The following is a 144179-nucleotide window of genomic DNA, read 5'->3' on the forward strand; positions in this document are numbered from 1 at the left end:
GGTTGTGGAATGCACTTGTCCTGTATAGCACAGCACGTGGAAGGTAGTATTCATATTGTCCACTGATAGGATGCTTTGCTGCAGGACTTCATGAGAGAGACCTATTGTAACTGCTAACTAAAACCCCATAAACATCAGCATGCAAAATAGACACCTGTTACACGGGGCCTAAACACCAGGAGGAGCCTTCTTTAATGACAATGCAAACCCAGCTCTCTCATACCGGTACTTTGGGCACACTGCAGGCATTCCAGTTGTGTCCTCCAGATCTTCCTCTATTTAGCTGCCTTTGTTCCCTGCACATTCCTAAAGGAGTGGCCCAGCCTGATCCCAGCTGGCTTCTTTTCTTCTTCATTTTTTAAATAAAAGTTTCTAGAACTTTGTATGTACAGTTACGTTTGAAATTAAGTTGAGCCTATTACATACTACATACATTATTTCCCTGCAGAGGGAAGCCGGGAGCTCCCTATATGCTCCCAGATTGAAAAAATGTTGCCCAGAAGTTGCATTCATGTGCATGGTGTTAAGGAGAATACTATTCTATATGAGCAACTACGCTTACATTTCAGCTCAGCCTTCAATACTCATAACAGGTAACATTATTCCAGAAATACATTCCGTTGCTCTGCTTGCCAGTGAGAGTTCTCTTATATTAAATGACTGTATCTACTTCCCTTCCACATTATCCTTAATTTTATAGAGGGTGATATAAAGAAGATGAACCTCAGAAATGCCTTTGATCTGAACATCTAAATGAATAGCAAGACGCAGGCATTACTGGATTTACTGCATAGCTCAGGATGTAACAGCATTGCTGAGTTAAATTGCTGGAGATGATAAAGGCATGTATAGTTTTGAGAGGATATCAAGGGCATTTCTAATTTCCTCTTCTGATACAGGGAAATTTGCAGGACTTGTGGTGAATGGTAAAATACGAATTTTCCCTACCACAAGAACTTTAGTTCAAGATGTATGTATCTTGTAGGGGTATTATTATTATTATTATTATTATTTATTTACTGCCACTGTCCCTCCCCATCCTGAGATGTGTATATATTTTAAAAGTTTTTTTAAAAAAATAACACAAAAATAAAATGTATATTTCATTTTATTCTGTAAAGGATGAATATTTACTTGCAATTCCTCATAATTCCTCATATGAACATTTTAAAATAAAAAAGTGGTCAAGAACAAAGCAGTGCCCTGCCAATATTTGCGCCTATGTCTTAGGTCTACTTTTTCTCCAGGGTCCTATTGCTGTGAAGGTCTCTACTAACCTTGTGGAAAGGATGGGGGCATCAGGATCAAGTGTAGGCATTTTTCTTCATCCCACTAGGTCACAAATAAGGCATCTTGGCGGGCGGGGAGGGAATCTATCTCTTAATCTGGGCAAGATGACTTTACAGAAATGCATCCAGTCTGAGTACGTTAAATGATTCTAATAAAATACTTTTATATTCAAAGCAATGTGATGTAACATGACATGCGGTGTTATACCTGTGCCAATGCCATTTATGTGTACAAGACATCACCTGATGTTGTAGTCATCCAGTGATGAGCATACAGGTGTGAATCAGCTCATAATGAATGGAGGTCCATTATTTAATTGTGGATTGTTGTTCTCTTTCTACTTTCCCACAATGTGGCTTCTGGAAAATACCAACTATTTTCTTTGCAGTAATGGTTGAATGAGCTGGAACAGTCTTCTAGCTTCAGTTTAGGTTCAAAATGGGAGGTGTCAAATTCATACAGCATGTCCTGTTTCAATGTTAGCCAAATATATTGTTCATTTAATTAAAATGACTCATCATTTATCTTTTTTTCCATCACTGGGAACCAAATTGTCAAAAGAATAGTTCTTCTCATAATAGTTCAGCTGCATCCAATCAGCAACAAGAAAATGATGTGCTCTCTCTGTCTCTCAGATTGTGGATAAGAACTGAGAGGATCACACAAGTAAGCTTAAACACATGAATGTGAATGTGACCTAGCCTTTCTGCCAATTCCAGAGGTTTCTGATTTAAAGCTCTCTGATTGTGGTTCACCTCCAGTTCTAAAACCTATAATGCAACACAGATGTTGTTAGGGGGTGACTGACGGACGGATGCAATTAATTTCCATTTCTCCATTGAGATGGAATACTGAAGTCTGGTGAATGTATTTGCCATGGTCCATCAAATCTATGAGGAGAAAATGGTAACTTGATCTTTGACCTTTCCCTCATAGATCATCATAAATTCATCAGTCTTTCTAATCAGACTGTTATACTTAAACAGTCCCCTGAACTTGAGCATTCATGACTTTTGGAGCAGTGGTTCATTATGGTCTGGTGGTTAAAGAGGGTTTAAAAACTCAGTTCAACATTTTTAACTGAGGTCAACAAGAGGTCATACATCTAATAATAATAAAAAGAGAAAGATTCTCTCTTTCGTCAGGTAGTCAATCGAGTGTCATTATTTGCTGCTGCTGAAGGAGCGTTAGAGAACTGATGTGAGGTATGAGCCCTGAGAGGACCCACCCCCCCCCCCAGGAGGACAATACCACCTGCTCATTTGGCCATGACTTTCAAGAAAGTTGAAGGGTCTGGGTATATCTTAGAGGCATGCCATGGATCCAGCAAAGAGTGAAAACAAGCCAGCTGCTATAGGTGAAAACAGCAACACTTGACCTGGATGATTCCTACCCCCTTTTAGATCTCTCACTAGTATAACATTAAAATCAGGATTAATGGGCAAAAAGACTAACGTGTAATGGTTATGATGGCATCTTTGAGTGAGATGCAACTCTCAAAGCCCCACAGACTTTTTCTTTAGTCAGTCCATTTGGGGCATTGCTAGGTATATAAAAGACTAGGTTTCTGGGGCCAAAGGATACAGTTTTCAGTAAAAAAATGCACATGCTCATTTATATGTATAAGCAATTTTGGGCTACCTCAATTCCTGTTCTTCCAGTAATCCATCCAACTGCCCTGTAAGGTTGACCACCATGCATAAGGTTGAGGTTGCCATGCCTAGTTTCTTGATTCACAGCTCACACTTTAACCACTACACTACATCAGCCCTCACAAATCCTTGCACTCTGTATCCCTCTAAAAAGTACCAGAAAAGACCAAATACGATGCTCAAGCAGCAAGCATTAGTCACCAGCAAGATGCTGGTTGATCTCTGGAATAGAGAAATGGCACAAATGGTTGACATAATCACTCCCCAACCCTCTCTCCCATCAGGAAGTGCTCAAGTTTCTTGGATTCTTGAGGAACCAGGGGTAATGAAGCAACTGGAAAGAGTTAGAACAAAGCTGGAGGAAGACTTGCAATGAATCTGACTGAGAATGGGCTAGAGCTCATTTTGGGAACTACCCCACAGCACTGATCTACTTCTCTGCCAATGTTGCATTAGCACAGTTCTTTAGGAGGTCTGTTATATTTGAACATCTTGTGTAGTGAGGAGGAACCTTTGGGCGCAAGCTGTGATCAATCTGCAAAACACATTGTTGGTAAAGTCACTCAGATTCCCTTACTTTGTTGTTGTTTAGTCGTGTCCGACTCTTCGTGACCCCATGGACCAGAGCACGCCAGGGACTTCTGTCTTCCATTGCCTCTCGTAGTTTGGTCAGACTCATGTTGGTAGCTTTGAGAACACTGTCCAACCATCTCGTCCTCTGTTGTCCCCTTCTCCTTGTGCCCTCAATCTTTCCCAGCATCAGGGTCTTTTCCAGGGAGTCTTCTCTTCTCATGTGGCCAATGTATTGGAGCCTCAGTTTCAGGATCTGTCCTTCCAGTGAGCACTCAGGGCTGATTTCCTTCAGAATGGATACCTTTGTTCTTCTTGCAGTCCATGGGACTCTCAAGAGTCTCCTCCAGCACAATAATTCAAAAGCATTAATTCTTTGGCGATCAGCCTTCTTTATGTTCCAGCTCTCACTTCCATACATCACACCAGGGGCGTACCCAGGATCAAAACTAGGGGGGGGGGCAAGCCATGGTCGTTCAGGGGCGGGGCCAAGGCACGGGAGGGGCCACAAAGTGGGAATGTGGGTGGGGCTACAGGGCCAGCGGGCCCGACGACTCTGCGGCGGCGGCTGCAGCCTCTAAATGAACCCCCTAAACGCTCTCACACGACATCCCCCTGCTCTGAAGCAGGGCCGTCTCTAGGCCCCGGTCCGGTTGCACGGGGCGCTAAGCTACCAGGGGCGCCACTGCGCCCGCTGAGAGGCAAGGCGGAGGCTGCCCCAGGCGCGCCTGAGGCCGCCCCAGGCGCGCCTCTCAGCTGTTCAGCGGCTTCAGGCTGCTTTCCGGAGGCGCGCGGGCCTGGGGCCGCCTTCGCCGCGCCGGGGCGTCACAACAGGGGGCGGGCAGCACCCCCTGGCCCAGGGCCGGCCCTACACCCAGGCTGGGTTGCGCGCAGCTCTGGCCCTCCAGGCGGCAGCCGCACAGTGAGCTGCGCCCGCCGTGCCGGGAAACGGGGGGGTGGGGGCACCAGAGGGATCCGTCACACCACGGCGCCAGGTATGCTTAAGACGGCCCTGCTCTGAAAACACCGCTCCCATCCATTTACAGCTAGCCACCCCCTGAAAAACCCCTTTGGGCCCCGCTTTCCCTCCTCCAGGTCCCCCCGAAGCCTTGCCAGTTCCCACCCTATATATCTGGGATGGGGAAGGAGCTCAGAGGTCTGCTAGTCCTGGGGGGCCACCCCCCGTGGCCTGGGAGGATACTGGTGACCCCCCGCCAAGCTGAGACCCTCAACGAAGAAGAAGCTGCCACCGCCGCCTCCCCATCGCAAGGGAGCAAAATATGGGAAAGGTGGGGTGGCGCAGCGCAGGCGAGCCCCCCCCCAGCTGCGACCCTACGGCGGCAGCAGCAGCTCCCCCACCCTCAACGCATCTCTCTCGGCAGGGGCAGCAAGGGAGAGTGGCTGGGGGTGGCGCATTGCAAAGAAGGAAACAGCAGCCAATGCCCGGAGAGGGCAATGCACGCAGGGGGAGCGGAGAGCTGTGCCCCCCCAAGGCAGCTCCTTTCCTCTTGCCGGGGGTAGGGGGCGGCGAGGAAGGGTCACTGCCACTGGGCTACTCCTGCCGCCGGCAATCCGGTGCAAACGCCCCCACGCAGCTTCCTTGCAGCAGCCACGACCACCGCCTTTGGGCGCCGCCCCCCACTCCTCCTTTGCGGGCTTCTGCCCACCAAGGCTGAACTGGCTCCTGTCGGTGCACTTCCTCTCCTGGCCCAGGAGGAGTCTCAGTAGCAACTCGTAACTCAGGGGGGGTAGGGGGTGTGGAGGGGGGAAGGGGGCGATTCCCAGCCTGCGGTGCTGACGATCGTAGTGCAGCCTACTGGGAGGCAGAGCGCGGCAGCAGCTGCAACCAATGCAGGGAGCCGCGTCTCCTTCGCTTGGCAGCCCAGCAGAACTCTTAGGCAGGAGAGGTTGCCGCCCGGCAGGGCTTTCCAGTGTGAGGCGCGAAGGCTTTAGTGGGTGGGAATTGGTGCAAATGTAGGTAGGGTGGGCTGAGAGGAGGAGCCGCCGCCGAGGAGCCACGGCACCAGCAGTGTTTCCTTCCCCCTCCCCTCCCATGTCAACAAGCGGGGCGCCTGCGCAGGGTATTTGCTTCCCTAGTAAGGCCCGCGGTTTGACCTTCTAGGGGGGGCAGCTGCTCCCCCCTGCCCCATGCTGGGTACACCCATGCATCACACTGGGAAAACCATAGCTTTAACTATACAGACGGCAAGGTGATGTCTCTGCTTTTTAAGATGCTGTCTAGGTTTGTCATCACTTTTCTCCCAAGAAGCAGGTGTCTTTTAATTTCGTGGCTGTTGTCACCATCTGCAGTGATCATGGAACCCAAAAAAGTAAAATCTCTCACTGCCTCCATTTCTTCCCCTTCTATTTGCCAGAAGGTGATGTGGAGTCCCTTACTTAGACTCCACATTTAGAGCAAGATCGGTGGTTGTGACCGTAGCATCTGCTTGTCATCTTTTAATGTGTGTGTTTGCTTGGAGGTTAGAGACTGACCACATGCGAAATGCCCACTTGAACCTTGTCTGTTCTGGCTGGTGAAAGCCAATGAAGGAGGCCTGACTGATTGGGTGGCTGGAGTTGAATGCATCTGTTATGGAAGGTGTGGTACCACCTATTTTAAGCAAAGCAGTAGAAAGACCTCTGCTTTAAAAAAAATCCACATTGGACTCTGCCCTTTTCCATCATGGAAATGTATTTTGTTCCCCTCACTTCTCCACTGAACAAAGGCCATTCAAGCATGTACCTCAGCACACTGTCCATTAGCTGCAATGGAGCATCCATGTTTGTTTGTTTATTTATGTATTTATTCCTATATTTATTAGTCATCTAACAATTAATATATAACACATAATAAAAACAATAAAATTACATAATGCAAAATACAATTTTAAAAGATAGCATTAAAACAGTTAATATAAAACATAAAATGGTTAGACTCCACACAGTAAGAGGCAGTGCCTTATTATATGAGCCCCTAAACCTTTTCCAGACTTATGAAGAGGAGTGCCAACCTACTTTCCTTTTACATTTCTGCATCCCATTTGTACATCCAGAGCCCAGCACCTCCCCAGGACTGCTCCTCCAGGTTACTTGTGCTTGTGAGTATGTTACCTTTGGAGCCCTGGAGAAGAATGCAATGATTCACTGTACATATGGGAGATGCATATGACCTCCCATAGGATGTAATAACCAGCATGCAGTGGTGCAAGTGTGACTGGCCAGTGTGGAGGTAGGAGGGAAGTGATCCTTGCCTGAATGTTCCATTCTGTTGCAGAATTAAATTGCAGAATAATAGCTGCAACATGACCACTAGCAATCTACTCTGACAACTTCAGCATTAATGACTGTACGAAATCCAGGGTGACTGCCTCCATCCTGCCAGAGAGATAGTGGTTGGAGGGCATTTGACTTTACTTTTCAAATTTGGACTTGATTGATTTTTCAGCACTGTTACTTGTCTTACACCCCCAAACCCCAAAGCTGGTTTTGAAAGTGTCGGTCTTTTTATGCAGTGTTTCTTCCACCTCCATGATTGGTGATGACTTTCATAAATATATTGTGTGTCCCTTCACTCCCAGTCTATCAGCAAGTAGACTGCAGAGGCGCATTTTAAGGCAGCAGAATTGGTTCTGCCACACTGGGTGCCAAGCCTAGGGAGGCGCTGCAGGGTGTCACAACTATGATGTGGTGAATTCAGCCGAATGGAAGGCAAGAGGCTGGGTGGGTGGGTGCAACAGGGCCCTGCTGAAATTTGAAACATCCCTGCAGACTGCCATGAGATTCAAATGGTGAAATGGAAAAAGTTGGAAAACTCCCTTTTGTTTCAGGGCTGACACATTTGCCATCCCATTTAACTTAAAAGGCAAGCTCTGTTAGCTCTTGCCTCATATGAGTGAGTCTAGTATGTGACCTCTTGCCTTTAATAAGAGTCTAGAATATATGAAAAGCACTTACAGCTTTGACAGTTGTATTAAGTATCCCATTTCCCCTCCTTGAAAGGAAACCACAAAAAGGTATTTAAATCCGCTTTCTACTAGAAATATCTGTGAACATTTTGAGGAAAGCTCAGGAACCCGATGAAACAAGCCTGTCAACCTAAGCCCCAGATATTTTTACACAGTTAATCAAATATTTCAGTATATTTTTTCTTCAGCTATACAAATTGCCTATTTTCAAAGGGTGTTTCCAAATGCATAGATATTGACTATGGAAAGGAAACATCTTTTGAAAGGACTGACTGCTCCCCTGTGATCAGAGACAGAAAGAAAACATGAAAATTAGCACACAGTAAAACAGAAAGAACCACAAGTGACTAATAAAAACAGCCTTAAAGACTAACAAATATATTGGAGAACAAAGTTTTGCCACAATATTATTTTGTCTTTGAGGTGCCACAAGAGTCGAGACTCTCTGGTTTCTGCTGCTGCAGACAAACCCAGCCTACTCTCTAGAATTTGTCATAGTAAAATTAAAAGCTTTCCTGTGGATTTGATAGTGCAAGGGGTGTGTTTCCACTAGACCCAGCCAACACTTTTATCTCTCAGGAGTATTTGAACCCTGGCTTTAGGAAAACAACCCCCCTCTCTAGCTATCACATAATCAGTCCTCCTCCCTACACCTTCCAAGGAAAAATATACTTCCTGCTTTCTTCCTTGCCAACACTGTGGGCCAAAGATAGCTTTGCCTATCCGTGATTCCTGAGGCTCAAACTCTATTGCAAAGCACACCTGAGGTAGTCAAGTCCCATGGCCTAAACATTGTCATATATTTGGTCATTTTTATTGTTTTAGTCAGTTAGTCAGCTACAATATTGACACTTTCTCTGTGGTCATCCCGTTTACAAGATAGTTGGGGGTGAGAACAATTCAACCCACTCATACCTTGAATGCTTAAAAATCCTGCTATGGCTTATTTTATGACTACGTCTTAAAATAGGGGAAACAAGGTAGATTTGTCAAGTTTCATATTAAAGTTGCCGTTCCCTAGCACTTTTATATGAAATACACATTAAGACTCATTGCTTCTCTTCTGAATGATTCAGCATGTAGCAAAGGTAAGCAGGGTCCGGTTTGGTTTCAAATTGGAAGTGTTGGGATTCCTGCATTGCAAGGGATGGGCTAGATGGATGACCCTTGGCATTCCTTCCTACAATTCTATGTATGATGCAGCAAAATTTCTTCCCACATCATGATTAAAATTTGATAGGGCCATGGCAACCCAGTTACAGTTGCTTGGGGATTTTTGATTTGGCATGTGTTGAGTCCAGATTTTTATTTTTTATTTGCTTGGGCATGATGCTCTTATTGCCCCCTGCATTTTAACTGCTCTTAATGTTGTTATTTAATTGATATACTACTTAATGCCAAAATAGGCTTCTACATTATATTTTCATCTTTGTGTGCTTTAATCTGCATATGAATGCATATAGGTAAAAGGTAAAGGACCCCTGGACGGTTAAGTCCAGTCAAAGGCAACCATGGGGTGCGGTGCTCATCTCGCTTCAAGCCGAGGGAGCTGGTGTTTGTCCGCAGACAGCTTTCTGGGTCATGTGGCCAGCATGATGAAAGTGCTACTGGTGCAACGGAATACTGTGATAGGTGGCAGAGCACACGGAAATGTCATTTACCTTCCCGCCACAGTGATACCTATCTATCTACTCCTGTTGGTATGCTTCTGAACTGCTAGGTTGGCAGAAGCTGGAACAGAGCAAAAAAAACCTCAGCCCACCACGTGGATTCGAACTGCTGACCTTCCGATCAGCAAGCCCAAGAGGCTCAGCAGTTTAGACCATAGTGCCACCCACTCCCTTTTATGAATGCATATATTAGTGAAAGTAACATGCCAAATGCATTATGTTTGGGAAGACTGCTTTGCAAAAATGTGCACATTAGGGGAAATTGCATGCAAGAATGTGTATATTAGGACAAATTTGCACAGAAATGCTGGTGAAATTTCATGAGGACTTGAAACAAATCTCAAACTGATATGGAAATGAGAACTGAATTTAAGATGGGAAAATATGAGAAACTGTGGAGAACCAAAATTGATTCTTAGTGCATTCTTAGCCTATTCTTAGTGCAGAATGTAAGTGCAAACAGTAGGTGATCTCCACATTTGTCATACTCTGAGTATGACTGTTGGATATCACTTAGTGCCATTTGGAAACACAATGGAGACAACATTAGCTGTTCGAATCTAGTTGAAAAGATTAAACATTATTTTATTAAACATAAAATAAGTCAGTTATAATTGCCACTTGTTTCTGCATGATAGCCTAAACCACTGTTCTGTGAGAAGCCAGGTTAAAGGGCAACTTGGAAGTTATTTTGGCTTTACCATTTACAATTTGACTATAAGGGTAGCAGAACAGGGTTTTTATTGTCTCCATGTAAAGCCAAAGTTATGGTTATGCACAGGTCGCCCACCTCAGTCCATAGTTCTAACAGTACATTCCCCATTTTCAACCCTCACAGTTGGCCTTTCTCATGCACTTAGATACATAGCATCTGTCTCTGATTAGTGAAGCTGTTGGCTAAAATCAATAGACTGTCTTAGCCGTAAAATATAGCTCCATCCTCCTGACTTCAGCTATCTGTTTGAAAATTTACCTCACGACCTCCTCCTCCTCATGTGCAAAGTGGTTTACAATCTTCCAGTCCTCCTGCTGTTGTTTTATTTACCTGTATTAAAAGCTGCTTTTTCTTGTTAAGGATGCTCAAGGATTTTGTTTGGTCACATTTTTGAAGGAACCAATTTGATTAACACTTCCTGAACAAAGTGTTCAGCAATATGTGTGTAAGCCTGCTCCTTCATGTGAGCTTCCTTTTCTGAATTAAGGTAACAGTTACTGTCTGCTATTAACCCTGATGTCTTGTACAAAGCTAGCTATAAATCATGTTAGCATGTTCACAGAACAATGCCTTCAACTCTTCAGTTTGAGGACAAAGTGCAGTTTGAGGACCCTACTGCAATTTAGATGCAGTGTAAACACTGCTCTGTAACCTTTGTTATTTTAAGTGCCAACAGTCTGGTTCCATCCTGGTTCAAGCAGAGCCTGTCCCATTTGTACAGACCTCGCTTGCCCCCAAACATTCCTCAGTGCCTAACATATCCAAACTGCTTCTCCTAACACCACAATTTTTATAGGTTTTGTTGAAATATAGCAGGCAATCCAAAGAAAACAACAGAGTGGGGAAAGACATAGGGGCAATGGAAGAAGCTGGATATTATCTTAATAAGAAACAGTTGGTACATAGGAGATTGTCAAGATAACCAAATTCTGTGAGTAGGATAGAGACTTTTGTATATGCAAGTCCAAGGTGTATGAAATAAAGTCCCACAGGTGGTGTGAAATTGTTCTGGGTTCTCAATACTCCTAGCAACACATAGTTTATGTATTATTTTTTCAGTGATAGCCAAGGTCCACATATTTTTGTACCACAGGGAAAACTGGAGATCTTGTAGCATTTTCCATTTCTGTGCTACAGAGATCCTGGCAGCAGCCAGCAGCCAGGTTAAAAGTTCAATAGATTGAAAACATCGGGTCATCATCCCAATAATTCAACAAAGAGATTAATGAAGAAGACTGGATAGGATGTTTCATTATAATAGATATTTTCTGATAAACCATAGTCCAAAGTGATGAAGCTGGAGGGCATTCCCACCAAATGTGAAAGTTCCCATTCTTCCACACCCACACCCACAATCTTGGGTAAGGTGTGAGGTTCCCAACACCACCATTGAGACAACACAGCTATGCCTGTCTAGCTGCCTGGTTGTGGTGGGGAAATGAAGTGTTTAGGAACTGCATAAAGTGGCAGATGGAAAGGTAAGTTGGTGAATGTGATAGCTGATGGATAAATTAAAGAAATATGTGTGCAGTATGGTGAAAACTGGGTAGGTTTTATTTTTTAATTGTATGTACACTCAGTTTTTCCCACAAGGAGGTCAAGATTCCATACTGGGGTTGCCCCATTATATAATAGAAACTAAGTCTCTCTGAATCAGCTAGCTAACTGTTTCTAACTACTGCATTGCTCTGACTATCCACTTAAGTAGGTTTTGTAATTTAAATTGTATATACTGAGACAGTGGGATCCAGGTGGCGCTGTGGTTAAACCACTGAGCCTAGGGCTTGCTGATCAGAAGGTCGGCGGTTCGAATCCCTGTGACGGGGTAAGCTCCCGTTGCTTGGTCCCAGCTCCTGCCAACCTAGCAGTTCGAAAGCACGTCAAAATGCAAGTAGATAAATAGGAACCGCTACAGCGGGAAGGTAAACGGCGTTTCCATGTGCTGCTCTGATTTGCCAGAAGTGGCTTTGTCATGCTGGCCACATGACCTGGAAGCTATACACCGGCTCCCTCGGCCAATAATGCGAGATGAGCGTGCAACTCCAGAGTCGGTCACGACTGGACCTAATGGTCAGGGGTCCCTTTACCTTTACCTTTATACTGAGACAGTACCCAACTCGTTCCAATGTGGTGTACACAGATAGCCAGAGAGAGAAAAAGAAAGAGTTTTTGACTGTGAGATCCATGCACCCCACAAGGTGAGACAAAGTTGAGTTGTGTTTTGCAAGCTGTGTGTGAAATGCAGCTTGCCGGCAAATAGATTGTGCTGCTGACAGAGGTCTGGGTGCAACATGATCACGCCTTATAGTGTGTTGGCCTCTTCCAAGCCACTAAAGAGCAAATGAGGTTTCTGAGTGGCAGTCCAAAATTCCAATATGATGTCACTTAGTGGCTACTGTAATGGATTATGACATCATCATGTATGGTATTACTTTATTTTAAAAACAAACAAAGAAAGAACATTTTGGGGGTGCAAAATGTTTTCAAAAGGGCTTCCATCTGCTTGGAATCAGAAAAGTTCCACCCTGGGTTGTGCCTGGATTTGATGCTGAAAATGGAAGTGTTAAAGAAAACCTTACATTTTAGATACAAAGGAGAGACTGGACTGGAGAGTACACCATAAACATGCCTGTAGGCACAGCCTTAGAGCAAAACTACACCAAAGTAGAAGCATGTGGCTGCCGCCAAAAATGGCAGACTAATCGTATCCCCCATGTGTCATGTGTTGTACTATATATCTCCATATCCTGACAGCCTTGGTCAGCATTGTCTAACCACTCTTAACCAATGGTTTTTAAACTATTTCCCAAAGAAACCTGGTGCTCCATGAAATCTTGTTAGAGTTCCATGATGAGAAGAATGGCAAAAAGCTGCTCCAAAGTGTCATGGCTAATTGTCTCCTGTAAGGTGCATGTGCAGAGGGCAGTGCTAGCTGCATTCTAAAATGAATTATCAGCCCACTTTGGTTGATGACTAGGATCAGGAGTGTTCTCCAAAATCTTCTGCCACACACATAAGATGAATTGATGCAGGTGAAAGTTCATTGAGGGTCATACCTGCCAAGTTCCTTCTTGAAAAATAAGGGATCGGACCGGAAGTAGCAGACCGGAAGTAGCGCTGCCACCATTTTGCTGCCAGCGCGACTTCTGGTGCGGCAGCCATTTTGGAACTGGGCAAAGCAGCATCAAAAGTCACTTCTGAGCATGCTCCGCCCAGTTCCAAAATGGCCGTCGCACCAGAATAAACCGGGGAAAAACAAAAAAAAAATCTGTTTTTCGGCCAGGGAATACGGGAGGCTTGGCAGCTATGTTGAGGGTTGATAATCTTGAACTCCACTGCTGTAAATCAGACAACTCAGTTACTGTCCTGTATTAGTTGATGTATTTGGTTTTTGTAGCATCAAGGTAACAGGAGCTCTTGTAGTGCAAAACCTAAAACACACCACCCCACAGCTTAGCATTTCTGTGCTACTGTTAAGTGTTTAAAGCGCCTTGTATAAATTATTCCAGGCATCCCCAAACTGCGGCCCTCCAGATGTTTTGGCCTACAACTCCCATGATCCCTAGCTAACAGGACCAGTGGTTGGGGAAGGTGGGAATTGTAGTCCAAAACATCTGGAGGGCCAAAGTTTGGGGATGCCTGAATTATTCAGTAATCCTTACAACTTTGTAATAAGGGTCAGTGTTGTTATTCACATATTGCAGAATCCTGATAAGTTTATGGCTAAGGTGAGATATGAACCATCCACTTGCCAGTTCATAATCCTACTGAAAAATGATGGATCTGTTGAGGAAGATGTTATTAAAGGTGCTATTTATAGAGTTCAATAGCATTAACACATTCCACCATGCGTAACTATTTTTTTCTTTCTTTTTTCTTTCAGGCCCCCCTGTAAGTACCAAAACCTACGTCTGTGTGTGTTGTGAAGAATGCATCTGGTGGTAAGGTGACTGGGCACTGGGGAAGAGGGAGGAACATTCCTGAAACATCAGAAATTCTTAATGGACAGAAAGGGCTTAACTGATAAACTGCTGCTACTCCGATTCACAAAAGATTCAACTGCCTGTGCCACCTGCTCTTCCATATTTTTGGTACCTGAATATTTTGTTGTGGGAAGACTAGAAACATTCCGAGACTCTCGCAAGCTTACTTAGAGAGCAAGTATTTTATGACATAAAAAAATCTCTGGGAGATCCAGGGCAAATAGTTAAGACGGGTGCAGTGAAAATAAGAAAACTCTTACGGTACATCGTCTCCGCTGATCTCCTTGCATCTCTCTCACTTTGCGTCCTTAAGAAAATGCAGCAACTAACTAATTTCTGAAAACACTATAGTTTTAGAGACCCCAAGTGCTGCAAAACTGCTTGGTCCCAATAGTGCCAGCATGAAGTAGTCTGCCATAAAATGCAGTCAATGAAAAATGCATTGGCCCAAAGTATTTACATCTGCCCAGGTATCTGTTTAATTCACACTGCTGCCAAATATCCAGCTGGCACGGAGCATGGCATGTTGCTGGGTGTGATCCTGCTCTCCCTTACGTGTCTGTGAACATGTAAGCAGGGAGGATCATGGGAACTCCTTTCTGAGTGAGGCCATTGGTTGCTATCTACTCTAACCAACAGGTTGTCCCCAGCCCTGCTACCTAAGCTTTTTTTAAACTGGAGATGCTACGGATTGGAATAAGATGTTCTGTATACAACATGTGCGCTCTATCCACTGAGCTATGGCCCCTTGTGAAACCAACCAAAAGTAAATTTGGGAAAAAAGGAAAATATGCATTCCTTTTACCTGGGGTCTGTGTACAGACTCTAGAATATTTGTCATGAAGATTGCTGTGTGATTCCTATTAGCTGTATGTGGTAGAGGCTTAAAACAATGAACACAACCTCACTGTAGGGTTGCCAGACTCAATAGAGGACAGGACTTCTGTGCCTTTAATTGCCCTGCTCTCTTTTGAGTCTGGAAACCTTAAAGAGAAACCAGCAGACCCTTTGTTTAATTTCTAAGCAAAGGGTCTGCTGGTTTCTCTTTAAGGTTTCCAGACTCAAAAGAGAGCAGGGCAATTAAAGGCACAGAAGTCCTGTCCTCTATTGAGTCTGGCAACCCTACCTCACTGTTCATTGCTAAGCAAAGAGTGTGATGTTTATGTTGTGAATTATGGCATTTGATTTGCTACAGTTGGCCATGACTGCATTGTTTTCTGGCTATTGATTTTCCTGCCTTTAAACCGAATTGGTGGGCGCATGGTGCTTATTTTCTTGCCTTGTGGGCGGATTGGTGATTGTGTGTGGCATCTGTCTTATATAAATAACTTAAAATAATAAGTTAAATAACTTAAAATATACTACTTGCATTCAATGTTTTTCTGCTTCATGTTGATTTACAATCCCTACTCACACCTCCACACAGAATTTGTGACCATGGGCCTGCCGTGTCTACACTTTTGAGACATTTCGGGATCTCAGACTTGCTCGAAGTCTCTCATCTTATTAACTTTAATGCCCAGACGTGTAGTCAGAAGAAACACAACATACCCGATTGCTTCACATCTTCAGGAGCTGTTTGGAACCCGCATTCCAAAGCTGAGAGGCTGAGGACTTTCTTAACAATGCTGATTTCTTGAACAAAAGCCAGAAGGGTTTCCTCATTCATGTAGCCTTGTACAACCATTCAAACCATAGCTGACACCCATTTGTTGCACAGGCTATTTGACTGTCTCTGCCATGGGCATATGGTTGCGTCATCCAGCCAGGAATAATGCTAGCAGGCCTGGCTTGCTAGAGAGATGCTTTGGGGCTGTAATTCTGTAACCATGTATTTATTATTTATTTGTGTTTCACAATTGTATCATGCCTTTCCTCTAAGTTGTTCAAGATACAGCAGAGGTGGGTTTAGGGCAGCGTGACTGGTACCCTGGCAAAGGGGCCTAGGGGGCACCTTCCCGCCTTCTTCTGAAAGTCTAGTAAGTGCTGGGCTTTGGGAAGGAGGTGTGAGGGTTCTAGCAGGGTCCTAGAGTCCTCCTGTCTCCTTCCCAAAGCCTAGTTAGTGCTTGCCCAGCTTTGGGAAGGAGGCAGGAGGACCCTGCCAGAGCCTCACACCTCCTTCCCAAAGCCCTGCACCTCACTTACCCAGCTTTGGGGAGATGGTTTTGGGATGGAGGGGGTGTCAAATTTTGGCCTCGCACAGGGCTTCATATTACCAAGGTCCGCCCCTGGATACAGTATACATAGGGTTATCTCCTTTTATCCTGTAGGCAATCCTTTCAGGTAGGTTATTCTGCTGGGACAGAGAGTGACTTAACCAAAGGTAGTTTCACAGCTTACTAGGGATTTTGAACCCAGGTCTTCTGCATTCAGGTCCAAACACAATATCTGCTTCAACACAAGGAAGTACATGTGCCCGAATAAATTTAGAGCTGAGCCAAAGGTTTTTTTGATTACTTTTCTGGCTCAAGCATGGGGTTTTGGAGAGGGACAGGCGGAGGTTTTCATGAAACCACACACATGCTTCACCTATTTTCAAAGCTGTTGCCACTTGTTTATGATTATATGTGGTATCATTCTAAAGCCAATTCAGAGTGAGGGCATACACAGGGAATATTTTCCCCTGCTCTCACGCTGGCATCTTCTGAGTAGGAAGCACACAGGAAACTGCCAGGCAGAAGCAGGGAGCTTAGAAGCTATTGTAGCAAATGGAGCAAGCATTTTTCACATGTTTGTGTCCCTTATAAATAACCAACCCCCCCCCCCTCCCAACTTTGCAGCCTGCAGCCAGGGTGGTCAAGTTGTGAGGCCTTTTGGCTCAGCGCTAGTAAATAGGATTGGACAGTTGATGTGCTTAAGAGTTTTGCATTCCAGTTTTTTACACAAATTGTTTCCAGCAGCGACCTATATTATTGATACAATATAGTCCGCCTGCCATCATCCATCATGTGTGTGCGTGCTTAGACGCAGGGTGGGGGGAAGAGAGAAAGGATCTCTTTAGCTCCTTCTTTTATTGTAACTTTCCTTTGAATCGGTCATGCCTGAAGAGGAGTCACGCCGACAACATATTTGAACAACTGGCTCTTTTGAAAGACTACAACATATTTGAGCAAATAGCTGTTTATCCAAGGACTCTCCTTCTCACTCACGTAGGGTGTGCTTGTTCTGTGCTTGTTCGCTGCACATACTCTCCTATGCTAGAATGAATCTACATGGACTAGTAATGCCAGTTAATCCCAGTGCAGAAATGCACCTGCTGACTTCACAGCAGTGGGAGTGAATAGTAGCAGCGGGTGTGGTTCACAATTGTACTCAACAAGCTACATATCCTTCTTTAGTGAGCCCCACATCTTTGTGTATCCTACACAATGCTAACTGTGCCAAGTCAGTTCATAAGTATCTGGCCCAGTCTTGTCTACTCTGACTTCCAATAGCTTGCCAGAGTGTCTGGCAACTCCTGGCTTTCCTATCTATGATCACTTAACCGGAGATGCCACAAATTAAACATAGGACACCTTATCTGCACAAAGAATGTGCTGTACCGCCACCGGAGTGGTATTCTTCACATCCAGCTTATGTCTTTATTGTTTCTCTGTACCAATCCAATCACCCATGCTCCTTGTGCCAACTTGTCCTTTGCTGTGTTTCTTTTCAGGGTCCTTCAGGAAGACCTGGGCTTCCGGTAAATATCCCCCCCTTTTTGTGTTTCTCCCCCTCTCTTCTTCCTTTCTTGCCAGCTGCCTAAAGTCTGTGAGTGCTGGGGAGGAGATAGCTGGCTACCCATTGCAAAAGAACACACTGTCAGACAATAGGTGTAGACAATATAAAGGTAAAGGGGTCCCTGACCATCAGGTCCAGTCATGTCCAACTCTGGGGTTGCGGTGCTCATCTCGCTCTATAGGCCGAGGGAGCCGGCGTTTGTCCGGAGACAGCTTCTGGGTCATGTGGCCAGCATGACAAAGCTGCTTCTGGCGAACCAGAGCAGCGCACAGAAAGATGTTTACCTTCCCGCTGGAGCGGTCCCTATTTATCTACTTGCACTTTGATGTGCTTTTGAACTGCTAGGTGGGCAGGAGCTGGGACCGAGCAACGGGAGCTCACCCCGTTGCAGGGATTCGAACCGCCGACTTTCTGATCAGCAAGCCCTAGACTGTGGTTTAACCCACAGCGCCACCTGGGTAGACAATATAGTACCCTTTAAATGGTTTTGGACTCACATCAGTTTCATCCACAGCCAGCATGGCTACTGCTCAGTCCAGTAACATCTGAAGGGCACCATGTTCACCCCTTCTGCTGTAAAGAGAACTGGATTTCAGTGGGACATGCAGACTGACCCAATGTCAGGACAAAGGTTCTAGGTATAGAACTTCTCGAGTCTTTCTTGTAATGGAGAGCACACATTTCCTTTAAGAAGATCTTTTGATTTCAGGTGAGCTCATAGCACTTAGGGTATTTCCTTCCCCACATTGCAGTTTTCATTCTTGGAGTTGCTTCTGCAAGCCACTCCTGCAGAAACATACAAAGGATCTATACCTTGGTCTACTTACAAGTCATATATTAAAGCTCTCAGGAGTTTTCAGATTCCTGGCATACCCAGCATTGACTTGTGAGTAGGCAGAGGTGTAAATCTGCCCTATATTATATAACCATGGGAAGGATTTGCAGGTTCAGTTGGAACAAATACGAATGTGTGAGGAATGTGTTCTTAGTGATGCAGGAATAGACAGCTGACCTGTTTGGCCCATGTGCAATGGAAGCTTCAATTCATTAGATTTTTTAGTGTTGTGGGTTGATTTCCTTCAGGAATTTGTGGCACAACATTCCTTGAGCAAAAAACCATGCATTTCATGGCTTGGGTTTAGCACAAACCAAGCATCAGGAAATTATAATGACAGAGAAGACACATCCTTCCAGCCCACATTCAGACAGTGGCATTTTGGGAAGCTGCCAATCACATTTATAGCACAGTTAAGCATATAAAAGTTACCTCATATTGGACATCCCATTGTCTGTGTCAGGGGTACCCAACACAGTGCACTCCAGATGTTGCTGAACTGCAGTTTCCACCACCTCTGACCATTGGCCCTGTTGGCTGGGGCTGTTGGGGATTGTAATCCAAGGCCAGCTGGCCAGCTACCCCTGGTCAATGTCGTCTAGTGCTGTGATTGGAAGCATGTTGATTGTGACCCTGATTTTAGAAGCTTGGAGGAGCTTCCCCACTTCTGCTACCTAAGATCTCTTGATCTGGTTGATGCCACCATTGATTTCACTTCCTGGAAGTAGTAGTGGCTGATAAGGGGGTATGGAAAAGAATACCACTAAGCAACTATCAAATGGGAGGGGAACATCTGGGGCTTTCCAACCAGCATCTGTTGGGAGTAGCCTGAGCAAGAGGTGCTCATGAAGGCACGTGCTGGTAGTTTTGGGCCAATTGTGTAATTAGTCTGTAATATCCACATGGATATGGTGAGCTAGCCAGTCACCAAAACAGCTGCACAGTGCTACATGTGAGGCACTATTGTTTTGGCTGCTTCCACCAGGTCATGGATCACAGGTGCCCCTCTCTCACAACCAGCAGTGGCGGTCACTTGACCACTTTCTGCCCCTCCGTAACTAGCTGTCACTGCTGGAATGGAAGGTGTACCTAGCTTACCTTGGGTGTTTTTGCATTTGCCCAGCTGGGATAGGATCTATTATCAGAATCCATTCCATTATCCTTCTATGTTTGCTAGGTAGGAACAGGGCTAGTTCATTAAATCTCTTCTTAATGGAGACACACAGACACACACACCATTCCTATTTGTAGTTCCTCTCAAACAGCAAAAGATGTAAATATTCTTTTCCCACCTTATTGACAGCTTGCATTCTTCTTTCCCCTCTAAGCTTGTTTATATGAATAGTCTTATTATCAGAAATTAAAAACAAAACCAGCATGGTGCCGGTCACTTTTTATGGGATTTGTAAACACATACCTAATGCTAATCCACATGGAAATCAGGTATTAGTGATAGTCTGTGGACATGATGGGTCACAAAAAATATGCCGGAGGGACTGGAGGACTGACATTTCCCCATCTAATCTAATGATAAGTTACTGGCTTCAGAAGCTAGTTCACTCAGGGGAAAGCAAAAGAGCCTATTTAATGCTGTATTGTTTTAATATTCAATTGGGAGCCGCCCAGAGTGGCTGGGGAGACTCAGCCAGATGGGCGGGGTATAAATAAATTATTATTATTATTATTATTATTATTATTATTATTATTATTATCATCATCATCATCATCATCTATATGAACAGTTATAACCACAATAAATGCACCACTGTTTTTCACTGGGGGATGTGATATTGGAAGTCAGTTCTCTTTTTTATTAAAGAGACGTTTCTCCGGCCAGAAGTCAGTTTTAGCTCCAACATGGGGTTGGTGCCAAAAAACCATAGTCTCTTGTTGAGTTTTCTCCCCAAAAGTTTTAGAAACGCCCTCACATCAGATGTCAAGGTGAAAAAGAACTATACAACTTTTAGAGGACATCTGAAGGTAGCCCTGTATTGGGAAGTTTTTAATGTCTGATGTTTTATTATGTTTTTCTATGTGCTGTAAGCTGCCCAGAGTGACAGAGGAAACCAAGCCAGATGGGTGGGGTGTATATAATAAAATTATTATTATTAATGTACAAAGACACCCATGATAGTCATCTACCCTGGCCTGCCAACAACACAGCCTACACCACAGTTAAGGGCTGGGGAAATGTATAACATGATGTCTTGATTCTGCTCAATATGCCTAAACATAACAGGGACGAGTGGGAGAACTTGAAGCTGGCGTATCATTTTTGTTGGCAGCTCAGTCTAAAAAGCATAACATTTAGTTCTGTTCTTGCTTGCTGTTTTGTCAGTGTGTATAAATATCTGGGCTCAAGATATATGACTGGGTATCCGTCAATTGCAAAGCATGTCTTCGTACATTAAAAAACAAAATCCTTGTTATATACATGGACATGATAATGGAAAAACATCTGGGAAAACTGAGCTGTTTACCAAGGCATGTACAAATTATAGTGTGTGCATGTCTTGTACTCAGGTACCTCAATTCAAAATGTCAAGAAGCTCTCCTACTTTTTATTTCTTGATTTCAATTTGAATTAACCCATGTGCGGATCTACCTATGGGATCTACCTGTCCAAAAGGTTCAGCTTTGATAATTAGGGAGCTTTAGGATTAATTTTCTGAAATCTGGGAGTAAAATGTGTTCTGCTTCAGAAATCAGTTTGGAAAGTTCTTCCCTAGAAAGACCAGACAAGGGTCAGACTTGAAGGTAGTTCAGATATTAGACAGGACACCTTTGGATAAAATATCCCTCAAATGTGACTTTCAAATGCAAAGAAATAAAAATAAGGGACCTAAACACACTGTGGAATCTAACAGATTGAGGTTGAATCCTGACAAGACAGAAGTACTGTTTGTGGGGGACAGGAGGCGGGCAGGTGTGGGGGACTCCCTGGTCCTGAATGGGGTAACTGTGTCCCTGAAGGACCAGGAGCACAGCCTGGGAGTCATTTTGGACTCACAGCTGTCCATGGAGGTGCAGGTTAATTCTGTATCCAGGGCAGCTGCTTATCAGCTCCATCTGGTATGCAGGCTGAGACCCTACCTGCCCGCGGACTGTCTCGCCAGAGTGGTGCAAGCTCTAGTTATCTCTCGCTTGGACTACTGCAATGCGCTCTATGAGGGCTACCTTTGAAGGTGACCCACAAACTACAATTAATCCAGAATGCGGCAGCTAGACTGGTGACTGAGAGCAGCCGCCGAGACCACATAACACCGGTCTTGAAAGACCTGCATTGGCTCCCAGTACATTTCTGAGCACAATTCAAAGTGTTGGTGCTGACCTTTAAAGCCCTAAACGGCCTCAGTCCAGTATACCTGAAGGAGCGTCTCCATCTCCATCACTCTGCCCGGACACTAAGGTCCAGTGCCGAGGGCCTTCTGGCGGTTCCCTCGCTGCGAGAAGTCAAGTTACAGGGAACCAGGCAGAGGGCCTTCCCTGTGGAACGCCCTCCCACCAGATGTCAAAAAGAAAAACAACTACCAGACTTTTAGAGGACATCTGAAGGCAGCCCTGTTTAGGGAAGCTTTTAATCTTTAAGAAATTAGTGTATTTTAATATTTCTGTTGGAAGCCGCCCAGAGTGGCTGGGGAAACGCAGCCAGATGGGCAGGGTATAAATAATAATAATAATAATAATAATAATAATAATAATAATAATAATTTATTATTATTATTATTATTATTATTATTATTATTATCTTAGGCCCTTGTTTTTCATGTGGTTGTATAGTGTGTTGGCTGCTTTGGTGATGAAAACCTTAGAAACACATGGTAGGCAGGCAGCCAGGCAAACCATGCTGACTTATTAAGCTATGAAGGTTGTGCCAATGCACTACGAGGGGTATAAACATTACTCCTGAGTGAGTGTGTTTCTTGGCATTACATGATAGGCATCCTGCTCTCTTAAGCATCAGTAATTTATTCTGAACATCATAGGCAGGGATGTGTGTGTGGTGTGATTCAACAGGAATCTGGAAGGCAGTATTGGGTTCAGAATTCAACTCAGCTTTATTTCATTGTCTAAAAGCATGTTGCTAGCCTTTAGGGTTGCAAAGATATATATGAATATTTGTACACAGAGAGGGCAGGGCATTGTTCAAAATAGAGGGTCCATTACCAGACATAAGACTCATAAATGCTAGAATATACGTCATGACTCTCGTATACATCCTTACCTGGAAGTAATTTCAAATGAACTTAGTGGGACTTAATTCTAAGTAGACATGCATCCACTATGAGGTTGCAATCCTGCCCCTTCTTAGCTGGGAGTAAGCCCCAGTGATTTCTTAGTAGACATAGTTAGAACTGCAGCCAGGGATATTTGAAAGTTCAACCTTGTTCCAGCTTACAACATAAACCTTCAAAGCAAGTTATTTCTATGCCCCTTAGTCAGTGGCAGACCTTGGGGTCTCAAATTTCAGCAGCAACCTGTGTGACACCAAAATTTGTCACCCCTTCCCTTCTTGCGCTCCATTGTAAATCATAGTTGCAGCATCCCTGAGGCTCCACACCCAGTGTGACCAAACTGGCCGTACTCCCCTAAATCATCCTTTGCCTTAGTAATATCTTGAACAAAATTTTGGAAGAAAAGAACAGCAGGTGATTAATAATCATAAGCCTTTCAAATACCTTCTCCACATGGTGACATAATGCTGATTCACAACAAACAAGCAAGGGATCCAAAATAAAACACAATTTAAGAACAAATGGGCTACCAATTATTACACTAATGGACTAGGAAATGTACTAATAAAACAGAATATGTCGTTAGACTATGAGGGGCCTCATTTTCTTCCTTCCTTGGTTTCCCATAGGTATCTAGTTGGCCACTGTGATAACAGGATGCTGGACTAGTTGAGGCTTTGGCCTGATCCAGCAGGCTCTTCTTATGATTTGTTCTTACGTTCTCAACAACTTTGATGTGTTACGCAATATTGCAAATTAGTGAAACTATAAAATGTTTCTATATAATGACACCATGCATGTTTCTTTATAATTTTTCTGCTATACAGCTATACTTACGTACTTATAGACATATTTAAAAAATATTTACACATACACACTCAATACCATGCAAGCAGATTTATACCATCACATTGAAGATGCTCCAACCACATAGTTTCCACTTCAGATTCCATAAAATACACAAACATCTGTACTTTCAACCTAACACATAAACATCTAAACCAATTACATAAATTTTAAATTAATCAATGCAGCTGCTTGAAATGCCAAGTAAAAGCTCATCTGTGTCACTTTATAGCACCACATATGGCCAGTTTCCAACTGCCCTCTGATTTTGCATTAATTGTTAGGGAGACAAAGGCGCCATGGGGATCCGTGGACTACCGGTGAGTCTTAAACCTTTTGCAATTACCTGACACACCTGCTTCTAAACCCTCTGCTATCCAGGCCCCCTTTGTGGGGGAGGCATGATATATTCATTATCTCAGGGTAATAAGACTCTGGTCCCATTTCTAGTTTGGCTGTGCAAAAGGCAAAGCATGAAGCAGCTACTATTAAAAAAATAAATAACTGATTTGATTGCTGAGAGCTTCGTAGCAAGAGGCAGAAGAAATCTCAATGACTAGATAAAACTGCAGGGATCCTTAATTAGTTGAGGAAGAGAAATTACATGGAAACTCACTGAGCATAAATTAATGGTGGGATGTGAAAAAGAAACTGATCTGTTTGGAGGATTGTCTATACTATAGGCCCTGTAGCACCAGATTTTCAACTGAAACAGGAGCAATGGGTGTGTATGGCAGGGAAATATTGCTTCTAAAACAGATTACTTTCTTATAGCTTTTCCAGAGTTGGAAAAGGGTGTAAATAACTGCAAACTGCAAAGATTAAGCAGTTATACATTTTTGGCCTAAGGATGAGCATTGTTCGCTTGGGACAACATAGCAATGTCAACACCATAAAGGCGGAACATGTTTCAATTTAATACTAACCACTGCTAAATGTTAACTTGTCACATCACATCCCAAAGAAGTGTCTGCAACCTGTTCTTTAAAGATTGGGGGAGTACATTCTGCTGCTTTCCTGTAGTTAAGAACCAACACTGCAAGAATATATTCCCACACTCACTGACCACTGTTGTCCTCTATAATGCATACAAGTGCACGTCAGTCTGTGCATGCATTTCCAGTAACATGCATAAAAACTAATAATTCCAAATGCATTATTCCATGCACCTGGATGTGCTGTAGTATGAGAAAATGTTTTTGTTTGACATACCTCAAACTTCAATTTCAAATATTGACAGAATGAGCTTCCCCCTAGTTAAGGAGAAAAACAATGAAACTTTTTCCAATGTACAAAAAGGCATAAAATAAATGCAACAATTGGCACCCTCATTCCTGGTTCAATCAAGATACACTCAAGCTTCTCCTGGTCTGCCTCATAGTTTGATTCCAAATGATCTGTGTTGTAATACACCAAATGCACGCCAAGTTAGAAGTCAAAACGTGAACATTTCAAGTAAATAACCAAATGATAAAGACCAGAGCATTTGAAAATGTACTCTACAAAGGCCACCAAGACCAATAACTTCTCAAATCAGCAAGTTAATTAGCAAAGATAAATAGAACAATCAAAAACTTCACTCCATCACCTGTGATATTGCCCCAAATGATGGGACACCTGACATCCAAGTAGTCATGCAAGAATTGATTGTATTTTTGAGGAAACACAGCACAACACTTCTGGAAAGAGTGTTGATAGGTGAAAATTTCTAATGGGTGTTGGTCATATAATCTTGCATGCAGCTATATTTCATGGTGGCTAAAGCTGCACAATATTGGAAGTATTGTTAGTTCTGGGTATCAGTTATTGTTTTTAAAAGTCTTGAGAAATGGGAGAAAATTTACAGAATAGCTACATGAATTACAAAAGGTCTAGAAGATCAAGTCATATGAAAGCAGGCTGAGAGACCTGTGCATGTTTAGCCTCCACTAGAGAGATGCATTGACAAATTTCAAATATCTGAAAGTCGTTATTAGAAAGAAGATGTCAAACCAAGTGAGAATTTCCACATTCTTCACAAGAAATGCAAGAAACAACAAGTTTAAATGGGAGGGCAGTGAATTTAAATAGGATGTTAGGGGAAATGTGTTACGTAAAAGAGCAAATTGACAATAGGATAAACTATCCATGAAGGCTACAGTGTCTTTTATGAAATGTTAAGTGTAGAACCATTGTAGAAGTGGTTTTCTTGTTTTCAGTTTATGAAGTCTGCGTCTTCTGGATTTTATTTTATCTTATTGTACAGCTTTTGGCTATGAGTTGACTTCTAAGTCTACAAAACAAAAATACATTTATCCTTGGGAATATCAAGGAAAAACTGTTGAGAATGGTGTTGGCATTCAGGTTCTTTTTAACCTACCACCAACTGAAGAGTAGTCTGCAGTTCAGCTCTAGTACTCAGGTTAATATTTTGCTTACAATTGGTGAAATGCTCATGCTTCAGTGGTCTGTTGGGTGGTAACAACAGATTACCTTGCCAAATGGATGCTTTTATTCCGGTTATTGTGGCATTGGCTGGGGTGGGGTGAACTTGCCTTAAATGACGCCATCAGAACTGATCATCCAAACAGTAAATCTTTCTTGATTGCGGTGGGTCTAAGGAACCTTGCCAAATCTCTTGCTCCTTCCCCATTGCTGACTTTTGAGCTTAAATCTAGCCCAGCCTGGCTAACTCTATGAGCTTACTGCTAACGCATACCATTTGTTTTGCCATTCTTGAACTTAAGCTGGGTTCCTAGCTTCAGCTGCAGCAGCTCCTGCCACCTTCTTAGGCTTCTTTGGGGTCTTTGGACAAAGAGTTAATCATGATGCAAAACAACCCCTGTTCTGTACCACTTCAGACTGCAGATGAGCAATTGCATGACTGAATGTGCCCTCTGTCCCACACACATAAAATTCCTAAACATAAAAAGTAGCATCTCATGATAAGACTGGGCTGGAACTCATCTCCCAGGCACACTAGTTTTAAACCCTTACGGTACGTTTCAGGAACAGTTTTTCACCATATGATGTACTCCCCTATCCAGAGACAGGGATTCTTGGGAGGGAGTCTGAAGCAAAGGTTGCCATCCACTGTGCTTGTGCGTGAGCATTAAACAAAGCATGTTTCAGTGTTTGTCACATGGGGTTTTTTGTGTGTTTGCTTCTATGTGTGCATCTATGTTGTTTGGGGGCTTAGTGTGCCTTAACACTGACTCCTGTGTTTGTGTCTCTCTTTCTCTCTTCCTTCACCCTCTTGCATGTGGCTGCAACTGGTGTAAATGGTGGCCCAGGGACTAAAGGGGCAACCTGGAGAGAAGGTGAGTCAGCTCTTCCCAGCTCATCACTTCATGACCGTGTCCTAAAAAAAACCTATGTCCCCTGGAAACACCTCCTTAACCAAGGTATTTTGCCCTGACAACAAGCTTGCCATGTGGTTGGTTGGGAACTAGTCCCAAGTTATCCCTCTCTAACTCCCATCCCTGCTCTTCCTGGACTAGAAGAAAGGAAGAAATCCCATGTGAGCCAAAGGCCCGGTTTAGAAGTACAAATTTTACAGAAATTAATATATGCAAATAAGAAATAGAAGGCGGGTTCCCCCCCCCGACACTCTGTGGAAAGAGCCCACACATGTTCCAAGACAGCGCCGGGGGGGGGGGTTGTTTACTATAATTTATACTAACATTGTGAAGGCTGGCTAGGCAAACTCAACATTTGCAGCTGAACCTTTCTGGAACCATTTTCTGTTTCGTTGCTGACAGCTGTGATTGGTGCGTTCAGGAAAGATACACTTGGAAATGTGGTTAACTGCACCAGCTGTGTCCTAGGCGGCCAGATGTGTTGTGTTGGGCCAGGTCCACCATTTCCTGATTGCAACCTTCTATTATCTAAAGGGAAAGCCTCATAAAAAATAATTGAGGAAAGCAGGTGCGAGGGGACCCTCAAACGTTTACTTTAATCTGTGGTGCTGTTTTCGTTTGCTCCTATCCAGAAAAGCATTACATCAGTTCTTTTTATGTTTGGGCAGAGGTAAGTGGTAGGCCAGAACAGATTGCAATCGAAATATCATATTTTTATTTGCTTTGACCCAGACAGAACTAGGGCTTTTTCAAACGCCAAATGTATGTTTTGTGTGTGTGCCAGTCAGCAGCACTATCTTTTCAGATGTTGCAGCACCTCAGAAGAAGAAGAAAAAATGGGGGGGAGTAGGATGTTTCCTGCAGATTCTCTGTCCTTCCCAAGGAAGTACCACAAAAGAGTTGACTGTTTAGAAATCCTGTCAACCTGACACGAAGAAGAAAAGATAAATTGCATGATATATTCTGGAGCAGAAGAGCAAAGCAGCTTGCAGACATAGGCCTTGATTTCCTTCAGGTCATCCAAGACAATTAGTATAAAAACCTTCATCAGGTGTGACATTAAATATTTGGGCATGTTTATGTAAAACAAGTGGAACCTGAAGCATAAAGCTGTAGTGTACCCTCACCTGTTAACAGAAGTAATGCTGCTTAGGGTTTCTTTCCAGCACGCCAGCCCTCCTCTAGCATATTGCAAGTTGTCAGGGACTCAAGCAGGCCAATTCTTTGTCCTCTCCTCTCCTCCCCAGCTACTCTCCATTTTCCATTTTCTTTTTCCAACTGGACTCAACATTCTGTGACTCCTAGATGCCACTGAGCATGCTCTGTCCTCATTGGGCCATTGTTTTTGTCCCCATAGAGCTTTTAAAAATGTTTTATACTTTTGCATACCTCAGGATTCATTCAAGCATGCTCTTGTTTCTCAGCAGTCCTGTTTTGGCTATAATCCTCTTGGCACCCCACCACCTGAGCTTATTATTAGAGGGAACCCACCACTCCAAGCTGCTGGTGTGACACTCGTCCCTTTTTATCTGTTTAAGCATTCAGCTCTTTTTATGTCCTATTCCTCTTGTCCACTAGTGCAGTGAATGGCTGGCTGTCCATAATTTGCTGAATTAAGACGTGGCAACTCTATATGGGCTGGGCATCCTGTCCATCCTATGTGATTGCAGAGACCCTTTACTCATGGGTACATGGGTTCTTTGCACTACAATCACTTCAAAAACCCCATCCTTTGTTCATTCCCTGTTATTAATAAGCTGCAAAAATGCAACAATTCACATTCCCCTGATCCTTTAAGGTGTTGAGGACAGTGAGGTTTAGAGGGGAGAGAACTGGAGATTTATAGTGCTTTTGTAATGGTTATCTATTCATTTACAAATTGTACATTTGTAAACTAAGCATTATTCCAGGGGCACTGGAATAAGCGAACAGTCGATTCACAGCACCATCAGTGCTGTGGAATCTTCAACAGCATCCTTGTCTCCAGAAATTTAGTTACTATCTAGGTCTCCCACTTAAACAAAAACCAAACTGATTTTCCATCCCCAATGACATAAACAGTTGTGAATCATATTCCAAATATTTAGAACAGCGCTTGGTAGAACTTAGCCAAAAACCTGACCAGCTTATTTTTGACCTTCACTGAGGGCAATAAAGATAATATGAAGCCATTCTGAAAGAATATAGGATGAGAAAGAAATTCTCCCAACATTTTGAGGTGGAGTTACTGCCTACCTGTCTTGACCTTACATGGTGGCTGAAGGGTTTTTGTGGGGTTTTTGAGAACCTAAACACATCCATCTTCAAAATTCACACTTCTCCAAATTTTGTGATGCAGTTCTCTAGCCAAGTTAGGTGTGCATAAAAGTGTAAAGTGTAAATTGGGGTAAAAGTGTCCATAAAAATTCATGTATTCATGTAAATAATGTACAAAAATTAATTTAAGAGAAATTGCTTTGCAAAAATGTGTATATTAGGCAAAATTGCATACCAGCGTGTATACATTATGAGAAATTCACACTGAAAATGCTGGTGAATTTTCATGAGAACTTTTTTTAAAAATAGCAATAATCACAAACCAATGTGGAGATGCAGAGAACTGAATTCAAGATTGAAAAAACAAGAAATCAAGAAAAAAGTAAAAGTAAAATTAACCTGTCCCTAATTGGTCACTCCAAAACATATATACTTGCCTAGAAAGACATTAGACCCCTTCACATTGCTTCTGCAGTGTGAGAAGGCAATGCAAGATGGAAACTGCATCTTGGAGCACTGCTGTTGGGACGAGCTGCTCTTTGTGACTTTTGACTTGCTGTAGCACTTCCCACACTGGAGACAACTATCAGAAAAGGTCAACTATTTGTTACAAACGTACATCAATTTCAAAGCAGCTTAACTGGAAACTATAAACCTGTGAATAAACTAAGGATTTCTTACAAAGAATCCTCATTAGGATACTATAATTCCCAGGTTTCCTTGGGAGAAATCTTAGCAGCTAAGCCTGCTTCAAAGCAGTTCAAACTGTGTGAAGGCTGCTGTTGCCAAATGATCCAGGCTTAGCATGTGTTAATAGGGTTGGCTTATTTGCTGGTCACAGGAACTGCAAATCCTTAGACCCAGGCCTATGATAACTAATGGCCAGGAACAATGTTTACTGACCAACATTTACTCATCAATTCAGGCAGAATATAATTAACTCATTATTGACAGGTATAATATAACAAATTGCATTTGATAGTATCCACAGGGTCAGAGCCACCAGTAATCATTCATGTTGTCAAAATCAGAAACCCTGTTTCTCCAAACAAACATAGACATAAATTGGCATGGTTGTGTAATTCTCATAGCTCTTATAGAACATAGTAGCTTTACTCCTAGTTAACGCAAATCCTCCAGATTAGGAGAGGAGGCTTCACTATAGAGAATAAAGATAATGATAACTAGAAGTGAGACAACTCTGGCACAAGAGAGTAGAGTCAGAATCTCTACATAGTGAGATTATACTTTCCATCCCCAAGGAGCCTCGAATGATGCTTTGATCTGATTTCAGAATAGGTTCAAAATGGCTCCCCGTCTTGTTTGGAAAAGGCCAAGGGACCTGCTGTTTTAATTGGAAGAAACCTGCTTTTGATCATTTTTTTACTCAAGAGTGTGCAGATGTATTGTTCCTTTTAATCTCTTTTGTAAACTTTCTTTTTTCCTCCTCGTTATTTCCTTGGCCGCGCTTTCCTTTCAGCCCTCAGTTGTTGTTCATTTGAATCTTTAACTTTAAATATTCGCTTTGGCTTTGTCACTTACATTTGTGTATTTTTTCCCCACTCTCAAATACTTCCCTTCCTTCTTTTTCTTCAACAGCCAACTCTAAGCCATTTCACAGTCTTGTTTTGGTTTTGATTTTCACGTCCATGTTCTCCCTCTCCTCCTCCCCCCATCCCTTGCAGGGAGCCCCAGGAGAAGCCGGCATATCCATCATTGGTCCCCGTGGCCCACCAGTAAGTCGCCTCCTCTGTTTTTCTTCTACTTTAATGTTTAAAGGGTGTGGATGAGTTGCCCAAAAAATACAGGGAGTGGGAAAATGCCACTAGTCAGCTCAAAGGGCCTGTAACTCTAAATGATGTGGTTTGCATCCCTGGCCAGATTTGTTTTTATATTGAAATTATAGACTATATATATTGGTTAGAAAGTACATCAGTCTCAGCACAAAAGCTCAAACTGGCCGTACCAGTGGTTTCCCCTCCTGTGTTTAAAAGTTAAGGAAATATTTTCTGGTCTAAAGGGGAAAGCCAGTAACAGAAAGCATATTACACACCCTTGGCTTTTTTTTAGCAAAATAAGAATAAAAATAGTGTTGCCTTCAGATAATACCAGCTGGCCACTGATTTCTGCTGCAATGTGCTAGAAAGAAATTTGACGTCATTTCCCAGAAAATATGTGGTAGTATTCTCCCCCCCCCCAAAAAAAAACTTTGCAAGGAGCAAGACTCTTCACCGAGAGTGTAGCTGAAGGAAGTAGGGAACTTTCACAGCAGAAGTTTCTGGTCTACTACAGAGGACTTACTAGCTTAGGCTGTTTGCTACATCTGACTTCATGATTGAAGGTCTGCTGACAAGTGTCTCCAAAAGAAAGGACCATGGCCACCTACCTTCTGCAGGTGGACAACAGCCAAGTTGCAGGAGACAAAAGAATCTTGTCAAAATACTTTTTGTTTGACTATTGCTGCAGAGCTTTTAGCAGGACCAGCCCTATCACTAGGCAGAGTGAATTGGTTACCTCAAGCACCTGATTTTGTAGGTTCTATGAAATAGCAAAATTTATTCTTGTTGCATTTTTACACCCCAAGAAAGGTGCTTGTGGGATTTTTCTGCCTCGGGTGCCAAAACAACTTGAACACGCTTAGGTTTGATGTACCTTGACTTGGCAGGAGGCCTGTGTTGCTATTTTGCCTCAGATTTTTATGTGCACATACTAAACAACAGGTATTGCTTCACCTGAATGCTTTAAAAAAGACCCAGATCCCACTCTCTTCTTCACCAACCCAAGATGAACCATATTGGCAGCATTCAACACTGTAAGAAATGAATTGGTGGTGCTTCAATATTTTATTTATGGTAAAATTCTAAGAGGTTTCGTTGGGTTTCTTCTCAGGTAAAACATCTGTGGAATTCAGAGAGGTGTGGAAAGTTTGTTGATAAAACCAGCAGAATTTCTCAGGGAGGTCTTGCCACAAAACTACTGTCCACTTTAGTGAAAACAGAATGGGATGTCTTGTTAGTTGACTACAAGAGAGAGAGGCATGCACTGGTAGAGGTTGCCAGGCCTAACCCATGCTACTTTCAGTTAAATAATTTTGGCTAGGGTGGAAGAGATTTGTGACTGAGGCCTTGAAGAGTCACTGCCAATCAGATTAGGCAATCCTGTGACAGATGGCCTGCCTCAGTACAAGGCAGCTTTGTGTAATTTACCAGTATATCTAAAAGTTAGTATCTTGGGGAGACTGCAATATTTATGCTTGGGCTTGCAGATGTAGGTAAAACCAGGAGACAAACTGGGGGGAAAGATCGCTGAGGTGCTTATTTGTTTTATGTTGTATTTTTTATGTTTCAGCCAATTTTCGTTACTGACTGAAAACATAAAGTTGCTGAGTTTCTCTCTTTTTACTGCCTTCTAGTCCAGGCATCCCCAAACTTCGGCCCTCCAGATGTTTTGGACTATAATTCCCATCTTCCCCGACCACTGGTCTTGTTAGCTAGGGATTATGGGAGTTGTAGGCCAAAACATCTGTAGGGCCGCAGTTTGGGGATGCCTGTTCTAGTCTATAGTGTTCATATGCTGCCATAATACTCAGTGGCCACAATCTAGCACAGAGTTAGATATGCTCAGGCTACTAAAACCAATGGTTTAAGTGCATTTATCTCTGTGTTGGACTGTGACCTGGTGATTTTTCTCCATTGCATGACTAAGCTGAAAACTGCTCCACATGCTAACAGAATGTAATATGCCCTTTTCACACTGCCATTCTGGACACAAACATTACATTGAAGAGGAAGCAGAATTGCACTTCATGACCCCACTCCTGAGCCTCAAACTGTGTCCCACAGCAGGATACAGATTCTGCATTCAGAACATAAAGTGTTCAACATGTGTGCGCATAGTCCATACGCAAGGCCAGGGAAATGTATGAATGACCGCTCCCCACATCAAATGGGGGGCGTTTTTTTGCGATCCTACACGGCTCCCTAAAATACAACCTGGCTTTGCCCCCCTGGCTTTGCCCCCTCTTTAATAAAGTTGTGGCCAATTTTAATCCCATAACATGTTGTCATGAGTCATTATTCCACTAGGGAGTTGCCTGGGGTTGGGGGGGGGTCTCTGCCTGTCCACGCAAAGGCAGGGCCAGGGTTAGTGAGCATGAATCCCCTCCTCATGTTGATTTTATACAGAATGGCTATGAATCCACAGTGTTCTTCTGCCAATAGTAATGAATATCTTAAGCACAATGTGTGAAAGGGGGTGGATACTTTCCCTCAGTTTTGCATTAGTGGGCAACTGCTTCCGTCAGCCCACATTGTGCTGCAGCTTTGGCTGGAGAAGGCAAATTACAACTTTGAATTATGAGTGATGGTGCAACCTGCATCTGTATAATTATAGAGTAGGTTCAGTACTGATTCATCCTGTCCCTTAGCATACTTGCTTTTGGGAGTAAAATAATTCTGCTGCCAGGATTTGCATTTCAAGGATAAGAGAGGGAGGAAAGAAAATTGCAGACACAGAAGTGTCAGGAGCTGAAAGTTTTAAGAAGGCTAAAGTGATATAAAAGAGGCAATTGCATTGTCTTTGTGCATAATGAATCTAGCAATTTCAGCTTCTAACCAGGAAATGAAATCATACTGTCCACAACACCCTCTCACTGATAACCTGGCAATTTGCCCACAAGACTCCTGCAACCTGCCTTTTCCAACCCATCTTTGAGGGCCAGTTTTACAAAAATGGAAAGGCATGTTGATTTTGCCTTGAGACTCCTCACTAGAGAGCATTTACCTAAGCTTTATTAGAGTGGAACTACTTGAGAGGAAAAAAATTCAGGACTGTGGCTTTAATAAGGCACGTATTATGCTTGAAGTGAATTGTTGCCTGCCATAATCATCAGTACAGGGGGATATGCTTTTTCTCCATCTCTATCTCCATCTCCAAATCAATTGCAAAGATGATTTAGTTTTATGGTGACCTGGTGATAAGCGCTAAGGAGCACCTTGATAGCAAAGAAACGCAGGAGTACTCTGGAATAATAGCATGCTTTAGACAGATGTGAGATGACAAATAGTTTCCAGACTGTCTTTTAGAGGCAAGATGATGTGAGCAGTTGCACATCCAGAGCTTTTCAGCTGCTTAACATTACTTGGGTTTGCTGGCTTGAGCAAAGCATCGTGCTGAGCATGGCAGAAACAGACGCGTTCCACGACTTGGCAGTTCCCAGAGTTCTATTCTTGAGAACTTGATACAAACAACATTTGAGGAAGAGAAAGCTTCATGCTTCTTGGAATCTCTAGTGCCTGAACTTTTGCTCTGGCCTTTTATTGTCTCCAGCCTAAAGAGTCGAAAGGAGCAGCGTAGCAGTTTACAAGGAAGGTATCAGAGGCCAAGTTGCACCCTTTCCGGCTCTCCTCTAACTATTCTTTTCTCAGCCCTTTCTTGTCCATCAACATTCAGAGACAATCTACATGCAGAGATTTATTAGTGAGATCCTCTCCTTTCTTGTTGTTTCGGAAAGCTACGGAGTGGACAGGCCATGGAATTTATAGCAGATCATCTCCCCTTGGTCCTTAGCCAGTGGCTCCAGGTGGTTTTATATATTCCGCCAAAGCCAATATGACCAAATGCAACATCACAAAGCTTAATATTTTTTAAACAAGTCTACTCCAGTCACACCAGCATTTTTTTTTTTAAAAAAAATGCTGTTTGGAACAATTTAAGGCACTTTATAGCCATAGTAATTCTCCAAGGAATTTCTAAGACGATTTTGGTGTTCATTCTCTGGCTCGTGAAAGCCCTTTTGTAAAGCATGCTGTCACACATGCACTTGGTAATTCTAGGGTTCCATGGAAGCTTATTAAAGATTCTTCAATGAAACATTCAGTAAGGGTAGACAAACTTCTCCAAAAAAACAGCTTGCCCACTAATACCAGGAATGTTCCCAGGCACAGGGTGGGTGGATGTATTCTAGGTTTTGTTAAAATGGGGAAAACAATAGGATCCAATGAGTGCCCCACATGAACTGAATGACATTTCACAAAATGCCCTGGAATTAAATAGAATGATCTGCTAATTTCAGTTCTTTCTGTTTTCCATTTTCCCATTCTTAAATTCAGTTCTCTATATTTCTGCAGCAATTTGTGAATTGAAAAAATAAAATCCATGTGAAAATTCCTCAGTATTTAAGTGGGAATTTTTGCTAATAGACACACTTCTGTATGCAGTTTTGACTAATGTGCATATTTTACATGCAGTTTTCCCTAAAATAATGCACTTTTGGTTGTTGTTCTCACCAATATATTATTTTTTAATGAACACTTCCCCCTAATATAATGTATCTTTTGTACACATTGATTGGAGAACTGACTTGCAAAGTTTGGTTAAGTATGAATTTTGAAAGATGACTGTATTTCAATTCTCATTCGGTTTGGAAAGTGTGAAACTGAAGGATTTGCCTATACATGGGAGCTGAACTGAATCCCCCCTCCCCCACAATCCCTACTTGGAACGTTCCACTAAGGAGCAGAGGTTCCATGGTAGACACGCAAATGTCTCAAGAGAAAAAGTTTGGAAACAATTGCCTTACAGAGTAACTGTGAAACCCTAGGGCTACTTTTACTTCTAAAATGACTGTGATGCAGCAGCAGATTTGCTACAGTTTATTGTGTATAACAACACAATTGGCAACAACTAGCAACAACAAAAAGGCTTCCCCACTTTCTAAATTAGGCTACAGTATTAGAATCCCTGATCAAAAGGAACTTGGATGCAGATTTTTATTTTTGTACAGGTTATCCTAGTGTAGTAAGTAATTATCTCTAGCATATGAGCTACTGCTTGCCATCTGGCTCCTCCTGCTGCTACTATTTTGCACTTGGGTTTGGTTGGTAGAGCTTGCAATTCTAGTGAACACAATTAGATCCTGCAGACCTGGTCTACCTGTGCCTGTCTTAGACTGTGCTAAGTATTAAATGGAAAGAGATTGATTTGGGATTTTCAGCACCTTTATCTGGACTCTTCTCAATCTTAAATCTGCTATAAGAGTTTATAATCTTTCCCCCATTTTGTTTTGCTTTGTTTTGTTCAACAATTGAGGTAAATATAAGCAATTACTTATATAAACAATTTACACACATGAGTAAATTTGTAACTAAGCACTGAATGTTTCTTTGGATCAGATTGCAGAACAATAGCATGTAACTATTCTTTGTCTATTAGACAAAGAAGGGTGTCTCCATTTCCCTGAGTATTAGGAAGTCCCAGGGGAAGTTTTAGAGCGTCAGTTTCCTTGTGGAGGAGAGAAAACTGGAGACTTGCAGTGTTTATAATAGATGTATGTGTTATATAGAGAGTGAGAAGATAGGATGTTGTTTTTTATTTGTTTGGTTACATCCGTGTCCTGCCTCCTGGTGTGGGTTTATGAAGTTAGTGATTTACAACATAATGGACCTAAACAATGGTTTAGTGTTTGGTGTGCTGTACATGATTTTGGGCTGACATCCCCCCCCCCCCGTTCCTCCTATGGTTAGTTCAAACAAACCAGGTTCAAACTAGGGTTTGTGATATGACTGGTTAACAAACCATAGTTTAAAACTATGAGTTCTAATTAGTTTAAAAGTGAAAGCAGATGCCTGCAATATCCTCATGGTTATTATGGCCTGATGCTTGTGCACGTAATGCCAAACCATACTTTAGTGCAGGCATCCCCAAACTGCGGCCCTCCAGATTTTTGGCCTACAACTCCCATGATCCCTAGCTAACAGGACCAGTGGTCGGGGAAGATGGGAATTGTAGTCCAAAACATCTGGAGAGCTGAAGTTTGGGGATGCCTGCTTTAGTGTTACATGCAAACATGGCCATAAAACCACATCACAATTTTTTAAAACCTACAATATTTATTAAAACAAAAAAGCAGTAAGCCAGTGCATGGAACACATACTCATGCAGTGGCTTGTATAAGCCACTAGCAATCAAGTTCCAGACTATACACACCCAAATTATGAACCGTTTTGTATTATTGAAGAGTATGCTTATAACAATATGAGCAAGCCCAGCGAAAGAACCACTTATATATGATGTACATTACCTTCTCTCTCTCTCTCTCTCCCTCCCTCTCTATTTTCCAACACATGTGTCAGAAACATTTTAGCCAGTCATGAGTTGTGACATGTCTCCGAGCACTGATATTTATCAGAAGTTTGAAATCCAATATATGCTTGCAAAATTGTCAGATCAGACAAGTAAAAATAGGCAGCATTATTTCCAGGCACCCTTAGCAAGTAAACCTTAGAATTAGCTACACAGTGAAAGCACAAACTAGGTACAGTTGAAATACATGGAACCACCAGAAAGGCACAGGATGTACACATTTGTTGCTCCATCTCCTGTTGGCATTGCATACCACCCTTGCTTAAGACTGATCTGGCAACCATATTTGCTTCAACATTTTCCTTATAAGTAAAATGAATGAGGAGATATGAATGCCAGACAACTGGGCTTGAGTGATCAAGACCACCATCATCTTTGAGGCTTAGTATACATCTCACAGCTGATTGACCACCATTAAATGCCTCGTTTTATGGCACTGTGATGCGGTTATATAAAGTATTCCTATAAAGTGATCCCAGGCACTGCAAACTCCACCAAAAGGACTGGTGAGCAAGCTTGAATTTATAACACACATGTAATTGATTCAGAAACTTCAGACAAACTGTCTGGAATTCAAAACGAACCCTTCTGTAATGCTGCTTGGGCCTCTTTATTTCCCATCATTCATGTGAAACCAGCCTGAGTGGCTATAGTTGAAGAACAATTGAAGGGAAATTGGAAATTACATAGTCTCTTCCACAGAACTGCTTTCCTTTTAATTTCCTCAACACCGGTTATTTGTGTTATATCCTCCAGCAGTTATAATTGTATCTGTTTGGGAGTAGAATACCAGGTTCCTTGCGATAACCTTGCACAGGTTTCTCTTAGCATCCCTCCTTCTAATAGTGAACTCAGGTGGTAAGCACTGACAGGATTGGAGCCAAAATGGACCCACCAAGAAGCAAGAAGGACTTGTCAGCCTTCTTATGAGAAGACCAAAGTTTGCAGAAGCTTGACAATCTTTAAAAGCCAAAGTCAATTCTCAAGAGTTCAGTGAGGACTGAGCATGCTCAGCAGTTTGCTTTGTTTGATGGTTTGCAATGATGTGGTGGAATCAGCATAGTAAGTGTTGAACCCATGTGGTGAGGAGCTTCATATCAGCACTTTGTCATGGAGCAATCTCCATGTAGTTGGGATCCCAAGTGGCTAGCCATTGTACATCTGCTTATTTCATTTGGGCCCAAGACCTTATTTGCACATATCATCCTTCCTGGTGTGTTTGCTCCAGGTTTTGCAGTTCTTTCCACACTGATTCAGGAATAGGTTGCCCACATGGTTTGGCCTCATGGTGTGTTTGCAGGACACATAAGCAATGCCCAGCCCATAGAAGACCTATCATTTGCATAGCTTTTAAATATATCCTCAGTCAAGCTGAACCACATGGATGGAAGTCTTTTTCTGTGCCCAGAACAGTGTGGGAGCAAATCCAGGAGGAACAGCAGCCGCATTAGCAATATGTTTAAAGGTCTAAGACTTGTAATTTTGGGGAAAAAATAAAGGTATAGGGGACTACACTTAAAAGGGTACTGAAACATTTAAAGATTTGTGGTGGCTGAGCATCAACATAAGCATTTTATGAGTGATGGAGAAATGTGCAACTTGAGATTAGAGAGGCCAATATTATTTAGTGACTTGCGGTAGCTTCCAGACACCACAGAAATGGCTTCATTTTGTATTAGTTCTCCGCAGTCAAGAGCTAATCCCTCAGGTCATGTAAAACAAGTGTACATATTTTCATCTGGCAAATGGTGGAGAGTAGGAAATCACAAGGCCTGATGGAGTGATTTAGTCACACATGTTGCTGTCTCATCTGTTTCTTCTAATCTCTTTTTCTTTTTCAGGGACAGCCTGGAACAAGAGGTTTTCCTGGGTTTCCGGTAAGTCGCACTGCTAATGCATACTGGTATGTATGAATGATATATTTCTAAGTGCAGCATCCCTTAAACTAAATGCCTCTCAACGCATCTGTTCTAAAAATGGATGGCTGGGGATTGTGTCACAGAAAAGACATTGCTATTTCATTCATTGCTTAGATTTCTTTAAAAATGTATTTATTGTTTAAAAAAATGTACAAGTAGAGAGATCTCATATATTTTCCTTACAAATGAGTCATTAAAGCAAAAACTGTAACATCAAACTATAAATATGGGTTGTGATTTGAGCTAATTTCTAGATCTGTCATAATGCTTTTTCAGTCACTAGACTCCCTTGTGTTTTCTGTCCGGTGTTCAGTCTTGTGGACTGTATATATGGGCTATGAACACAGTCAGAATATTTGCCTGTTTCAGACTTCATTGCTACATACTTTCCTGGGAGAAAGCCCCATTGAACACAGTGGGGCTTGCTTCTGGGTAGACCTGTATAGAATTACACAAAAAGTCAACTGCTCACCTCTTTTCCTTTGTCTTAATTTCAGGGTCAGATTGGTTTAGACGGCAAACCAGTAAGTGAATATTTCCCCTCCCCTGACTCTTGTTCTTGCTCATACAGCTTTCTGTCACTAACACTTCCAAAATGTTTATCTCTAAATCATTTGTTTCAATAATTCTGGGCAAATCCATATATGTGAAGTGATGTTGGTGTGCAGACTACCACAAGACATGTATTAGAAATTAGACTTGTCAGAAATGTAACTTATATAGTTGGAGACTTTTTAAAAAATCCACCTATCATAAACCAGTGTTTCTATTTTTATCTGTGTGTTTGTTTAAATTTTGAAAGCTTTAAAACCCCATTTTCAGGACACATGGGGAAAAATACACTTACAAGATATGAACCCACATCACAATTCAGCCCAAACCAGACCTGAATAAATATATCTTCAGAAATTCTTTTAAAGACCAGCAGCGATGAGGCCAGTAGCGGCCATTGTGGTGAGGTAGAGCCATCTTCCCAACATTTGCATTGCTGCAGGGGCCAGGCACATACACAGCCTCTCTGCCACCCGGGGCAGCAACCCACTCTGTCATGACGCATGCAACGTGACGTAACGTCGCTATGTCATGACGCATGCGCACGATGGAGTGGGTTCCTTACGCGTGCACACTACGGAGCGTATTGCCGGGGGTGGTGCTCCAGCTCTCGGATCCGAGGATCCCGATGCTAGAGCAGTGGCAACCCGTTCCGTAGCGCACTTTGTGCTTCATCCTACTCAGGCGGAGCAGCAACGGCGTCTCCGCTGATGCCCCTTGCCTCTCCACCTGAGCAGGAAGAAGCAGCAAAGCAAGTCATGGAGCAGGTTGCCGGTGGCGCCACTCTAGCATCGGGATCCTCGGATCCAAGCGCTGGAGCACCGCTCTGGCAATATGCTCCGTAGTGCGCTTTGTGCTTTTTGCTACTCAGGCGGAGCGGCGAGGGGCATCAGCGGCTGCCTCTGATGCTGCTCTCTGGCCCGCCCCTTGCCTCCGCCCCACCAGGAAGAAGTGAGGGGCGAGGCCAGCAGCATTGGGGCCTCCGCAGTAGCGGCGGCCGTCGGTGGAGGTGGCAAGGGAGCACCACGCTGCCCCCCACAGAGCGGAGCCCGGGGCGCCCCGCCCCCCTCGCCCCCCTATTGCAACACCCCAGTGTCAGGAAGGCTGCTGTGCCAGAAATTTGTGCCCTACTGCAAGAGGCCATATGTACGTATCTCTGTGAGGAGTGAGTTCCAAATGTGTAAGGCCACTGTTAAGAAAGCCCTGTTCCTGGTACCTGCTAGCCTAATGGCTCTTGCTAGTGAGTTAGAGAGCAGGGTCACAGTTTTCACTTCAATGCTTCGGCAGGCTCATCCACTTGCAGGCAGCCCTTCAGATAACATGATCCCAAACCACTTAGGGCTTTAGGTGTCCAAACCATGAGGAAACCATTGCTGTAGGAAAGCAACAGGAGAATGCATGACTAAATGGTAATGACAATCGCAGAAGTCTGAGGCTTCAAAATGTCCTAGTAACTAGAATGGCCACCCCTGATGCAGTCTTCCTTTCTATTTCAGGGGCAACCTGGACAGAAGGGAGAAGCGGTAATAAGACTTTAATCTGTTTCTGTGCAATATGCTGGGTTGAGGCTGGAGACTTTCAAACTTGTAAAAGGGCAAGACTGGCAGGGTGGGTTTGTGGGGTCCTCCTTTCAAAATGGAAATTACGGTTGCCATTTTTCAATAAGTGAAAATCTGGACACGAAGGTTGCTGAATTTAAAAGCTTTTTCTTTCTTTCAGAAATTCACCAAAAATGCAACACTTCCAATACGGGCTGCCATACGCCCGGGTTTTCCTGGACATTTTTAACCAGTTTCCAAAAATTCAACCAGGACACCATTTTCGAAGGACAAATCCCAGCTGTGTCCGGGAAATTCTGGACATATGGCAGCCCTACCATTCTTTTCTCTTCCTACTCTAGCAATGAAAGCAGGAAAGTAATTTCTGCTGGAAAAATTGTAAATAAGACACCCCCTCCCCTGCAAACAGCACTAGGTTATTGGGTCATCATCAGGAAATTTATTGTACTAGCCTTGACCACTTTAAAAATAAACTCAAAAAAATTCCAATCCCTAAACAATAAAAGCATTGTACAGTAAGAAAGTTAAAGTGCCTTCTAATGATATTAAATATTTTAACATAATTAGAGTAAAACCGAATTCAAGGTACGATTAAACTGAATACACTCTTAAAGCTCCTAAGGCATGGCCTCCTATAATACACTAGTTCTTTCTGTTAGATGTTTGCTTGCAGCTAAAGCATACAATGTTGTTCTATATGTAACAAATGGATAAACAACTCCCAAGAGAAAGCACATAATTTTTTGGTCAGGGTGGGTTGTTAAACTAGGCAAAATATTTCTCAAGAATCTCCGCGCCAGGGCGCCCAACCGGCTTGAGACGGCCCTGAGTACTACATCTAATATCAAGTGAAATTTTCCAGGCAAACCACGGCCGTCCCTCTTCTGGCCACAGGAGTGAGTAGGACTGGAGCCAGGTTTTCCCCCTCCTGACCCTGCAGCCAGGAGGCACTGGCTTCATTGAATACAGAATAGTATCAACATAACTGTTATATGCAATGGGAAACCAAAATATTGTGTGACTCGCTTTCTTGCAATATTCACTTCTATTCTGATGGTCTGGAACCAAACCCGCAATATTTCCAAGGTATCCCTCTCCTTTCCATAATGCTAGTCACCATGAATTTAGCTAGCTTAATTTGCCTTTGTGCTTACAGTTCCTTGTTGTGACTGCTTTGCTAAGTCCTTTCAGATTTAAGCTACACTGGGATAATTAGGACCTTCAGGAGGATTTGCTGGGTGATTGGCAAGCCTGAAATGCATGGTGAACTGGGTTATCAGATTGTTTCACCATCAGATGGTAGCTCCACATCACTCCAGCCCTCCTCCATCCAACTTAACAAGTACTTAATAGAAGGTTAGGGTGGGAGGGAGGAACTGTGCTGTTTGAGATGAATGGGGTTGAGTGCTGAGAAACTGTGTTAGGATATCCTGTTTTCATTATCCAGATTTCTTTTTTTAAAAAAAACCCCAGAAATACTTGTCAGGGAACCCACACAGTTTTGAAAATCAACTGTTCACAAAATTATTCAAGTCAATAACTTGGAAAGCAGAGTTAGTAATAGCCAGATACAGGCCATTTAGCCTATCTTGCTTGTAACTGGACACACTTTCACATACTAAATTCCTGGTCCATAAATTTTATCCACCTTGTTAATTCTGCTGCCACCCTGTGTGTATTGGCCCTGTTTTACAAAGTATCTCATTTCAGTTTATGCTTGGATTCCTGGATTGCTCGAATCATGCTTTTATTTTCTGCGAAGCTGGAGCTTTACCCTGTGTCTAAAGCAGAGCGAACCACAGGATATAGTGTATACTTCGCTTCCTCTCTGAGTTAATGAAATAATCCCACCCTACAATCTATCAAATACTACAGGCCTGTGGTCTGGCAAGCTTCTGCTTGCTTTGGCCCAGAGCCTGCAGAAATCCAATTTAACCCCACTGTTCAAATTAATTGTCACTCTGTTAATATAGTATATTTTCACTACATTATTTGTTGCAGGCAGATGCTGAAACATGTCATGCTTTCTGTATCTGATGAATTGATTGTGAGATTTTCTTTTAAATTAAGTTTTGGGGGCAGTATGCATATATTTTGTGACCCTCTATGTCAACACAGCCCACCAGGCATGTGTTGTGTGGGCCATCCAGGTGTTTGAGAAAACCAAAATGTTTTTTTTTGGGGGGGGGGAGCTCCAGGCAGGCGCCAAAGACAGTTTTATTGAGCCCCTGGTGGTCTGTGTTCAGCTCACTGAGTCACAGGTGGAGCAAGTCTCCACCAGGCATATTTTCAGTACATCCCAAACATCAGAAAGGAAGAGGCCAAGCACAAAAGATTTTAAATAGGCTAAAGCCTATGGCTGTGCTCCAACTGACTTCTGCATCACTTTTCCTCAGAGAGCTGTATCCCTAATGGGCATCAGAGCCTGAGGTATGCCAAAATATCACAGAATAGTGTGCAAATGAGAGGTAGGCCATGCCCTGTTGTTGCTGTAAAAAATGTGTGCAGATCCCTCTCCAGATAAGTTTGCCATGTCAGCACTATCTTATCGCTGAAGAGAATGTAAAAAAGACATTCAGCACACATCTCACATCATGGCCTGATTTTTATTAGTCTAGCTCAGTGTTTCCCAAACTTGGGTCTGCAGCTGTTTTTGGACTACGATTCCTATCATCCCAGACCACTTGGTCCTGCTAGTTAGGGATGATGGGAGTTGTAGTCCAACACAGCTGGAAAACCTTGATCTAGCTGCTGGACACTATTGTGCTTTGAATGTCTAGCTGGTCTAGCTGATGGACTCTATTTTACTTTGAATGTGGGTTGTTGCTGTTGTTTTGCTACTTTTTGGTTGCTTTCTTTTAGTTAATTAATAGGCTAATGCTGCTGATTTTATTTTTAATTGGGCACCTGTTATTTTTGTTTATAAGCCACCCAGATCATTTCACCAGACGTGTGCACATGTCACAGCATACCTTAGCAAACTGGATTAAGGGGTGCAGTGGTGTTGAGCCAGAGCCACCACCTGCTGGCAAGACAATAAGACCTCCACCTCACTGTGGATTTCACACTTGTCATTCACAGGTCAGGGCCCTGCTGTGAAGTAGCTAATATTCCATCCTCCACTCTGCAAGAAGCAGTGGACAGTTTAGACTTATTTGTCCCATGTGTGAAAAAGCTTTTACTCTTCCTGCATTAGGAATGGGTTAATCTGTCAATTTCAGTATCTTTCAGTTTCTCACTTTTCCACTCTTAATCAGTCTCCACATTTCTACATCGGAATATTTTTTTAAGCCCTCCAGAAAATTTGTCAGCATTTTTGTGCAAATTTCTCATGTGCATTCTAAATGCATATTTGCTCAGTGTGCATATTCTTTGAAGCAAAATGCATATCTGATTATTTATTGTCACCAATATATGCATTTATGTGCACATTTTACCATGGTCTGCACATTCTTGTCACATTGCTTGGCTGGAGAGCAGCTGTGCAAAATCTGGATAAGTCCAACTTTCTTAGGATATCCATTTCGGTACACAGTATTGTTTTGAAAAGTGTGAATCTGTCGTCTTTAAATGCAAACAGAACTGAATTCCTCCCCCATCCTTACTTTTGGTGATGCTACCCCAACAGACTATGCATCCCACTGCCCACACTGCTGAATGTTCCTGGTAATTATGTCACTAGTGGATAGTCTCTCCCAATGGGGACTCCACATGCTGTAAGGATATTTAATTGATGTACAGCATCACCATGAAAGAAAGATTTCCCACATCTGCACATGGAGTAGATGACATCTGTAACAGGCCCAATTAATATATGTTACTTGGAGGATTCTAAGGATACCTGATTATGGAATTTAAAGGTTTGGGTGAGAATTATCACAAAAGGGAGTTACAGCTTGCCTATGTTTCCTGTCTGTAATGCCAAAGTTTTAACTGAAACTTACATCATGTGCTGTCGTATTCCTCATATTGTTCACGTTGTTTTTCGCTCGATGTAACCTCTGCTTGGGTTTTTCTCCCCTCAAAGGGCCCAGCTGGTCCCAAAGGACAACCAGTAAGTAATTATTTGTACATACTTTCTGCTCACACTTATTTTTGGCATTCCTTATCACCTTTACCCTTTACCTTTACTATCACCATTATATATGTGACATGACTCTATATTTGTCTTCTGCTTTCTATAGGGAACCACTGGACAAAAAGGAGAAAAGGTGAGCTTAGCAGAATTAACATTCTACCTACAATAAAAAAGGGAGTTCCATGTTGGTTTGGGTTTCAGTTTCTAGAAATACCTGTGTTCAAGGCAGGCTAATATCCTTAAAGAGGATTTTAACTCACATTAAAACAGGTTTTTCTAGAAACTGGAAGCTGAAACAACCTGGAACTCCAGGCTATTCATGTACCCTGAATCAATAGTCTCAATATCCACAGTTGCTTTTGAAAATAATGTCACCTTTGCACATTTGAATCCATGGACAAAGTCCAGTCCACAGGATGCTTAAATCAGCATTATCCTCACTGACATGGATGCATTCAAGTCAGCAATGCACCTGTTATGAACCTGTCTCCATGAATCTATTTTGGTTACACCATTCATGATGTAAACTATTTTCTTTTAATCTCCTACTTTTGCAGGGTCAATGTGGAGATTATCCACACAGGGTAAGCAGACTCTTCTATTTGTTTGTAAAGTGACCCTTGCATATTATCTCTCATTTATTTGGATTGTTTTTTATGTAAATAAAGAACTTAAGAGTTCTTAGAGTTCATCACTGGCTCCTGCAGTCCTTGCCTTCCCCCTCCCCATCCACATAGATATTTTATTACCTGTCTTGCCTTATTGGCAGATACAGTGAGTGCAGAGTTTTCCGGGAAACATTTCACCAATTTCTCCATCTAGCTAGCAGATCTGCCAGTTAGGATTGCTCTGCTCAGTTTCTCTGCATTAGAACCATAGAATTGTAGAGCTGGAAGGGACTTTGAGGGTCATCTAGTCCAACCCCCTGCAATGCAGAAATTTCAGCTAGAAAGGCATACATTGGGGCTGAAATTATTATAGGGACATAGGTTTAAATACTTCATATTCAGCATTTGAGAAGTCTCCTAATAAATATACCCAAAATCTAGCCCTCACCCCAGAGAGATATAGATGTTCTGATTGTCCAGGGTCCTGGGTGATCCTGGGTGACAGGATGCAGCTCATGACCCTTTTAGAGGTATCTGAGGCAGACGAATGCAGGGAACAAAGGCTGGCTGATTGGTTGTGTGTTCTGGCCCATATAATTACAACATAGAGCCAAGTATATTTATTTAGAAAATCAGTGTCAGTCAAATTGCTATGGGCTTTTTATTTTTAAATTAGAAGCATAGTTTGCCTGAGCGATGCTCTGAGTTCAGCTGCACTCCCTTGCAAGTTCTCCCAGTGCTGATCAAGATGAAAATAAGGGCCCACAGAATATTAAAACACCGAGAAACTAATCAGGGGTAAAGAGGACTTGACCATACCATACGATCACAAAGAAAAAAAATAGCTTGGCTTGCTGTCTCTGTTCGACATTTGGAATTGTTATTTAATAAATTATATCTTCCCATCTCAGATGGTGCTTTCAGCTACAGGAGATCTACATAATAAGAGGAAATATAATAATGATCCACATGATATGAACAAATAGATTAAGGTGGAGAAGCTCTGGCAAAGCTTTGCAACGGGAGTATGCCTTGAGCCTTCCTCTGCTACATTCTATACTAACCGGCAGCCTATGTTTTGTTTCTGGGGGTGAGGAACCTGAAACCTATGAGCCGCAGCCAGCAAAGTTTGAGAGTTTAGCTTCCAACTCTAATTAAAATTATAGGAACTTAAAGGTTCTCTTTTTCTTTTTAAAAACAACACTGGGCCTCAAGATGATACCAAAAATGTTCTTAAAGACTTCAGAGCCAAATGATTTCTTAAAGTCATAAAAATCTTATGCTTTTCTTTTTTAAAAAAAACCAATAAGCAGATTCATGATTTTTGAACTTTGAGAGATGCTAGACAAGAAGATTAGGCCTATCCTGCTGCCTGGAAATCTTGGATGGACTCAGGGCACTGGTCACAATTTCCATCTTTGTTAAGCGTTGCCCTTAAGCAATACTTTTCAAATGCCCCCTCCCCCATGGATCGTAAAGGAAGGCATTTAATTTCTTTGCTCCATAATAACAAACTTATTTTCTTTTCCAAAAAGAGGAAGAAATAGCCCAGATACTTGCTTTTAGCATACTTAGGATTTATGAATCATAGGTTTCTTACCATTGTGTATGTGGCATATGGACTGATTTTTTTTGGCCTCTGTTACCCTCCTTTACCACCGTCAGTAAAGCAAGGACTGAAAACCCAGCCCCACTGTTATGTAGTACCCTAGCCTGTCCATCAAGCAACAAATTAGGAAAGCTGATACTGTGCTCTCAACGAAGGAAATGAATGCACCAAGTGGTTATGTATGTGTTGCACAATACAAGCCTTGAGGACAGATGAGGCAACTGAAACAGGTAAAAAGGGCAACAGGATTGGGCAGGGGTTGCAAGTTGTCTTCGGACTAGATTTAGGAGTTGGTGAAATTCATTTTGCTGCTGATGGTATAGAGAATCAAATTGACCCAGCTCTGTGTTGCTCTGTCTCCACTGTCCCCCTAGGAATACCTAAGCACTACACTTGCAGCCCTGCGTTCTAATCAGATCCTTACACTGAAGGTTTGTGGGGAAAGGGTTTAACAACTGGTCCTGTTGCAAAAGGCCAAGGAGATGAATCCAATATTGCATGTTCTCAGTGGCAAAAGATCCAATAACATACCTGTGGGACACTACCAAAAAAAAAAAAGGAAAGGAAAATGTATAAAATACATGCTACCATCAGATTTCAGTTTTTCACTGTGGGAAAAGGCAAATGATGTAAAGAAAAACATTCTGTATATCATAGTCATGCCATCTGAACTATCCTGAGCTCACCTTCCAATAGTCATTAATGACTGTCATCTCAAGACTTATTTAGGAACATAGGAAGCTGCCATACCGAGCCAGGCCACTGTTCCATATAGCTCAGCACTGTCTACACTGGCTGGCAGCAGTTCCCCAGGGTTTCATTCCCAGCCTAACTTGAGATGCTGAAGGTTTAACCTGATCAGCACTATATTTGTCTTGTCTGTGTTTTTAGATCTTGCCTCAAGAGGAGTCCCTTCTACTGAGCAATTTCACAGTTGATTATAAGACATGTGAAAGGCACTCTTAGATCACAGAATCTCTTAGAGTTGGAAGGGCCCCTCAGGATCATCTAGTCCATCCCCCTGAAATGCAGGAATATGCAGTTGCCCTATACGGGGATTGAACCTGCAATCTTGGCGTTATCGGCACCATGCTCTAACCAAGCTTGGAACGGGCAACCTGTGGCTTTCCTAATGTTTCTGGACTACAACTCCCATCATTCCTGACTGACCAGGGCTGATAAAAGTTTGGAGATCAGCATCATCTGGCAGGCCACAGTTTCCTCATACCTGCCCTAGATACTCCCATGCTTCTTATTAGGAAAGGTGAGGCATCAGAAGAAAACTGCTGGACCTAAGGATGGCATTCCAAATCTCCCTCAGTGTCATGTTTGCTCAAATCTAACACCTGACACAGAACGGATGGAATATGAAAGTCCCATTCAGGTGTTTATCTCCGTACTGTCTCAGTCACATAAAGAGAACCAGTGGAGCTGCATGTGCTTGTCTGCATGCATCACCACACCCCATACTGTCCCCACAGTGTTGATACATTGGGGGAATGTCTGAAGGGGATATGCCTGCTGAGCATGCAGAGGCTGCCTCCGGGAGCACTCAGGTTCCAACTCACAGGGCGCCCTGTGTGTTTGTCAGGCAGTTCCCACCTGCTTTAGATCTCCCCCCAACATGTTGATGGTGCCGGGGACAGGCAGGTGTGTGGTGTTGTGGTGGGGCAGAGGAAGCGCACATGGCTCTGCTGTGTGTGTCTCTTTCTGCACAACAGAGATTGTGTGGAGAAAAACACCTGAAGAGGGCTACAGCTTCCAAAAATTCAGCTGACTTTGTCGCCTCTTAAGAATTACAGGGAATGTGCAGGGCCTTTTTCTGTGATTCACAGACTGAGCCCCTCTGTGGTCTTTGGATCTGCTGTTGATTGTGGCCTTCTTAATCCAACCATTGCTCTTCCAATTTTACCACCACAACATGTCCTCTCTTTTTAACAAGCTGCCCAGAATGACTGGGTTGCAGTGCTGCAATATTGTGATGACATTTCAGTTTTGCAACAAGACCGGAACTTGGCCTGCCACTAAAGAGCAAGCAGCCATAAATAAGGGGAAGAAAGTGTACTCTCTGAAATGTACACAGTCGCTGTCATGGGAGACCTGCAGGCATACCTCTCAGCCTCAAAAGAAATTACAGGCATCTGCATTTTTGAGCTTTAGCAAGACCTGATTGTTCTTGCACATATACTAGTGAAAATCAGGGGTGATTCTAGTTGTAGAGTGAGGATAAGCATATGCAGTGGTTGGAACAGTTCATTGAATATTTGGCAGGCAGAATATGCATAGATATGCATAGATATGTTTGTTTTCCTGGAGCCATTTTTGTGAGGTGGAATGGATATCTGTAGCATGGAACACATGGCTTTGGATTTAAAATGGACACGTATAGAGACAGCTGTGAGGCAAGACATACACACGCTCACACACGCAAGGTAGAATGATGTGGAGTAAACTTTGGAAAGGTGCTGAAATTAGAAATGCATCTCATGCATACTAATTACTTTTGTGAGGTCAGGTATGGTAAAACTGAAGAGTGAAATGACCTCCATGTAGAGGCTCATGTTTGGAACACTGAAGGAATGAGTTCTGAGAAAAATATCCTATAGTTGGACTTGGCAGGAAGTGAAACTTCTGCCAAGATGTAGAGCTGGATTCCTTGTTGGAGTGAAGTCTTTAACTTATTCTGCATTCATCCCTTTAGAAATTTAAAAGATGCCTTCTTCACATCCATTTTCACTGGGGGGGGGCTTGTTTTAAAAAAGCAGGCACACTTCTTTTACTATAATGACTAGTTTTCTCTAATAGGGAGATAAATTGGCTCAATGATATACAGTTGGGCCTATCTAAGGGATGAAAAATGGGTTGCTGAGAATATCTGTTGTAATCAGAATAGCTTTTGCAGTGATTAGCAAATTTGCTATGGGATTAGCTAGCAACAAAAAAGAATGGTCAAGAAATGAACTATATCTAGTAATAAGGAGAGCACAAAAACAACCAATGAGGAATGGTGACTTTGGGTGAAGCAAAGAGTAAGATGTAAACAGAAAAGTGCAAATAACAAGTCAAGAAGCAAATTGAGAGCAGAAGTACTCTGCCTAGAGACTACAGGTGTGAAGGGTAGCAAGTGTCTATGCTTAGTTGCAATGATACATAGCAGAAGGCGACAGCATGATCAACTTTTTATTATTCCATGTTATATAACTAGAAAGTACTTTTTTAAAAAAACCAAAACAAATCTAGAGTACTCTGAAGCCTGAAGAATAAAACCAAAGCCTATGTTCAAATTATTAAAATGGAACATAGAAGAGCTCAAGAGGCTTGCCAAAAGGTTCCCAATGACAGATACCTTTTCCATTGCCCTTCATTCTTGTCTCTGAACTGTGACTTACTTTCATTACATCCTTTCATTGTTTTCCTCCCCCCCCCTTTCCATTTTCTTCATTGGCTGTTCTGTATGACTTTTGATGCCCTACTGACCTCCTTTGCCTTGTGACCTTTGGCCCTTGCCCTGTGACCTCCTGACTCGGTCTTCTTCAGCTGTTGCCTCTTCTCAATTCAGTGCGGCTGGCTCCACCCCCAGTCATAAAGAGACGCACCTTCCAGGTATCCTTCTTCTTTTCCTGGTTTTAAGCATTTTCTTTTCCTTCAGAGACTGGTGATTAATCAGCTTCCTTTCTTTCTTGCTTAGAGAGGGTTTCATGAAAACTAGAAGCAGCAGGGATCTCTTTAGAGAGTCAGTTATATCCCCCATTTGACATGCCTGTACATCAGAAATGACCCCACAAGCTGGTTTTAGTTCACTTGTGTGCTTGCCCTCTCAGTTTAAGCAGCTAAGCATGAACAGAAATATTTTGGCTGCTTTTCCTGATGATCTGATTTCAGGGCCACACAAGATGCTGTAAGAAAGAGTGTTATTGAGGAAAAACAAGGTTTTCACAGGATATACTTGAAGAAAAGGGTTGCTTCTTTTTCTTGGGGAGAGAGCAAATGATCCCACTTGCATTACTATAGAAGGAGAAGTGAATCTAAGAGCCCTCCATGCATTATACTGAGGCTGTGTTTACCACGAGACTATGCACTGGTGTCATGCAGGTATCGCCTGCAGTAAACATGTAAACATGTATTGTAAGGCAAGCTTGCACAACCTGGGACCTACCAAGCAGAATGGTGACCCAGAGGCTCAGCAAACTGACTAGACCTTTTAAAACAAGGCAATGTTAAACACCTACAACACCACAACACATTGTAGGGTAGCTGTTTTCAGCTTGCTAGATTAGACATCCTCAAGGCCTGGCAAAGTGTGACAAACAGGCACCCATCTCTAACTACCTGAGGATTTGTGTCATAGACATCAGATTGGTCACGGCTCCTCTAGGAGTGTCTACACTTAATATGTTTACTGTGGAATGTGTTGGTTTTGTTAGGTTTGCTAAACACAGTTGCCACACAAAATAATATCCTGATTGCATCCACAGCAAACACCCTTTGATTTCCTAGACAGACAGACTGTAGCACTGTAAGGGAACCTCTGCTGACAATCTCTTCAACTCCTCTAGAGATAGCTATGTCACTTTGAATGAAGGCACTGGAATGAATTAGTTTGTATATCTATGGAGATTTATACATGGGCATTTGGCAAGTACTGGCTCAGCTGCCTACAACATCCTTCAGAGGATACAGCCGCAGTGCCCTTGGCTTTGTTTGAGGACAGTATTATGTGTGTTTGTGTAGATGAGTGCAGATGGTTCATCTCAGCAAGAGTTCTCTATAGTGAGATGCCAACCCACACAAAGCCTCTTGTTACTGTGGCATTATGGTATGCTTATGAATACTTTTAGCCTGGAATGTCCCTCTAGGATTCATCTGGAATGTAACTGGATGGAGGGAGTAAGTCAGAGATCAAACGCCATACTTATCAGATGTCACATGCCTATTTTTAACCATTAATTGGAGCTATATTTTTTTTTAAAGTTTTGCTAAGCACCAAGTGGTTTCATTGTGTGTGGATTTAATGTTCTGTTAGAGTTCACTGCAGGCTATCTCACACAATCACTTTGGCTGGGTATAAAAAAACAAAACAGGGAAGTCAACGAAACAAATGGCTGGAATTCAGGACATAGTCAAGGTTGGGTAGAGAAAAAGCAGATGCAACCAGGGTTCTTATATTCATACATTCTATTTTGCATTCTGTTAGGAAGGAGCAATATTCAGTGGATATAGTAATAATAATGCACCAAAATAGATTGTATTTTTATTGTATTTATTTAAAGGATTTGTAGCTCACCCTTCATTGGTACTGATACCAGGGTGAGGCACAATGTAAAATAAATGATAAACAACATCAGTAAAGCAAGCAAACAAAATTCTTAAAGCCTGAGAGAAAACATAAGCTTATAAGGAGTCTTCTGAATATAGGAAAAGAAGCAGCAGAAGTAAGAACAGAAATGAGAGTGAGATGGAACAGAAGTAGTAGTTTTAAGGGGCTGTTGTCTTGTGATTCAGACATCCCTGAAACCCCCAGTCTGTAAGTCTGTAAGGAAGGGCAGAAGAAGGAGAAGTCTTAAGAACAATGGCAAGGGCTTGTTTGATGGGCTTTAGTATTGATGCTCGCTTTCCCAGCCTAAGATCTGATTGGGAGTTGTATTCCTTCTGACGGGAGCTTTAAAGTCATTCAGGAATCCATGCAGAAAGCCCATCCGCACGTTGCCCTTTGGCCAAGTTTTGGAAACCCCCTTCAGGTACTTACTAACAGCAACTTGCTTGGCTTGGCTCTTCTTCCTTTGCTCAGCCTCTGCTTGCTGTAGATCACACTCCAGGGTCATTGTGCTGCACTGATGATAGCGTTGTTTTCAATGCACCTCAGGGTGAACAGGGACAGGCAGGAATCCAAGGGCCTCCAGGGCCACCTGGGCCACCAGGCCTCCCAGGGACTCCAGGACCAACTGGACCAACTGGACCAGCTGTAAGTACCTCTTCAATTGCTTGTGTCTGTCTCCCATACTTCCTTCCATACCATACTTTGGTATCTGAAGAAGTGTGCATGCACACGGAAGCTCATACCAAAATAAAAACTTAGTTGGTCTTTAAGGTGCTACTGAAGGAATTTTTTTATTTCCCATACTTCCTGTTCTCCGAAGAACCAAAGATCTGGCTTTTATTTCCATGGTGGTTCTGCAACGGTGCTGCCCCAAAGCCTTTCTTATCTTCTCCCATGTTACATGAGGATGCCATTTCCTCTACCCCAGCCTGTGTGAACTTCCAGGGTGAAGAAGTCACACTCTGGATGCAATTATGTCGCTCTCAGCAGGACACCCAACTCTTAAAAGCCCTCAAATTCTATTTGATGTTCTGCTAACAGCACCATTCCTTCAGGGACAGTAAGCATTTTCAAAAGGTCAAAATCACTCTTGTTGAAATAAGGGTTTACCAAGCTGGCATCTCTGAAAGACACATTTCTGTGTTGCCTTAGGGAAAAGCAGGAGAACCAGGGAAGCCCGGCAAGGATGGAAAGGTATCCGTTTCATCTTTTCCTTTACAGTTGCTGCATTTGCTTGCATGAACATTATTTATTTCTCGGTGCCTTCAAGGGACATAATGAATGCTGGCTCAACAGTGCCATACAACTGCATGCATTAATGGAAGGGTGAGCAAGCAGTGGAGGGAGTTGGTCATTCAGTGGCCATTCTCTTGCCAGCTTCGTCTGAATGTAATCAGCTAAAAGTCCAGTTACTCGGTTCTCGGATTTTAAAACCCCTCTGAACTCTAGGATGTATTTATTTATTTATTTAAAAAAAACCTATGAACTTCAGCCTCTTGATTTGAGTGCATGATGGAGGGTTAACTTGAAATAATTGGGAGTGAGGGTTTTTCTCAACTCAACCTGCTTTAATCCTAGGATAAGCCCTTATAAGCACAAAACAGGCTTATTATCTGTGAAAAAGAGAGGGAGGGAGGGAGACTTGAGCTGCATACACACCATAAATTTTAAATTCTTTTAAAGCATATCCTCCTTACCTTAAGAATCCTAGGAACTATAGTTTGTTAAGGGTGTTGAGAATTGTAGCTCTATCAGGGGTGATTTACAGTGCTTTAAAGGTGTGGCATGTCTGCAGTCATGGGCCTAAAATGCTTTTTTTTTGCAATCTCATAGCCTAGTAGTTTAGGTGTATGGAAAGTTGTTTGTGAAGTATCAGCTGACATTTCCTAAAATGAATAGTTCAGGGCCTAAAAAGGAGAAATAATGCAACATGCAGCATGCTTGATATAGGGCTTAGAATTCATTTACTTACTACAGAGGACAATTTCTGCATACATTATTTAAGTAATAAAAGATAAAATATATGGTATGAGGAGAAGTAAATGTAGTACAGACCTTAGCATATTGCCCAGTGCTGTGGGGATTTTCAGGTTTTTACTACTTCATGATGTCATATGCTTTTATCTGCAGGGCTTGCCAGGACCTCCTGGACCAAAGGTGAGTAAAGCAACTCAGAAGAAATACCAGATATAAAAACTGCCCTCTAAAATTTCAAATACTTTGTGAGTGAAATGTGAAATGCAGTGAAGTCCAGAACGTGGTTATAAACTGAGTTCTCGGGATTCTGCAAAATGGTTTAATTACAAGAGAGTTAGTCCATCATGCTTTGAGAACGAACAAGGGAGAACCCTACATACACAAAAAGAAGTAGGGATCTTTTAATTAATTTGTTTATTTAAGGATCCGTGACCCTGACTTGTCATGTTTAATGCATCTTAGAAGCACAGGCTCATATATATATATATATATATATATATATATATATATATATATATATATATACACACACACACATAGCAAAGGAACAAGTTCTGAATAAACCTACTGTGTACAGTCATACCTCGACATCCGAACGCTTCGACTTCCGAAGGTTTCAACTTCAGAAGTTGACAACCCCGGAAGTCTTTTTGCCGCCCGCGCCCGGTGCATGCGGTCTACACCTACACAGAGCCGCGTGCGTGGTTGGTGCATTCACAGAAGCGGCGCTTCGCCATCCGAAAACCTCGACTTACGAAGACGGCTGTGGAATGAATCGTCTTCGTAAGTCAAGGTACCACTGTATGTACAGGTACCTTTGGAAGGTATAGGAAAATAAGGACAACCTATTTGTGTTAATGTGTTTATTAGCGTGAAAATTAGTAATGCATGGAAGAGCCCGTGTTCCTCCTACTCATATTCTTGCCTTCACATAAGACCAGTTTTGAATCAGGCCTTACCTGATTTAGAACCACGAACTAAGATCCAATTAGAAGAGGTTGGGAAGTATGGCAGGAACTAGCTAGGAAGCCAAATAATTCTTCCACAGCTGTTTGAACAGAGAGAAACTTAGCTTTTAAAACCTGCATACTTTATCAGTAATGAGCTCCACAGCACAATTAAGATTGGATTGGCAGGCTCTGGAGGAGGAAGAGGAGGAGGAAGAAAAAGAAACCAAGGAACAGGGATCTCCCCTTTCCACTCTGATTTTAGTTACTTTGGAAGACAGAGTAGAGGTGCAGGTTCTCCCCTCTGACCTTTTTAGGGAGGGCTTTGGTCAACTGAGAGGGGAAGCTGAACAGGGAGGCATCAGTGACTGAACAGGAGGGTACAACCTTGTCATTTAGAACCAGGCAGCAGATGGGAGCAGACCAACTTGCACTGATGGAGAGTGTACTTGCAAAATTGTCATTCTTACAAAGTGAGAGAGTCTTGTGGGTGAGCATACCAAGCCTTGCTTTACAAAGCTTGGCAAGAGGGGCAGAGAAACTTGTTGGGACATATTCATTGCTTCTGTCCAATTCTGAACTTCTTGCCTGCTCCTGAACTCCTTAATCCTGACTCCTGAGCACTGGGTCTGCTGCCAAACCTGTTACTTGCCTGAATCTCTTTCTTAACTTCCAAGGAAGAGCTTCTGTCTGAATGTGTTGGGCAGGAGCCAGGAAAATATTTTTGATACTATAGAATTCTCCTTGCTACTGCATGCCACTACTTTTTCTATTCCTCGAAAGAGGGGCAGGTAATACCCAACATCTGGTCACACAGAGATCCCTAAAAGCTAGAATGGTCCAATATTAGAGTTAAGTGAGCTGAAAAATTTGCAAGGGACATGAGTACCCCACAGCTTTTCCTTCAGACTCCTGTATCTGTCTATGTCCCCCTCAGCTTCTTATGTTCATGTTCATAAAGGGAAAGGGGTTTTAGTCTGAATGCAACCTAACTCAATCCTTGTTGTGTTTTTGTTTCAATTGGCATTTACAGGGGGACCCTGGAATTCAGGGGTACCATGGAAGAAAGGTATGGTTGTTGTTTTTTTAGAAGCATAAGACTAGAAAATGAAATAAGCACAGCAGCGTTTGAAATGCATTAATGTAGATTTGAGCCATCTGGGAAAGTGCTGGCAAAGATACACCATCCTTGCCTTACTCATGCACATAGACACAAGCATATCCTGGTTATCACACTTTGCTCATTTCCTACCTTGAGCAGCTTCGGCTGGGAGTGTTGGGGCTTGAAGTAAGTGTGACTTCTTCCCCTGCAGCCATCACAACCTCTGTCATGCCCCATGGGTAGAATCTGTTAACAAGAGGGTGGGACTGGAGAAGTTTCCAATTTTTCAGGCTCTCTTGGTCGCTTATGACAGTTTCTGCTAGAAGAAGCCCCTGAAGATTTGACACCTATCTGGAATAAAAATGAGTTTGACTCCACATTCACACGCAAAATGTACAAACTCTGGGAATCCTTCAGTGGTTCCACCCTTGGCTGAATCTGATTAGGGGAGTCAGAGGGGCACATGAAAGCCTCCTTGCACATAGAAAGCTACCGTCAGGAACATACACAGAGAGATTTTGATAATGTGAGCACTTTCGAAGAAGCAATTCCCCATGTATCTTCTGGGATGGTACAGTCCACTGAAACGTTTGGGTCAGCTCTTACCTACTTGCCTTATATGGCTGATCTTACTTGCCACGTCATTGGAGTTTGTGATACTTCTGCTATTTTTACAATGAGTCCTTTTATTATTATTTCCTTGATTTATCGTGCTGCAAGTTATATTGAATGTTATAAATCGATTAGGTTCATTTTGGTGCTAGGGTTGAGTCCCCGCAGTTTCCAAGAGATGGCTTCTAAATCTTGTGACCCACTGCCTTGGGTCATGGAACTCAGATGTTAGGTGAAACATGAGGAAAGTGTTGGTTTGGTTTGGTTGGCATCCGTCTGTCATGGTGCAGTGTGTCTTTGGGGGTGAAATCAAACTACTGGGAGGTTATAGTGCCTGCTGTGGCTGTAGATACTGACATGGGAGAGGCATGTTTTGTTGTTGCTTTTTTTAAATACCTTCCTGTATTCATCCAGGCAGGACAGCAAAGGTGTCATCCTGAGATTACTGCCCACTATTTCCTTAATAATAATTCTTCTTAGCCAGAAAACTTGACTTTTTATGGCCCTTATCTGTATCTATTCCTTCCTGTCTTTCCTTGTATCTTTTCCCCAGGGTGAGGTGGGTGAGGCTGGCTTACCTGGCACCCCTGGCCTTCCTGGTCCTTCTGGCCCAAAGGTAACTTTTGCATTGCACTAACAACTTCCCATGTCCCAAATTCAACCGATTGCTACTTCACTGTGTTACAACAGTGATGTTCATATAAACATCCCATATGTTGACAAGAGGAGTGGTGTTGCACCCAGAGCAAATTCTGTGCATATGTATGGCTTAAGGCAAATATTTTTCTTTCCCAGTCTTGACCTGAAAGTTTGTGGACATCATTGTGATGGGTAGTAGGTACACTCTCCCCCCCCCCCCCAGCCTCACTTTTGCTAGGGCAGGTGAAAACACCACTCTCTGGCCTGGAATTTCTAATTCCTGCTGCAGAGGCTTCCTCCCATTAATTAGTGGTGAGAGGAATGCATTTTGCAGTGCTTTCTCCTATTCTGATCTCATATGTTCTAGAATTGAATCCTGGCATTGAAAACAGATGCTATGGCTGGGTTCTAGCCCAAACGATGCTCTGTGCTCTTGTTTCTGGTCAAAGAAAGTTGCTTGGTTTTATAGTGCTTGAAAAACCTGTGGAGCCAGAGACAATAGAAGAAGGAAAAAAGTATGTGTACACTGTGCGCTCTGTCAGACCATCTTAATTTTTTTGGTCTATCTACAATCTACATAGTTCTCAAGTGTGCCACCCTTCATTTCTCATCCATTTCTCAATGCAGCTCATTTCCACTAATTTCTTATTTCTGCCTATCCCCCCCTTTCTATTTCCCCCCATTTTCTTCTCTATGTTTTCCCTTGCACAGGGTGAAAAAGGGGAGCCTAGCATGAAGGTAGGCATGGTGTCAATCTGGTTACTCAGAACAATGTATTGTTATAAAAATCTTGACCCAAGACAGACCTGTGGCCTATTTAATAGCATATCCATCTGTGTTGTGATTAACCACTAGCAGACTTCCATGTCCTGGCTCCACTAGGCACACATACATACACGGTGAAATCTATCTTTATGAGTTTGGTGGAATTTGACTCTTTGCAAAGGCATTTCTTTGACTACTCAAACTGGCTGATGATTTCTTGCCCTTCTGTATCTTGCGAGACGGGTTGGGGTTTCTTCACAATGTCTGGTTAGCTGACACATCAAATCCACTCTAAAATCGGCAGATCCTGATGTTGAGGTTTGGCATGCTCCTTTCTTTTTTTCTTTTTTTCTGATGCTCGGGGCCCTTTTAAGACAGGCTACATGATTTCATGCCCATATGTTATCTATTTGATTAAAATGTATATTGAGCCTATAAATTTTGAATATATTCCTGTGTTTTAAAAGAAAAGTATTACAACTTTGGCCAAGATCCACAAAAGACAAGGCAAACTATATCAGGCTGTACAGTTTAAATGTCTTAGGGGCTGGTTCTAGCTCAGTTGGTTAGTGTGGTGCTGTTAATGCGAAGGTTGCAGGTTCAATCCCCGTATGGGAGAGCTGCATGTTCCTGCATTGCAGGGGGTTGGATTAGTATCAGGCACCCCCAAACTGCGGCCCTCCAGATGTTTTGGCCTACAACTCCCATGATCCCTAGCTAACAAGACCAGTGGTCGGGGAAGATGGAAATTGTAGTCCAAAACATCTGGAGGGCCGAAGTTTGGGGATGCCTGGATTAGATGATTCTCAGGGTCCCTTCCAACTCTACAATTATATGATTTCCAACTCTACAATTATATGATAAACTCATCTAAAAATGTCTATTTGGATAGCTTGTCTTTTCAATGTACCCGCTACAACTTACTGAGACAAATTTTATTTATTAATGTATTTATATGCTGCCCACTCACATACAGTATCAAGACGGTGCAAAACAAGATATGCTAATACAATTGGCTTCCCAGCACTTGTATTGAGATAATTTAATGGTCATATCCCCCCTATTCTTTTTAAAGTACAGACGCTCCATTCTTCCCTAGTGTTCATGAGCAAGAGAAATACATGCACTACAGTGCTAATAGGAAAGAAAACTTGACATCTGTCACCTACTGTGTAGAAAGGCAGCCCCTTATAAACTGCTGCCCTAGACTCCTACCTAGACTGACTTCATAGTAGGTTGCAGTGAGTCTGCTTTCAAAGACACCACAGTTATTCACACATTGGGTCTGTCATTAACCAACGGCAAGTTGCATATTAAGAGGAAGGTGGGTAATCATTAACAACTAATATCAGTGCTAACTAGCATATCCCAATGCTGTTCTTCACACCTACCTAGAGATTGTCTCCTGATTTTCCAGGCAGCTGAAAAAAACATACACATTCTCCAAGGTGAAAGGGATTATACATCAAGAGTTTCACAACCTGTCTGTGAGCACAGCCAGATCATTAAACCCTGGAGATCTGGAGATCTTCTTAATCCAGGCTTTCCAATTGGATTGTGATGAGAAGGAAGCATCAATTTCATGGTTAAGAAAAATCAAAGCTCCATGAAACTTGTAGTTTAAAGAAGAAACCAGCAGGAGACTGTCCTGGTGGGAAGAAATGAATAGCATTTTGTCTCTCTCTCTCTTCCCCCCCCCCCCCGCACTTGCCCACCCCCAAACTTTGAATTGAGATCCTGGGCTGCCCTCTGCTGGTTTGTTAGAAGCAGAAACAAATTACAGTACGTTGTTTCATGCTAGCTTTAGTGAACATCAAAACTTTTCTCCCATTTTTGGCACTTGTGAACACATATGTTTGGTTTATCTATCTATCATCTATCTATCTATTTATTTCCTGGTGTTGTGCGTATACACATAAGTGATCACACATAAGTGGTGTGTGTGTGTGCCTGTATATATTAGTGAAAATGGCATTCAAAGATGCATTCTGCATTTTTGAAATTGCTTGCAAAAATGTGTATATTAGGAAAAATTGTAAACAAAAATGTGTTTATTAAGAGAAATTAGCACATATGTACGCAGATTTTCATGAGGTTTTTTTTTAAAAAAACAGAATACTGATGTGGAAATGTGGTGAATTGAAGTTAAGTTTGGGGAAATGAGGAACTGGGCACAACTAAAATTGTCACAATCATGCATCCATAGTCCAGAGAGACACTCATGTCTATATCTTACACACAACAAGGAAGTGTCATCCAAAACGCCAGCATCACTGAATCGTACAGCCTCTAGGCTCACTTGCTCCATGTGGTCCATTGTACATCATCCCATTTCTGCAGTCATTATGTGGTAGGAAAACGCATGATATGATGATGCCAGGGTAAATGATCCTTTGCATTGCTGGGGAGAAATTGACACACTACCCATACAGCAAAAGAGTTGATCTGTGTTTTGGCCGCCATGCAGAGAAGTTGTTTTCAGATGTAATAAATTTAGCACAGTGAAGTTCTGGGAAGGTAGTTAACATCAGCCAGTTGAAGTGACATCAAAAATGTCCTAAGTCGATCCCTACGGCTATGACATATTATCATAATATCTCTGCAACACTACCTAACACCACAAGCCATGATGCTGCACTGATTCTTTATTTGCTGGCACAACCAGTCTCTAGTTTGATTCTGGCATTAAGTTTTTGACATTTTCCCCATGCAAAAGATGGAGAAAACCATGTTCTCATCATGATAACTTTAACACTTCAAATGTTTAATACTAAATTCAGGATTTACTAATTATATTGTAAAAAATTATCACAGCAATGGTTGACTTCTACTTTGAAGCTTCAGAGCATCTTGAGATCTTATGGAATACAGTTTTCTACAGTTTCAGTGGTCAGGTCACCAACAAAGGTCATATGGGGACCTATGTTTTCCCCTCACTCTTCCATCTTCATTATTTTTATCTTGTTTTTTCCTATTCCAGGGGGAGAGGGGCATGCCAGGGCTACCAGGAAAACAAGGAGTTCAGGTATTCTGCAAGGAATGGAGTCTGACTTGTCCGACCACCCTTTCCCATACCTCTCAACTGACCCTGAGTCTCAGAGATTACACCAATTACCTTTAACATTCTCTACATGTATTCTGTACATGTATTTCCTACTCTTAAAATACAAAAAGCTCAAAGCCCTATTTAGCAAAAGGAAGAAGAACCAGGAAGAAATGTTTTGCTGAACAAATGGCATGCCTATTCCTCAACAGTTTTCCCATTGTGGAAAGAAGTGAAGTGAAATGGGTGCCCTTAAAATACCCACTGCAATGACTGTGTGGTCCACTAAACCAATCTGTGCTTCATTTGCGCCACAGAAACAGAGAGCATAAATTTGACTGATTTGCCATTGGATCAAGGTTCAAATGTTTATTACTTTCACAGGAGTGGAGAAGAATTCCACTTGAGTATGTGCTTAGTTTTAAATTCATAGCTGCAATTCAGATTAAACTCCAGCACATATTTTAGGTCAGAATAACCCTTTTTTAAAGGACTCCGGAATTGCATTCATTTACATGCTAAAGGATTGACATGCCATCTCTTCAATCAAATCCATCCTCCCAATATATATTTATCCTCTTCATGTCTCTAGCCCATAGTTACTAAACATTACTCACCTCTGATGCATTTCTGAATGTTTCTTTCACCTGTTATTACATAGAATCCCTGATTTCCATCTTCTGTCCTTGTGTTTTTTAGCTATGCCCCTGATTTCTGTTTCAGAAAGTTGAGAGGTATGATCCTTCTCCCTCTTCTTCCACCCCCATCTGCTTCACACCTTTCAATGTTTGAACCTGTTTGCCCTTCTTGGTTTATGATCTAAATCTGTTTCTCCAAGCAAGTCTTTTTGTTGTTCATCTATTGCACTAAGCTCCCCAAGCACCCATTATTCTATGTCTAACAATAAATATTTCCATCCGTTCCCACTTCTCTCCCTAGGACCACTTGCCCTTGTAATCAAATGCTCTTATTGAAGAGCCTAACAGATACTAATATGTAGAATGTGGCCACCTCCTTTATTTAGCCAATAAGCACTCATCTCAAGGCTCATCTGCACTGCGATTTTTGCCTAGGAAGTTCTTACCACTTGATATCCTTCCCAAAGGCTTCCAGTATCTTTCTTTCCTTGCCCTGGTGTTACATGTTACATATTGGCTGCTTTGATGAGCTTGCTCCCCATTAGCATAATTTCCAGTCATTAATAGGAAGCAGTCAAATACAGTGGTCTACAGTGGGCATTATTTTTGCCATAAAAATGCTACTGAACATGGGCTCATCAGAGTGGTGACATTCTTCCTGCTGAAACATTTGTGAGTGTATTTCAAATGGAGCCATTACATCCTGCATATCCATGGCCATCTTGAGGCCATTGGGAGGGATATGTGGAGACACAATATAACAGCCTTTATAGGTGTACGTACTTCAAAACTATGGCTGTGTTCACATGTAATGCTAAACCACAGTTTATGTTACAAAACTGAGTTGCAGTGAGCCTTTGGCTTGTTCCCTCCTTCTCTGGCAAAACAAATGAAGAGGAGTTCATAATTTTTTGTTTCCTTATTTGACTAAGTGCAGCTTGTTGTGATGTTCAAACCTGGGCATACTTCAGATGCTCTTAAATATGGTTTGCTAAAACAAGTCAGCTTCAGACTGTGGCTTATAAACCTGGCTTGTTTGCGTAGATTGTATCTATGATTAACCACATTTTATGGTTGCACAGAATGAACAGTTGTGGTTAATAAAAAATGGAGGCAGAAGGTTCTAGCCTTCCTGCAGCTATGCCATAAGAGGAGAGGAGAGGTGAATGCAAGAGTCCTAGACTCATTGTGGCTTTTCCTCCTAATGTTAAGACATAGTTTAGCATTACATGCTGTTGGAACCATTATGGACAGATGTGGGGTCACTTATCACAGGGAGGCCATTTTCTGTAGTATCATTTTCATCAGCCTCAATATGTGCTTTAGCCTTCACGGAGATCACCCAAGTTTGATTCAGATGAACAGCCAAAATAGCTAAGTAATCAAAGGACAATATTTTTATACAGTATGTGGACTGTTCTTTTAAATACACTGACATAATGCAGATACTGTAGCTGACAATCTCCTGGATAACGTGTGAAGTCATATGTAAAAATAACCAGTTGTTTCTTGTGTGGTGCCTTGACCACCTCAACAGTTTGCCTAAATCCAATTGCAAAGCAAATGTTAAGTAATTGGTAGACATATGAGGACAAAACCAAACACTCATTTGTCACATGTTAAACAAAAAACCCCTGCATTTGTGAGGAATTATTTATTTTCCTGTCATTCAGAGTACAAAGATCTCCTGACAGATCCCATGGCTGTATAGCATTCTTGCTACATTTCCTTTCATTCCCCCACCTTAATGTCCCATTACTAATCTTCACATTTTCCCTCAGTCATAAAATAATACTAGATATGCACAATTGCATCCATGAGACCATAAACTGTTCAATAAAGTTGATGGTGAAAACCTTAAGATTATGAAACAGCCAAGGTTTGGTTTCTGCTAAAAGCAATAGCACATTTTCTCTTTAAAAACAATAAGGTAAAGGTAATGGGGTCCCTGACCATCAGGTCCAGTCGTGTCCGACTCTGGGGTTGCGGCACTCATCTCGCTCTATAGGCCGAGGGAACCAGCGTTTGTCTGCAGACAGCTTCCGGGTCATGTGGCCAGCATGACAAAGCTGCTTCTGGCGAACCAGAGCAGTGCACGGAAATGCCATTTACCTTCCCGCTGGAGCGATCCCTATTTATCTACTTGCACTTTGATGTGATTTCAAACTGCTAGGTGGGCAGGAGCTGGGACCGAGCAACGGGAGCTCACCCCGTTGCAGGGATTCGAACCGCTGACCTTCTGATCGGCAAGCCCTAGACTCTGTGGTTTAACCCACAGCGCCACCTGGGTCCCTTAAAAAAAACATGCATTGATAATGCTAGTGTAAGGGAACAGTGAAACACTCCTGTCTAGATCCAAGAGTTTTAAAACCTCTGCAGAAGGACCCCATTGCATGTGTTGAGGAACCCCTTTGTGGTACCAAACAATCTATAGTGATTTCTAGGGTGCCCTCTCAGCACACACAGTGCCCCAGCCAAGCGCATGTGGACCAGTGATGTGCTCCACAATGCACCTAGCACTCCCTGCAACCAAACATTGCAGGAGAAGATTGGTAATGGAAGGCAAACTGTGCTTGAGAGAAGTTTGTCTGCCAATACTGAACTCCTCATTGAGGAATCCCTTAGGGCCAAGCCAGAGGTGACAGCAGCAGACCTTCCTCTTCCTCTTCCTCTTCCTCTTCCTCTCCCTCTCTCCCCCTCCCCGCCCCACCTTTCTCTCCCTCTCTTAGAACTAAAAGAGGAACACAGGTGGAGATTTAGGTTTAGAAAATTTGCTCCCAACTGCAGCTTAGCCCCCAACCATAGCTGCCAAGTTATCCCCTTTTTAAAGGGATTTTCCCTTATGCTGAATAGGCTTCCTCGCGAGAAAAGGGAAAACTTGGCAGCTATGCCCCCAACAGTTTGGCCCTTTAAGTCAAAGGTGAGGAATCTGCAGTCCTATGGGAGCTTTAAGATTTTGCTAGTCCCAGCCAGCATGGGCAATGGTCAGGGCTAAAGGGAGTTGTAGTCCAAAAACAGCTGGAGATCCAAGTTCGTGAAACATTGAGCTGGATGGACCAGTGGTCTGTCTCAGTATCAGGGAGCTTCCTATACTCTTGTGTGTTGATGCTTTTGTTATCTGTGCTCTGGCATCGGAAAAGTCTTTGCGGGGAGAGGCTGGAGGGAAGTAAGCAGTGGATTTGGTAAGGGATTCATTCACACACTCCCTTTGCTATCAAAAATCAATCCACCCCACACGCCCTGTGCTGCTGTCACATCTAGTTTGGCCCTAGTAATCTTCCAAGGCTGTTGGCTTCCATTTTACAACACCTTAGGTATGCTTTGCCCCCACCCCAAGAACAATCAATTTTTTCCCCAAGAAAAAAAATAGAAACTTTCTGAAACTTACTCTCTTGCACAAACACTTTTTTTCACCATCTATCAAAGTATACCTGTCTTTCCTTTATCTCTGTCAGGGGGATCCCGGAATTGCGGTGGCAGGCATGAAGGTTAGTTTTCAAGTGCTAACCTCTCGGGGGGGGGGGGGCTGTAGAGCTCTCTTAGGAGATGAAAACAGAAGTATGCTCTCAACTTAGCATCAGATAGTGGGGAGCAGAGAACTGAAAAGCAAAGCACAGCCCTGAGATTAGAGCTGTTTTAATAAAAGCATTTTTAAAAAGAATTATCCTTATGACTACTTACTATTTTGTCAGTTCAACTGCTAAATTTTGGGGTTTTTTATTGCACTCAGAAACATCACATCTAGTGTTTGTAATGTAGTAGAGATTATAATCCACAGGAGAGATCCTATGAATACAAAGTTCCTTCACAGTAAAAAAAAAAAAAGTGACACTTAGTCCATAGTGCAAAGGTTTAAGATAATGTCTGGTCATAGGAAGTTCATAATGTGGATCCATCAGATTAATTAAATAGCCACAATGGCAGATTCTCATATCATGCACTATCCACTGGTGGTTCTTCTTCTTTTTTCTTTTTCTTTTTTAAAAAAGAAGACCTAAAGCAGCTTTGATGTGCCAGCAAACCAGTGCTTAGAGTGGTGTACAAAAATATAGTACCACAACCCACTTGAGGCGCTGGTGTTACAGAGACATTATAACACTGTTGCAAACAGAAACACAGACTAGAGTGATTTCTTTTAAATGATCATAATATAACTTTTCTCACAGACTAGTGTGGAATCTAAACACATATAAAATACGCTGTGAAATGCTTTAAAAAAAAGTTTTGAAAAAATATTGAATTTGCCATAGCTCACCATTGCCATCTAATGCCACATTTGTATAATGCACTTTGCAACACACATTTTATTTGCAGCTGTATAGCTGAGTCCTAGGCACCTGCCTTATCAGAGTAAGTTTATGGCGCTACCAAAATTCCTTTTAAAAGGTAGGATATGTGCAGAGGGTGGAATTGTATATTTGTACTCTGCACTGAAGCAAATGGGACTTCCTCCTCCCTGGGAATTCTGTTGGTGAGAGCTGGGCCACCCAGAGCTCATCCACACTTCCATTTGTCCCATGATTTCTAGACACGGATCCAAGAAGTTTTTTTTTCTTGTTCTGCCGCTTTCTCCAGGAAAATCTGTGGTTTATTGTTGAATCAGAACAAACGACATTTGGGTTTTATGCATATTGACGTTGGTTCCAATTCAGCAGTAAACCACAGGTTTTCTCAGGGAAAGTGGTGGGACAGAAGAAAAACCTCTTGGACCAAGAAATCGTGGGCCGAAGGGAAGTGTGGTTGAGCCCCAGTGTCAGTACCAGAGTTTCTCCAAGAGCAGCACATTATTGTGCTCCATTCACTTCTATGGGAGAATGTAAAGAAGGGCACTAGGGCTCTGGTGGCCCAAATCAACATTGTTCCTATCTGCATAGTCACGGTTCTCTTTTTCCAAAGTTGCCTCCTTAGGACAATATTTGCAGGGCAGAATCGGCAAGTGAGGGAAGACTTCAAATCCTTTCCCACTTACTGAATCTCCCCAGAAAATAGCCCTGACTGACATTTGCATTAGAAGGAAAACATAGGAACTCAATGTTTTCTTCATTAGTTCCGCCCTCAAACTTGAATATTAACAACTCTTGCCCATCTGTATTTCTGCAGATTCCGTTTTTGAGTCTTGAAATAAAATACTTTTGGTCTATTTAAAGCTGTGTGAGACCTAGTTAAACCCATTAGACAGACGTAAATGCAAATTGAAATAAAGCTAAAGTGGGGCTTTGGCATGAGGTCTTCTTCAAAGAATGGTCACCTACTCTGCCTGTTGGTGCTGGAAGTAAAAGAATTGCCCCTCTCCTCTCTTCTTCTTCCTCTCTCAGTTTGTTTTTCCATCTTTTCCTAATGCAGGGTGAGCCAGGGATTCCAGGAACAAAGGTATTGCACTTAAAGAAACGTCTGTGCTTAGTCTGCTTTGTCTATCTTTTATTTTAAGTCTCTTAAGGAGATCTGGTGTTATAATCAGGATGTGAGTATGTGAATACTTTGGTCAGTAGAGATGTTCCCTATTTTCCTCTCCCCTCCCCAGCAGGAGACAAGTGAACACCGTAGGGTCTGTAGAAGTTTCTATCTATCTATCTATCTATCTATCTATCTATCTATCATCTATCTATCTATCTATCTATCTATCTATCTATCTATCTATCTATCTATCTATCTATGGAGCTACTATATCCTAGCTCTAGAACTCCTCCCCAAGCTTCAATAGAAGGGCATCAATAATGGCATACTTCACAGGGTTGTTGTGTAGATTACTGAGATTAGGTGTGTGAAGTGTTTTCACCACTCTATATAAATCCTATGTTGTTGTTGCTATCAGCAACAAAAGTAGAAGTTTTAGCAAGTTTGCTATTTCTTTTAGGTGTTTCAGGGTTTGGCTATGTTGTGCTTGGAGACTACAAGTCAAGCGTAACAGACATTATTCTCTGCCTCCCTTTTCTTACCCATCCTCCAAATAAAGGGAGAACGTGGAGTTGCAGGGAAGATGGGCCCCCCAGGTTTGCCAGGGAAAAGGGGGCAGAGGGTAGGACATTGTCAAATGCTTGAGCTTGGTTTGCTTATTTGTATTGTCCTTCCCCCAAACCTTGACCAGGTTGCTTTGAGCTGCATTTTCATGCTTGCCAAAGAATGCTTTTATCTGATTCCTTACATGTGTGGAGTGTGCTGTGTATGCCCAAAACTAAACCCAGAATTTGAAGCACCCCTGTTCAGAATACTCAAACATTTCAGAATATTTCAGAATACTCAAACATTTCAGAATATTTCAGAATACTCAAACATTAGCAGTTTTCTGAAAGAGATATGTTTATATATTGTGTCTGCTTTCACCCTTGGAATAACAAACAGGATAAGTATTATGATGGGAGGACAGAACGATTTGGAAGTATGCTGGGATGCTGGTTTATAAGAGGATGCAATAGCTGCTAACTTTGAAGATAACAAAATCCACGCAACTGATTAGTATTAGCTCTGGCTGCAGCTTATTAACTCTTCACATTTCCCAATTTAATTTGAAAATGAATCACTCCATTTAATGGCTTGTGTGTACTTTGAAATATAAGTGAACTCAGCTTCTCCACTGCAGATCCAGATGTTGTTGTTGTTTAGTCGTGTCCAACTCTTCGTGACCCCATGGACCAAAGCATGCCAGGCACTCCTGTCTTCCACTGCCTCCCGCAGTTTGGTCAAACTCATGTTTGTAGCTTCAAGAACACTGTCCAGCCATCTCGTCCTCTGTCGTCCCCTTCTCCTTGTGCCCTCCATCTTTCCCAACATCAGGGTCTTTTCCAGGGAGTCTTCTCTTCTCATGAGTAGATGAAAATGGCCTTCTGCGTAAACAATTTCCCTCTGTACTCAAAAGTGTTATTGCCTTGTCTATTTGGACCACTGCATATGTTTACCATGCAGACACAGAAGGAGTTATATCTAGAACAGAAGTTGGCATCCTGAGAATCTCAGCTGTTGTGGTTTAACTTTGAAAGCTGTCTTGGTTGTAGAAAACAGTTAGAAAGGAAAGTCAGACAGAACTTTCAGCGGTCAGATAATCAGGTTTGCTCCACGCAGCTCTCAGTACTTCATTCTGCCCTACCACTTGGCTCATTCTTCCTCAACCTCCGTGCTCCCCTTCTGTTTCCCTTCCTTCCAAAGGCCTATTGCCATAAAGAGAACTGCCCTTGATGGCTCTCAGACCTGCTTTATACAACATGCCTGCACATGCAATATTAGTGATGCCCTTCCCATTAAGCAATGTGGTTCATACCCATGTGATCCAGCCATCAAGCATTTACATAAATGGGCTCTCACTAGGGTACATGGAATGATTTCAGAATAAATGATCTCAAGATAGCCTTCCATACAGCTGGCGCTATTATAAATCAGTGTGATGAATATGATTTAAATCAAGTTTCCATTTTTGAAATCCAGACATTTCTTGAGCAAAAATGCATTCTGGCCAGCTCAAATAATTAGAACAGACTAGGTTGCATTTCCCTAAGGATGGGGTTACAGTCTCGAGTTCACAGTCTGGTGCTGCTGATTGATGAAGCAATGTCACTGGAACTGGTACATCAGCTGCAACCCCTGCTAAACTGAGATTGTCCAGCCACAATTATTGATGCTCTGGTAACATTTAGTGTGGACTCGTGAAATGCACTCTATGTGATGTATCCTTTGAAGACCTTGGAAACTTCCATTAGTACAAAACATAGCAGCTACAGTGTATTAGCTATAGAGACTGCATCTCACCAGTTCTTAAATAACTATAATACCGTAGTTGCTGGTTCCTTTCTAGACACATTTGAATGTGCTGGTTATTGCCTGGGTAACTTGGGGTCTGCTACTTAAAGGACTACTCTCTCCCACTTGATTCTACCCAAAATGCAAGGTCTTCCCTCAAGGCCTTTTTTTGGATCCCAGAACTATCTGACCTTGTATTTAGAATGTCTTTATTGGTCTAGCTACCCCACCACTCATTATAAACTCTTTTTTGCAGCAAATTCCTTTCTTTATTTCCCCATGCATTTTGGTGTGTTGAATAGCTGATTTAAATTGCAGTTTGATGTCTAGTTTGGTTTTTTTGGGATGGATGCTGCTGTTTCTGTGTTTTACATTGTTTTGCTGTTGATTTTTTGTATTGTTTTTGTTTGTTCTTTTAACTGCACAGTGCCTTCAGGGCATAAGCCTAAGGTGGCTCATAAAAAGATCAAAATGAATTTCTTTGCAACTGAATGCTGTTTTTATGTAATGCAAAGGCACAACTCAAAATGTTTGGCCATTCAGCCCACAGATCCTTTTGTACTATGGAGTGATCTCTCCTTATAGCTGAAGCATCAGCAGCGTGGTTAGCCATCGGGCACCTGGAGCAGCATGCATGCCCTGCACCCAGGGGCGGGGCAAGCCGCACATGGGGGCGGGAGAAGCCACCCACTGGGCGGAGTTGAGCTGGGGCAGCCCACCACCTCTCCCTCAGCTGTAAGGCGGATGAGGGGGAGGTGGCAGGTGGCTGCAAGCTTCACGCTGCCATTTCGGAAGTGCAGAGCCTGCAGACGCCCAAGCCACCGTGTCACTCCCAGGAGAGATGTGTGGCTTGGGCGCACTGCAGGCCCCGCTGTAAGTGCCACCCCGACCCCCCCCCCAGCTATGCCCCTGTGAAGCATGCACACCTGCACAGAAACCTGTCAAAATCTCTTAGGCCTCATCCACACTTCCACTTGTCCCATGCCTAGAAAGCATGGTCCGAGTGGTTTTACCACTCCTTTTCCAGGGAAAACTTGCTCTTTAGCTCAAAGTTGAGCAACCGTCAATCTGGAAAAGGCCTAATTGCTCGTTAGCTCAAAGCAGGACAAGAGGAAGTGTGCTAAGCCCTTACTTGGGTTGCAACAGGTGTCCAGAACTTTCCAGAAACTCGGGATGATAATGGTGTTTATGTGTTAGATAACTGAAATGGGAACCCATATTGTTTGTTTCATTGAGCTTAGGTACTTGGGCATAACACAAGGGTATAAAGCCATCCATATGGGCACTGTAGATGAACTTGGACATATACAGAATTGCATCACCTAGATTCTGGTACCTGTGACGCACCTGCTGATCCCTGGTCCCTGACCCCCAATATCAAACCATCAGATAAATGATTGTCCTGTGAAGATGGTTTCTTCACAAGATGTTTGTGAAAGGCAGCCTTTCAAAATTGGAAAGTTCATAAAACGGTGATTAATTTTGAGAGATTATTTCATTTTAAACCATGTTCTTTGAAAGAGAGAAAGAGAAAAAAACCAGAATGTTTTTTAAAAAACAACAACAACAACAACACAGGGGGGGGGTATAAAAGAAAATGGAAACATGGCCATGTTGTTATATAGAATCAAAAGGCAAACGATGGTTCTTCATTAGGAAAACTAGCAATGGAACAGGAATAAAGCTGTAGATATACCGGTACTTGCCAAGTTGTGCCCACAGATAGATTTACTACCATTCAGCTGATCCTAGTGCAGATTAAACTAATAATTGCAGCAGGTATCCAACCATGTGTATATTTCACCAACAGGGCGAGAAAGGAAAACCTGGTGATCCGGGACCTCCTGGAACCATAGGACAAAAGGTTGGTTTTGTTACCTGGGAAGGGGATGTGGTAACAGGTATGTTTTCTTTACAGTATTTGCTTGCACAGAAACATTCAGGGAACAGGGCACCTCCAAGTATGCATCTTTATGCTTCCATAAAAACAGCAAATAATCTGACTGGAGAAAAATATTTCACTGCTCGGATTTTTGTACATTTGTTTATTTAAAACGTTTATAGGCTACACTTTCATATGAAATATCCACAAGGCGGGTATACAGACTAAAAACACACTTTTATAGTAAAAATGTCAACACATCAGTGATAGCTGGTTGGCAAAGGATTTCAGAACTGAAAGACCTGTTGGAATAATTCAGTGGTTGTTTCCCCCCCAGAAGATGCCTAAAAGCAAACTTCTACAGTGGTACCTTGGTTTAAGAACAGCCCTGTTTACAAACTATTTGGTTCATAATAATATCTTTATTACGGTCGTAGACCAGCAAAAGAGAGAGAGAGAAAACCCAATAATATATAAAATAGAAATTCTTAAGTATCATCTTTGAGCAATACTGTTTCATAATCCTATTTTAAATTAAAATTAGGTTAAAATTTAATGAGGGATAGTTCCCTTGAACTGTTATCCGCTATGAATTAATAGGCGGCTTTATCACTGTTACTGATTGATGTTACGGCGTGTCTTAGTCTTGACGCGTAGTAACAATATTTATCTACATTCTTAGTGCACTCTGGATTAAAATCCGCTGGTAGGTATCTAGTAAGCATTTCAGTTGAGCGGCCTGGTAAGTTTTTTAACAAGGGTTCAATTAACTCCTTCCTCATGTCTTGATACAATGTGCAATGCAGGAGGACATGATTTATAGATTCAATCTCCTTGTTATCACAAGGACATAGTCTCTGTTCTACCGGGATCTGGAGATATCTACCAGTTAACAACGCCGAGGGTAGAGCATTGAAACGAGCCCTAGTGAACTATTTGGTTCGTAAACCGAGGTTCGGTTCGTAAACCGAGGTACCACTGTATAATTGGCAAGGCGTTCCAAGGGGGCCAACCACATTAAGGGGTTGGAAAGGCGGGCCAAATCTCAGAGGCATGTGGGAGCACCAACAGTGGCCCATCAGAAGAGCTACATCTTAGTCAACTTTCCAGACCCAATGGACATGATTAATACTCATTGATCTGTTTTGCTCCCTCCCCCATTCAGTTTTATATTTCTTAAATACTGGTTGGCTTCTCCAGATCCGTAGGTTTCTCCTCCTCCTATGTGGATGGCGCTGGTTTTGCTAACTGGTTTCACAATTAGTACGGTATATGTAATGTCAGCAGTCAACTGACTAAGGGGTATTAGCAGCAATACCTTCTCATTTATCACTTCCTCCCCTTCACTCATTCAGAAAAAAAAACCTTGTTATAGAAATACAAGCATACCATTACAATCACTGTTCTTTATTTGTATATCTAGGGAGATAAGGGAGATTCTGACAATGCACTTGGAGGGGGTAAAGGGGAACCTGGACCCCCTGGATTACCTGGACCTCCAGGACCAAAGGTGAGTAAATTCTCCTTGCTCTTTTATATACATACTGTGGGCTGCATCTGTACTTAAGTTGCTCACCAGCTCCACCTACTTCCCAGTCCCTGGAGACTTTGCCAACCCTCCTCCCCTTACATTCCCCACCACACAAGAAAAAGCTCCTGACTCCTTACAGTTCAACAAAGCCCCTTTTCCTTAAAGCTCACTACCCACCCCTCCCTACACTGCAGGAGCTGCCCTTGAAGAGGGTAAGGAGGAGGGGAGTGGCAAGTGGCAGCAAAACAGGGCTAGGGAGCAATTTCTGGGGAGCTGGACCAGTCTGTACTGAATGTTCCTCTGTGGCTCACCTGCCCACCTGGGCCACTTCTTCCCTTCACCTTGCCCTCTTCCACTAAGGGGTGGTTTGTGTGTTTTCGCAAGCTGTCATCACACTGTACTTTGCAGCACCACCTGTCTTTGCCCAGATGAACCACAGCTTGATAATATCTTTATGCAAATATAGTACAGGAAGATATGCTTACTGAAGACTATTCCAGAGTGGGTTAGAATCTGACTATATGTGCACTAATAATTGCACTACGCGATTTTTCTGTGAAGCATGTCCTCTTCTTCAGGGCTTTCTATTCAAGATACTTGAATACTTTGAGATACAAGCACTGAAGTATCTCTAATCTAGATGGAAACTCTGGTTTTAACCACCTATGTAATATTTTTCAGGGTCCCAAGGGTGAACCAGGAAAGAATGAAATGGTAGATTACAATGGCAATATCAATGAAGCTTTACAGGTAATAAACTAAGCTGACACATACAACACAGGTGTGCCATGTGTTGCTCCAAAGACCTATTTATTTGTTTTATGGTGAATTTTTTGAAGAGTAACATATTGTTTCACAATGCAAAAACATTATGCCTTGAGAAAAGATAATGCAGCCACCATGAACCAATAATAAGATTTTTGAGTGACATTTAGACTTTACTGTGAAGTGGGCTTCATAAAGAACCATCCAGATGTCCACTAAGGGCCAAACTACATGTGGCACTAAACACCATACTGTATTAGTAGGTCTATTGTCTAGCTTATTTTGGATTTTCTTTTGATGTTCAGAGCTGATATCCATTCCTTACACTTTTGGTAAATTTCAAGCCAAACTATACATGATGCTAAACAGGTCACTACGAGTTCTATGAATCTTTTAAAATAGCAGGCAGGAGAGGCCCTGAACAAAATCAGAACTGTGGCTCATAGAGTTTTTAAAAAACTCTTTATTCCCCTGCCATGATTTCAATTACAATCACCCCTGCAGTTGCTGTTAACCCCAGGAGCAAAACTTCCATTGCCACGTGGAGATAATTCTCTTTGAGAACCCTTAGAAAGGGTTATTCTCTTGGGCCTGTGGAGCTAATGTCAGTGATAGGGAACCAACACTTGCTTATTTACTTTTTTAAAGTTTGGTTTAATTTGTAGTGATACATTTAGCATCACTTTTTTTTTTTGCCCTAAGCTTACTGTCATCGCAAGCAATGTTTAGGAAGCTATGGATCTTGGTCCTTATCTAAAAATATGCTAGACCCACAGCTCTGAATGCAAGATATGGAGATGATCAACGACTGTCTGAATCTCCAAGACCACAGAATATCTGAGTCGAAGGAGGGACAAGACATTGTCCGTTTCTCACATCTAATACCTGAGGAGGTCTGCTTAGCTCCAGCAAAGTGTTAGTCTCATTTGCCTTCAGACTGTACACTGCGATGCTATTCAGCATGTCTCTCAGTATTCTAACTTCTGCACTCCATGTTCTCTTTTATACTCTACCAATAGGCTGTCAGCTAGGACAAAGAGGACATTAATTCAAAATGCAATATTATATAATATGCCTGAATAGCTCCTGCCAGTAGATCACTTTTTGCAAGAGTTGTACAGACATAGAAGTAGTAATAAGATAGTTCCCCACCTGCCAGATCAATACTGCAGATGTTTCAGATTTGTTACCTAGCTACAACAGATGTTTATAAACCCATTAGGCAGTAGGAATCAGTAAAGAACTTCTTGCAATACTTATATTTTGAATAAGAGCTTAACTTTCTGAAATGGTTTTTTTTCCCCTAAAGAAGATTTCTTGTCTGCTTAATAAATTCCATTTTGTACCTCATATTAAACTATTCTTTTCTGGTCTTTACCATGGGAGTTCAAGCTATTTCTGTGCACCAGAAATAGGCAAGTAAACTGATGAGTTCAATGCAGCCTGATTATTGATGATGGGTGGGAGTAGTGTACACTAATCAGTAGTATGGCTGTCTAAAGCATTGAACTATAAAAGGACCACTTGAAGGGCTGTAGAAACCAGGTCTATAGTATATGTACAGGGAAAGCTGCATGAAAATTGCTTGCTTGGGGAGAAATGGTTTTGAATTTCAGGGTACTGAAGTAGTGCTGGTTTCAGATTAGGAATGCCAACTTGGATGCTTTCTTCTATGCATCTGTAACAGCTGATCAACTTGGACATTCGTAAACATATAGGGTGGTATATGTTGTGGTGCCCTACTTGTGCACTGAGTTCCACTTCTGCAAACAGGAGTCCCCTGTTCCCACTGATGTCCCTCTTCATCTGATCCAGAGGGCTGGGTGACCCTCTGCAAGGAGGGGAGGGGAAGAGGAAGAGGAAGTCCCTTCACATTTGCTGGGTTGAGTCTCACCCATAGATTATTATGAAGATGCTGTAAAGCTGCTGTTCTCCCTAAAGAAAATTACAGTGTAAAAACTATTTTGAAGTTCCAGAATGGAAATAAAACCTACGTAACATTTCATGCAAAGTGTGGTTAATTGTTTAAGCATTAGTTTGGATGTGAAAGGAAGAGAGTTGCTTCTTCAAGAAGAAACTTTAATATATATATTTTGGGTTTTTTCCAGGAGATACGAACCTTGGCTCTTATGGTGAGTCACCTTTTCTCCTATATGCACTGGGGTTTATAATCAAAGTTCTGTTACATAAAAGGGGTAGAATCAGCAACTGTTGGAAGACACATAGGAGGTCATCTGGTCCAACCACTGTGCAGCATCAGCAAAGCAAGATGCTGCCGCAGCATCCCTAACAAATGGCTGTCCATCAGCTTCTGCTTAAGTACCAAAAGCAAAGGAAGAGCCCACCACCTCCTGAGGCAGCCTGGTCCACTGTCAAAGAGCTCTTACCATTAAGAAGTATCTACTTTTGCAATTCCTTCCAGTAGCACCTTAGAGACCAACTAAATTTGTCATTGACATGAAAGCTCATACCAATGACAAACTTAGTTGGTCTCTAAGGTGCGACTGGAAGGAATTTTTTATTTTGTTTCAACTACATCAGACCAACACAGCTACCTACCTGTAACTACTTTTGCAATGTTTTTGTTTTTAAAGGAAGAGAGCAAGTTAGTTTATAAACATGAGTTTTTCTTTCATTAGGGGCCTCCTGGACTACCTGGTGTTGCAGGTCCTCCAGGACTACCTGGACAGAAGGTAAGAGTCACAATCTGAGATTCCTTAAAAATGACTTGGGCATGATCTAGAAGAAAAAAACACACACACACTTTAAGGCCCATAAGGTTTCAATGCAATAGATGCCTACACATGTTTTTCTCTCTCATTGAAATTCAAAAATGCTAAACTTGTTATTATGCTCTGCTCCAAGCTTACTAATAATTAGGACCTTGCAATGCAATCCTATATTTTTTGTTGTTAGTCGTTTAGTCGTGTCCAACTCTCCGTGACCCAGACACAACTAAACAACAACAATTATAGGATCTACTCAAAAACAAGCCCCATTCAATAGAACTTACTCCTGGGTAACTGAAAAAGATCATGTATAAGCATTACATGAGCAGGAGAGTTATTTTCCCTGTGTATCTTCATCACTCCATAATGAAAAGGCAGCTCTAAACTTTTTTTCCTACTCATTATATCTCACATTTTAAAACTGCAGAATAATAAATACCTAGTTTTAGTATGAGGTGGTGCTATGCATTCCGTTACTAAGGGGAAATGTTCTATAAATGAAAATTAAAAGTACGCCTGGATAATGTCTGACACAAGAAACTTATTTTTCTGTCACCCTTGTTTTAGTCAAGTGCACTCTAAAGGCTTTTCTGCACATTACATTTTACCCCCTGATTGCTATACCTGAGGCAAGTGCATATTAGGTACAAGCCAGATAGATGACACCCCTGGTTGTAAATTAATTTACCACAGACAAATTGCTTTTTTAAAAAACCCGTATGTCCATCCTTAAGCATAAAACTTGGTTTTATGTATGACGGTTGTGGTGCATCTCTGCTATGGCAGGGAATTTCAATGTGCAGTGTAGATTTCCAGGTTGCAGTCTCACAACGTTCTGTAGCCACTGACTATGCTCAGTCCTCATTGGGTTGTTTGGTGTTTTCTCGTACCTTAAGGTTTGTATCTAAAGGCAGTTGTTGTTGTTGTTGTTGTTGTTGTTGTTGTTGTTGTTGTACAACCCTTGGAACTCCCCCACCAAGCCTGCTGATACCATTATCTTTTGCCTGGATTTTGCCATGCACCTGGAGAGTGAACTTTGCTATAATTATCTATGATTCCTTTACCATGCTTAACACCCAAAAAGGTGAAATAGCCCTTCACAATTTTTTTAAAAAAATCTCCATTGGTTTCTGCATCTTAGGGTGAAATTGGCCTGCCTGGTCCTCCCGGACATGATGGAGAAAAGGTAAGGGCTAGGTAATGGGAGTGTATTAATTTGGCTGGCCTTTCAAGCACGAAAATAGATGGGTCACAGTTTCAAAGGACTGAAGGTGAGATTATCTGCCCTCTAAAACTGGAATTACTATAAAAGGCGCTGATGATGATCTTGATTTAAACTGTTTCCATAAAACAAGAATGCTTATGGTGGCTCCATTTGGCAAGTGTTTGGCCTGATCTATGGCAGCTGTTGAGTATATACCTGCCATTAGCCATACGATATCAGAACTTCCAGATTGTATGTTTTACCAAACTGGGCCTGGAGACTTCAACACCTGACTGAATTGTCATAAGACAAGATCCTGCCTTATCTTCCCTCCTGATGGGTCTACCTGTTTCTTCACAAGTTAAATACACAAATATTCTTCTCAATGAACTCAATGTGATTTTTGTATGCAGAAATCCAAATCCTACACACATTTATCTTGAAGTAAGTTTGGAATGCCTCTCCTTCCAATTCTATGATTCTATGAACTTCAGGGTCACACTCACATAAATGGGATGTCATAATGAGGTGAAATCCTCCCATTTATTTATTTGTGCACCTTTGGACAAATGCCCTCAAGGTGGCCTACAAGGCCAAACCATATAAGACACAACAATAAAAACTACAGAAGCAAAACAACAACAAATGAACAGCAAGATTTATTGTTTATAATTTGTTGTGTATTGTTTTACTGATTTTCCTGTTAACTACTTAGAGCTCATTTGAAAGATAAACTGGGTTATAAATGTTCTTCAATTACACTCTTTATTATATTACATCTGCCGCTGCTTCTACCGAATCAATCCATCTGCACTGCATTCCCAGGATCTTTGCCTAGTGGGTTGTTGATTAGGGACATGTCAAGAAACACATTAGAGAGTGGAATGTGCTAAAGTTTTGCGAGTAAAGGCCACAAAGGGTGTTGTCTACAGCTGATTGCTAGCCCTGAGTTCAACCTTCTTAGTACTTGGGTCTCAATACGTTTCCACTTTGATAATGCCAGCAGTGCCCTCATGTGTTTCTATTGCATTGTATAGTATTTAAAAATAATTTCTTCTTCTTCTTCTATAGGGTCTTGATGGCCTAGCTGGAGAAAAAGGTGATCAGGGGGTGCCAGGACCTCTAGGCCTAACAGGTCCAATCGGACTTCCAGGATTAACAGTAAGCTATCCAAAGAATTAGATCACACACACACACACCCAAAAAAGCCCACTTCTGTGGGGATAGTCAAGCACTACAAAACACTGCCTTGAATTCTTTCTCAGCTGAAGCTGAGCTAATGGTTGCTCACCTGAGGCTCTGTAGTAAGTTTGTGAAGGAGGTGAGATTTAAAGCAGGAACTACCACTACCACAGTTCTCACCTTAAGTCGTTATACTATACCACCATAGTGCTGCTTGCTTGAGAAAAAGGCTTGTCAGAACCACCTGCTTTTGAAATCGATTATGTTTGAACAAAGAGGGGGGGAAGTGGAAGCTTCTATGCCTGAGATAAAACAGGTTCTAATCAGTTGTGTGCAGGGAAGGCACAATTTCTAGAAATATGGAACATGTGTTTCTTAAGAGTTTGGCCATTACATTTCCTTTCTGAACATACTTTGCCAACTTGTTAGAATGGTGCCCAGCTATTTTGACAAAGATCAAGATAGGTAGCACAGCTATTCAGGCACACTGTAGTATATTTGGGGAGGGGCGCAAAATGATGGCTGCATTTCTTCTCTAATGGATGTCTTCATCTGAATGTTAAGCCATCTGAAAGCTCTTAATACTGTAAAGTTCAAGAAAGAAAACTCATACCAGTGCTTGGGTTTATGCTATACTTGCTGCATTTGCAGGGAGAGAAAGGAGAACCTGGAGCAAAAGGAGACACTGGAGATTCGGTAAGTTGTCATTCCACAATTTATCCTCTGAAAACAGAAGCTGAAGCTTACTGGGAGGACCTTTGGTGTAGTCAAAGCATCCTTCATGGTTTAATGGGTTGTGAACTTTAAACTGCCTACCCCAAACTATTCTACTGAAAAAGAGGCCCGCCTTGACGTGATGGCAACTGACCTGTGGCTGACCTCTGAGTACTCACAGAGTAAGGGCAGGGACCATTTTTTAACAGCAAAGGGGATTTCTGGGTGAGGACCATAGCAGCCTTCCCTACTCACAGCATGGTTTTCTGCATCCCCGCACCCCAAGCACTTCTCCAGCCAAACACACCTCTAATGCAGTGCTTGGTTGAGAAGAAAAGACACCCAGAAGGATAGACTTCAGAAACATAAATGGTACCTATCTGCTCTTTTTATTTATGCCATAGCCATTCACTTCTCTCATGAGCCCACCATTCTGAAGGTTACATAATGTGCTCTTATGCAGGCTGTTTACTATGGCACTGACCTTTGTTTTTTTGTTTGGGGTTTCAGGTAGCAGGGCCACCAGGGCCCCAGGGCCCACCAGGAACACCAGTAAGTCCTATCTGTCAACTACAGTACATATATGGTAGCATTTCACTGAAACTTCATACACAACTCTGTTCTGCAAAGCTGCCAATAGTCAATATTAACCACAATGCACAGTGTGAGCGAGCAAGTAACTTAGTTAATTTTTATTTATTTATTTATTTATTTATTTATTTATACCCCACCCATCTGGCTGGGTTTCCCCAGCCACTCTGGGCGGCTTCCAACAGAAAAATAAAATAAAATAATTGATTAAACATTAAAAGCCTCCCTAAACAGGGGTGCCTTCAGATGTCTTCTAAAAATCTGGTAGCTGTTTTTCTCTTTGACATCTGATGGGAGGGCGTTCCACAGGGCGGGTGCCACTACCGAGAAGGCCCTCTGCCTTTTAGTTGTTCAAGCCATTTTTATCTTGTCTTTAGCTTGAGACAGTTTGTGAAAAAATTTAAACAAAATGAAAACAATACAACATATAAGATATATAGAATGAGTAATGTAGGAACTGTGTGCTACTGGGCTTCTGAAATTTAACTCACCCTAACTTTTATTCTTGTTTGTTCCGAATACAGGGTCTTCAAGGTGGTCGAGGACCTAAGGTAAGAATGAAGGACCATCACATTGGATTAAATAAGGCCCTTTTAGAAGAAGTGTGTAAGAAGCTGCTCTGAAGGTCAAATTATTGGCTTGGGACAGTTTAGAGTTTTTCCAAACATGTCAGCGGAATTAATATACCCCATCTCCCCACATTCAAATAGTGTCAGGTTTTGAAACAGAAACGCTTATTTCAGGCTGAAATAAACCCATGCTTCTTATACCATTATGTGTCAGTGCATGTATGTAAAGCCCAAACACTTGTTTGTTTCTGCTTTTTTTGTTCTGTTCAGAAAGGCCACTGGTGAGCAATTTGGAATAGGCAAACAACACGTGATAAAAGGGTTTATGTGTCCCTCCTCCCACACCTTCTTTACTCAAAATGGCTCCAAAGCGGTTTTCTTTTTCTTACGTGGAAATTTGACTCTAATACATGCATTTGCCCTTCCTGTGTGATTTGCACTGAAAAATCAAGATATCTTACAAATATTTACTGTACTCTTCATCTATGGGAGCTCAGAACTTCTCAGTTTGCATAAACTCTGGTATCGACCACAGAGACTTATTATCCTGTCACTTTCACTATTGAACACTGTAAATATCTCCTATGAAACCAGTAGAGCAACTTGGCGTTGTCTAGTGTGAGAGTGAAATTGGCTGCAAAATGTTCTTTAGTCATTGCTATGTCTTGGATGCTACTGGGTGCCTTTGCTATGTAATTAATATCTGTTTAGAAACATTCCAAGGAAGTGTTAGGCTTTCTCCTGATACATCTTTCCTTTAGGGGGAAGCAGGCATTTCTGGAATGAAAGGCGAAAAGGGTGCCCAGGGAGAAAAAGGAGACCGAGGTCCTCTGGGATTGCCCGTAAGTATCTAGAAAGCAAGGAGAACTTCACAGGCCACGCTTAACCCAAGCTTTCACCAAATACTAAAATAAGAAGCATAATTTGATAAAATGACACATGGAATGAGAAGCTTCAAAACACAATGGCATGCAGTGAAATCCACGAAGCTCAAATGTCTTGAGTTTGAGAATTCTGGTCACTGACTCAAGGTCCCCCAGATTTTGATTGCTTGGGTGATACCAACAAGAGAAATTTCACTTCTGGGCTCTTGCTACATGTGTTTCTTATGCTCATAATAATGTTCAAGTGCCAATACATTCAAGCAAGAAACGTAAATAGTTTGTAGATTCTATAAACAAGGCTGCTGGTTGGGGCTAATGAGAGCTACAGTCCAATACATGTGAAGGGCATTAGATCAGGGAAGGCCAGGCTGACCAGCTAAGCCTAGGTCTGGCAGAGTTCTCTTCTCAAACAAAGCCAGCATTCCCTGTTTCTTCTAGGGTTCTGTTTCTAGAGTATAATTTTCCTCACCAGATAACCAATTTCCTCTCTTAAATATGGACTAAATGACACAGTCAGCCCACACATACCCTTTTTGTCTTCCTGCACTGCAGTTTGCTAATGGCAAATGGGCGCTTTGAAGATTTCATCCCAAGCCATGGTTCCAGTTTCTGGATTGCAATAGGGCATGCTGTTTGTTGCTCAATCCATAGGACATCTGTAGCTTTGTGTGTCCACCCACCATAGGGCACTCTTTTCCAGAGGCAACCTGCAAACCTAGGCCAGAAAGAAAGAGGGGGCTACAAACTCCCTGGTCATTTATTTATGCAGAACCTACAGTTATGAAGTTCAAGGGAATGTTATCGTGGACACTTAACCACCTTTTTACGGGAGTATTGATGTCAGCTAGCACAGGGTAGGCAGAGAGTAGAAAACAGCTGAAGCCACCGAGTGGCAACTGGGAGGAATGGGGACTTCACCCAACCAGAGATTGTTGCTTGATCATTGCAAAATAAAACGCTGAGTGTTCAATCACTTAATATATACTGTCACATTAATTCTTACAAGCCAGTAAGGCAAGTCAGTATCTTTATCCCCATTTTCCAGAGCATGAGAGTTAATGTGTTATCTAAAGCTGCTTAGTAAGTTTACAGCTGAAATGAAATTTGAATTGGGGACCTTTGGCTTACAGCTCACATGCTGGGATCAACACCACAAAATACACTGGATAGAAAAGTGGCAACTAGGCCACAGGGTCCTGATCTTGGCAACGTCCAGCTGCCTGTGGCAGAAGTTGGAAACTAGAGGCCCATGTGCTTGCAGTAGAGATGGACCAGTGCCATATCTCACCATGCAGCTGCCCTGTTTATACAACCTCACTGATATTCTCAGGATTGCATGTGCTTTTCCTTCCCTACCACCTGTGCAAGTCATCAATGAGTGATAGTGAAGCAATGCAAAATGGATGGCAACTTGGTTAGATAAGCATGAGCTGGATCAGCTGGCAGATCAAAAAGGAGAATTCTGATATCTGTATCTGGGCCTTGGGCCATATGGGCAGCATCTCAATTTTAGTGGATTTCCATGGCATTCAGACATCAAAACCAAATGGATAAGGACAGGTCTTGTTATTCAGAAACTAACCTGAACTATCTTTATAGTTCTCTAGACTTCAGCTGTGTGATTGTTTGGCTGATGGTTTGCTGGTCTTTGTTTAAATAGGTTGCTGTAATGACATGATTTTAACATAATTTTTAAAGCAGGGCAGAAGCACTAAACAATTTAAAAAACTAAGAAAATGGAAACTCACTCGGAGAGTTCCAAAATGTTGCCAACAGAATGCAAGACATAACAAACATGGCAATTTTTTCAGGACCAATTTAAAGGCGGATTATTATTATTTTTAAAAAATCTAAACTTTTGAACTTAACACAGAGAGTTTAAACAAGACTGGAGAAGAAATACCCAAGTCAACCATACTGCATTTGCTAATAAATGTACATAGCAGAACATTGCTTCCTATTCATAGATCTTAAAGGCTGGTTTTGATGTATAATATTATATCATTTAGTTTCGTTTGTACGATGGTTTATATATCCTAGCTGTGACACAACCGGCTAGTGGTTCCTGCTGTATATGTTCATCCCTACCTGTAACAAAAGCTCTGTATCCAGTCACTTCAATGAAGTCCAGGAGAAAATTGGAATGTGCCTGAACATTGGTTGCTTGAGTGGGAGTCTGTTCTGTACACATGGATCTCCTTTGTTGGATAAGAACAACAATGTGCATTCATAGAGTTTTGAGTTAGCTAAATGAATGCATCACCAGATTAACTGAGGGGGGCGGGGGGCGCTGTGGGTTAAACCACAGAGCCTAGGGCTTGCTGATCAGAAGGTCAGCGATTCGAATCCCTGTGACGGGGTGAGCTCCCGTTGCTTGGTCCCAGCTCCTGCCAACCTAGCAGTTCGAAAGCACGTCAAAGTGCAAGTAGATAAATAGGTACCACTACAGCGGGAAGGTAAAGCGCATTTCCGTGTGCTGCTCTGGTTCACCAGAAGTGGCTTTGTCATGCTGGCCACATGACCCGGAAGCTGTACGCCAGCTCCCTTGGCCAATAATGCGGGATGAGCACCGCAACCCCAGAGTCGGTCACGACTGGACCTAATGGTCAGGGGTCCCTTTACCTTAATTTTTCAAGACATATGTACCATTGTCCTTGCACATTATCCCATTAGATATGTGTCAGTTTCAAAGTCTCTTATGTACCCCTAGCAGAGGATGAGGTGTGTGCATATGAAGATTCAGCACCATTACATGAGAAAATACTGCAACAAATATAGCCAAATTCCAATGCGTATAGAAAGAGGTGATGTCAAATGCATCATGCTACCACCTTTCAAAGAGCTGAGAGTACAGAAGATGTTGTACAGGAACTGGTCATAATTTCTTTACACTGGCGCTCTCTTGCTGAAAAATTTCTCTTTCGGGGTCATATCATGATACTCTTTAGAGTGTATCTGTGGAAGAAAGCAGATTACAAAAACACACAAAACAGTTTCAGTTACTAGAGCTTAGAGTCACCCAGTGAAATTGATTTATGGTAGGTTCAGGAAAGCCAAAAGAAAGTACTTCACAAGACACATAATACAGAATTCACTAACTTGGCTAGATTTAAAAAAAAATTAGAAAAATTCCATTGACAGAAATTACCTGTGATAGCTAAATGGATTCTGTGTTCAGAGGCCGTGTATCTTCTGCAGGTATTGTGTTAAGTGTGTTTGTTAATTCAGTCAGCCTGTCTAGATTTAAACAGTGCCCATCTTTCTTTGTATTCTCTCTCTTGCTTGAAGAACCTAATAAATCACCAATGATCATGGTTTAACTTGCATCTCAACCAACCAGTCTCTTCCTTCGAGTTGTTTTAAAAAAGAAGAAGAAGAAGAAGCCCATCAGAAATTGGCAGCTTAACAAATTTATGTGCTTGATCATTCACAGTTCACAGTCTCTCCTATCTAGCTAATATAATCAGTCTTATTGCACATTTCACTTGCTGGGTTAGAAACAACAGACATAAGCTGGTTACTATTTGAATACCTGAATGAGAATGCAGCCTATGTGCACAACATGCAGTATCAGTAACTTGTTTATGTATGACTAGAGCTTGGGGATGGGCAGATCTGTCAATTTCCCCCCCTGTCCATTTCTCATTTTTCCAGACTTGCGTTTTACAATTTATTTATTTATTTTTAAAGGAATTAAAAGTCCACATGAAAATCTATGTGCATTTTTGTGAACATTTCTCCTGATATATGCATTTTTGTGCACAATTTTGCCTAGTATCAGCATTTTAGCAAGCAGTTTCCTCCTTAACAACACATTTTTGTATGCAATCTTTTGGTTGAAGAATTGCACTGCAAAATTCTGAAAAGTATGAATTTCAAAGCCGAGCTATATTTCTGTTTCTGTTAAGTACAGCTTTGGGAAGGTTGCATTGGAATGCAAACTGAACCAGTTCCCCCCACATCCCTACTAATGTCTTACCGTACCTATCCTTCACAATGACATCCCAAGGTTGGTTGCCACCATCTAAAAATGCACTGCTGAAAACACATTAAAATCAGGACAATAGGGTAGATATACAGGGTGAGGTATATCTCTCACAGGTGTGGGATAGAGGCCAAGGTAAAGAGCTGTGCCTTAATCAGATGCGACAGTAAAGGTGCTGGGATTCAAAGCAACTCCCCCTGATGACCTAAGGATTGTCATCAGCTCTGCTGTTACCATCGCAACCTCAGCCATAGAGCATGAGACAGCAGCGATGCTCTCCCAAAGCTAGGCCTATTTATTCTGGCATGCTGGTGTGCTGCATTCTCACCGGCAACCTAAAGCTATCAGGCCATGTTACATTCAGTGTCTTGTTTTTTGTTGGTTTCCTTGTAAGTGCCATCACCTGTCCCTGAGATCCAAGTTTTGTTGTTTTATTGTGAGCATATGTTTGTCTCCAGTCGCTGCTTCACTCACCTCTCCCTTCCCCTCCTCACCCTCCCTTCCTCCTTGCCTTTTGTTTTGTTAACCCTTCCTTGTCTGTCCAGGGTGCTTCAGGTTTAGACGGCAGGCCTGGCCCACCGGTGAGTTCCATTTCTCTCTTACCCTACATTCCTATCCCCTAATGCTGTGGTTTGTCTTCTTTGTCCTGCCACAACCGCGTATCTGTATCATTGTCCTTCCAAAAAGCTGAGACATAACAAATGCAGCTGCTACATTTTGATGCCAAACAACCATATAGCTGTAATTCACATCGTTACACATTTCCACAGGTCTGGGAATTTAGTCCTAAAGATAACCTGGTTTTATTTTATTTACTTGTAATATTTTGTAAAATATAAATGAAATTTTTGCATGGATCCATTATTAATGTTATGTACTTCTGTCTCTCAAATTGTCAGTCGTCAACTGTCTTCTTTTCTCTCCCCATGGAAAGCTTGCTTAAAGCATCTCCTTCCACTTTTCTCAACCATAGTAATGCTTTGTAAATGTCTTATGTGAGCAAAAGGCACTCTATTGCATTTTTATTTCAAACACATTCAAGCAATGCATTGCAACCAATTTCTTGTTCTGATCTCACTATAGCCTAGGATGCTTGTCATATGCGCATGAGACATGGGAATAAGACTTAGGGGCTCATTCACACTTTTGCTTGACCTGTATTTTGGTCATATTGTTTGCCAATTAATTTCCCCAGGTCTGAGAGCTTTTCTCATTATCTTGTGGCTGTGCCTTGCAAAAATCCAGTCTTGCCTGTTGAATCAAATCTTATAAGATGCAAAGAAAATCCAAAGAAAGATTTTGCTTAACCAAACTTCAGTGGGTAAGATCAGATTTTTGCAAGGCACAGCTACAGAACAAGAAGAAAAGCTCTTGGACCCAGGAGAATTAATTGGTACACAATATGATCAAAATACAGGGCAAGTAAAAATATGGATGAACCATTATTTTAGGAACAGTGTATTGAAACATGTCAAAGTGGGAAATTCTGGAGCATGATCCACGAAGAAATAAAGAAAATACTAAGACTATCATATAGTAAAAGGCCAGAGGCATTCCTCTTAGGAATATTAAATGGCGATATCCCAAAAGACAAAATTTAAATTTTTCTTATATGCGACGTCTGCAGCAAGAAATCTGGTGGCTAAGTACGGTATTAGAAAGGGAATCAGTTACCCACTAGGGGAGAATGGTTATGTAAGCTTTCAGAATATTTAGAGTTAGCCAAATTGAGATATAATAAGACAAAAACCAAAGAGTGAAGTGAAAAAGGAATGAGAGTGCCTAAACGAATACCTTAAAAGTCAAGGTTTGAGGACAGAAATCTGGCTGAGTTTGGAATAACCTTGTGAAGTGAAAGGATAAGAAAGAGGGATTTACATCTAGATATTAGGATTGAGATAAGGGAAAACAGGAAGATACAATGAGAGGTAAAGGATGTGCTGTGGGATTGGTGGAAGTCAATTTTTGTTTTTAGTGTTTATATTATTAATTTGAAAGATTTGGATTTGTTTTTCATATGCTTGTTTTTGTGTTTTGTGTATTGACATTTTTCGGTTTTTTCTTTTATTGTTGTGTGGAAAATACTAATAAAACTTAAAGTACTACCGTGTTTCTCATATTATAAGACATGTCTTATATTTATTTTTTCCTCAAAAAAACACACTATGGCTTATTTTCAAGGGATGTCTTATTTTTTTCCTCCTCCTCCTGCCGTGGCCGGCATTGCTGCTGCTCCTATCACTATGTCTTATTTTCGGGGTATGGCTTATATTCCTTGAATGCTTAAAAATCCTGCTATGGCTTATTTTATGGGGATGCCTTAAAATATGAGAAACAGGGTATTAAAAAAATACAAAGGGGGCCTTCATATCTACTCCGTGATCTACTTGGATCCATCCCTATCTAAAGTAGACAATGCTCTTGAGTTTGTTGGTCCCAGGAGGCTAATAGCTTAACAGCAGCTTCCATAATAAGGGTCTTGAGTTCTCTTCCTGTATTAGCTTAGGTCATTTCAGCCAGTTCACACAGCCATCAGTCCTTGGATAACAGTTCCTGACTCATTTGCTCACGTTCATGTAGGAAATCTGAAACTGAACTATAATAAATATGGACTCTTTGGTTTGTGTGACTTGCTTTCATCTTTTGGGGATACGTGATAATGAAAGCAATAGAGAGGTTATCATTTTTGCAATGCAAGAGACTGTGAAGGTATCAGAATGCTTGTGAGGTATGGCTAGATATGCTGTAACCTGTGACGAAGCTGACTAGGCTTGTTTAGAATTCACAATATTGAGTTAACCACCTATGAATTCTGCCAGCCAACTCTTCATGCTGAAAGACAGAATAACTATACTAACCCATTTTACAAAGGACCTCCTTGTATTGCAAATGGGCAGCTATTTCCATTAGGTCTTCATATTGTGTCACAGACTCCATAATTTTGATTTCTGTGAAATCACAATGGAACCTCCAGTGCCAAGTTGTTGTAGCAGGTTGTACTGCTCGTTTTGTATTTAAAAACTAGATTTCTTTATGTATACTTGAATTTACAGAGCAATACCTAGGACTGAGGGGGATCAATGTGATGTTATGTTAAACTTACAATTGTGCAGCTACAGAGCTACATTTCCCATAGTTCCCTGGAAAGACGGATTGAGTGTTAATTTGACTGTATAAACTGATCCAGAAGCTAGATTGTGCATGGATGTATTTGATTCATAAACTCAATAAAATTTTGGTAGGACTTGGCTATAAAAGGGGAAATGCTTTTGAAGGCACTTCCAGATGGGGGCTTTATGTTACACAACGATTAAGGTCCAGGTTTTCTGTGCGCGCAGTTGGCGCACAACCATCCACACACTTGTTTTTCACATGCATTCTGCTGTTCCCCAGCCACATTAGTGGGAGGTCCTTGATTGGTGGGAAACATCTGTTTCCATGTTTGTGTGTGTTTTTAAAAATACATTATTTAGCTCTATATAGAAATTATGATAAAGAGGTCTTGCACAAAATCTGTGGTTTGTTTCTTCTTAAAGAGAAGTTCTGATCTATGTACTGTGATTACAGTCTCCAAGGTAATCCCCCACTTGTGATGAGATCTTTAGGGAATAGCTTTTCCAAACTAGATTGTTTGGATTGGTGGAACCAGGCAGGCTTGTGCGCTGAAAATACAATGGCTAGGTTGTGCTCAGGTGAGGAGCAAGTGGAAGCAGGGATGTGGCAATGGGGACTATTATCACATCACCACACATGCGATTAACTATTCATTAAATAAATAAATAACATCCACAAGCCTATGGTGACCACAGATGTGTAACATGTTATTTGTTACTTAACGGGTTTTCTGCAATAAGAGAAATGTAAAACAATACAGTATGTGGGTAGGTATGTTGATAACATCATCATCATGTGGACAGTGCAAAAAAACAAACAAAACCTGAGCGCATGAGCAGCACTGACTCACAATAAGCCTCTGTCTCATCTAGAAGCACCCGGAGCGAAAACCAAAACACACCATTCTCTGCCCCACTGAAGTTAAATTCAAATGGCAGCTAAGGACTTGAAAACGAACAAGACCTTCTCATGTTCTCTATTATATTACTGTACATTTGCATTACTGCCTGTGGCATGGTGATCTGTCAACCTGCATGATGAGCTGCCTATGTAAAAAGTGATGCAAACTTTACTTTCTCCTACCCTACCCAAGCACTTTTTAAAGGCTTTAAGTATGAATGTGCATTGCCCCCCTTTTCTTACAGCTTTTAGCTTTGTTGATGATTGTAAAGGAATAAATAATGTTTCAGGAAATGTCTTTGATATTTTTTATCAGCTCAACTTCTTCAGCTCAGATGTGGTTCTGCTTTGTATATACAATAATGATGGTCATCAACTTTAAAAGCTGTAGTATTTAAGTGTATACCTGAATAATCAAAAACTCCTCTTTTTTCATGCTCTTGTCCAGTTTGAAATATGTTGAGTAAATGGCTTCATGGACTTATTTCTCCCTAAAATTTCAGGGTACTCCGGGACCAGTTGGAGTTCCAGGACCAGCAGGACCAAAAGGAGAGAGGGTGAGCAACCTATAGCAAACAGGTCCATATACCAGCCGTCCGTTACAAGTCCAATACATCTTAAATGCAGCAAATTTTATTTTTCTGATATTATAAGTAATGCTTCCTAATGGATGGTGGGACGCAGGTGGTGCTGTGGTCTAAACCACTGAGCCTCTTGGGCTTGCTGATTGGAAGATTGGCAGTTTGAATCCCCGCAATGGAGTGAGCTCCCGTTGCTCTGTCCCAGCTCCTGCCAACCTAGCAGTTCAAAAGCACACTAGTGCAAGTAAATAGGTACCACTGTGGCAGGAAAGTAAACAGTGTTTCCGTGCACTCTGCCTTCCATCACGGTGTTCCATTGTGCCAGAAGAGGTTTAGTCATGCTGGCCACATGACCTGGAAAGCTGTCTGTGGACAGACGCGACTCCCTCGGCCTGAAAAGCGAGATGAGCACCACAACTCCATAGTCACCTTTGACTGGACTTAACTGTCCAGAGGTCATTTACTTTACCTAATGGGTATTTCCACTGTCTCTTTTTCACTTCTAATGTGTTTTATTATGTGAACATGTTACCTTTTCAGAGATAAAAAGTAAAATGAATGTTTATTTAACACTATTCTGTTGCTAGTCAGCAAAATACAGTTTAACCTACACTTTGGGGACCCTTTTGCAGGGATGGAGGTGGAAATCTCTCCAATTTCACGTCAGCTTGAGAAAAAGTTATGTGAAACTGAAAATACAATTCTGTTGCCTAAGGCTCAGAAGTAACTTGCTACTATAAAAGATATAGTATTGGTCTACCGTCTCTGTGCCTGCAGTACTCTTTCAAAATCAGGAAATACTTCTGTCTTCCTAAATTCATTTTAGGGCAATAAAGGAGACCCTGGAACAGCAGGACCAATAGGACCAGCAGGACTTCCTGTAAGTATAGAGTATTTTTTCTTCTTTCTCCACCTCACTTTCCCCATGAAATTCACTTTAATAATTCTACTGCACGAGAATATAGACCTTCTGCTGCAGTTACTTTAGTAAAGCTAAATGCTTTTAAATTTCTCCATAAGTAAAAAAAGGTATGATAAATTTTCTGTCTAGTTCGAAGGTGGCTAATTCCTAGCCTGGGGGCTGGATCAGATTCCACAAGCAATTTTTTTGCCACTCCCCAAAGGCTTCACCAACTTTGGTGTAAGAACAGCAGGGGAAATAATTAGGCAAATGAATGGGATGAATAGAGAGGTTAAGATGTCTCCAACCCGCCCAGTGACCTAAAAGCAATTCGTATCTTTTCCACCTCAGTCGTCAGATTTATCACTTTGTGAGCAAGGTTGTAGCTCAAAGGTGATGTATGTGGTTCTCCTCACCTCCCTATTTTATCCCAACAACCCTGTGAAGTAGGTTTGGCTGAGAGACAATGACTGGTCCAATGTCACCCAGTGAGCTTCATGGCCGAGTGGGGATTCAAACACTAAGCAGGGTACCACACTGGCTTTAAAATGAATAACTTCTTTAAACATTCATACCTATATTATAGGGTTCACAAGGCTCACCAGGTGAAAAAGGAAACCGGGTAAGTCTTAAATTATGGCTCTTTCACTATTAAGGCCTTTAAGAAATGGTGGAATGATTAAATTTGTGAGGACATCAAAAGGGATAAGGTAAAATCTAACTGCCTAATAAAGTATAACCCAAAAACTTATCATCTTTTTTTGTTACCTGGCTGCTAGCAATAATAGAACCAAAGTTCAAAATAATTCTCATGAAACGCTTGGGAAATCTTAAAATAAAGTTGTGATACAATACTTGATGAAGTAATGAGATGATAAGTCTTCACAGCACATCACAGTCATGGTGAGCGTTACCTCTTAGTTTACGACTTCTCCAAGGCTGCTGTTGCGTAGAGTACTTAATCATTCCACCTCTGCTTTTATTTCAATAACTTCCTTTTGATTAAAAAATAAATAAAATGTAGTTATTATTCGGATCACTCTATCAAGCAAGTTCCTGAGACTTTTTCAGTTGGTTTTAACTTTGGATAAAATGTTTAGAACAGTCTTGGTTAACTAAAACTGAAAATTCAGAAACCACTTCGGGCTGGGTTTCTGTACCAAAAAGTTTATTGGCAGATGAGAACTGTCATAGACTGCAAAATAAAAAAATTCTTTCAGTAGCACCTTAAAGACCAACTAAGTTTTTATTTTAGTATGAGCTTTCGTGTGCATGCACACTTCTTCAGATACTTCAGATACGAAAGCTCATACCAAAATAAAAACTTAGTTGGTCTTTAAGGTGCTACTGAAAGAATTTTTTTATTTTGCTTTGACTCAGACCAACACGGCTACCTACCTGTAACTGTCATAGACTGATGAGTGAACCTTCTGCGCAGTTAGACAGAGTCATCAAGAAGAGACAGCTTTGTTTCTGAATTGCTTGTAATAAAGCTCTGGGAAAATTCTCAGTGCCATTCATAATTCTGAAACCATTTAAAGAGAATAGAGATCCAAAGCACCATGCAGGAGTATGTTTTGCAAAACTGCAACAAATACTTTGAAATCACAATACGGGGTGTGGGAGATGAGTTAGAGTGAGCAGGAACAGTGCACACACAAATCCTGCATAAGTATCCATTTAGTCATTAAGAAATGAAGAATCCTTACATATATCATTAGCAGACACTTTATGACTAATTGCTGTTTTGGAAACATTTCTTGAGTCTGGTATGAAATGTGTGGTGCTATGGATGTAAAACAGTCAAGGGAAGCCTGTTATTTAACTTGCAGCATGATTTGGCAACGGAATACTCTGTGCAGCAGTTGCGGAAATTATCTTTCCAAACTAGATGTGCTGGTAGCACAACCCAATATTGGTTGTGTTATGCTGTATGTTGACAAAGCGGAAAAGGGGCTGATTTAAAGCACAGGAGGAGAGGGCAGGAGATTGCTGACCCCTTACCCTGCCCCTCCCACTCCACCTGCTTCTTTCCAGCTGTTTTTATCCTAGCAGGATTACATCCAGCCTAGGAGTCGTCCTGGCTGAAAAAGAGCTAAAAATACATAATTTGGGTGGGGTGTATAGAGAACAGGAGGTTCTCCTGCCTGCCCCTAATGTGCTTTTAAGTCTCACCCCAAGTCCTGTTTTATAGGGATCCAGTGGCAGGCCTGATTCTGGCCCATGAATCTAATGCTGCCCCCCCCCAATGCAGCTTGGTCCTTCTTTTCTGCTAATCAGTCCCATTGGCTCTTGTGATATACCATAGGGGTATATCTCCCAGAAAGAGCAGTCAAGAAAATAGAGGTGCAATGTTATAACAGTTCATGGGAATGGAGTGTGCTCATTTGGACAAACCAGCTGAAAAGGTGCCAATGCTTATTCTGTGCATTAAACTTGAATTTGTTATTTCAACTGTTTTTTCTTCTTCTCCTGTCTTTGTGTGGTTTGCGTGTGTGTGTTCCTTGCTTCTACAGGTCTACCTTTGTCCCCCTTATCCCTTCCTGCTCTTCTGCCTTTTCTCCCGGATCCTTCCTTCTCTTCCTGCCGCAACCCAGTCTGCATTTTCTCCTGGATTATCCTCCCTCTAAGCCAGCGTTTGATCCTGGGTGACCTCTCCTTTCCCATCCATTTTTCCTGCCAGTTTATTTTTGTTTTATTAAAACAAACAAACACCAAACCCATTTATTTCCCTTAAAAAATATACCCACTCTGCCTGATTTTATGTCGTCTCCTTGCGCCACCTAATCCTTATACCAGTTACTAAATGAAACTCCCTCTGCAGCAATCCCACTTACATCCTACATCCACAAGCACTTATCAAAATGTTTTCCTCTTTTGTATGTTGCTGATTTTTGTAAATTGGCTTGGAAAGATTTCATAATTTTGTTGTCTTTCTGACTATTGGTCCTTGGCTTGATGTTGGCATTATTCATTCAAGGTGACTTTGCACCATTGTTCAGAGAGGTAGCATGAGGCCAATGGTTTCCATTTTTATCCCTTTGAGGGTCTATTTTAAGAACTTAAGTAGTACAGAGCATTTTTACAAGAATTTGCCAATGTTCTCCTGTTAAATAAAAAAACATGGTTGAGCCAGCTGATTATCAGTTAAAATACGTGATTTTTAAACAGAAGTGTGTCTTCCTAGGTTTATTTTAAAAAATAATACAGAACTTCAGCTAGATTATGGTTTTTTTCCAAAATTAGTCATTGGAAAAGAAGTGTAATGATCCCCACCACTCATTTTACTTTTATTGTCCGCTTGGATATTGTAGGTCAGAATTCCCCACTGAGCTCAATGGGATTACTTCTGAGCAAATGTGAGGAGCTGTTGTTCCCAATGCTAACTATTCTAAAACATTTTAGGAGGAACACTGATTATTTATTTATTTAATGAATCAATCAATCAATCAATCAATCAATCAAAAGGCCATGACAAAACAATACAAACGCTGCCAGGAAAAAATAATAATTATATAACTATATAACTGTATGTATAAAGCAGAGCCACTGCATGAAAATGGAAGACAAACACCTTGCTATTGTTTAAATTTGAGGTTTTAATAATACAAAATACACATACAGTACATTTAAACATAAAATGCCAAAGCCAGCCAAAAAAAAAAAATCACGAAGAATGTTAAATGAAAAAGAAAATCAACCTTTTGAAGTTAATTGTTTTTACATTACAGTATTTTGTTTTTGTTTATGAGACACTGACTTGAAATGGATAATCCTAAATCTTTTATGTATCTTTTTTTTAATAAACTATTATTTGCAGGGGGAAAGGGGCAAGAAAGGCTCTAGGGGGCCTAAAGGGGATAAGGGAGACCAAGGAGCACCTGGATTAGATGCACCCTGCCCATTGGTATGTTGTGTTTTATAAGGCACATTGTTTTATATTTTAAGCCACTGGGGAAGAAAGAAGGACAAGAGGCAATGACACCACAATGCAGTAACGTCTTGAATCAATGTCTTTTTTAAAAAAGAGGGGAGCTCTGCCATGCCTACTGAAGTGAAAAAGAAAGCTAGAGCAAGTCCTGGCTGTGTAAAACTTGTCCAGTTGAAAAAGCAATACTACTTAAAACTTCTAGATTCACTGCTACAGCTTCTTCCATAGACTCAAGGTCAATTCATACATGTGCGTTCACTCATTCACTTGATGACTTGCTGCTGAATTAACTCAAATGAAACGTGTTATGAGGCAATGTGAAAACTCTGTGATCTCATCTACAGGGGTTTGTAAAGGGTCATAACTTTACATTACAATCATCAAGTGAATGTGCATGTGTGAAGAGGGCCGGAGTAAAAGTGAAATCTAAAAGTGCCTTCTTCCTTCGCCCACTTTGGAGATGAGCAAATGTTGTATCAGAAAGATGTTGCAGCTGATTGTGATGCAAGGTACTCAGTTTATGACACCCAGTGAAAACCAGACATCTAGTCCAAAGAAAAAGGAGAAAGTTCTTGACATTGAGCCACTTACTCCCCCCCCCTTGTCTAGCTCTACAGCATTCTCTAATCTTCTCCATTTAAAACTAATATCTTCTGATTATTTCAGAATACATTTTTTTTTAAAAAAATCTATCATTGTATGCCATTGTACATAAAAACACTGGGACTATAACCTGAGTGCCTTTGAGTACATCATTGTTCTACTGAGTTTCTCCACCCATAAAATGGAGATTATCTGCACTGACTAAAGTAATTCTAGTGGTTGATTTCACGAACAGGGACTTCGAGGTTTTAAAGGCGAGAAGGGTGAGCCGGGGTTACCAGGGCTGGACGGGCTGGATGCCCCTTGCCCATTGGTATGGTGTTACCTTCCCTTTCCTGCATGTTTCAGATTGCTTTTCCTTCCTCCCTTTATTGCAAGACCCTTTCCATATCCCCTCCCTTTCTCCCAAATGCTTGATGTCCATTGACACCCATAACAGCTTTTGGAGTGAGACCGGTTGCTACTACCATTTTCCTGCAATATATGAGGATAAATATGCTGGTTTAAGGAACATAAAGTTGATCGCTCATATCTGCTTTACTTCAACTTTCATGATCTTACAAATATCTCACACCACATAAAAGAGCGTCTAATTCACATATATAAACTGTGACCCTTTCACAGATCTTGCTATTCGCCACGTCACCCTGCCTTCCCACTTCTGTCTTGCAACACACCTATTTCATATCCTCTATTTCAGAATTACAGGTTTCCCATGTATCATGGCAAAAGACTATGCATAGTTCTTTCTTTTTTTATTCTGAATTTGTAATTTGCTCATTTGTAATCCGTTCCTTGAAGATTTCAGGAGTCAGGTTATTGACTGGGACCACAAGGTCTGAATGTTACACTGATTCTGTCCCAAATGCACCAGCTACCAAATAATGTCCAGGCTCAGTTCAAAGTGCTGTTTTTGTTCTTTAAAGAGAATCACCAGATGAACCAGCCCATACCCTGTAGTCTTCATCGGAGGCTCTTCTCTATATGCCCCACCCAAGGAAGGTGCAGAAAGTTAGCCACACAATAATGGATCTTTTCAGTGTTTCCCCCCCCCCCCCGTGGAATCGACCACATTCATTACTGCTCTGATACACTACATGGATACGAACTCCTACTCTGATACACTACATGGATACGAACACACACACAAAATCTTGTGAAAAGTCAAACTGATGCCATATTCTTAAAACAAAGCAAGAAACCCAATGTTAAAATATGCTTTCTGCTTCAAGCATGAAAAAACCTTACTTTTTAACTTGTCACTCTGCTGCTATAGTTCCTGGACTGCTCTGTATTCTAAGAGCATGTATGAAGTCCATGCTTTTCAAGTGTGATATGCCTAATTTCTGCTTTTTACTAATGAATATGCTTCCTTCTGCCTCCCAGCCTCTGCAAAACAAACACACTTCATGACCACATCCTTCTGTTGATCCCCTCAATTGTAACTCCTATTCCCTAACTTTGGATTTTACATCCATTATATAATTCATTCCTGCCAATGGGACCATTGTACCAATGGGAACTTCTTCATTCATTGTTAATGGATCTTCAGTTATTGCATTTTGCAGTTGTATGTACCAGTGAAAAGACGTACTGTCAGGAGAGTGTCTGCATTAAGAATAATAGGTTTAGAAAACATAGTTATTTCAGTGTCAAATGATCATTAATTTATCATACTTCTTGCCACTATATTTCAAGATTGCCATAATCAAAAAGGTATTATTTCTCATGTGAAATCTCTATTTAGAAAGCATATTAGTTGTCAGAGGAACAAACCAGTCATAATTCTGCCTGAGGTTTGATCAATCCACAAGTCTGACCAGCTCTTTGTTTTAATAGGTTTGTGTGTTTGTATAAATGTATATGTATATATATATATCAAACATACACGTTAAAATACTGGAATGACTAATGGGTAATCCAATTAGAAATCTGGGTGACAGGAATACGGCTTGCTGCACACATTTGATAGTATTAGGGGACACACTGGGACTTTCCTTTAAACTGGCTCCCCTCATATAATCATGGCTTGGTGAGCACAGCCTTGCTGGAGAAAATTATTCTACTTGTGCTTACAGATATTTTAAATAATAGGTGCACACACAGCTTGCAAATCACTAAAAAACAGGAGAGCTTCGGGGTCCTCCTAAACCAGTCAGTAGTAGCTGCACATTTAGAGAGTAATTTATGAACCATAGAAATCAGTGACAAAACTTCCATAAGTTTTAATGGATCTGGATTCCACACTTATTGGACAGTAAACTGATTGTATGGAAAGACCCAACATGAAATTGCTTGCAAGATTCTGATTTGGAACATGTGGGCCTGCTATTATATGCAGAAGCAGCCCTCCTGTACCAAACATGTTTATTCACTCTATGGCTAAGCAAGGGGTATTACATTGGGATATTTCATCTAAACAGATTTTAAATTTTGAATATTCTCTGCAGCTATATTATTTATTTCCTCTCCTGATTTATTTTAGTCTTTTGCTTAAATCATTCTTTGTTATAGGGGGAAGATGGCTTGCCAGTTCAAGGATGCTGGAATAAGGTAAATTGACCTTAAAATATGGCATGATTCTGATATGTGCTGCTTCTGCATGGTATAACTATAACAGAAAAGCATGAAGGGTTGGCCATAGCACACTTCTGTCCCAATTCAAAAACGTCTATATGATAGGTACTATTTTATTGTTCAAATATATGAAAATAAGATGAATACATGGGTAATGTATCTTTTATAAATCAGACCAAACCAAACACATTAGCAATTTACTATGCTGTAAGCCGCCCATACTAGGTAATAATAATAATAATAATAATAATAATAATAATAATAATAATATCAAATCATAAACTGTATGCCAATATTTTAAGAGCCTAAGTGGACATGACGCTAAACACATCATTAGCAAACATCTCTGTATGCTGTCTTTCTTTTAATGCAGAGCAGGCACAGGAGGGAAGTGCTGCAATGAGAACTTTCCTTCTGGGGTCAAAAACAGCAGGAAGGGATTGTCTTTTGGGGGGCCCATGATAGAGGAAATTTAAACCTATCACCATGTACTGTGGTCCTGACAAAAATCACCCCAAGTCCGCTATTCTTTTTATTTTAATCCACATACCTGCTTACTAATGATGTGTTTGATGACATGTCTAGTTTGGTCCTTAGAAGTCAGAATTTGACATTCATGAGAATGTTAGACTTATTTAACAACTCACTTCTGTTATTCAAACAGACACTTTCATAATTAAACATCCAATACTTTTAAAATTAGGATTTAAACCACTTGGTAACAAGAGTCTGTAATTTGTACTGAGGTTACATATGTATTGGACTCTCTGTGAAGTACTGTATTTGTGAACCTTTATGCATTCAGAAGTATGCTATATGGCTGAATCTAGCATTAAGATGCCCTAGTGCATCCATTGTAACAAAGTATCTCTCCATAAAGTTCATGATGTTATTAAGCTCTCACAAGATGTCTAGTACAGTATGATTACATCTTACATGCATTTAACTTGTGTAGTTTCAACTATAAGAGGTTGAAGGCCAGCTGGCTGAAATTCCACAAGTTAAATGCAAGCAAGGCAGAGAGCTTAGCAGCTTTTTGTGCCAGGTTTTCCTGGTGCAAAAAGAGCTTTTAAGTTCTCTGCCTTTCTTGTGTGGGCAATGCCCTCTGAGCACACCAGTCCTGGGATGCTCTTGCAAGATCTCACAGGGCTGTCCAAGTTCCTGAGATGTTGTGTGAGCATCCCTAACCTTCCAGAGCCAGCATGCTGAGTGGGCCTTGCCCAGCAAGCAAAGCAGAAAGCTTAAAAGCTCTGCAGATCATAAGACTGCCACTGATTAAAGTGGAATCCCAGTGAAGCATTTTGAACTCCAAACTGCAGACTGTGAATATAGAGGGAATAGGGCCAAATGGGTTGCAAATTTCTCCTAGTCAATTACAGTACTGAAGAATGCAAAATGAACAGGTCATTTCCCCAGGACTTCAGTTCCTAAGAAAAATGCCTGTCAACAAAGCTAGATGTTTTCATACTGATGAAACATGCAAAATCTCTCTTTTACATCAATAGGACTTCAACATGCTTAGCTTCGATTACATGCTAGATTATTTCCCTTGGATCATACTCACATAACAGTATACCTTCACAGCACATCTTCTCAACAGATAATCCCTTTCAAAATTATGTGTGATATTAACATAGTTTTATATTTTTCTTTTGCAGTGAAGATTCTAACTATGGACTGGCCTGTGTGTGTATGTGTGTTTGTGCATAGAATATTTATTTTTATACAGTGTTCTTTTTGGAAGTGCCAAAAGATAATGCATTTTTCAAATGATAAAGAGCTGCATATTTTTGTACAGAAAATGCTACTTTTCTCCTTTTTATCTGATTGTCAGTCATTTGTATCGTTATATGTATATTGATACTATGCTACTTGCATTGTGGAATACAGCTGCAATATTTGCATGATATTTGTGCACTCATACTAAGTGATACAGCTAAATAAGTTATTGCATTAAGGTGCCAGGAAGAATCACTCTATGTACATAGGAAGACCAACAAAGCCATTTGAAAATGAATGCAAGAACTTAAAATACTGTGGACTTTCATTATTAAAATGAAATGAAATTAACATTTGTAAAATAAATCATATATATATAATGGTATTTCATGGGAAAATTTAAGCCAACAAAGCAAGAAACAACAGGGATCACCTGTGTTCAACTCTATCGCCAGCAGAGGGCACCACTGATTAAATAACTAAATTTGTAGGAGAGTTTGTGGATAACAAAAACATGCACATACATAAAGCACTGATCTTCTAGAATCAGTTAAAGCAAAGGTTAACATTTTAATGAGGTAGTCATTGGTGGGAATAGCCGGCTTCCGATACACAACTAAGACTGCACAATCTTATACACCCATACAATAAGGAAGTTGGCCCCATTGAACTCAGTAGAAACCTCTAGCATTCATAACAACCCTTTTCAGTTCTTGGACATCTTTTAAAAGCTACTTTTAAAAGCTCTTTCCATGCATTGCTGCTCTTCAAATATTTCATTCTAAGGAGCATCAAATGTTATTGCACTAAGATGCATTTATTCAGCATTTCCGTTTGCCCCTGCACCCTGCAAGATCTCACAACCCAAACAACTGCTGTTTTCCTCTGGTTTTAACACGTTGCTTCTTGTCCTCACTTCAGTGCCAAACTAAAGGTAATGCAGGAGACTGAAATAATGAATTGTGGTCACTATTAATTAAAACACATGAACCCAAGAGACCCAGTGGTGGCCCTGACCCCAGGGGCCCCCAGGCTGCAGCTAATTTTTAAAATATATATACCGTATATAAACACAATCCATGAGAATGATCTCAAGGTCACATCTAGTTGTGCCCTCAGATCAGTGGTCAGTTAGGTTTCCTTTGACATTAACATATGATAGATTCTTAACTAAATATATGCTGACCACTTCACATAGAAGAAAGAGCAGCTTTCTGGTCAATCCACTGAAACCAAGACAAACCCACAGCAGGATGTGCTTTGGCTTGGTAGGCCATGAGGTGTGTGTGCCTCAGCTGAATATTTCCAATTATTTTCTCATTTTCCCATGACTCGTCATTCTTCTCCCTAACCTTCTAAATCTCTTCTGGCTTCTCAGCTTTTCTTGAACTTTAGTATGGAGAACATAGTACAAGTGAAGCCTTAAGCCCTGTGTAGATGACTGCTATGTATTTCTCTAGTCTTGGAAGCAGTACTAGAGTTATGTATACTATAGACACGGACCAGTATTTTAAAAGATGTCACTCAGGTCATGCACCATGCAAATTCCCCATCATGACTACCACCAATATCCACACTAAGGACAGATCTGCAACATACATTTAAAGCATACCCAACACACATTGAAAGAACATTACTTTCTCCAAAGAATCCTGGGAACTGTAGTTTAAAAGACAGAATTGTAGCACTGTGAAGGGGGAAACTACAGATCCTGGGATTTGGGGGGCGAGCTATGTGCTTTAAATGTGTTGGGTGGTCTTTAAATATATGGTGTATATCTGCCCCTGCTCTGCAGCTGACAATTCAAAATGTGCACTGCATCCCCATGATGCACCCCAAACGAATAATTATGAAACCCAACTCAGATTTAGTTCACTATCAGGGCACAACAGAAAACTAGACTGTTCCTGGTTTACAATGTCACTATTCTGAGTGGAGCAAAGGATTGTGCAACATTCCAGCTGCAGTCCACTCACATTATTTCAGAAAGGTGTGATAAAATCCCATCATTTTCAGAAAAGGGATGGCACAGGTGCAAAACCCAAAATAGCTAAGTGAAAAATACTTGCTGCTGGTGTAATCTAAGGATTATAAATGTTTTTGTTTCAATGGAGCCCAGTGGAACACAGATAAAATTAATTTGAGATTTTGCATAGTTTTAAGTACATGAGAGCAGTACTTTTACTAATATCTGAAAGGACATTTCTATATGAAATAATATATCTGTCACTTAAAGGGTCAAACTCCTTGGCTGATAGCCAAATAATGAAACAAGTAAGAGAGTGGAGATATTTGTGGAAGGCCTACAGTGGTGACAAGAACATCCTGCTTGAAGGTTTGCTGAAGATATTGAATGAGTTGCCTCCAAGGAGCACGGAAGTATTCTTGAGCCACGCGCACCAGAGTTTTGTTCCCGAACAGTGGACCTGGTGAGGCTACAGAAGGTGGATACCCCAGTGGTTTTTGCTCTCTCCTTCCAGAGGTCGGCACCAGTGCCAGATGTGAGAGAAACTGGCTTCTGTTTCATCATATTTCTTTTCATTCAATTCAGTCTGTTATGATAATAGGAGCCTTCGTCTGAAAATCTTGACATGTCATACAGCAGCTGATGTGAAGAAGAGCATTAGGACATAAGGCAACTTTCTGTGGTTGTTGCTTTTTTCAGAAGAGGGGCTATTTTTCTCATAATTCTAAGCAATAAACTTGAATATTGACTCTGAAAAGCAGCTCAGTGAAGATACAGCAACACTTTGCCATCTTTCCTGGTTGCCCAGTGATAAACATTCATTTACTCACATGATGATTCCATCCTTAACCTTTTCATGGCTTCTCTTCAAAAGCTACCGTTTATTTTTCTGCAAGAAAGTTATTATCCTTTTGGTGTACTAGAAGTTAATTTTAAATTTGATAAATGTTTGATTTCTTTTTTACATAATTTTAGTTCTACTCATTTTCAGACATTTTTCATACTAAAAACACATTTGTCATGAAGTATTTGCTGAAGTATTGTCATGAAGTATTGAACTCTGTTCAATTTCTCTAGATCCCCTTTTCAGTGGAACTACCCGTGCTAAAAACATAAGGGTACCGCTTTAACAGATTGTACAAGTTTATGGGACAAAAGATTGGGGGGGATATAACTTTCCAATAATCTGCTGTCAATTTTAATGACAATTCCCCCCCCCTTTTGAATTTTGATAGTTTGTTATATCATCTTAGTTAAGAAGTCTCAAGTGGATGCAATATAGTTCCAGTAACTTACTATTTTGTCAACTACGTTTAAAACTTCTACTGATTCCTCTACTGTACTCCATGTGTATTATTGTTAAATTGTTTTAAGTGTAGGTATCTCTGGGATGTCTTCTGTTGTGAAGACTTGTGCCAAAAATGCATTTACTGGTAGTTCATCTGTAATTTACTTGATTGTTTTTTTCCTTTTCTGAATGCTCCCTTATATCTTTGCCACTTATTAAGCCCAGGGCTGTAGCACAGTTAAATTGACCCAACAGCTCCTTGCATACAACACTTTTGCATACATTTGGGTTCCCTTATTCCTTTCACATGAGGCAATTCTGTATATACATCTGTTTACACATGCAGATCTGCATCCTACATTGCTGAAAATGGATTCATGCAGAAATATCATATTCACATAGGAGTGCCCACAAAGTTCTAGATGAGAACTGTCAAGAAACACTAAAACAGCAACAACCCATAAATTGTTAAGAAAACAGACATAATGATTGCTTGATTGCTGGATGCTTCTTTCACCAGGACAGAATTCATGGAATGAGGCTCCCCCCACCTTCCCTCTAGTCCCCTGAAAGTCTGTTAGTAGGGACTGGGACACTTTTGGGATATGCTATGGGGGGGCTGCAGATTAAAATCCCTCACTTCTGAAAACAGCAGCAGTCCAGGATCTAAACCATTATGTTTCATTTATTGCTTATAAATCATAGTTTAGTGCAGAGCCTGAACTATTCAGTAAGAAAATAGGATTTCACAATACTGAGAACAAATAGTATAAACTAGTTACTGGAAAGCTTAATTGCCACTGGGTACTATTTCATCACTAGATGATTTCTGCCACAGCTTTATCTGCAGAAAAACCAGAAATGGGCAAGTCAGAAGTGATACAGGGTAGTTGTTAATGAGACTTGCACTTAAGTCCTTATAATTAAAATTATACCACACTGGGCACAATTAAGTGCACTATTATGAACCAATGCCATTGAAATCAATGGGGCATAAGCATGGATCTGTGTTGCAGTGTAGCCATAATTTAGATGTACTGCTAGGTTTCAAGGATTGTTTCCATCCCAACCTCCACATATACAATCTGGTCAGCAAAGGTGTTCACTGCAATGTTGGAGGAGGTTCCATATGGACAATGGGGATGCATACAGAGGACTCTGCCCAGCATTGAGGAGAAAGCCCTCTGCACTTAGGAATTCTTTATGTATGCACCTGCAAAAAATTGGATTGGACTGAATGTTCTTCAGATCAGGGAGAGTGTGTGCTCACAAAGAACAAGAAGAAATTGAATGTTACTTCAAAACAGATTTTATATAAGACTTATTCAATGTAAGTATTAACAGGAACTGCTATTTTTGCATATCAGGTTTGTTGCAGTTCTTGTTTTGTTGAGGTAAGAATGTGTCCAACTGCAGGGCGGTGTGCCTTTGTATTTTAATATATTCATATTTTAATATTACATTTCCTTTTTTATTTTGTTATATATTCTGTAGCTGTATTTTGATATGGAAAGCAAGAAAATTGTAATTGTTCCTAAACCATTTGTTCTTAGGGATAACATTTTCTTGCCTTCCAAGTACACTATCTAATTGGTGCTTTTTTTTGCTGATGGGCAGATGTTCAGCTCGGAAGTTGTTTTTCCAAAGACTACCCTGGGGACCAAACAACTGTGGACTCCCTAAATACAGGCCCCCCTAAATACAATCAAGCTCTAGCAACTCAGTTATGTTTGGCTAATACCACCAAGAAGAGGACAGGGAATCACATGCCAGTGAATGTGCATCTAACTGTGCACCCCCATCATTCTGGCATACGTATAATTACGCACCACTAGAGCTGGATTGAGGGATCAAAATGGTCTCTCTCAATAATAGTAACAATTTACACAAAATGTAGGGACCAGGAAGGGAAAAGAAATGGTCTCTCTTGATGACAGGTGGTCTCTCTAAAAGAAAACAGACTCAAACATGTCTGTTCTGTTTGAAGCGATTGTTAAAATGAAACTAACCTCCATACTGCCATTTTTGTGATCCAAAAAGACACTTTCCTGTGCTTTAACTTTCAATGTGCAAATTGTCCAAAGTAAACAACTCCTTGCTCAGAGACACAGTATACCTCTGGACATGAAGAGGCTGAGGAATGAGCAAGAGAGAGGACTGCCATCACCTTCACACTCTCCTTGTAGGCTTCCTCTATTGAAAAGAGAATGCTGGACAAAATGGATCTTGCTTGATTCCCAATGCATTTATGAAATAATTGAGCATTTAAATGCTAAGTTCATTATGCAGTCTATATAACCTTTGGGCATTTGGGTTGCTTGCATATTTAAGTTAGCTCTCAGTGGTTTTAAATCTAAATAAATACCAGCTTTGCTTTATAAATGATGTATGGACAAGGAATTATAGTTTTTTACATGCATTAATCTTAGGTTTTATTGTTGCTATTATTTTTGACTAGTTACTATATTATATTGAGATTTCAGACAGTAATTGGAAGTACTGTATAAGGATCTGATGGTAAATCCATTAGCTACTTTTTCCTGTTAATACATTGCTCCTGGTGAGTGCCAACTTCCATTTAGAGAAAATTCTGCATGTCTCCGCATCCCAATACAGTTCAACACCTTACTTCTACATATCTTTCATATCCTTTCAATCAGTGCCACTCATTCTAGTGACGCTTAAAAATGAGTGCACATTCTCCTCATGCAACAAATATATTTTCATAAAATATATTTAACCACCTATTCAATGTATATACCAAATGTTCTCCAATATATGTAATCAAAAAATTCTAGTCTTCATTCTACATATTCTTCCAAAACTAGAAATCAGTGCATGCCAAACCGCAAAAAAATATAGAAAGTGAAATTAAGTCTAAATACATTCTAGCAGCTATGCAAGCTTTTGTATAAGCATGAGAACTCCTAGAAAAGCCTATCTACAATAGCTCTGTGCACTCTCGTGCAAGCATTTTTGGAATGCTAGCAGCAACTTTCCTTCCCCTTCAGTTAATTATGGGATCCAGCACCACAATGTCTAAAAATGCATGTCCAAAAATAATGTTTTTCATGCAAAGGAATTGATTTTTTTGAAGAATTTCCTGTGAGTAAAGACCCATGAAAATCTTTCCAAGGACCCATCATATCTTACTCATGTGACTTATTGAAAGATGACAAATTAGTTTTATTTGCCTTCCGTGTGCATTTACCAACAACAACAAAACTAGTCATGAATTCAAACTGTTAATTTAGGACAGACCCTATAGGAATTATTTCCAAGTCCAGGTTAAGGTAGATCATAAATAAATTCTAGGAATCTTCATAAATAATAGGTAAAGATATTAAAATCAGGGCATACAGAAATCTGCCATTTAAGATTCTTTTTGTGGTATCCTACCTCAGAATAATCAATGGGAGTCTTGTAATAGCTTCAAAGTCATCATTTCATTCTAGATATTTAAGCTATCAGAATTTTTTTAAAAAAAATGAGTAGCTAATCTTTTGAATTAATATTTGGTTTTATTTTATTTATTTTTAAAAGACTTTGGTTATGGAGCCAGTTTTTGCAGGAAACTGATTTGCAGAAACAATTTTTTGTCGTTTCTGGTTTTGTCGATTTACATGACAGAATATGCTTTTTATCTGGTTTTATTTGATGTACAAATATTTAAAACTTTATTAAAGTGGTATATATTGCATTGTTGGGGCATTGTTTCTACATTCTCCTACATAGGCTTCAACTGATTTGAGACATACATCTTTATATCTACATAGGTTGCGATGAAATGTTCAGTTTGTTAAATCACTGCTTGGCATGCCGACTAAATATTGTAGGTTTGTCATTGGTATGAGCTTTTGTGTGCATGCACACTTCCTTCAGATACCATGTGCATGCACACGAAAGCTCATACCCATGTCAAAACTTAGTTGGTCTCTAAGGTGCTACTGGAATTTTTAAATTTTGTTTTGACTATGGCAAACCAACATGGCTACCTACCTGTAAATATTGTAGGGTAATATTTAATGAGCTTTTTGAGAAAGTAACTTCAAATTCTTTTTACTTCAAACAGATAACTAGAGGTATTTATCCATTTAAATTGGATTATCTACCTAAGCAGTTATTGTTGTTGTTTTTTACCTGTTTCCTCAGGCAATCCTTTATTTATCAGAGATGCAAACTCATCAAATTATATGTAGCTTTAAAGTACAACCAAATACAATTCTACTCAGAAGTGTATCCCAGATAACAGGGTACAAAATTGCAGCCTTAACTTAAATAATTCTGTTTAAATAGTATATATGCGTGATACGTTATTTTGAAATTAACTGCAGCCAAAGCTTACGCCCACTTAAAAATAGTATTTCAAGCTTCTGCTGAATACTGATTTAAACATTTAGGTTTATATCCAACAAGTCATACACAGAGTCGACCTACTGAAATCAATGGATAAGTGCAGTTTTATTTTTAACATTCCCAACAAAATAACTTTTTGGAGAAATGGAATCAAGCATACATCTCATCATTATACTGTAACAAAATGTAAGGAGATGATGCTCAGATCTTTAAAGTAGTAGCAAAAAAAAATTGTTCACTTTTAATGTAAAAATATACTCAATCAGGATACGTACACATTCGTGGCTTGAAAAGCAGTGACATGTTTTTCTTCGCAACATTTCCAAGTCACATTTTTATGTTGCTGTACACACAGGAGAGGGAGCAGGGATGTCTTCAACCAATGTGCATTTCCTGCTACTCCCCGCCCATTCCAATTCAATGAAACTTTCATCAGCACATGGCCAGCCCACCCATGAGGACTGGTGAAGCAGTCAACTCACGTGGCAGATCCAGCCTTTGAGGAGCACGTCGCTCACCGCCTCCTGTGCTTGTCGGCCTCCTCCTCCTCTGCTCAGAGTCTGTTCCTCTCTGGCTTCTTTTTACTCCCCACCACCACCTTCAGCATGCTGGGCCTTCTCCAGACCACTTGCCTGTGGCTGCTGAAAAGTGGTGGCATGGGGTGCTGCAGAGGAAGCAGCAGCACTTTCTATTTTGTCTCACGAGGCAAAATGTCCTAGGCCAGCCCAGACAATGGCTATCTGAAATGAACACACCTCAGATTAACTGCTGTTTACGTTTTCAAGTCAGATGGAAGGTGGTTTGAGGGGAAACACATCAAACACCAGTAATTCCCAAGAAACTGGAGGATAGGGATTGTGGCTAGCACGATGTGTCCATGGTTTCAAACCATCAGTGCTGGGAGCACACTGAGCTGAAGTACAGTAAACTGCAATATGCACATAGCCTCAAGTATAAGAATAGCTTTCTTAGGTAACATAGAGGATATACGCTCAAATGCCATAACTAGTTCTCCATTCTTTTATCATACACTGTGGGGCAACAATTTGATCCTACTCCAAGAAAACTACAAACATTCACTGTGCTAACATTTACTTATCTTGTATTATTTCTGTAGTGAGGTTATTATTTGGGAAACGTAAGTTGTATGCAATTCTGTACTGTTGGCTTATTGTATATGATGTAAATATTTATCTTTTTAAAATGGCAAATGTTTACGATTTATTATTTCATGCAGCCGATTTAAAAATAAAGTGTGCATTCTCTTACAAAACCTGTATCTGTATATTTTGTGTGTGTGTGTGTGTATATATATATATATATATTGTTTGTGTGTGTGTGTGTGTGTCTGCTATTAAGTGGTGGATTGTTTTAACTTTTTTTACCATGCTTCAGTTTTCACTGCAAACTTTGAAACTGCTTAGCAGTCTCTACTCAACCTTTATATTTATAAACAGAGATTTCCAATAATCTCTCCTCACAATGAAAGTGATATATTTTAAACCACTGGGAGAAATAGAAAGCTTAAAATGCTATACTTAAAATGCTAAACAACTGTGCATACATTTACTGTTTTGTTTTGAGCTATTAGCTAAAGACAAATCAGAATGAAAAGCCCAATAGACCAATAAGTTAAAATGGCTTATGGTAGGAGAAAGTTGGGTATTTATTCTTAAATTTAAAGGGTTTGTCTTTTGATTATTTAAGAATACCGGTAAATGCCCTGCTTTCTTCTACCATGAGACATTTTTACTTCTTGGTCTATTAAGTCAAATCTCACAATGGCAGGTTATCAAAAGAAGTAAGATTTAGAGGTCAGTTTATTTATTTATTAAGGAATGACACATACTTTAGAAATGTTTGAGTCCCTGAACTCAAAGTATCAAACCAAGTCAATTGAGCTGCTAGCAGACATTGTGAGGCAAGGCAAGTAGATCACACACCTTCAGAAGGCCCTGCTGCATCAGCCAGTTAGTGGCCAAAGGTTTCTGAATCAAGTCTTTGCCTGTCCACAAAAGGAAAGAGCCAACCTAGCTCTCTGTGGCAATGAGTTCCACAATTTGAGAGAAGTCGCTGAAAAGGTCCATTTGACATGCCTCTGAAGGTAGCAAGACATGGGAGGAAGGCCTCCCCATAATACTAAGTCTGAGTAGAGTCCTATAGGGAGATGAACCTAATTCTCCAGATGCATTTTTTATGTAGTTGAAGCATTTTATAAACATCTTACTGGAAGCCTCAGGAAACAAAGGACTTACTTCCACATAATTTTTTGCTGGGGCAAACTGCATATTTTACCAGAGGCATGGTCCTTCCCTTTCTTTGCACACAATAAACTCACATTAATTTATTACAGGAAGCAATCTGCCTGAATTTTTTAAGAACAGAGGATGCCACCTCAACAGTTTTAAAAAGCGCAACTCCAAACAAGTTACTGTTCAACCCTTACTGCACTAAACAGTGGTACAGTAATGAAATGGAAATGAAGTGCCACCCTTTCAATGTATAATTATGGGCGAAAAGCCTACGCTGCGGTGGTAGCTTTGAACACATAGGACTCGTACTTTTTGTGTGGGATCGACGATGAAGAGGGAAATCTAGCAACACAAGACTCCTAACTGATGCTTCCTTGGATCTAAAGTGCGCTCTGCAACATCCTCGCCAAACAGCGATCTCAAGCAGCTTGCGAAAGAGTACAGCGCTGTTGTAACACCGGGTCCAAAGAAGCACCACTGCACAGTATTTTCCCAAAGAGCCCCGCCCCTTTCTGTTTGGGCAGGTATTCCTTGGCAGAGAGCTTTCTTTTAGGTTAAAGTCACAGCTGCGAAGCGAGAAATAATAGAAATCGCCAAGCATTCAGGAGCGGGAGGCGCTGGGAACCTTCAGAGGTAGGAACAGGGTTTAGTGGGTTATTTCGAGAGGGTGTCCCGATGGCTCCAAAACTAACCAGCAGCCGATCCAAACGAAGAGCAAGGCAAAAAAGCCCCGCTGCTGCTGCTTCGCTGCCAGCATCGCTGCTCGCTTTCGGCGACCCGGCCCCCTTGGCAGCTCTTCCCTGAGACACCAGGAGAGCGCCGTCGACGCCAGGGCTGGCGGCGGGGGCGCTCGGAGGACCGCGCTACCGTGGCTCCTCCTAGAGGTGGTATGTGGAGAAGGACCCCCCCCTTCTCCTTTCCCTACCACCGGCCTCCAGAGCTGCCGCCATTGAAACCATACAATAAAAGCGACGGAAGGGAAAGGAGGAAGCGCGACGCGGGCATTGCGGCGGCGCCAGAGCGGAGGCGGCAGCAGGCAGGCAGGTGACCGGGAAGGCTCGGGGCGGGGGGAAAGGCTGCTCGGTTAATGCACCCCCGGAGGACAAGCCGTTGGGGCCCGTGGGGGAGGGTGGGCAAGGAGGAGGCCTGTCGCCGTCACTGGCCGCCCCTGCCCCTCACCCGAAGCGGCGCCGCGGGAGGGGAAGCGGCCCCCGAAAGCAGCCGCAGCCTCCCGCCCCCCGTTCCCAGGCATGGAGGCGATGCGGGGAGAGGCGCGCCATCCCCGGTAGGGAGCGAAGCGAGGGGAAGAGGAAAGGCGGCAGAGCGAGCCGTTGAAATAGAAAAAAGCGGGAGTGGAGAATCTCTTTCCGCTGAGGCTGCGGCGGTTTTCCCGCTCCCGTTTTGTCCTCCTCAGAGGTCAAGAAAATGCCGCCAAGTGGCATGAAGGGGGGGGGCGCCGCCGCCGCCCTCCGCGCCGTTTCTCTCTACCCCCTCCCCCCATTTCTCTCGGGGGTCGCGATTCCCTCTCTCCCTCCCCACCGCACGGCTCTCCCAAGGGGGAGTGAGGTGAGGAGAGGTCATTTCCCCGGCGCTTCCCTTTCCGGGGCGCCCTTTCAGCGAGAGCCGGTTAACGGCATCTCAACCACAAGGGAATGGCTCATCTCGGGCCACAAACAGAACGGGGAGAGAGGCGGGAATTTGACTAGAGAGTCCGACGGTAGACGCCTCCCCCACCCGCCCCGCTAGAGGCTAGGAGAAGAGGAATTGCGCGGGAAAGGGAACGGCGTTGACTTCCCAGAGTTCCCTGCGCCTTATTGGCGGCTCGCGCACCAGCGCACGCCCTCCATCCTGCCTTTTTAAAAGCTGGCCCCCTCACGCCCACCCACACACCCCCTTTAAGAAAAAACTGCCAGCTCGCGTATTTCAATCGTCGGACCTATGAGCGCGTGCCCTAAAGAACGTTAGGCGGGGCGGGTCCCTCATTGCGCGCGTGCCCCGCCCCCGACTCCGTTTTAGCAACATCTTCCTCCACGCTCTCGCTCGTTACATAAATAAGTTTTAATGCTTTGGCGGTTTGAATTTGAAAGAAACAGAAAGGTTCCTGCTTGAATTTAAAGGCCAGCCCCTTTAAAGAGTGGGGCGTTCTTATATGAGGACGAGCAATGTCACACCTCCCTCTTCTGAGAGGGAATGTTATGGATGGAGGAAACGGCCGCGGAGCCTGCGCAGTGTGTCTCTATTATGTATGGAGCTCTGTGTGTGTGTGTGTGAGAGAGAGAGAGAGAGAATTGCGAGATCTTGAGGTTTCTTGTTTTGTTTTTCCAAATGGTTGTCTACCTCTCTTTACATTTTCTCTTATTGTTCCACGCAGCCCCTCAATTGATCACTACTGTCATAATAAATAAAGAACACATATAATGGTTATATCAGCTACTTTGAAACCCTGCCTGTTGACAGGGATGTAAATGTTTTAGATAAATAATATCTATATTTTCTGCATCGTTCCAGAAGATTCAGTAGAAATAATGAAGTTGCCACATAATTTGAGTAATCTGATCTCCGTCATTTAGGCCCAGTTCCCACTGAATTGGTAGTCTGATGATTCCCATCTCCCTAACATCTAGACTAGTGTACAGTGGTGCCTCGCTAGACGAAATTAATTCGTTCCACGGGTCTTTTCTTATAGCGAAAAATTCGTCTAGCGAATCCCATAGGAATGCATTGAAAGTTTTTTGAATTTTTTTTTGCCCATAGGAACGCATTCATTGAATTTCAATGCATTCCTATGGGAAACCGTGATTCGCTAGACGAATTTTTCGTAAAACGCATTCGTCTAACGAGGTAACCTCCGCTCGAAAAATCCTTTCGTTAAGCGGAAATTTCGTTAAGCAGGGCATTCGTTAAGCGAGGCACCACTGTACGTATATATTTTTCTGTATGGGGAACATTCAATCATGGATATCTCCCCCTGTGATCAGAAGTGCTGCAGCCACTTATAATGCTCTATTTCTTAACTTTTCATTCTTGTTTTTGTAATTTGTATTTGTGGTTTTCTATATTTAGGCAATATTTGTGTTTTTTTCTGTGCACTGCTTAGAAATATTTTATATATTAAGCAGTATAGAAATGGTCTTAACAGCATTTTCTTTTTTAAGAAAAGAAAAATCAGAAGTGCCCTTTATGTGCTTAGGAAACAAGTGAGAAGGAGAAGCAGTATTGGCATGTCTGCTGGGCTTGCCCACAACCTGTACACCTTCGGTTGAAGGTTTGGTTTGCTATATATTTGGGAGCCCTAAGCTTCCAAACCTTACACTGAATGTATGATGGCGATGGATGAGAAGTCATTAGGGAAATTGGAGGTGGGACCAGTGGGCTCCATGCCCTCCTCTCCTCATGGAGAGCATTTCTGAACAGGACTCACATCACCTAGATAACACATGAATTAGGTTGCCCTATCTCAGAAATACAAGTAGACGTGCAGCTTTCTACACAAATGCAAAATATTGTGTATGCTAACGTCAGGAATTTATCCACAGACAACACTTCTACCTTCTGGGGTTTTCACCTTTCCTATGTTTCTGTATCTTAAAGAACTACAAGTCTGACAAGAATTGCATTAAACAGGTGCTGTTTGCTTTATTGTTTTATCCTCATTCTGAGACTACTGCAGCTGTTTGAATTTCAGCACATACGGTAATTTGGTATGGGCAACTCCCATTTTGTGCACGTTTGATGCACATATGACCGTGCGCACACTTGCCAGGTTTGGTACCAGAAGAGGGCGGAATGAGCTTACATGCGGTTTGCTGTCTGCGCACAATGACCTGGGACGTAACCCCCGTGTAAATGGGTTGCCTGTATTGAAAGCAGAGAGTCTCTGCCAGGGAAAAAGGTTGCCATCCTATTTCCCTTCACATAGGCACACAAAAGCTACACAGCACAAACAAATAACAGTACAGTATAATGATGCATTTAACTAAGCCTAAGTACATGTAACTGAAATAATTGCAGTTACTTGCCCTTTTTATCACTGCTCTATTTTCCTCCCCTTTGTTGTCTCCTGTGTGCCTCTTTCACTTTGTAAAATGCCAAGCATACAATGGGCATTATGTACAGAATCGTGTGTGTGTGTGTGTGTTTTGCCTAGTTTCTGAGCAAACACAGGCTATTTTACCAGATGTGTGTCAGTCAGGTACCTCTCCATAGTTAGATCACAACCCTGAGATCCATTTATCTAGGACATGTTTCATCTGCTAGGACATGTTTCATCTGTGTACGAGGCTTCCAGGTTAAAAGCCACAGAGCAGGTCAAATAAAAAAAATGGAAAATACTTCTATATTACTTATTACCTATAAGATATATATGCCTTTGTAGCCATATGAAATCAAAATATAATGTATTCCAATGCAATGGAGGATACAGATTTTCTGTATTTTTCATAATTGTGTAGCAAAGACAATTTCAAGAGGTACAATTATGCTCATCCCTTCATGACAGAGCTGTGCCTTTTAGAAATTTTCACTTTACACAATTACACAATTTTCACTTTACACAAGTATAGAACCCTATTTTTAGTTTGCATTGGAACAGCCTAGGATAATATGAGAGGCTATTACATGAACAGGTTTGGTTGTAATAGGAGAAATTGAATCAGACAAGTGGGACATATATCCAGTGTTGCAGTGCGGAGTGCTCTTGCTCACTGTTCCAGTCAGTACCCCTCCTCCAGGATACTCCATTCCGTTTCCCCTCCCACATAGTTCTCCAGATCCACCAGGCAAATCAGTGTTTCATGGTCACACTCAGTCTTCACCCTGTTTTTGAGGTGTGTCACACACACACAGGTTTTTTTCTCTCTCTCAGTTTATTTTTGTACTGCACTTCTGCAACATGGGGTTCCTTCACACCTGTTCATAACATCGTATGTGTGTGTGATAAAGGTCTTGCTGCCTAAGCACTGACACCCACATGAACATCAGACAAAGAAACTGGCTATGAAAACTTTGTTTCAGATGTATCATGGGTGTTGGCAGCTGTACCATGTTAATTGTTCACATGGTGGATTAGTTGATACAATATTGAAAGTATTGTTTCCATACCAATTACATTACTATAGGTCATTTATGTTTTGCAGTTTGTTAAGGGTTGCTGGGAATTCTACGGTAATTCTGTTGGGGGCAAACTACAAGGCCCAGAATTCTTTGCGGGGAATTGTGTTCTGAACGTATAGCGTAGCCAGGTATAGTGTGTACACAGCCTGAAATCTTGCTCCCCAACATTTTTAAAAAATCCAACTCCATAGTACACCCAATATCAATCCTTGTTTCACCCTTTGTATGTTTTATATTAGGACAAGCAAATAAGAATAATCTGCCAGAAGACTGAAAAACACACAGCGACAACATGTCGGCCCGAGGTGGAAAGAAAAAAATGACCAAAATGTCTCGCTCCAGCAGAGCAGGCGTTATTTTTCCAGTGGGCAGAATGATGCGATACTTAAAGAAAGGAACATACAAATTCCGGATAGGAGTGGGAGCTCCTGTCTACATGGCAGCTGTCATAGAATATCTAGCAGGTAAGAGCATGTTTTAATTAAATTAATGAAGTGCCAAGGCCAAGTGCTTGCACAACACTTCTGGAAATGAGGCTATATAATGGTAAAGAAATTATTTGCTTGTTTGATGTTGTTGAGTTCAAGCTTTTAACAGAGCAGTGGGAATAGTGGACATCCCATCATGCATGCTTTATCCCAAGTGGGAAAGCTTTTCTTTTTTGTAAGAAGCTTTGGGCACTATAATTGAAAAACAGCATATAAATAGAAATTGTCAAATAATAGTGCAATGCTAATCCCTCGATTATGGCTGGAAGGATCAGGATGGTACACGGTTTGCCTCTCCTGCTAGTGGGAGCAGGAAGAAAGCTCTGAAATGGTGCCTTTAGGAGGAGGGTGCTAGCAGCCTGGAACTGGTATAGTGAAAAGAAAGATTGGAAGCCACCCCCCTGCACTGCAAGCTGGCAACACTCGGAATGTGCTGCGCTGCTCCTCCCCCATTTAGTAAATTCAGTAAATCATTAAAAGCAAAGGTATTGGAATACACACATTCCAGACTTTTTTCCATTTCAAGAAAGGACCCAGAATTTACAGGTCCAGGAAATGAAACGATGTGTGGTGGTTCACAGATGGTCCAAATGTGTAAATTATTTATATAGTGAGTCCCAGGAGCATACGTATTTCATTACTGACATGTATCCCAATGTACTTGTAGCAGAAATATTGGAATTGGCTGGTAATGCTGCAAGGGACAACAAAAAGGGAAGAATTGCTCCAAGACACATCCTTCTGGCAGTTGCTAATGATGAGGAGCTGAATCAGGTATGCTTTACAAACAATTTACAGAAGATAATTACATTGGATAACTGTTAATTACTGTTGTAGTACTGTAGTTCAACACTACTAGAAAAAAAGTTGAAAAACCAAGATCTCATGGTTTCTTGCAGTTTTTTTCTGAATTTGCCAAACAAGGTGTTGCCTGGCTTGCAATTATTCTTCCTGAATGTGTTTGCTGTTTTTTTGTTGTTTAAAGGTTTCAAGTGGGGAGAGAGAATATGAAAAAATAAACACTAAGCATGGAAGTGTTTGGAGTCAATTTAAAGCATTCTTATCAACCTGCTCTGCATTAAACAGTTCTACAGTCATGTGCTTCTGATTTGAATAGTACATTTTTATTAACCAGTATCCAATAGTTAGACATGCTGCCCCAGCACAGAAATGTTTAAGAAAGGGTATACTAACAGCTATACTGTTATAATGCCACAAAATGCAATCACCTAAACTTCAGCCCATACCTACTGACCTGGGAATAAACTCCATTGAACTTGGTTCAAGTTTAACTGCTGGAGGTTTGTGCTGTTGCTTTCCAATTGTCCTGTTTCAACCATGACTGCCATGGTTTTACACCACTCTGAAATCTATACAGAGCAGTGTGCAAATATTTCAATGAATAAGACTGATTTAGAGGCTGGGGGACATTCCTCCCTCTTCTCTCCCCTCCTTTTTGCATGATTCATGTGGATGAAAACAGCAGCTGAAGCTCAAGACAGGTGTCACAAAGAGTAGCCTATCAGATTGAGATGTACTACTTTATGTCTTTGACATCCATAAGCTATGGTACAGTACCACCAAAATTATGACGTACCCAGTAGAACAGGCTTCCTCTAACTCGGTCTTCCAGATGTTTTGAGACTACAATTCCCATCATCCCTGACCACTGGTCCTGCTAGCTAGGGATCATGGGAGTTGTAGGCCAAAAACATCTGGAGAACCGAGTTTAAGGAAGCCTGCAATAGAACATACCTTTATAAGGCCCAACCAAAACGTAACATAACAGTGAATAAACTTCTCCATAACTCCTCAGTTGGCTGGATATACTATACTACACTGAAATGTTTAAACATTTTATTGTTCTTGAATGTTTCTGCCACACTTGTCATGATGTCCTGCCACACCCTTTGAGAACCGCTGTGGTAGATTGTTAAAAGTGATGGGAGAGTGTGAGAGAGAAAGTTAAGGAATTAGCTGGAATATGAGGACTGGGAGGAGACAATGGGCATGGGCATTGCAGAAAGGATTGATGATGGTTCAGTGTTTATGCATGTGTTCAGAGGCAGCCTACTCCTGAATGTTAAGTTTGTGGGAGGGCAAAAGTCTGCAGTAGTTCAGTGATGAGGGGCTCATACTCTTCACGATCTCGGAGGTGCCTTTATTTCCAGAACACTGGCCCAGGATTGAAAGTAGACTCCTGAGCTGCCCTAGTGAGGTCTTGGCATAATTTACATTGGAGAAAATTGGGGAGAATAGGAAGGGAAGCAGGGGTTGATTTTGCCAGATTGGGGAAGGAACATGAGAAGTGGGATGAAATGGTACACTCTCTGGGTGAAGTTTGCAGCAGTGGAGAGGGATACTTAACTACGTATTATAGAGAGAAGTGCTAGTAGTTTAATCTCTGTGGGAACTAGGCCACCACACTGCAAACACTACATTTTTAACCGGGGGCAGGGAGGCTACAATTGCTTAATGTTTTATTTTTCTAGAATTCTTACTATAAATTCATTCACTTATCTTGGGCTGGGCATTTACTGCTGTGCCTCTGTGTTCCTCAACTGTTAAAGTGGACCAGTGTTCTGTGGTTTAAGTGCAATATAGTACAGTAGTGTTGTTTTTACTTGCTGGATAGCTTGTGGGTTGCCTCACTAGTTTTGTCAACTTAAGCCTTCTACTTTTGGCAGATTGAGTCTGAATTGTGTTGGCCCCAGCATTATGTAGCCAGGCATGCTGCTGAGGTGCCAGACTCCACTCCAGAAATACTTGGACATGCACTAAAGAGTGGCTCAGTTTTTACCCATGAAATATTGGATAATGTGATAACAGCATAAACAAGTACATTGGCACCAAAACAAGTATATTGGCACCAAAGCTCATGGGCCTTCAGTATCAGCAGTCTGATCTATAAATTGTGTCTTCCTTTTTGTATTAAATGTAGGAAGTATAACTGAATTTATTATTTTTATTTTGCTTATTTAATCACATTTTTGTTCTTTTAAGCATGAAAGCAGAGCTGCATATTTGGAGTTTTTCCATTTTGTACAGTGAATTGTTTGTAAAAACAACAAGCAAATCTATCAAAGTGAATGAGTTCCCTCAAGAGAACTTGTATTCAGGTATGTCCTGTCTCTGTACACTGCTTCTTTCTGCAGTTGCTAAAAGGAGTGACCATTGCAAGTGGAGGTGTCCTGCCCAGAATTCATCCAGAGCTTCTTGCCAAAAAACGAGGCACTAAAAGCAAATCTGATACTATCCTTTCACCTTCTCCAGAGAAGAGAGGGAGGAAATATTTGGGGACCAAGAAGACTGGAAAGAAAACAAAGGCTGCAAAAGCCCGGGCACCCAAAAAGGTAAGTGAAACTTGGACTAAGCAGCTCTATTTGGAAAACAAGCTATGCTATCCCTCTTAGGACTGGTCTCACTGTCTCATTATAATGCCTTTCTTTGTGGTCAGGTTCATTTCAGAGGGTGCTCATTATTAATAGCCCCAAGTGTGCAAGAGCAAACTAGAACTTCTTGTAAGATATCTGTTTCTCTAAGTTATTTTAAAGGAGTAACTCAAGCTTTTCAAGAGTTTGGCTGCCATATAGTGTTATAATTTATAAGAGGGGGGGGGGCTTACATATAATGCTATCCTTAACACGTAATAGTATAAAGAGGGAATAGACCACCATTTTGGGGGGGGAAATAATTTGGAAATTAGTCTCATTGGATTACATCCAAAGGTTCCTGTCACAGTGGCCGGAGCGGGCTACTTCAGAGTAACGACTCTACACAGCTCTGCATTTTATCTTTTATTGGTGCTGCGTATTTAAAGTGCTGAAGGCAATGCTATTTACAAGGACACATCTTCTCAGCTTGAATCAGAACCTCCGAATGGCGTTTGGCGCGTTTTTCTCCAACATAACAACTTTGGTAGACCCATCCTCTTCCCTCTCCGCTTTCTGCGCAATTCCGGAGTTGGGGGGATGGGTCTGCCCCCCTTGCTTGCCCCTTCCTGTCCCACCTGGGACCCTGGCTCCGCTACCTTGTCTGAGCCTCGGACACGACTTCCTGCTTCCCCACTGGAATCGGAACTCTCCCTGCTTTCCCCTGCGCTCGGGGATGGGCTTGAACTCAGGAGGGGAGGGACTTCGCGATATCCCCTGTCCCTCACAGTTCCCTTCCTCCAAAGGAAGCTCCTTCCATCTGAGAAAGTGAACCATTGGGTGACTTCAACAGAGTTTATTTCGAATTAGTTATGCTTAGGACCACAGTCTTTGTGTTTTTGGTTTTTAACATAGATTTAAAGAGCTGATTTGTTTTCTCCACTTCCAATATATGCCAGGAGATAGAAAACCTATAGATGAGTCACACATGGATATGTTAACAGTTCATATTTTCAAAATCTGGATCATAACTGCAAATGGACACATGACCTGACCATGATAGCACAGATTAAAGTAAACCCAACTCTGCAAGGCAAAATATATTGATCTTCACATTGTCCATTTGAGAGCCAAGTCACACCTTTGCCTATAAGGTGTTAAGATCCTTACACAGTGGCTTTTCTGTTTTGTTCTTACACAGTAAGATGCTTATGTGAACTAGCCCCTCATGTGGAAAACAAAAAAGTTACCACATCAGAGGAAACTCTAGTTGTGAATAATTGGGGGGGGGGTGTTTCTCTGACAGTACATTTCCCCACCTACTCTGTTAGGTTTTCTTCTTCTTAATGTTTCTCCCTCCCCCCCAATAGAACAAACAGAAGGAGAATGAAAAAGAAGGAGCATCAAATTCAGCAGCTGATGATGGACCTGGTGATGGGTTCACTATACTCTCCTCCAAGAGTCTTCTTCCAGGACAGAAGGTACCAAGTTAGAGAACAGTACAATAAAATGATGTCCACACTATCCGCACCAAAATTTGCTCAATTGACTTTTGCTTTGCATATATTTTAGTCAGGCTTTCCTCAAGATCCAGGAAGTATTTTTATGAAGCAATTCCTTCTTTTAAGAAAAAAAAATCATGATGAAGTAGCCGCTCTGCAGATCTTCACCCTAGGAGCTACATGTTTAAGCTTTCTCCTGTTTAAAACAGGCCATGCCCCTGCTATTCAATCATGATTCTTACTGAGGTATCACTACTCCTCATTCACAGCAACGAATATTCTCTCTCTCTCTCTCTCTCTCTCTCTCTCTCTCTCACACACACACACACACACACACACACACAGAGAGAGAGAGAGAGAGAGAGAGAGAGAGAGAGAGAGAGAGAGAGAGAGAGAGAGAGAGAAACTTGTGAGAAAGTGTTGCATGAAATAGGTATGGATTATTTATAAGGCACAAATTCCAGGGGTCTGGGACTGCATTAATGCTCTCCCCAGCGAGGTTTGCTGCATGCCCTCATTATACATCCTTACATGCCAGGCGAAAACGTTCCTCTTTGACCTGGCTAATTAATATTCTGTGGCCTTTTAAACATGTTTGTGGGAAGGGGGGTATTGTTTTGCTTTGCTTTTTTTTCTTACTATTTATTTGTTCTTTCTCTGTGAACCACCCTGAGAACTTCCGATGATGGGCAGTATATAAATTTAATGATAGTAATAATAGGAAGATGCAGCTTTAGTAAAACTGAAATCAAAAAATGTTAGGTATTTCTTGTGCAAACTGAAAACAGTGAACCTATTAGAGGGGAAATTATGTGCCCTTAGTCCAGTATATTTCAGGTGAATCTCTGTAACTATAGATACATATGCATATAATAAACACAGAAATCAAGTGCCCTGATCAGCTGGGGGGGGAGCAGGGTTCTTTGCATGTTTCCATAGGTGAATGAGTAATTGCTTGCATAATTCCTCCCTGAATCCAGATGCTTGGACTGCAGTTAGAAAACTGGCAGTTATTCTAACCTTTTGTTGGTTAGGGGACTGGATTTTGTACCCTCTCTTCCATTACCTCCTTCCCCTGAATGGGTGATCAGCATTATCACCAGTTACCTGATACAGGCTATGCACACATAAGTCCAATTACTGCTGTGCACATGTGCAGCTGGATTTGGGCAAGATTAATGCATTACTTGATTATAAAGATAGGCATTTAAAAGATAGCAGGGGTTTCTAAGGAAAAGAGCATGTGGTCATCCTGTATTTAAAGGCTCTGTTTGAAGTCTGAAAAGTGAGCTGCTGGTAGCCCTAGCTTGAAAGTGAGATCCTTGCAATTTGATAGCAGCTTGGTACCAATAAGAAAATGAAGTACAGTAAAATCTGCTTTCTGTTTTAGTAGCTTAATATGCAGACAATTTAACAGCATCAGTAAATAAATGCAAAGTGCATAGCAACACACACACACACACACACACACACACACACACACACACACAAATGGGATGTGAACAGGCTAAGATAGGAAACAGGCTACATGGGAAATATATTAAAGTTATGGTTAGCAGCTCACTGAAAGCATAAACTTGGTTTATGCAGCATAAAGGCAAATTCTTTGCTGGGAATGTTAGGAAAGGACCTGAAAATAGAGCTCATCAGTATCCTGATGCCTTTATATGAATTTATGATGTGGTCACTTTTTGAATCCTATGTTTGGTTCTGGTTTCCTCCTCTCAAAAATGTATCTCTGGATACAATGTGCTGGGGTCAGAGAGTAGGAGACGGCTTTTGATTTCATGCAATCCAATTGCAGGATTCTTGAAGACAGCTATTCGGCATGTTTGAAACAAGATTCTGTACTGTATAGTCCTTTAGTCCAATCCAGCCAGCTTCTTTATATTCTTGTGAATTCTTTCTCCCATTTCGTTGGCATCTTGCAGCTGTCTCTGACGCAGAGTGACATCAGCCATATTGGTTCTATGAAAGTAGAAGGCATTGTGCACCCGACTACTAGTGAAATAGACCTCAAAGAAGAAGTAGGTAAGTCTCTAAGACTTTTTTTTTAAAGGAGATGGGGATATTTGAACCTTTGAATTGTAATTGTAATCCTTTTCCAGGAGGACTGTTGAAGTCTAACCTTAACATTAGAACTCGAAACTAATATCTGCTTTGGGCTACAACTTCCATCAGTCCCAGCCAGTGTGGCTGAGCTGACTGGCACTCAAAGCAGTTGTAGTCCAAACCCTCTGGAGGTCTCTAGGTTGGTGAAGTCGTGAGTTATGTGTAACAAAAGCCCTTATTTGTACAGCATTTTCCATCTTTGTAGCAATTGTTTTATTTTTAACAGTGATATAATTGAAATGTCTTGTTTCAAGATTTCAAATGCCTATATATCTCATAACACAATAAGTTGGTGCAATACTACTTATACTTTTTAATTACACCAAAGTTGGCTGCATTTGCTGTGTACTTAGGGTTCTGCTAGTGTTTTAAGAGTTTTGTTTGCTTATTGTCTTTTAGACACCTCATAAAATGAATTATCTTGGTGTCTTACAAATAGAAAAAATAAAAACCATAGTGCAATAAAACTATAATAAACTTGAGACATCCAGCACAATATTTATCTACATTTTAAATGGAAAGTTGAGGCACTGGGAGGAGGGGAAATAATTTTATTTGGATTGGTAAATGAATCTTTAACCGTAAGGCTGTAGGCTCAAAACTGATAGCTGACTTACTTCAGATTCTATATTTTTATGTGAAAACTCCACTAGTATTTTAATAGAAATGTGTCTTGCTTTTTTGTCCCCCAGGCAAGGCACTGGAAAAGTCTGGAGGTAAAGAGTTCTTAGAAACCATAAAGGAACTCCGTAAAACACAAGGACCTCTGGAAGTCACAGAAGGTAACCTCTTTTGTTTATTGCAGAATTTTTTTATTAATCATTTGGTATTTTCTCCTTACAAATATTCAGTGTTTTTTCTTGCTGTTGTTTATCTTTGGAATAACTTTTCAAAAAATGCATGAATTATTTCAACGTCTGTGGTATTCCATCCCACAGGTAGCTTGTATTGCAACAGAATAAAGACTACCTTATATTTTTATAAGGAATGTTATTTTGGTTTGGAAGTATGAATGAATAGCAGGCTTAACAGTTTCATTTGCCACACTCACTGTAGCAAGTGTGGAGCTGTCCTCTGCAGAGTGCGATAGATGTTAAGCCTTAAATCTAATTCTGAAGCTGCAGAGCTTAGTGGCTTCACAGTGATTTTTGTACCCTCCAGAGTAAGGAGGGGGGCTGTGGGTTACACCACATGGCAACCCTCCCCTCAATGGGTGGAGGATGGCAAAGGCACCTTCAAGCAGTGGTATGCAAGCAAGCTTGCCCCCATCCAGCTGGTTCTTCCTGAGGAAAAGGCAGACAAGAGGGTTGGGGGCCTGCAATTACAATTTCTGGCTTCCGTATCCAAAAATTATAGACCTGATTAAACTGACAGGGTGTTTTTAAAGCCTAACATATTTGCTTTTTTCTCCTTTTTTTCCTCAGCTGCTCTCAGCCAGTCTACTGGTCTAGCAGCAAAGTTTGTCATTCACTGTCACATCCCACAATGGGGTTCAGACAAATGTGAAGAGCAACTGGAGGAGACTGTAAAGAACTGTTTAACTGCTGCTGAAGACAAGAAGCTGAAGTCTGTGGCTTTCCCACCTTTCCCCAGTGGCAGGTATGTCTCTGTAAAGCCCCGCCACTTAGTTATGAATGTTTCGGCATCTTGTCAAATTTGTCACAAAACAAATTTATAAGTGTGACATGAAGGCTTGCCATATTTTTTTTCCCTGCCAGAGGTCCTGCACCTTTAATGACTGCATAATGTTCAACTTTTCAAGTCATTGCATCTCTGTGTCAAGGAAAGCATCACTTTCTGAACTTCTAGTATTTCATGCAACTACTAAAGAGCTTTGCTAGAAAAGAGTTGACTGCCCTAATGATTTCTGTGACTGACTTTATATTTCAATAGCTGTTGTCTTTTTCAGTGCTGTCCAAGGATTTAGGTATGCTAGGTGAAATGCTAAGATACTTCTCTCCAACAGTGTCTCTGGAGCTCCTCTGCCCAGTAGCCATCCATCACTTACATTGCATGGTCTACTATCTTTTTGAATTTCACTATGACTACCATTGTGCTTCGAGAGCACTATCAGCCAGCTTCTCTTCCCATATTAAGATTTGTCCCTTTATTTCCATGACCAAGTAAGCTCTACTATCTGTATCCTGAAACTACTGTTGTTGATTCACCTACATCTTGATCCACTGCACTCTTTCCAAGCTTCATCTCCCTATGAGCCCTTGCCTGTTATCAGTCCTCTTCTTCCCAAATGAAGATTATCCATCCTTTATAAATATACTGCTATTCCTGGACAGCAGATACCCATTTTTCCATAAGTCTGTTAGGCTGATTCATATGTACTTTCGTTAGCTTGATCATAGTTACTATGGACCAAATTTTCTCTGTCCATTCAAATATAGTAGGAGATATGCTTTTTCTGATTTTTAGCTGCTATAATCTTAGCAATTAAAAGGTTGAACATTATTTATTGATAATTTTCTGGAATAACATCTTGTAGATTATGAGTTGAGCATTTATAAAGTACATTTAGCTCATAATTTGGGCTAATGCTTTGACGTTCAAGCTTTAATGTTGATGTCTTTTCCCCTGTATCTAGAAATTGCTTTCCAAAACAGACTGCAGCCCAGCTGACACTCAAAGCCATTTCTTCCCATTTTGATGACTCCAGCCCTTCTTCCTTGAAGAACATTTACTTCGTGCTTTTTGACAGTGAGAGCATTGGCATCTACGTGCAAGAGATGGCAAAGCTAGATGCAAAGTAGCAACAGAAGCCAAATGAAAATTTATTTTTCAACATGAATATGAGTAGGAACGAATTAGAAGTGGGTTTTATTTTTAAAATATTGTGAGGATGGAGTATGTGAGTAGCTTTGAAGTTTTGTGATGGGTGGAGGGCTTTTGTTAATGGCGGGGGGAGGGGAATTTGTTTGGGAGAATTTGATCGGCAATTATACCATGCTTTAGGCACCCTCTACCATTTTTTATCATCCCTAGGAAATTACATTGCCAGCTCTCTTTACCTTTTAATGTCTCGAGTTATTTTAGTTTAGACCTTTTAAAGATTAATCTCATTTTAGAGTAGCAAGACAATTCAACACACAGTGGGTGGGAAAATGAATTGTTTGCTCTTTCTTTCCCCACTGGTAGTTAGAAAACCTTGTTATGTCTACATTCCATGTTGGAGAAAGTAATTTCAAAGAAAACTCACTTGGTGCTTTACTGTTTTACCCCAGAATGAACTGTAATTGCTGAGAATATTTCATCTTATTTGTTTTTATATAAAAATGTGGCATCATGCTTTTTAAAAACTTGAAACTCAAAACCTTTTCACTTAAAACTTATTATCAAGGGAAAGCATCTTCAGTTTTATGGCAGAGAAGTCTCTTGGAACAATGAGACCAGTTCCATGCTAGTCTGTCATTCAGCATTGCCACTGGGAAAGATATGTGGAACTGACTATATTGGAGTTTTGCACTACTAAAAGACACCACAGGATCTGACAAATGGAGGGGGGGGGTGCAAATGTACTAAAAAAGCAACCATGCAGTCACAATTTGTAGTTGAATTTCCCCACAAAAAAACTATCAGGTATGTGTAAGTCTCCTAGATTTCAGCTGTTGAGCTTTAGGGGAGTACATAAAGTGCTCAACTTTAGTTGAATAGTGCCCACTGTATTATACAGTTTATTTTGAAGTAAATGTTAGTTCCATTCCTTCTCAAGAAAACAAAAATCAGCTTCACTAAACTGTCCAATTCTGCTCTCATCCATGAACAAAGGAAGTAGTATGATGAGGCACCTTCTTGTTTGTTCTTGGAATATCATCATCATCAACAACAAAGAGCTGTATTATGATGGATGAAAGTTATTAATACAGGAAAAAGTAGTGCATAATGGAATGTTATTTTACATTTACCTTTTATCTACTTTGAAATAGACGACCATGTGTTGGTGGCAAGGAAAAATAGGTATGTTGCTGTCATTTTAGATTTTTTAAATCAAAATGATTCTGCACACACCCAGGCTTGTTTGTAAAGGTTTTAATGTTCCATTATTGACCCATGGATAGAAGGAAAACATTCAACTTGTAAATACATTTTTAAAAACAAAAAACTTCACTTTTTCAGGTCATCATACTGTATTGTTTAAGAAACAACTCCAAGCTTTTAACAACTTTCAACACAAAAAAATACGTAAAGCAACAACAACTGCAGTGTTCTGGTCCTAGGAACTGATAAGTTCTAAAGCTTGAGCTGTGCCACATCATAGCTTACACAGTTTTGGGAGCTGCAAGGACCAACTGCCCTAAACCCTTTGGGCTTGGATCAGCTAGAAGTCAATATAAACATATTCTAGGAGAAATTGTTTGCTTAAAGGAGGTAGGTTTACGCTTAATATACCAAAAAAAAGATAAACTCAAGCAGACAGACACATAATTCAATGAATACAGCACAAAACAGGTTGTAGGTTGCTACTTCTTTTAATTCAAGAACTTTCAGAATCCATTATAGCTCATGAGCCAGTTAGTAAAAATGATCCCAAGGTTTAATGTAAAATATAACCTTGGATAAGAGATACAAACCATATCCGATAAAAGTTAAGCTTTTTAAAATTAGTAATAACTACCCAACCCTTCTTTAATTGAAAGGTATATTCTTTTTTGGCACTGGTCCTGTTACACCTGCATCTTTTCTTGCAAACCCTTTTCTATCTAGCATGGCATACACTGATTCATCTTTCTCCAGCTTTGTGAGATGAAAAGATCCCTGCTTTTAACAATTGTCACTAAGAGATGTCCCACGTAGCAGTCACTGATTTGACCCACTCCATCACATCTTCCCAGTGAGATCAGGAACGTGAGTGATCCTGAAGGGGACACAAAGATTTATAAAGCTATATTATTTACTTGAAGTCATTTATTTAACCCACATTTCATGCGAAGTCCATATTCCCCACTTATATGAGCTATTGAGACCTTGCTCACACATTTAATTGGCAACTATTATTTCTCCACCCGAACAATCCCAAGAAAAATGCTCAATAAAGTATGGAATGAACCAGCAGTACAAGACTGTAGGAAGGCCCCTAAAATAGCAGCTTCAAACTGGTGCAGTTATGGAAGCTCCTGTCATAACCCTTGTAATCCACATTTATTGACGTGTAAGAGACATGAAGGCACAAAACAAAACTTACCTGGTGTATAGGTTTTCAGAGGCTTCTGTGTCAGGCTGTTGACAATGTTTGTCACTGCAACATCTGCATGGAGCCCAGCATGGTACGCCATTTTTGGCTCGTTCACATCAGCGCAATCGCCAATAGCATAAATGTTATCATATCCTTTAACCTGAAGGTACTCATTCACTTGCAAAGCACCATTACTTGCCAGCTTGTCGCCTAATGATGGATGATAGAATTAAATCAGTATGTAGTTCCATGAACATGTAATTCAGTTTAACCTGTCTTTCTTGGTCTTATGGAAACCATGAACTCACCACGAGTCTTATCTAATGTTATCTTTATAATATAGATATATCAAAAGTGCCCATTTTAGTATATTTTTTTCCAAAGTCCCAAGTCTAAAAATGATTAAAATACATGCAGAATGTTATCCCTCAGTTCAACCCTATGCATGTCTACTAAGAAGCAAGACTTCAGTGGGACTTACTCCCTATGTGTGCATAGGATGTGTGTCTTAATTATCTTCTAAAAGCTACCAGTGGAGGAAGATACTTTTATATGAATAAAAGGTCACATTTTAAAAGGCATCAACATTAGCCAACGAATGAATACTGCTAGCCTGGCGCCTTCAGAAACTAAGTACAAAGTTACACACAATTCCAATTTATAATTGAGACATGAGGACTGGAAGAACTATGTTTCCTTAAACATGAGGTCAGGGTGGGAAATAACTTACTGAATGCACCGCTGTATGCTGCGGAATTGACTTTTATCCCAGTGCAGAGAATCACCATGTCAGTAACAATCTCTGTGCCTTTGTCTGTCTTCACTATCATGTTCTCTTTGAATTTGTTTAAAGTCAGTGATTGCAGGTTTTCAACTTTCTGACCTGTTGTAAGCAGCCAAAAAACAAAAACAATGACACCATACTTCATTGAACCACTGCAACAGTCATGCTCCCTTCCTCTTGTGCTTTAAGGTATTTATTCCTTGAAAGGATGTCAGTTGCCTTTAAATTTTAGAACAAGGGTGGGGGAACTTTTTCAGACAGAGTGCTCAGGAAGGCTGGAATGTGTTAAACTGGCCACATGGCACAGCCTGCAGAATCTAACAGGTCAGATAAAGATCTGGAGAACCTACATTCAGTCCCTAATCCTGCAGTCCCCAACCCTGTTTTAGAGATACCATAATTTAAAAGTAACCAAGTGCCCAGTTCAAAACTTACAATATGGTTTTGTTTTAAAAATATGTGTTACTAACCCTCCTGGTTATAAAGAAAATCTTGGAACTCTATTATATGAGCAACTTCTAATTATAAAAATTGGGTTGGAACTTGGTCCCAGGGAGGACTTTGCATCGTTTACAACTCCTGAGCAAAAGCACATTTCAGTTAAAATAAATACACAATATCCTCCCGTTGCTTGGTCCCAGCTCCTGCCAACCTAGCAGTTCGAAAGCACCTCAAAATGCAAGTAGATAAATAGGAACCGCTACAGCGGGAAGGTAAACGGCGTTTCCATGTGCTGCTGTGGTTTGCCAGAAGTGGCTTTGTCATGCTGGCCACATGACCTGGAAGCTATACGCCGGCTCCCTCGGCCAATAATGCGAGATGAGCGCGCAACCCCAGAGTCGGTCACAACTGGACCTAATGGTCAGGGATCCCTTTACCTTTACCTTTATCCTCACCAAGTAACCTGAAGTAAAAGAGGAACAGAAGTATAATCTTATGCTTGTCTACTCAGAAGCAACGCTCTCCCAAGTCCAATGAGAGTACACAGTATTCCAACATATGAAAGTTGCCATAGTATGTAAACCTCATGAACTACTCTAAATAACATTTTTGAGCAACATACAAAATACAAACACTGTATGTCCTAATTTGACATGTGCATGCATGTTAACCATTTATGCTACTAAAATACATATGAGCAGGGGCTCAATCCTCTTTGCCAATTGCTCCTGTGTATTATTTTAAAAGTAGCTAAATAAATTGCATGAGCAGAGTTTCATTGAGATGCACAGTGTATGTATACCAAAGTACAAAAAGAAACTTCTGAAGCAACCCTTAATTGGTCTGGAAACATTTAAGAGGAAAGATCATTTTCAGTTTTTCTAGGAGACAATTGCATGCAATAAATGAGCTATGTACCTACTCAATAAGAGATGTACCCCCTCTTTTAAAAGGGACTCCTTCACCTCCTGCCGAACTCTGGGGAGCACTTCTGCATCTGCCAGTGCAACTTTTGAGTGAATAAGGGTGACCTGGGGACAAAACCACATTGTTGAATTTGTGAGTGTTAACAACAAAGACCCATTACCTGTCTGCAGTATCAATTTAACAAGGTTTTCGATTACTACAGAGGCAGCATTCTCACATTGTGGGAAATTGTAGTAAAGCATGGGTTCCCATGCATGAGCCCCTTCGTTCCTTTTTAGGGAGAAAATAAAACACAGTTGGTGGCTTAGTGTTCCATCCAAATCAGGGATCATGGTTTGTATCTCTCAAAGCACAATCAATAGACCTTAGCTTATCATGGTTTGCTTGGTGTGAAAGAAACCACAATTCCTGGTTCAGACACTACACTAATCCAGGGAATATGGTTAAGTGGGTGCAACTGGTTTCATGCATGGTAAATAGTTTACCTAGTATACCATGACACCCAAACATGGCCATTGAGAGCCCATAAAATCATGCAGCTTTTCAAATTTGTGTTTGCTACGCTGGCAACTAGATCTAGATCGCTCCCTGCCCTGCCCCCTGCAAAAGTAAAGCTTCGGCTTACAGAAGACATAGCAAGCTAGAATCCACTACACAGCCAAATAAAATGGAGTCCCTGGATTACAATTCAACATAACAGCAGAACTGGGCAACAACTCATCCAAACTGCAATTTCTCTACTTTAAAAAGGCCAAAAAAAAGAGGAATTAGCCAAACCTGTAGCATTGAGCACACATTTATAGACAAAGCAATAGAGGAGGAAAAACCGCCAAGCACCCATTCACTTTTAAAAATAAAATAATTTCAACTGTAATCCTATGCATACTTAGCTGGAAGCAAGTCCCAAAGAACATAGTGGAACTTGTTCCCAAGTAACCATGCACAGAATTGCAGTTATCCATTGGAAGGCAGGGGTAAAGAAATGGAAACTATAGAGATCTTGAGAACCATGCACAAACATTTAACAGTCCACACTTACTGCAACCCTTTTCTATTCTGGGGAAATTTCAGTTACCAGAGGAATAAAGTGGTGAGCAGTAGTATCACTTGTGGCTCCTACCTCTTTGTTGGGATACTTCGTCTTGACCTCCGCAGCCATTTCAACACCAGCAGAACCACCGCCCACAATTACTATGCGGGGAGATTTTTCAACCTTTTAAAATCAGGAGAAACGAGAGTTTAGATATGCTAACATTTCTTAATAATTTGAAACAAAAGATGGTGCCAGATGTCTCCACCTTCTGGAGGTGCATGCCTGGAGATCCTTGGATCTTGCCTTTTTTCACATGCTAACAACTCATCCTGTGGAATTCTATCCGCAATATTTTATCTGCAGCATCAGAGCAACTTTCAGAAACCCAAAAGTTGTATTGAAAAATATGGCTTTTGGGCCATCTGGCCGCCAAATGGAAACTAGGCAGTACGTTTTGGCAACTGTAACCCTGGTTTAAGGAGCCATTTGGCGCCTAGCTTATATATCTGAGTTTCTGATTGAAAGGGAGTATTTGGACTTGCCCAACTGGCATCTTGCCAGAAATCAGTCTTGTCACTTTAGTGAGCCAAGGTAGGTCCATGTACGGACCCTAGACATGGTGAAAAGACCAATTTTCCCACCAAAAGGAATTTGCAACATCACCTCTTCAACCATGTCCTCGTAGGTCTGAATAGCAGACTGCATGTCCATGGGTCTGTCAAATTTTCCTGGGAAAGGCCCATCACTCCCTGTGGCAAGGATCAGGTGGGAATAGCAGAGCTGCTAAAAAGAGATGTTAAAAGAGGGTCAGTTGGACCTTGCAATTCATGTCTACTGGCTACCACAGATTTTAGCCTCAATGCACTCACTTCACCATCATTCAACAGGACATGCCGTTTCTCCAAATCAATTCCAACTACCAGACCCTGCCGGAAACTGCCTCCAAAGGTCTTGGAGAAGGAGATGAAAGTTTTCTTGGCAAATCCTGCAAAATGATGTATAGAATTTTCAGGCTGTTAATGGTACTTAAAGAGCAAGAATACAAAAAAGTTAAGTATTTAATACGTGTATGGCCTAGTCTATGTGTGGCATGATGAGAAGGTAGCTGTCTAACCCTCCCTTTTGGGGGGGAAACTCCCTTATTCCAAGCCACAGCTGTCAACCTTCCCTTTTTTTGCTGGAAATTCCCTTATTCCAGCGCCGTTTCCCGCTGCTATCCTGGATTGTTAGATATACCGTAGAGTGTCCCCGGGACAGGTGAGGCTGCTGATTCCTTATTTTCAAATCCGAAAGTGGACAGGTGAGGCTGCTGATCCCTTTTTTTCAAATCCGAAAGTTGACAGCTATGCACAGGGGTGCATGAGTGTACACCCCCCCCCCAAAAAAAATATGCAAGTTAAAATAGCAACCTATAACAGAAACAAAAACTCTTCAGTCCAACCCACCTGCAGGTCCACACCATGTGTTTAAACCACACCCAACTGTATTCTTGGAAAAGAGGCAACTGACAAGAGGTATGATAGCTATCTCCAAATAGCTAAAGAGCTGTCACATGGAGGATGGAGCAAGCTTGTTTCCTCCTACTCTGGAGGTTTCTGTTGGGTGTGTTTTAAATGTAAGGCATGGATCTGCTCCAGTTTCTAGGTACAGTGAACTTTTCACAAAAGGCAACACAAAAAGAGAAAACTTAAATGAAATTATAAATTAGGGTTCTTTCTACCACCACAGGACTTAACCACCTCGTTCTGCTGCATGTGTAGACTAGGCCTCAGTCATAATTCTGCGCCACAAACATTAAGGCTCCCAAAACTTTACCGTATGAATATACCTATATCTACAGTATTTCTGTCCAATTCTTCTACCAATGTATCCAGAGCAGTATACAGCGTAAAAAAAAAACCTGGCATAAATCACTGTACAACTATCAATTTCTAAAAGCAAAGAAAATATAACCAATCCTTCGGATCAACAACACAGAAACGGAACAGAAGATAAAGGATCAGGGTATTTATTGCTCAGGTGCCCTCAGGCTTCTCAAGTTGCTAAATCACAGAATTTCAACCCAGTATCTTGAACAGGTTTAATTTTGAAACTTTTTCTTGTTAGAGCAGGCCCATATAACTTGTCTCCTCAAGTCAATATTGCCACTGTGGGTGCAGTAAATCTCATTATCACTCCCATCTGGGACTGCAAAAACCAAGGAATGTCAAGTACTTGGAGGGGGAGAATCACAGGGTGCTACCTGGAAACTATTCAGCTTAGCAATTCGCACAGCAGCAAAATTTTCCTAAAGTTTTACAAGGCATTTAAAAGAAAACCGTAGTTTCCCAGCATATGGCCCTGACGGGAAAGGACCCATCAAGTTGTTGGGGACAAGGGCAGGGAGAAAACAAGTGTAGGGGAAAGAATGAGGCTACAGTTGCTGTTATGTGCAGGATTCAGCCTGGTTTTTGCCCCCTGGAGAGGTGTTTGATTATCAGGCTCAGTACTTAATTTCTGAAAATAGATCCAAGAGCTCCCGTCCTACCTACAAATATTCTCACAGCACACTGGAGCTGTTTGTGGGATGGGTTTTTAAAGGGTAGGAGAGGATATATTGATTGCAATTTATCCCACCAGGCACCCACGTGTGTGAGTTGAACAGAGTTTCAAAATCCCATCCTTGGCAGCAAAATTTATAACGCATAGGAGTTAGGCTATAAAGCTTTGCTTTGAGCAAGTCCAGCTTTGAAGGAAACTGACTCTCCCTTTCTTGCTCCACTTAACAACAAATCAGGCTACAACTTGGGAAGCAAGTTTAAAAATATGACTGACTTACTGATCATCTTCCTTTGGTTCATAGCAGTGGCAACAATATAAAATATATATGCAGGGAAAATACAGTATGCATATTTACAGTGTAACCAGCTTCAGCTATCTGCAAGCAAAGGGCTGGTTGAAGAAAGAGGGGAACAGGAAGTGCTATATGCTCCTTCCTCTCCAGAAGAGCAGGGGAAATGACATCACACAGAGCCCTCTCTACCAATTGTGAATTCTAAGGTCTGAGTTAGTAACAGTGTATATAAGCAACACAGCTCTATGGTATAAGCCCCTACGGTATCTATGCATTTGGTTTGACCGCTTATCTCCCTCATACAAACTGCCCGTATCTTAGAGAAGGAAGCACACATGCTGCTGCCCCTGAAGGAGAAGCTCACCACTCTGTACGGCAGCCCGGAGAGCAGCGACGTTGTGGTGGAAAGCATCCCTCATGTCCACCAGGATGAAGGGGACTCCCCAACACTTGAGCTTGCGGGCAGCTTCAATGCCACCGAAGCCGCCACCGACTATCACCACCTGCACCGACTTGTCCACAGAGATTTGGCCGCCCATCGCAAAGTCAGCAAAAAGTATTCAGCCAAGGCAGCTAAAGAAAATGAGAAAAGGGGGGGGGAGTAATAATGCTGTGAAGAGTTCAGCTGAGGAACAGAAATCTGTGTACTAATTGCACCGATTAAGGTAAAGGTAAAGGGACCCCTGACCATTAGGTCCAGTCGTGACCGACTCTGGGGTTGCGCGCTCATCTCGCATTATTGGCCGAGGGAGCCGGCGTATAGCTTCCAGGTCATGTGGCCAGCATGACAAAGCCGCTTCTGGCAAACCAGAGCAGCACATGGAAACGCCGTTTACCTTCCCGCTGTAGCGGTTCCTATTTATCTACTTGCATTTTGACGTGCTTTCGAACTGCTAGGTTGGCAGGAGCTGGGACCAAGCAACGGGAGCTCACCCCGTCACAGGGATTCGAACCGCCGACCTTCTGATCAGCAAGCCCTAGGCTCAGTGGTTTAACCACAGCGCCACCTGGGTCCCCAATTGCACCGATTAGTTTTTACTAATTTTACAAACCCTAATTATGCTAATTCTAATTAGATTACTTATTGGCACATGCTGTGCTGTGGATACTTCATAAAGCATGGGATCCAGAAATCATTAGAAAGTCTGAGGGACCGCCTGATCCCTAATATACCGGTTCAGTCCCCGGCCGGCTGTCCCCGGAGCTGGCGAGGCTCATTTGATAAGTTCAGGGAACAGACTCCGGCATCATCAGCCAATTCAAACCGAGATTCAACGAGTGCCTCGTATGCAAACTTTCAGCTGTTTGCTGAAAACGTCTCCCTGCTGCCAAGCTCATAAGGTAGGCAACTAAAGGAAATGCTTGGTGCTTTATTCCTTAAAACTGTTGTTATTATTATTATGGAAAGCTGCCTTGTTTTTGTTTGTTTGCTTTAATGAAACTGCGGCATGCTGCTAAGAAGTCGAGAAGCATATATGGGGCACGATCCTCCTTTGCTAACGGAGCAACGATATACCCCCTTCCAAAATACCCGTAAACATTGCCTCGGTCCAAGTCTTATTTCCGCCCCACAAAGGGAAATCTCTGGAAGCTTTCCGCATTTCCACTTACCTGCAAAATGCAAAGTCTGCAAGCGAGCAGGAAAACGCTGCCGCTGCCGCCCTATTTATTTCCAGGGGCGGAGGGGGGTGGCAGCAAGTAAGTAGCTTGAATCACTGACCCGTTTTCGATTGCTATCTGCTCGGCAATGACTGAGGAACCGGGCGTCACTCGGTTCCTCATATATCCCGGAAGACGCTCAAGGAGAGCGCTGTGGCGCACGACCGCCTTCCCTGCCTTCCCCATCTTTCTGCCCCCTAGCGAGGCGCCGGGACTGTCGGCAATCTTGTTTCATAACCGGTCCTGCTCCGCGTGCTTCCTCGGGGAGTCGCCTGAAGTCCATTGAAACTTACTCCCGAGGAAGCGCTCTTTAAGCTGAAGCGTCATGTTACACAGTACGGTCTCCCGACATTATTTGCAGCAGCGGTAATTTCCAACGGGACTCGCTCCCAACACTGCGCACAAACATGTTCCCGCCGTTTTCGCTCCCGGGTTTATGAGAGGCAGTCGTTTCGATGGCTCTTCTTGGGAGCATCTCCTGCTGGAGTTAACTGCTAACCGCGCAGTATCTGTGAGCTTGCCATGTGGAAAGATCACAGCATGAATTCTGCATTGGGGACAGCCAGTTATATGCATGAGAATATATTTGTTTCCGTTGGATAACCTATTCTGAGTTTGCGACTCAAGAGGTGGCCCAGTTATGTGGGGACGGCTTGTGTCCCCTGATCGCTAGGACATGTGCTTGGCTCTTAATATGACGGCTTTTGAGACTTAATGGTGCAACCCTATGTTTGTTTGCTCTGAAGTAGGCCCCATTGTGTTCAGCTGGGGCTTTCTCTGAGGTAAAAGTACATAGGACTGCAGTTAAAAACATCTGGCACCTTCACTTTAGGCACCAGGTAAAAACATTTCTTTTCTGTCAGGCCTTTGGATATTTAATTCATTTGTGGCCTCCTTCAGTGGATTGGGGTGTTAGTTTTGCCATTTTATAAAGATGAATGTGCTGTTTATAACTATGTTGGCTCAGTTTCAGTTTTTGGTTGGATTTAACCTATGTGCAATTTTTGTGTGTGCAAGTTGCTTTGAGATACTTTTCATTAAAAAAAAAACCCAAACCCAATTAATAAGTACAATGAACAAACAAACCGGACATTGCCCACCCACTTCGAAGTCTGTCTCCACATACTTAAGGACTAGAAACTTAAAAGAAGATCAGAATTCATGCTCCCTAGCCTGTTACAAGTTTCATCCCTGGGGCTGCCATCTTTTTGCTACCCTTGTTTCTGTTCTTTTAATAGCAGTTTGATACATAGAACTTTAGCAGGTGACATTTTTCCTCATATAAGGAAAAATGATGAGCAAGCTTGCTTGACTTGTCGTTTTTGTATGTCAGGCTACTCTTGAAAGCAGACAGTCAGCAGTTATATTCTGTATTTGAATGGTAGAATCATGGAGTAACTGGGAAGTTAATTGAAATGAATTACAGTACGGTAATTTCCCCAAGCCTCAATGGGAAAGTTTATGCTGCTGTGTCATTTTCATTTTTAATTCTGTCCTTTTGCTTATTGTTTTTGTTTTATATAGTTTTTGCGTCGGCAAGATGCCTTGGAAATATTTACCGAGGGGTGCTATATAAATTTCTTTAATTAAATGAAATAGAAATAGAAATCCATGGGAGTCGGGCTTACATGGGAGAAAATTAGGCTGTTGTAACTGGAGACATTGTGGAGCACACAGGTGGCGCTGTGGTTAAATCACAGAGCCTAGGGCTTGCTGATCAGAAGGTCGGCGGTTCGAATCCCTGTGACGGGGTGAGCTCCCGTTGCTTGGTCCCAGCTCCTGCCAACCTAGCAGTTCGAAAGCACGTCAAAATGCAAGTAGATAAATAGGAACCGCTACAGCGGGAAGGTAAACGGCGTTTCCATGTGCTGCTCTGGTTTGCCAGAAGCGGCTTTGTCATGCTGGCCACATGACCTGGAAGCTATACGCCGGCTCCCTCAGCCAATAATGCGAGATGAGCGCGCAACCCCAGAGTCAGTCACGACTGGACCTAATGGTCAGGGGTCCCATTACCTTTTAACTGGAGACATATGTGAAGCTGAGATTGTCCCTCCTCATACACTGAATGACCACTGCCATTTGCAGCAAGAAAAATACTGCACACAAGCACTGTTTTCCACACTGCAACCAATTTATTGAGGCAGCTGTACCCGTGAGCCATGCACTGGACTCTACTGTATTTCCAAGTCCTGGGGGAAAGCTCGTGTAACAGGTGAAAAATTTCCAACACTCAACCTTTCTCCTTGACATGCTAGCTTTCTGTGTGAAGAGAGCTTTTAAATGCGGAAACACACCAGATACCTGAAGCTCTCCCTGCTTATAGTCTAAAGAAGTACATATTCCAGTCCAGAAATGACTCTACCATTTGCTTTTTCTGGATGCACAAGGGGCTGTGGTCCTATACCCACTTTTCTGAGAATATGCCTCGTTTTAATTCATTGAGACTTGCTTCTGAACAGGCATGTCTAGGATTGCTTTGTACATCAATCACATATGAGATTGAATAATAATAATAATAATTTATTATTTATACCCCGCCCATCTGGCTGGGTTTCCCCAGCCACTCTGGGCGGCTTCCAACAGAAAAATGAAATAAAATAATCTATTAAACATTAAAAGCCTCCCTAAACAGGGCTGCCTTCAGATGACTTCTAAAAATCTGGTAGCTGTTTTTCTCTTTGACATCTGATGGGAGGGCGTTCCACAGGGCGGGCGCCACTACCAAGAAGGCCCTCTGCCTGGTTTCCTGCAACTTGGCTTCTTGCAACGAGGGAACCGCCAGAAGGCCCTCGGTACTGGACCTCAGTGTCCGGGCAGAATGATGGGGGTGGAGACGCTCCTTCAGGTATGAATGGTCTCTTTGCTTCTTTAACTTATGAGTAGTACTGATCTGTAAAAATTTTGGCCACCCACATTTGACCACCCACATTTTTATATAGGCAGATGGCATTGCATTCCTTGGAAACATGTTGCATAAGCGTCATTGCATCCCTCAGCCTCTTCAAGGAAGTTCTGTGATGCCATAATGTTCAAAGTAGGCAGATCAAAGGTGCAATAACATATTTTATATGCTGGTGCTCTAGCTTTTATTTTGGACTAGATAGAATCAGGACACTGAGTTTAGCACATAGCCTAGGTGTACACAGTTCTGCAAATCCTCTGAAATGGCTGGCTATAAGTAATACTGCATTTGTGCCAGTCCAACTTCCCAATAAAATATTAGCTTTCTGAATTTGTGATGAGATTCTTCCCCTCCGCTTCCTCATTAAAAATATATCAAGTATCATTCAAGTCCTCTCTGAAGGATAATTGACTCTAGCGTTACTGAGGATGTGCTCTGCTTCGCAGAAGAGAAAGGGAGGGTATGTTAATATTAAAAATAAAGATTGCTGTATGCGATAATGTCAGTCATTTTTATCAGTCCTTAAGCTTGCTTAAAGGATGTGTTGTTTTCAATTAATTTAATTGGTCTCCGCCCTGAGATCTTGTGATGAAAGGCAAGGTATACACATTTTAGTTAAATAAGGCTGAGCTTCTTGGTGAGTTCAAAATTGGGAAAGGAGTATGACAAGGCTGTATATTGTCTCCCTGCTTATTTAGCTTATATGCAGAATTCATCAGGCGAAAGGCTGGACTAGATGAATCCCAAACCAGAATTAAGATTGCCGGAAGAAATATCAACAACCTCAGATGACACAACCTTGATGGTAGAAAGTGAGGAGGAATTAATGAACCTCTTAATGAGGGTGAAAGAGGAGAGCGCAAAATATGGTCTGAAGCTCAACATCAACAAAACTAAGATCATGGCCACTGGTCCCATCACCTCCTGGCAAATAAAAGGGGAAGAAATGGAGGCAGTGAGAGATTTTACTTTCTTGGGCTCCATGATCACTGCAGATGGTGACAGCAGTCACGAAATTAAAAGACACCTGCTTCTTGGGAGAAAAGTGATGACAAACCTAGACAGCATCTTAAAAAGCAGAGGCATCACCTTGCTGACAAAGGTCCGTATAGTTATAGCTATGGTTTTCCCAGTAGTGATGTATGGAAGTGAGAGCTGGACCATAAAGAAGGCTGATTGCCGAAGAATTGATGCTTTTGAGTTATGGTGCTGGAGGAGACTCTTGAGAGTCCCATGGACTACAAGGAGATCAAACCTATCCATTCTTAAGGAAATCAGCCCTGAGTGCTCACTAGAAGGACAGATCCTGAAACTGAGGCTCCAATAATTTGGCCACCTCTTGAGAAGAGAATACTCCCTGGAAAAGACCCTGATGTTGGGAAAGATTGAGGACACAAGGAGAAGGGAACGACAGAGGACGAGATGGTTGGACAGTGTTCTCGAAGCCACCAACATGAGTCTGACCAAACTGCGGGAGGCAGTGGAAGACAGGAGTGCCTGGTCCATGGGGTCACGAAGAGTCGGACACAAGTACTCGTAAACCACTAAACAACAACGACAAAACTATATTGAATTAGTGGGCTGAGAGCAGGTCAATACCATACATAAGGCGCATTCCCCCAAATAATCTTGAGATCCATGGTTTGTTAAGGAACTGTAGCTGTTGGGGGGGGGCAACTGTTCCCAGGATTCTTTGGGGTGGGGGGCAATGTGCTTTACATCTGCCTACACTTCTAGATAAAGGTGCATCAGTTCAGGTTGCCAGAGAAAATCTGTCAGATTGTGGCCACTAGGAGGTGTAAGTGACTAAATTGATCTGCAAAACAGAAACCCCTTTTTTGAGTGGAAGCAAAGCCATCAGAACCTGAGAAGTCCAGGAAACCAGAATTTGCATCCTTAGCAACTTGTTGAGGGGGAAAAACAGTGGTAATGATTGAGCAACTCTTTGGCAGTTCAGTAGTTGACGGGGTTTGCAAATGCAACAAGGAATGAAAGCACATTTTTACTAAAATTAATGCCACCTAGATATTGTTGTTGGCATCCATCTGTCTTGGCAGATAATGGAGTGCGCCTCCAGGGGTGAAATCAAACCACTGGAGAATCACAGTGCCTGAAGTGACCTCTCCAGGGCTCAAGCCTGGGCAATGTCCTGGATAACTTTAATATGCAGGTAGGCTAAAATTATAATAACACATTTGCTATATAATTTTGCATTTTCGCTCCTTCACAGCATTTGCCTCCCTAAATAATAATAATAATAATAATAATAATAATAATAATAATAATAATAATAATTTATTTGTACCCCGCCCATCTGGCTGGGTCTCCCCAGCCGCTCTGGGCAGCTTCCAATCAAATATTAAAACAATACAAACAATACAGCATTAAATATTAAAAACTTCCCTAAACAGGGCTGCCTTCAGATGTCTTTTAAAAATAGGATAGCTGCTTATTTCCTTGACATCTGTTGGAAGGGTGTTCCACAGGGCGGGTGCCACTACCGAGAATGCTAGCTGAGCAGCATAAGACAAAAAGGCGTGAAAGACACAAGGCTGGTTCTATCCTTGGAAGTCCTTCATTTCAGCTGGATTTATTGTGCCAAGTCAGTGTGCATAGGATTGCATCCAGGAACTCGTTTGTTGTGCATAAAATTTGACACACACCTATATTTAAAGAACACTCCCCAAGATCCCCTTCAAACACTTGGCAAAGATGAGATCCTGTCCGTCCGTCCGTCCCCCCCCCCCCCCCCGGCACAAATTTTTTAAAAAGCCAATGAAATTTCAGCTCTGGGCCCGAATCAACAGGGATGCTTGCCCAATATAAAAAAAAACTGATCCCAAACAAAACAGCTGAACTAAAAGAAAGTTTTGTGAGTAATGGGGAAGTGTAAAGGAACAAACTAGCAGCAAGTGGAAAGTAACTTGGAATACAGAAGTCACTGTGGTCAAATGAGACCTTCTCCCCCTCCCTGCCTCCACCCGCTGGGCTCACTACAGGTGTTTTTTCCCCCCAGGCTTTACAAATATTGTTGCATACCTGCTTGTTTTGACTTTATTTTCCCACTGCAGCCTGCAAACAGGCGCCCTCAGTCAACAGCCAGTATGCTTCAGAGTTCTGTTTGTTTTTGTTCTGTGGACTATTTAAAATATAAGTATTTAGCCTTGAAGGAAGAAGGATCTAAAAATGGTTTGAGTCTCCCATATTTGAGTCACAGTAAAATGCGTTCAGAAGTTCCTGAATTGCCCAGTTGTTATATTGAGTTCAACTCTCTAGTTCAGCTGCTCCACCAGTTATCAGCAACAGAACCTCAGCATGTCAAAATAAGGGAAAGGAGAACATGCACACATGATCAATTCACATAAGAGCAAGTCTTAGTTTGTGCATCAGGACAAAACAGTGAAAGCATTGCCTTCCCTTCAGCAAAATGTCCTAAACCAGCGTGGTGTAGTGGTTTGAGTGTTGGACAAGACGTGGGAGGCCAGGATTCAAATCCTCACTGAGTCGTGAAGTTTGTTGGGTGACCTTGGGCCAGCCACTGCCTCTCAGCCTGACCTACCTCACAGGGTTGTTGTGAAGATAAAATGGGGCAAGAGAGAGAGAGAACCATGTTTGCTGTCTTGAGCTCTTTGGAGAGAAGAAGGGATCTAAATGTAATCATAAATAAGATCCATTTCCGTTTGGACCTTAGTTTCACTCTTGTACGAGGCTGTGATTTACATTTTTTGTTTTTTTGCAAAAATTACTGTCTGCTATTAAATTTAGAAACAGCTTTTCATGGTGTCCAATGACAAATCGCAACAATAGATAACCCACACATGAAGACACAGAAACAACAGCAGCCTCGGAGATAATATTAATAAAAGAATCAAAAATGTCTCTGTAAAAGTTATCTGCAGTTGAAGGCAAGTTCACTGTTCCCTAACGTGAGGCAGCTTGAAAGTGGTGCCTTCTGCTGGTTTTGTGGCTGTAGCCTCAGTTCCCTGCCCTTAGGCCAGGCTCTCGTATTGTGTTGGCAGCTGGGGAGGTTGATTTAGGGCAGGCATCCCCAAACTTCAGCCCTCCAGATGTTTTGGACTACAATTCCCATCATCCCTGACCACTGGTCCTCTTAGCTAGGGATCATGGGAGTTGTAGGCCAAAACATCTGGAGGGCCGCAGTGTGGGGATGCCTGGTTTAGGGTAAGCTGAAAGCCCTACTTCAAGCTGAGGAGCCATAGCTGCCAAGTTTTCCCTTTTCTCACGAGGAAGCCTATTCAGCATAAGGGAATTTCCCTTTAAAAAAAGGGATAACTTGGCAGCTATGTGAGGAGCTGAAATGTACTCGGAGTCGAGAGTGAATTTCATGCTCTTTATTCAGCTCATAGTCATCAAGGAGAAGAGGAGAAGAAGAATCGCTCTTTTCCCAAAACCATCTGCTTATATACATTATTTACACAATGGGCCTTGCGTGATTGGCTACTTCAGGGCTACACCTGTGGGCCAATTATATTGTGGATTGACTTCTGCCTGCAGCCTGATTGGCTGCTCCTACAGGCCAATCAGGTAGCAGATTCACTTCTGCCAGCCGCCTGATTGGCTGCTCCAGCAGGCCAATCAGGTTGCGGATTCACTTCCACCTGGAGTTGGATTGGGTAGCTCCCGCTGATTCTGAATCCTATTGTTCTAGGATTCAGCTCAGTACATAACAGGAGCACAAACTCTGTGTTGAAGGGTGGAGAAGCTGACTGCCTGGGTCTGCAGTGGAAAATCAAGGGTGGGACCTGAGATGCATTTGGATGTATCAAGAGCTGGTCTTACAAAGTAAAAAGTGACCAAAGGTTGGTCATTTATTCCCAGCTCAGGCCCCTTAGCATTTGACTTTCCTGTTGAGAAGATCACGTTGAAAGGAGAATAGATGAGATGTCTGAAGGAAAGAAAGAAATCCTTACCTGCCTAGTTATACAACCCACAACTCTTCAGAGCAGGATTTAAAAACAGCCCTTCATTTATAGCTTTTCCTCCCATTGCTAATGCCCCTGTGGTTGATCAAAGAACACCTGCCAGTGGCTTCACACCTAGACCAGTTTGTCTTTGTTTTATTGGCTGTGGACATCTGTTAATTGTATGTGTAATGTAAACTTCCAGCAATCTGACAAGACCAAACTCATCCTTGCAAGCAAACAGAAAGGAAGGGAAATTGTTTGGGTTAGGTTCCAGAAAAGCATATGACGTAAGCCCCCCAAAACCTCAGAAGGTAGATTCTGAGGGCAGGCACCCAGCAGCACCGAAAAGTGGTCTCTCCGCCACCTAAAACGCC

General features: G+C 41.6%; 3 protein-coding genes and 1 non-coding gene across 45 annotated transcripts; 2 read left to right on the forward strand and 2 right to left on the reverse strand.

The window, feature by feature from the left end:
* Window positions 1-6433: 6433 nt before the first annotated feature.
* On the reverse strand, window positions 6434-6545 carry LOC118096677 (U6atac minor spliceosomal RNA). The gene has a single exon (XR_004693956.1). It is a non-coding gene; the product is annotated as a U6atac minor spliceosomal RNA (small nuclear RNA).
* A 10644-nt stretch (window positions 6546-17189) lies between these two features.
* COL13A1 (collagen type XIII alpha 1 chain) lies at window positions 17190-104072 on the forward strand. Of its 37 annotated transcripts, none has more exons than XM_088669541.1 (39): window positions 17190-17527; window positions 23766-23801; window positions 26754-26780; window positions 30761-30811; window positions 39059-39094; window positions 39634-39660; window positions 41185-41211; window positions 45275-45301; window positions 45432-45458; window positions 45883-45909; window positions 51080-51145; window positions 53331-53504; window positions 54012-54053; window positions 54990-55016; window positions 56817-56852; window positions 58051-58113; window positions 58848-58874; window positions 61882-61926; window positions 66038-66070; window positions 67926-67952; window positions 68536-68598; window positions 72121-72174; window positions 73616-73702; window positions 74405-74473; window positions 76597-76620; window positions 77128-77181; window positions 78359-78403; window positions 79493-79582; window positions 80255-80299; window positions 80828-80869; window positions 81433-81459; window positions 82239-82319; window positions 86892-86927; window positions 90864-90917; window positions 91768-91821; window positions 92429-92464; window positions 95663-95749; window positions 98891-98929; window positions 102909-104072. In XM_088669541.1, exons 1-39 carry the CDS (start codon window positions 17336-17338, stop codon window positions 102936-102938), a joined length of 2034 nt encoding a protein of 677 aa, XP_088525667.1. In that variant the 5' UTR covers window positions 17190-17335; the 3' UTR covers window positions 102939-104072. The 37 variants fall into 37 exon arrangements, with proteins under 37 accessions (XP_088525667.1, XP_088525668.1, XP_088525678.1 ...); XM_088669542.1 differs by lacking the exon at window positions 95663-95749 and adding an exon at window positions 96612-96689; XM_088669552.1 differs by having other exon boundaries at window positions 53406-53504.
* Window positions 104073-110959: 6887 nt separating this feature from the next.
* MACROH2A2 (macroH2A.2 histone) lies at window positions 110960-126441 on the forward strand. 5 transcript variants are annotated; one of them, XM_035137972.3, is made up of 9 exons: window positions 110960-111167; window positions 115886-116110; window positions 116802-116908; window positions 119290-119487; window positions 120876-120986; window positions 122939-123038; window positions 123812-123901; window positions 124544-124718; window positions 125716-126441. In XM_035137972.3, exons 2-9 carry the CDS (start codon window positions 115939-115941, stop codon window positions 125879-125881), a joined length of 1119 nt encoding a protein of 372 aa, XP_034993863.1. In that variant the 5' UTR covers window positions 110960-111167; window positions 115886-115938; the 3' UTR covers window positions 125882-126441. The 5 variants fall into 5 exon arrangements, with proteins under 5 accessions (XP_034993863.1, XP_034993862.1, XP_088525705.1 ...); XM_035137971.3 differs by having other exon boundaries at window positions 111164-111574; XM_088669579.1 differs by lacking the exon at window positions 110960-111167 and adding an exon at window positions 111317-111578.
* A 1137-nt stretch (window positions 126442-127578) lies between these two features.
* AIFM2 (AIF family member 2, ferroptosis suppressor) lies at window positions 127579-136414 on the reverse strand. 2 transcript variants are annotated; one of them, XM_035137969.3, is made up of 9 exons: window positions 135931-136414; window positions 134684-134892; window positions 132356-132471; window positions 132150-132269; window positions 131574-131666; window positions 130449-130557; window positions 129032-129184; window positions 128311-128511; window positions 127579-127983 (listed from the first exon to the last, which is right to left on the reverse strand). In XM_035137969.3, exons 2-9 carry the CDS (start codon window positions 134856-134858, stop codon window positions 127829-127831), a joined length of 1122 nt encoding a protein of 373 aa, XP_034993860.2. In that variant the 5' UTR covers window positions 134859-134892; window positions 135931-136414; the 3' UTR covers window positions 127579-127828. The 2 variants fall into 2 exon arrangements, with proteins under 2 accessions (XP_034993860.2, XP_034993861.2); XM_035137970.3 differs by having other exon boundaries at window positions 132150-132266; window positions 135931-136185.
* Window positions 136415-144179: the final 7765 nt, after the last annotated feature.

Source organism: Zootoca vivipara, chromosome 5 (assembly GCF_965207765.1).
Source record: "Zootoca vivipara chromosome 5, rZooViv2.hap1.1, whole genome shotgun sequence".
NCBI classification, from domain to species: Eukaryota; Metazoa; Chordata; class Lepidosauria; order Squamata; family Lacertidae; genus Zootoca; species Zootoca vivipara.

Coding starts and splice junctions, on each gene's coding strand:
- COL13A1 (XM_088669541.1), top strand. CDS start 17,336: ATGCCACAAATTAAACATAGGACACCTTATCTGCACAAAGAATGTGCT. Junction 73,703..74,404: donor CTGGACCTCCAGGACCAAAG/GTGAGTAAATTC, acceptor AATATTTTTCAG/GGTCCCAAGGGTGAACCAGG. Junction 92,465..95,662: donor CAGGTGAAAAAGGAAACCGG/GTAAGTCTTAAA, acceptor TATTATTTGCAG/GGGGAAAGGGGCAAGAAAGG.
- MACROH2A2 (XM_035137972.3), top strand. CDS start 115,939: ATGTCGGCCCGAGGTGGAAAGAAAAAAATGACCAAAATGTCTCGCTCC. Junction 120,987..122,938: donor GTCTTCTTCCAGGACAGAAG/GTACCAAGTTAG, acceptor GGCATCTTGCAG/CTGTCTCTGACGCAGAGTGA. Junction 123,902..124,543: donor ACCTCTGGAAGTCACAGAAG/GTAACCTCTTTT, acceptor TTTTTTCCTCAG/CTGCTCTCAGCCAGTCTACT.
- AIFM2 (XM_035137969.3), bottom strand. CDS start 134,858: ATGGGCGGCCAAATCTCTGTGGACAAGTCGGTGCAGGTGGTGATAGTC. Junction 132,472..134,683: donor CCGGGCTGCCGTACAGAGTG/GTGAGCTTCTCC, acceptor ATCATTTTGCAG/GATTTGCCAAGAAAACTTTC. Junction 128,512..129,031: donor AGCATACAGCGGTGCATTCA/GTAAGTTATTTC, acceptor ATCCATCATTAG/GCGACAAGCTGGCAAGTAAT.